General features: G+C 35.1%; 1 long non-coding RNA gene across 1 annotated transcript; it reads right to left on the bottom strand.

Moving 5' to 3' along the window:
• Positions 1-78,574: 78,574 nt before the first annotated feature.
• LOC118146771 (uncharacterized) lies at positions 78,575-134,285 on the bottom strand. Its single transcript, XR_004732715.3, has 3 exons — positions 134,193-134,285; positions 87,315-87,387; positions 78,575-82,440 (listed from the first exon to the last, which is right to left on the bottom strand). It is a non-coding gene; the product is annotated as an uncharacterized LOC118146771 (long non-coding RNA).
• Positions 134,286-144,179: the final 9,894 nt, after the last annotated feature.

Here is a 144,179-nt window from a genome sequence, read left to right as displayed (position 1 = left end):
ATCTTCCTCTGCTCTAGCCACACAGCAAAATCTGCCAAAAAAAAATGAAAGGAACCTGGTTCTGTTCAGAAGCATAAGGAGCATTCATGTCAAAAATATTCAGCTCATTAACTCAGATCTCACACTCAGACCTCTCTTTGAGGAGAATGAATGATTGTGAGATCAGATCTACACACTCAAAGTAGAAACCTACTCCAGAGGATGGAATAATCAGCCTGAAACTCCATTCCTAAATATAGTTATTGGACATTTTGGGAAAATATAATACCATGAAGAGAGAATTCAAGACAAAAAGAGATGAGGACTGACCTAAACAAAAAACAGGTAATTTAGAAAATGAAAGAATCTTAAGAAAAAAAAGAAAATCTGAAATTTCAGAGTCCAGTTAATATGGCATACAGTAAATAGAAATATAATGCAATGAAGAAACAGTGATTCAAAAACAAGAGAAAATAATTCAGAATTTTAAAATAATAATAAATATAAAAAATCATTTGAATAATAAGACATACACAGGTCTAAAATATTAAGGATGTTTTCTAAGGTTGTACAGCTACAAATTCTAGTTGGTGAAGTAGATTTAAATGCAAATCTAATGGAATCAACCCAAATTCCCATCAATGATAGACTGGATAAAGAAAATGTGGTACATATACACCATGGAATACCATGCAACCATAAGAAGGAATGACAACATGTTCTTTGCAGGGACATGGATAAAGCTGGAAGCCATCAACCTCAGCTAATTAACACAGGAACAGAAAATCAAGCCCCACATATTCTCACTCATAAGTGGGAGGTATACAGTGGGAACACATGGACACAGGGTGGGGAAACAAAACACACCAGGGACTGTCAGGAGTTGAGGGGTTGGAGAGCAACAGGATAAACAGCTAATGCATGTGGGGTTAGGTGATGGGTTGACAGGTGCAACAAACCACCATGACACAAGTCATGTATCTGTGTAACAATCCTGCACATTCTGTATGTGTATCTTGAAACCCAAAGTAGAGTAAAATTTAATAATTCAAAACTTCAAAAAAATAAAAATGCAAGTCTAACTTTGCCCCTTTACCTACATACACTGGGATCAAATTTATATATTGTGTATATTTGTGATAAGTGTATACTTTTCAATACATTAAAAGCATACATATTACATACAAAAAGGCAGAAAATTCACATGTTATAAGATTTGCTGTATAATTTCACCATTTTAAATTATTTTTCCATTTTGTAAGGACATGTCTTTGCTTTTCTTATATATTATTGGTTTAAACTGTGAATTAGTTTTCCTTTGTCATTAGTTAAAAATACAACCTTAACTTATATTTTTCTCACTGGAAAGTGAAATGATCTGTTTCTGTATGACATGGTCTGCAATTATAGTATTGACAAATAATTATCGACACATAATGCTGAGTACTTAAGTTATTGTGAAGAATACAAACAAAAGATGCTGTCTCAGAGCTTGTGCTGTGTATTCTGACCTCTTTGCTCTTTTCATATTAAAATATAGTTCAAATGTTGATATGTAGTATGAAACTGTTTAATTCAGTTTCTGAAACAAAGAATATTTTGGAAACACTGAATATATACAAAATCTTTGGCAATTATCTTTACATGTTTTGCCTCTGTTCTCACTTTAATATTTTAAAAATACTTTGTCACAACCACAAATTTATTTATTGATTACAGAATAAGTTTTGAAGATGACTTTCCATTGTTTTATCTTATTTTTCTCTCCATGACTTATGTGGATTATTTGTGCTTTTTGCCTTTAAGAATTTAGTGAATACTGACATTCCAGATATTTTTCATACATACATGCTTCTGAGACTTTTCTAGAAGCATTTAAATATTGACAAGTTCCCCTTCTCAACTTATAGTGGTTTCATATTCAACAACAATCCTATTCTTACAGCTATTTGTAGGTTGACATTAATCTTTACATTTTATTTATGTGACTTTAAAGTCCCTAATAATTTTTACACTTTTTTTTCAGCTGTTTTGTATACCAGTCATTTAATATGGGCAGAACTGAGTAAATACCCCTATTTTAGAAGTGCCTGAGAAGCTTTAGAGATATGTGATAAATTCTTTAAATTTTGGCTTTTAGTTGAATTCTAACATGATACAAGTGTAACATTATCCTCTATGTGAGCCAGTGGTCTTAGTTTCAGACAAGACAACGCATTTCACATTTATTTTTAAATAAAAATAGGCCTTGCAATCCTACTCTCTGATAAAATAGACTTTAAACCAACAAAGATCAAAAGAGACAAAGAAGGGCATTTCATAATAGTAAAAGGATCAATGCAACAAGAAGAGCTAACCATCCTAAATATATACACACCCAATACAGGAGTACCCAAATACATAAAGCAAGTTCTTAATGACCTACAAACAGACTTAGACTCCCACACAATAATATTGGGAGACTTTAGCACTACACTGTCAATATTAGACAGATCAAAGAGACAGAAAATCAAAAAGAATATCCAGGACTTGACCTCAGATCTGGACCAAGCAAACCTAATAAACATCTACAGAACTCTCAACCACAAATCCGTATAATACACATTCTTCTCAGCACATCACACCTACTCTAAAATTGACCACATAATTGCAAGTAAATCACTCCTCAGCAAATGCAAAAGAACAGAAATCGTAACAGTCTCTCAGATCACAGTGCAATCAAATTATAAACTCAGGATTAAGAAACTAACTCAGAACCACCTAACTTCATGGAAACTGAACAACTGGCTCTTGAAGTTGACTGGATAAACAACGAAATGAAGGCAGAAATAAAGATGTTCTTCGAAACCAACGAGAATGAAGACACAATGTACCAGAATCTCTGGGACATGTTTAAAGCAGTGTATAGAGGAAAATTTACAGCAATAAATGCGCACATGAGAAGGAGAGATCTAAAATAGATATCCTATCATCAAAATTGAAAGAGCTAGAGAAGAAAGATAAAAAATACTCAAAAGCTAGCAGAAATAACTAAGATCAGAGCAAAACTGAAGGAGATAGAGACACAAAAAAATCCTTCAAAAAAAAAATCCAGGAGCTGATATTTTGAAAAGATCAACGAAACAGACAGATAGCCAGCCAGATTAATAAAAAAGAAAAGAGAGAAGAATCAAATAGATTCAATAAAAAACAATAAAGGGGATATCACCACAGATTCCACAGAAATACAAACTACTATCAGAGATTATTACCAACAACTCTATGCACATAAACCAGTAAACCTGCAACAAATTGATAAATTCCTGGACACTTGCACCCTCCCAAGCCTAAACCAGGAAGAAGTTGAAACCCTGAATAGCCCAATAACAAGGGCTGAGGTTGAGGCAGCAATCAATAGCCTACCAACCAAAGTAAGCCCAGGTCTAGATGGGTTCACAGCTGAATTCTACTAGACATGCAAAGAGGAGGTGGTATCATGCCTTCTGAAACTATTCCAAACAATGCAAAAAGTGGGAATCCTTCCCAAATCATTTTATGTGACCAAAATCATCCTGATACCAAAACTTGGCAGAGACTCAACAAAAAAAGAAAACTTCAGGCCAATATCCATGATTAACATAGATGTGAAAATCTTCAATAAAATACTGGCAAACCAATGGCAACAGCACATGCAAAAGCTTATCCATTTCATAGGCTTCATCCGGGGATGCAAGGCTGGTTCAACATACACAAGTCTATAAATGTAATCCACCACATAAACAGAACCAAAGACAAAAAGCACACGATTATCTCAACAGACACAAAGGCCTTTGACAAAATTCAACAGCTCTTTATGCTAAAGACTCAAACTAGGCATCAACAGAACATATCTCAAAATGATAAAAGCTAATTTATGACAAAGCCACAGCCAGTATCATACTGAATAGGTAAAAACTGGAAGCATTCCCTTTGAAATCTAGCACTAGACAAGGATGCCCTCTCTCACCACTCCTATTCAATATAGTATTGGAAGTTCTAGCCAGAGCAATCAGGCAAGAAAAATAAAAAAAAAAAGGGTATTCAATTAGTAAAGGAGGAAGTCAAATTGTCTCTATTTGCAGATGACATGATTGTATATATAGAAGACCCCATCATCTCAGCCCCAAATCTCCTGAAACTGATAAGCAACTTTAGCAAAGTCTCAGGATATGCAATCAATGTGCAGAAATCAAAAGCATTCCTATACATCAATAACAGACTTAAAGAGAGCCAGATCAAGAACAAACTCCCATTCACAATTGTTACAACAATGAAATAACTAGGAATAAAACTAACAAAGGATGTAAAGGACAATTTCAAGAACTACAAACCACTGCTCAATGAAGTGAGGACACAAACAGATGAAAAGGCATTCCATGGTCATGGTTACGAAGAATCAATATTGTGAAAACGGCCATACTGCCCAAAGTAATTTATACATTAAATGCTAGCCCCATCAAGCTACGTATAATCCTCTTCACAGAACACCTTAAACTTCATCTGGAACCAAAACAGAGCCCACATAGCCAAGACAATTCTAAGCAGAAAGAACAAAGCTGGAGGCATCACCCTACCTGATTTCAAACTATGCTACAAGGCTAGAGTAATCAAAACAGCATGGTACTGGTACCAAAACAGAGATATAGACCAATGGAATAGAACAGAGGCCTCTGAGGCAACGCCACACATCTGCAACCATCTTATCTTTGACAAACCTGACAAAAACAAACAATGGGAAAAGGAGTCCCTGTTTAATAAATGGTGTTGGGAAAACTGGCTATCAGTGTGCAGAAAGTAGAAACTGGACCCCTTCCTGACACCTTGCACTGAAATTACTCCAGATGGATTAAAGATCTAAACGTAAGACCTAACACCATAAAACCCTAGAAAACCTAGGCAAAATCATCAGGACATAGGCACAGGCAAGGACTTCAGGACTAAAAGACCAAAACACTACTGGAAACAAAAGCCAAAATAGACAAATGGGATCTAATTAAACTCCAGAGCGTCTGTACAGCAAAAGAAACAATCATTAGAGTGAACCAGCAACCAACAGAATGGGAAAACATTTTTGCAATCTACCCATGTGTCAAAGGTCTAATATTCAGAATCTACAAAGAACTACAACAGATTTACAAGGAAAAAAAAAACATTTAAAAGTGGGCAAAGGATATAAACAGACACTTTTCAAAAGAAGACATATATGAGGCCAACAAATACATGAAAAAGTGTTCATCATTACTGGTCATTAGAGAAATACAAATGAAAACCACATTGAGATACCATGACATGCCAGTTAGAATGGTGATGATTAAAAAATATGGAGACAACAGATGCTAGAGAGGATGTGGAGAAACAGGAACACTTTTACATTGTTGGTGGGAGTGCAAATTAGTTCAACCATTGTGGAAGACAGTGTGGCAATCCCTCAAGGACCAAGAAATAGAAATTCCACTGGACCCAGCAATCCCATTACTGGGTATATATCCAAAGTATTATAAATCATTCTATAATAAAGTCACATGCACAGGTATGTTTATTGTGGCACTGTTTACAATAGCAAAGACCTGGAACCAATCCAAATGCCCATCGATGATAGACTCAACAAGGAAAATGTGGCACATCTATACCATGGACTACTATGCAGCCATGAAAAACGATGAGTTTGTCTCCTTTGAAGGGACATGGATGAATCTGGAAACAATCATTCTCAGCAAACTGACACAAGAACAGAAAATCAAACACCACATATTCTCACTCATAGGTGGGTGTTGAACAATGAGGACACATGGACACAGGGAGGGAAGCATCACAAGATGGGGTCTGTTGTGGGGAAATAGGGGAGGGACAGTGGGGGTAGGGGAGGGATAATGTGGAGAATACCAGATATAGGTGACAGCGTGGAGAGGGGGATGGAGGCAGCAAATGACGTTGCCACATAGGTACCTATGCAGCAATCCTGCATGTTCTGCACATGTACCCCAGAACCTAAAGTGCAATTATATATATATAGGCTTAATAAGGAGCATGACTTCTTCAGAGAATTGTTTGAAAGGTACAGAAACAGAATCTAGGCAGCATTAGGGCACCAAGGTAATTGTTGATTCTAGCACAGTTAAACGGCAACAAAATCTGAAGTTGTCAACATGGCTGCTCGGGCCAGAGCCATACCACCTCTCAAGATGGAAGTCAGCAACGTGGACACTTGCCTCTCTCTTAGTGCAACTCAGCTCCGAACCAGAGCTTTGTTCCAGTATAAACTAAGTCATCTTTGGACCCTAGCTTTGGGTACTAGAATAAATTTGACCAAGACAATCTACACTACTGGCCCTTGGGTACTCTACACTTACACACTGGTTTCTTCTCATATTTAAACTCCCAAGGAACTGTAACAATGCATGCTTTCACATAAATAGCACAGTGAAATCTCAGATAAATGAAAGTGTATTCATTGTTTCCATGAAAGGGAAGATCCAAAGTCACATCAATTAACACACTTAACTCTAGGTAATGTTAATTGTCTTCTCTTGCAGTTTCAATGCTATCTTTATTTTTTGTAAATTATAGACCAATTATAAACAAACCACAACAAAATATTTCATATAAACTACAGAAGTATCAAAGAACAACATGAATAATAGTTACTACTAAATATAATCATGCAAGAAGAGTATGAGGAGCTATTAACTGTTCTCATTTCTGCACCTGTTCACCAGGATTGCATCAGAATTTATAATGTTATCCTCCCTGATCTATTCAATATTCCCTTTTGGTTCAGCCTTCACCTCAGTGGGCCAGGCTTCCTCCCTTATGAGGTGATCCAATCTACATTCCTGAAACCTGATCTTTCTGTGGATGCGTCTGCACAAGTTTGTTTTATCCTAACTTGTGTCCCTTGACAGAAGATGCTCAGGATTCCAGAGCTTCAATGTCATTTCTTCACTGTGTGAAAAGCACTGTATTTCACCCCATCATTAAAACCTAGCACTCTGGCCATCATCTTGTCATTGGCTACAGTGCCAGTAATATTCTGAAGTACTTGGGAAACAAAAACGCAGAACTATGTCACAGTCCCTGGGCTGACTGTGACACAGAATTGGGACAAAACTCCACCTAACAACTGATGCCTATAAGACAAAACACTGCCTGGAAGACAAGAATGGTGTTAGGTGCCCCAGGTTCTAGAGTCATTTCAGAGCCAGCGGTCAGTATATCTTCCAAGTATCAGTGGGAAACATGACTCTCACAAAAGGTTCTTGGTGTCTTTAGGAAAAGATAACAGGAAAATCTATAATATAAACTAATGATGTTTTCACAACAGTCTTTTTCAGAAGTACCCACATTGCCATTCACTCAAAAGGATGGGTGGGGGCTATGCAATGACTCTGATGTGAGAAACGGGTGAGGGTTTATGGCTTCCCAGGGTGGTACCTCAGTGTTAATTTTGTCTTTTTTTTTTCCATTATACCTAGAGCTTGTACAGTTAAAAAGAATAAGAACTCAATGAGCTTCCCTTCTTTGGAGTTCTACAGACATTATGATCAGTTGGCCTCCAACGATTTGCAAAAGTCTAATCATTTTGTTCAGGACCACAACCATTACTACTCCCACTTTGCCTACTGTGTTGTTACTTTCTTCCTGAAGTCAGGGAGCTTGTCCCAATGGATCATGTCCTTCTTACATCACTGGTTTACAAAGGATAATCACTGAAGTGCACTGAAGGATGCTGACGTTCCTTACACCAGTGTATCTCAGTGTCTAGGGGATGAAAATGATCTCTAGGGATGAGGTCTGTAGCAGAAGGGAGGGATGGCAATAAACAACCATCACACATAAAAAATCTCTTCTAACATATCCACTTTCCTAAGCCTTTAGATGTCTCCCTTCACAATACTAAAGAATTTCTCGATCACCCAAATCATTTATCACAGTGTACCCCTTAGATCAAGTTTTAGTTAGCCAACAGAGCAAACAATCTGAAATACATTCTAGCTCCCTGAGCTAAGAATTTAAATCCCATGGGATCCAGAATCTCATGAAGAAGTGGTCAAGGTACAGCACTGAGACTAGACCCTAAAGAGGACAGCCATTTATCCCATCATTATTTTATAAAATATAAAGCGTTAAATAATTTAACATATGTCTTAACCCAGATGGAGAGTTCAAACAGTCAGTTGTATTCCCTCTACAACAATGAAAATATCCCTCACCCTAAGAAATATGGTTTGAGGTATAAAAATGATAGAGATTATGTCTGCTTCTTTTTCCTCAGCATTTCCAAATATCACCTTTTCTTGAGGAAAATCCCAATAACCAAAACAATTGTGAATTACATTATCTCTCTCTATTTGTCTGTTAGCATGCAGAAGTTTGAAAATTTTTAATTTTTATTTATTCAAAAATCTTTTTATAGGAAAACACTGAATTGTAGACTTAAATTGGATACAAAAAGTCCACTCATTTATTCATTTTATTTTGATTTAACAAATGTTAATTACAGGCCTACTATGCACCAAATAATATGTAAACTCACAATGATCTATAATCCTTGCAGACACATTCTGTAACATAGTAAATGCACAAATAATATAAAATTACAAATATAAAAGTAAAAATTGACTAGGATACAGACTAATAGAAGGAAGCCTAACTTAAGAGACAGTCAAGAAATCTTTCTCTGAGGAAATGTCCTTTAATTTGAGAACGTAAACTTAGGATGAATAAGGTTTAACCAAGCCAAGAGTTAGAGTTGTGGAGAGAGTATTTTTTTTTTTAATTTTAGTTTTGCAAACACACACACACACACACACACACACACAATTTTATCAGAGGCTTACTGTCTATAGTGAGAGAAAGGAATAAACCAAAGTGGAATTAGGATGTTAAAGAAAGAAAAGGAGATGAAACTCTTGAGGTGTCATTTAAGTGACCATAATAATGAAAACATCATTCTTGAAACAACTGTTGATTTCATTTGAAAACTGTGTGTGCGCTATAGAAAAAAGTGCAGATTCATTTTGCCTGAAAAACAACATATTATATGAAATGAAAAAACAGTTCTCAGATATAAAAGAGTTTATTTTTGGTTCAGATCTCAGCAGCAGCATCCTTTCTCTTTCCATATTCACTCAGTACATTGCATTACAAACAAAGGTGATGCATCCACTTCTTACTTGTGATCCCTGTGCTATTTCCCAATGGATCAGATTCCTAGTAGTATGCAGTAGTGGATCTTGCAAAAATAAAAGCTTTGCAACAACATTTGCTAATCCACAAATTCTATAAACAGAATTGCTTAGAAAATTCATAGTAACTGCAAAATGAGTACTTTAATGCAATCCTTCTACCTCACAAATATCAAATCTACAAGCAGCTTGATATAGTAATCTATTCCCTCTTTAAATGAAGAGTTCATATACCTTTCTTTCTACTATATATTTTTATTCAAATTATATAAGAAATGTAGTGAGAAGTTTCAAGTTATTAATTTTGAAGTATAAAGTGTATTATCATAAATGCTTTGGAGTTTCCCTGCAGTTGGGAAAGTATTACACATATAAATTTAAGTATAAACCTAGCAATGCCATGTTTAAAGTTTACATAATACCAACATTATTTCAAATTTGATGTTTCATTTGCTTTAAATCTAATATTATGTAACCATCAAATTTATTGAGCTTGAAAAGCTGTTTGTATAGCTAGATGCAGGATTACACACATAAAACTCTAGAATTTATTCATGATGATCCTAAGTGATCATCTTTATAGCTCTGTTCAGTAACAATAAAATAGACATTAAAAATTATAACTGAGGTGAGTAAAATGTTCAAGGTTTCCCAAAGTCTCTGCTCTATTTTGAACAACTTTTGCTTCTTTCATATAATTCAATACTACATATGCAAATAAACCATTATGGCATACTGCTGTATTAGAAATTTATGCTTTACTACTTCCTTTCTTCTTTTAATTATACATTAAGTTCTGGGATACATGTACAGAACTTGCAGGTTACACAGGTATACACATGCCATCAATTGGTGCAGTCCTTATCTCTAAAAACTGTAATCATTAACTCAATATTTTTCTTTTAAGAAATCTTTTGTAAGTACCTACTAATATATAGCACATACAGTGCTAGCTGCAAAACCACCTAATTGCAACTTGACTTACATAGGTATCTTTCTAGTGAAAATTTACAGATTTAAACTGTTCTTGCTCAAGCCAGTGCAGCTAAGCATCAGAAACTTCATGATGAAATTCACTTGTGATCTTGCCGTCCCCATTCTACTTCTAAAATTATGTTACTTTTCAGACATAGTCTACACTTCTATACAGTTTAAATACTAAATAATTGCATTTTCTGATATTTCACTTTGGAAATTTTCCTACAATTCAATTTCTTTATAACACTATGCACTGCTTTACTCCCATCAGTCCCATCCTGGAAGTTCCCATCATGGCCAATGGTCTGTGTCATGGTAAAGGCATTGTCATTTGCCAGAAATTCTCAGTGTCACATTTCTGTGTAATTGGCTTTACAATATTGCCTCTGTTCTTCTCCTATTGACCTTTAATTGTGTCATGTTTCATCTCCATTATGGTACTTCAATATCAAATATCATACTTTTTATTTATAGTCTTCACATTCTCTCACCTTCTGGCAACACTCTCTGAAGCTAATTTTTTTATCTTTCTATTCCTTCTCTGATAATCTTTATCAAGAAAAATTCTTCCAATGGTTCTAAAGTTTCTTTAGTAATAGTTAATAAAATACAACTGTATCTTTGTGTATGTTTTTCTTAAGGTACATATCAAATCTTATGAGATATGGTCATAGCAATACTTAGTTGAGAATTGATAGTATTAATAGAAATGGGGAAAAATTACCGATAAAGAAGCTAAACATTTGTAGTAAGTTGAATTGCGTCTCTTCAAAAAAGATATGTTAAACTTCTAAACCCCATTACTTTACAATATGACCTTATTTGGAAAAAACTGCAGATGTAATTAGGTAAGATGAGATCATAATGAAGTGAGGTAGGTCTCCAACCAAATATGACTGGTGTCTTATAAGAATAGGCCTATGTGAAGATAGACACACATACAGTGAATACCATATGACGATGAAGTCAGAGATTGGGGTTATGCACCTCTAAGTCAATGAATGCCAAAGATCAGCCATAAACCAACAGGAACTGGAAGACACATGGATTCTCCTCTAAATTGTGAGATAATAAATTTCTGATGGCTTAAGCCACCAAGTTTGTGTAATTTGTTATGGCTGCCTAGGAGCCCTTAACAGCGCTTCTTAGCCCTTAACTAGAGAAATTAGAAAAAAAATCCAAAGGATGTAGAAATAAATGAGAATAAAATAAAGGTCATTAACTTTAAGATTACAAATGAAATGCAAATCAGTAAAGAGCATATTGACAATAAACATCAAAAGTTGGTGTCAAAAGGTGAATACAGATGAATATACTATTAGAAATCTAAGAAAAACAGAGTAACGAATAAAGAATAAGATATAAAGAAAATAACAAATATCCATTGCTAAGTAAAAACTTTAAGAAAGAAAGAAAATAATATGCAACTTGGCAATTAGTAAAACAAGGTCTACATGTAACATTTGGGGTCTAATTTGTAGAATTTTCAAAGCCTGATAAAGTATAAGAAACATACAAAAAGTAACACTTTATGTTCAACAACTATTAATAGAAATGTTTCCATTAAGTCAAGAATTCAACCAATCCAAAACAATGAGGAAAGAATAAAGAAAAAGACAAAGCTGTTTTTATTTGTAGAGATGATACCCTACATAAAAAAATCAACACAAATCATTTTAAACTAAGTATTAAGAAGAAACTTTAGCAAGATTACTCAATCCATCAAAATGACAAAATTAATACATTGCAAAACAACATTAGTAACCAGTTAAAAATGTAATGAATCCAAAATACCTCATTCACAAAGCAACATTTATAAAACACAATAATCAAATTTATAATTATATGACATAGCTAGTAATCTATTAAATACAATTGAAAAATCATAACATTTAATCTCAATTAATGGAAATATTTACCAAGATACAAGATGGAAAAATAACATCAACCCTAGAACGGCACAAGTTTGATCTATGCAGGTCCTCTTATATGTAAGTTTTCTTCTACCTCTGCCATCCCTGAGGTAACAAGACCAACCACTCCTGTTCCTCCTCCTCAGCCCACTCAGCATGAAGACAAGGATGAAGACCTTTGTGATAATTCATTTGTAGTTGTTAGAAAACATTTTTTCTTATGATTATGACTATCATAATCATAAGAGAAGTTTTTCTCCAGCTTTCTTTGTTGTAAGAATATGGTATGTAATATATATACAAAATAGGTGTTTACTATCCATAATATCATTGCCAAAAGACCCTAAGAGGTTTTAATCAATTGTTTCCCCTATGAGCTTGTGGTCAGCAGTACACTATTAGTAGTTAAGTTTTTGGAGAGTCAAATTTCTATGCAGATTTTTGACCTCATATGGGGTTGGTGTCCCTAATTCCTACATTATTTAAAGGTCAACTGTACATTTTGAAGTGTCAAATTTTCCTCATAAATTTATAAATTCAGCAAACATTCAAAAAAATCTTTGTGAAATTTGACAACTTTGTAAATTATTGGAAAGAGAGAAAGTATGGAGTATAGCAAGTTACAAAGCAGAACATAAAACTAGAGTCACTAAAAAAGTGTTACTGGTGCAGAATGAAAGAGAATAGAATTAAATGTTCAGAAACAGCCTTATGTAAATATATAAAAGATTGTGATAGAATAGTATAAGTCATTGGTGAAAATATCCAATTTTCCTATTATAAATATATGCCCACCACATATTGAAATTAAAAGTATATTTCTGATAGATCAGAGAGATGGAACTTTCAAGCACATTTAAAAAACTGCTGCATTAATTCACTGCTGGTGATGGTCTAAACTTACAAATTCTTTCTGGAGGGAATTTGACAATATTTATTAAAGTGTTATAATGTGTATCACATAGGAATTAAGAGTTCATTTTATTCTGCGAACCCCAAGAAAATAAACTAAAGAGAAATGTACAAGGGAGGTCAGTGTAATATTATATGTCCCAGTGAAAAACTGAAAATGACTGAACCGTCTATCAATAGGAACTAGTAATTAAACTTACACATAAACAAATGCTATTTATCAGTTACAATGAATGGCCTAGAATGATAAATATTGCTACTGTTTGAATATGTCATAAATTCACGTTAGAAACCTAATTCCCAATGCAACAGTATTGGGATGTGGAGCCTATTAAGAGGTGATTAGATCATGAAACCTCTACCCTTAATGTTGTTATCACAGAGTGGATTCATTACCATAATGGTAGACTTATTCTAAAAGTGAGTATAGTCCCCTCTTGCTCTTTTTCTCTCCATTGCCCTTTTGCCTTCTGCCATGAGATGATGCAGTGCAAAGGCCCTCAGCAGATGCTAGCGTCATGCTCTTGGACTGCCCAGCCTGCAGAACTATAAGCTAAATATAATTCTATTGTCTATTAATTACCCAGTCTCAGGTATTCTATTATAACAACACAGTATGACCTAAGACAAACACTAATATAAAAAGTATCTAACACATTGACAAGAGAAGTAGGCAAGCAGCACAATATATTTTCTTAGAACGTTATTTTACACAAGGATGTTTTTGTGCATATCCTTCTTACATATATGTACTCTAATAAAGGATTAAACAAATAATAGATTGTTCATTTTTCTGTGTTGGAAAGTAAATGGGTGGAGAGGAAGGAGTTGAAAAGTAATTTTCACCTTTTACTCTGTACCCTTTAAAAAATTATTTTCCTAATGACATGAAATAAATTTAAGAGAAAGTGATAAAGCAGCATTTTAAAGTTCTATTTCTACCATGATGTATTCTTACTACCTCAATTCACATACTTAACCTCTTTATCAGCTTTAGAGATTAGCTTGTTAAAAGAATTAATATAAAAGTAACTTAAAAGAAATTGCTTTATTAGTGTGATTTTTTTTTTTTTTTTGCCCATGAAAATTATTCTCTGTGCCTTGAGTGTACACAGGGCTGTGCTTGAGAATTCCACAGTTCATTTCTTTATTTAATGTCAACTTTCAGCCCTGAACATGCCTAAGTATAGGTAGCAAGTAGTAGAAAATAAATCCTATGTGAAAGGCATTAAAAGTTACAGATTTAGGATATTCTTTCACCAAGCATTTGGCATCCTAGATAACCAGTAGCTTTTCAGACTCTGAAATATATTGGGCTTACCTGGATTTCAGTTCAATCAGTTATACCCACCTAGAATCCTTCATTTTCCTTATTGCAGAAATTGGCTGCTCAATAATGAGCAAAAGCTATGTGCATGAAATTAAAGAAGTCATTAGAGTTAGATAAATAGTGGAACTAATAAAACCAATGAAAAAATATTCTTTTAAATCTGCTAGTGAATTACTTCATGTGCCAAACTCAATTTTAAAGCTTTGTGAAAGTGAATTTGAAGAGCTGATCATAGTCAGTCTGAAGTTGTTTAGCATAACTGAAAGGAGAACACACTATTTAAGAACATTTTAAAAATTTGTTAGAAATTGATAAGATATGTCTGCTAGAACTCAGGGCTCCTTCAGTTGTAGGCAAGGGTGAACACTTTAGCTGAGAAAAAGCATTTGTTGTCCAAGCCTCTTTTGTTCTACAAAATGGGTGAAAAAGAAACTCTAGTCACCCACCTCTCTCTGTCCCTCATCTCACAGCCTGGCTAACTCTAGTTACCCCAAGTCCACTACACGTAACTGTATGCCTCCCTCCTCTATATGTCACTGCTATAGATTAAATTGATCCCTTCCCCCTATTGAAGTCCTAACTTCCAGTACCTCATAATGTGATCTCATTTGAAAATAGAGTCTTTACATAGACACATAGATATTCAAGTTAAGATGAGATTATTTGGGTGGACTCTAACATGACTGTCATCCTTATAAAAGGGAGAAATTTGGACATGGGGAAAAAACACAAACAGAAAAAGCAATGTGAAGACACATGGGAAGAAGACAACCACGCCACTGCAGTGATACATCCACAAGCCAAGGATCATCAAGTGTTGCCGACAAGAATCAGTAGCTAGAAAAGGCAAGTTATGATTTCTCCCTAGAGCTGCCAGAGGGAAGACAACCCTGTTGACATCTTAACTTAGAACTTCTAGCCTCCAGAAGTGTGGCTCAGTAAATTTCTGTTGTTTTAACCTACCTCCTTGTTGGTACTTAAAGGCAGCCCTAACAAACTAAGACACCCATAACCATGAGAAGTTCCAGACATCTCAGTCACATGTAAACCACTATCCTCTAATCCCCATGAGACTCTTCAGATCCAGTATTCTGCCCCACTATTGACCCTTCCCAAGTGCTGGAAAATTCCATTGTGCACTGTGGACTTATTGGTCCACTGTCGGCAAAAATCTCTTTACCCTGAATCTCTTTTCCATATATTGAGTTGATTTTCTTGATCTAACAGAAACTAAGCTCTTCTAAGGGTACTTGTTTTCCTTACTACCCAACCAATTTCCCTCCCACGCCCTTTGTATGTACCTTCGAGTGCGTAGTTGAGCAGTAAAACCACCATGCTCTTTTAAGTCAGTCCCAGATTGTTCTCCCTCTTGCCTACCTAAAACTTCCATTAAGACTCTATGTCAATAGACTCTGTTAATGTGACATGTACTGTCATGACTACTAATTTCTGCTTTTATCCACTCATTCTTGGGTAAATCCATCACTTTTCTATGACGTGGCTCCTGACTCCCTGCTTTCTATTTCTTCATTTCTAAAATGAAGTTACAATGTATCTCTCTCCCCGAGATGCTTTATCTTTGCCTTCACTTAGCAACTCATTTCCATAATCACCCTCTAGACCTAGTCATTACCAACATACTTAACTTCTGTTATCTTAATTGCAGGCATCTTACTGATCACAGCCTCCTATCTTTTCAATTTGTTTTCTGCAGTACACAACTCCTACACCATGTTTATCAACCCATTAATCCTCCCATCTTTTCACTGTCTCTCTCACCCACAGGTTGCCCCTCTGCTCTGCTTATATACAGGACAAATTTCCATGAGGGCAAACCTATAATCACTACTTAGCATACAATACCAATTATCCTGCCTCTTTCTCACTGCCATATTCACTTGAAAAAAAAGCATAATTCTGATAAATTCTTTTTTTTTTTTTTTTTTGGAGACAGAGTTTCACTCGTTACCCAGGATGGAGTGCAATGGCGCGATCTCGGCTCACTGCAACCTCCTTCTCCTGGGTTCAGGCAATTCTCCTGCCTCAGCCTCCCGAGTAGCTGGGATTACAGGCACACGCCACCATGCCCAGCTAATTTTTTGTATTTTTAGTAGAGACAGGGTTTCACCATGTTGACCAGGATGGTCTCGATCTGTTGACCTCGTGATCCACCCGCCTCGGCCTCCCAAAGTGCTGGGATTACAGGCTTGAGCCACCGCACCCAGCCAAATTCCCATTCTTTACCTGTCAGAGCTTGCACCTGTGCAGTTAAATGTGGCTGGAGTTAAAAGCGTTGCAGTTAAAAGCAAGCCTGTAATGCTTGCTTTTATTCAAGCATGATACTCTTCCTAGTCAAATTACTTTTCCTGTATTCTGTATTTCAGTTTTATACTTCTCTTATCTCTTCAAATCTTGATTATCTCTTACCCCACTTTCCTTCTAAGCTGATAATCTTGATTTCTTCATTGAGAAAAATGAAGTGACCACCAGTAAAATTTCAAAGAATGCAACCACCACATATGCCCCACCTCCCAAGTATCTGTATATACATCCCTGCCATCTGTTTCTATGAATTAACTGTGTTTTCTGCCTAAAGTCAGCCCCTTCAGTGGGTACTTGATCCTATTTCTCATTGCTTGCTTAATGCTCCAGAATGTCTCGCCTCTCTAAGATAAAACCACACACTATTTCCTCTCTCCCAAATCAGTCTTACGTGTACATCAACTTGATATTTTCTATTATAAAAACACAGCAAAACTATGTAAAAAAAAAAAAAAGCTCTTAAATCCACTTCTTGCCAGTCACTGCACCATTTCTCTGTGCCACTTTACAGAAAAACCCCCAAAAGAGTGTTCCATACTTACTGTCTCCTCTTTCCATTGTCTTCCCTGTCTATTATCTTTTAATTTCTGTACAATCATTATGAATTGAATTGTTCCTTCTACAAATCCATATGTTGAAGTCTTAACCCTCAGTATCTCAGAATATGACCTTTTTCAGAAGTACAGTTGTTGAAGATGTAGTTGTACAAGATGAGGTTATACTGCATTGGATTGGTTCGCTAATCCAGTATGACTCCTGTTCTTATTAAAAAGGGAAACATGGACACATACACACACACAGACACCCCTCAAGCACCTTGTATAGATCAGAGTATAGATCAGCGTGCTGCTTCTACAAGCCACAGAATACCAAAGATTACTGAAAAATTATTAGGACTTCCATTAAGACTCTATGTCGACAGACTCTATTACATGACACGTACTGTCGTGGCTACCCATTTCTCATGACTACTCATTTCTGCTGTTAACCCACTCATTCTTAAGTCAACCCATCGCTTTTCTATGATTTGGCTCCCAATTCCCTGCTTTCTACTTCTGCATTTCTAAAATAAAATCCTCTCATTTTAATATATACCCTCATGATCCTTCAACCAACTTTTCTTTATCTTAATTGCAGGAACTGATTCTTCCTCATAGCCCTTGAAAGGAACCAACCCTGCCAACAGCTTGATTTCTCTTTTTTTTTTTTTCTTTCCTGAGGTGGAGTTTCACTCTTGTTGCTCAGGCTAGAGTGCAATGGCACAATCTGGGCTCACTGCAACCTCTGCCATCCAGGTTCAAGCAATTCTCCTGCCTCAGCCTCCCCAGTTGCTGGGATTATAGGTATGCGCCACCACACTCAGCTAATTTTGTATTTTTAGCAGAGATAGGGCTTCTCCATGTTCATCAGGCTGGTCTCAAACTCCTGACCTCAGCTAATCTGCCCACCTTGGCTTTCCAAAGTTCTGGGATTACAGGGGTGAGCCACCGCAGCTGGCCGATTCCCCATTTCTAACCTCTAGAGATGTGAGGCAAATCGACTTCCGTTGTTTATGCCGCTCAGTTTGTTTCTTGGCTAAAGCAGTCTTACCAAATCAATATATCAACCAAGCATTTACTCTACCACTTAAGTGCAATTGGTCTTACCTATGTTCCTATAATCTACACATTGCTAAAGCCAAGGAAAATTATCAGTCCAGATCTGTGCTTGATGGGTCAGCATCTCATATACAACACCTGCCAAGTTTTGCTTCTGCCACTCTGAGAGCTCCCTCTTGGTTTCCTTTACTTGATTCTATTTCTCCACCTCTCAACTTAGGAGGGCTTTCAGGGCTAAATGTCTGGCCCCTCTTCATTACTTAAATGTACTCACATACAGTGTCATTGTAAATATCATCCATATGCTGATGCCTCTCAAATTTATGTCCCCATCCTAAAACTCTTCCCTGAAATCTAGACTTTTACACCCAAGCTCTCCTTAAAATTCTACATTTGGATATTAACAGACATCTCAACCTTAATATGTTCACAAAGTAACCTGTGATCTTCTCTCATGGTTGTCCTCCTACAGTCTCTCCCTTCAGCTGATGACACTCTGTTCCACCTGTTGTTTAGTCCAGAAACCCTGGTAAAATCTTCAACTTCTGTCTTTCATAAACCCTATGTAATCCTTCAGATGATCCAGTTGCATCTAGTTACAAATACATCCAGAATTGTCAACTTTCCCAACCTCCTCCATTACCGCCCTCGTCTGCGTCTTCATGCCACTTGACACTTCCCCTGAAATACTGCTCTCGGCATACATGACTGCCCTCTGTCTGAATACATTTGTGTTGCTATCACAAAATACCACAGACTGCGTAATTATATAGAACAGAAATTTGTTTCAAACAATTCTGAAGGCTGAAAATTCTCAGATCAAGGAGCAGGCATCTGGTGTCTGGTGAATGCCTGCTTGATGTGGCCTCACATGGGAGAAAGTAGAAGAATAAAAGGGGTCAAACTCCCTCGTCAAGCCCTTTTATAACAGCATTAATCTGTTCATAAGGGCAGAATCCTCATGACCTAAACACCTCTCAGAAGCCCCACCTCCCAACACTGTTGCATTGGGGATTAAGTCTCCAATACATAAATTCTGGGGACACATTAAGAGTATAGCATCCTCTATGGTCTATTCAAAGCACAGCAGCCAAGATGACCTTTGGAAACATAAATCAGACTATGGTTCTCTGCTCAAAATCCTGCAGTGATTCCACATTGGCTTGATGGGAAAAGCCAAAGTCCTAAACATGTACACTAAGGCACTCAGCTTCCCATTAGCATTCAAGTACATGTCTTGCCTCTTCTTCCCTGCCTTTTCCTCCCACACAGGGCATTCTTGCTGCTCCACAACTAAGGCAGGCACTCGGTCACTTCACGACCTTTGCACTGACTGCTCCTTCACCTTATAATTCCCTTATCCAAGAAATCTACTTGGCTGTCTCTTTTACCATTTTATACATCTTGCCTGATCATCACTTTCTCAAAGAAGATTACTCAGAACTCTTGCATTTAAAATAGAAATAGGAAAGCTTTTACACTGTTGGTAGGAGTGTAAATTAGCTCAACCATTATGGAAGACAGTGTGGTGATTCCTCAAAGATCTAACTAGAAATATCATTTAACCCAGCAATCTCATTACTAGATATATACCTAAAAGATTATAAATCATTCTGCTATAAAGATATATGCACACGTTTACTGAAGCACTGTTCACAATAGCAAAGACTTGGAACCAACCCAAATGCCCATCAATGATAGACTGGACAAGGAACATGTGGCACACATACACCATGGAATACTATGCAGCCATAAAAAAAGATGAGTTCATGTCCTTTGCAGGGACATGGATGAAGCTGGAAACCATCGTTCTCAACAAACTAACATAGGAACAGAAAACCAAATACTGCATATTGTCATTCATAAGTGGGAGTTGAACAATGAGAGAACATATGAACACAGGGAGAGGAACATTATACCCTGGGGCCTGTCAGGGGGTGGGGAGCTAGGGGCAGGTTAGCATTAGGAGAAATACCTAAATAGATGACAGGTTGATGGGTACAGCAAACCACCATGGCACGTGCACACCTATGTAACAAATCTGGATGTTCTGTACATGTATTCCAGAACTTAAAGTATAATAATCTAAAAAAATAAAGAACTCTACTTTATCCCAGAATGTCTGACCCTTCTAATATTTCCTTACTGTTTCCATTCTAACAACATAATACAGAAAGATCTTACAATATGCAATATATAGGAAAATCAAGTTACCATGTATTAACATAATATATGACAGTTTTCATTTTAACAGTCATAGGTAAATATACACAGACACTAATACATGTGCGCATACACCCATATATACCCCTTCCTGAGTATACTCTCAAAATCACTTAAGCATTTATTATTAAGCATACGTTCCAGATAAGAAATCTAAGTCCCAAGGTTGTACAGGTAGTATGAAGAAAAGAATTAAAATCCTATGTCTATCCTTCCAAAACTCCCTATACTCTATTGCCTTAAACAGTGGAATTCAAAATTGATCATGAAATTTGTCAATTCCCCAGTACATGATAGAAAATAAACCCAATGTTTTGGGTTTTTTTCAGTATAAAGTTCATTTAGCAATAATTCAACAGATGAATGTACATGCTGCTTCTTGTGTCTAGGTAAATCCTCATTAATCCAAGCCAGAAGATTCTTCCTGGAGTTAAACCTGTGGAAAAACCTAGCAATTGAAAATGTACACTATTCAATTGTTAATTAACAAGGCATTTCTGTGACAGATTGAACTGATGAAGTCATAAAAGACACTCAAAAGAATGAGTAACTGATTGGAACAACTTGATTGAAATTTGTTTTTGAGTTATCCACCAAAATAGGCCTTTATATCATTTTAGACGAGCACAGCCTTCCTGAATAAAGACACTATGTGTTTTCCAGACTTCCCTGTGATTCAGTGGCGCCCCGTTACTAACATGCGGTTAATGGTATAAAATCAAATATGAGCTCCACAACTTCTGGAATGCATATTTTAAGAGAGTGCATATAGGCCGGGCGCGGTGGCTCAAGCCTGTAATCCCAGCACTTTGGGAGGCCGAGGTGGGTGGATCACGAGGTCAAGAGATCGAGACCATCCTGGTCAACATGGTGAAACCCCGTCTCTACTAAAAATACAAAAAATTAGCTGGGCATGGTGGTGCGTGCCTGTAGTCCCAGCTACTCGGGAGGCTGAGGCAGGAGAATTGCCTGAACCCAGGAGGCGGAGGTTGTGGTGAGCCCAGATTGCGCCATTGCACTCCATCCTGGGTAACAAGAGTGAAACTCTGTCTCAAAAAAAAAAAAATATATAACTTCCACCTTTCTTTCTTGCTGGAATCTGGTTGCGGTTTTTTTTGTTGTTGTTGTTGCTGTTTTTTTCATTTTGGAGCATGTTTAACTCTTGGCTCTCTGATCTGGAATAATTTATTTAGCTTCTCTGCATTTCAGATTCCAAATATATAAAATAAATAATGTAATTTATCTTCTGGGAATGCTGAGAGTTGAATATAACATGGAAAAATATTAACAAAGTAGCCAGTCCTCCAAAACATTTTGATCGCCAGAAAGAGGGAGTAGAGGTAAATATCCTTTTCTATTCTTCATATTCTAAAAACACTCATATAGAATCCTATGATATACTAATAGATACTTAAAATTAAAAAATGAGGAGACGTGATTTCTCAATTTCTGCAATCTAAGTAAAGGATATTCATACACAAGACCTTGAACAGACTCCAGAGAAAAACAGGCCTCCACTGCATTCACTCTAATTTCTAACACTCATTTCTATGGAGGGTTAACGCTTCTAACCAAATTTTTCCCATTGGTAGGAATTTCTCTGAGCAGAGAGTCTCAACAAACATATATTTTCAGCGTGTACTGTTTAACTGTAATATTATATTGTTTATAATTTTGGAAAATTTTTAAGTTCCTACCATGTAATATTATATTGTTTATAATTTTGGGAAAATTTTAAGCTCCTACCATGTTAAGAAACATACATATGCACATATATACATATGTAACTGATATATGTACATAAATTATTAATGGCATCTGACTGTTCCTTGGGCCATGAATAATCTCACCAAGTAGTAGTCAAACTCTTAACAGTGTATATGCCTATATGCTACTTAGTTTCTTGAATATAAATATTTCCAAATGGAAACCTTATTAAATGTACAGTTTTTGAGATTTATAACAAAAAGTAAACATTGATGTCAACATTGCTTTACATTTATCATATTTAAATAACTGCTACCTTCACACTACCACATATATTGTATGCTAAGTATTTTCAATTTCAAATACATAGTGAGAAACATTTCCCAGTGGGAATGCATTTACACAGTTTTGTATCAATTACATGTAATTTTGTTTATTCCTGGACATGATGTACTTTATTTCATGTTTATAAGTAATTGTTATATAGCAAAATTAGTTAAATGTTCTTCTTAAGTAACAGGAAATGAGTTTATTTACAACTTGAAGAATTACAGGATGCCTATGCTTTTGTAAAAGTCCTAAAGAGCTTACTCACTCCATGGTCATGCTTCTCTTAAAATTCTGATTGGTACAACTATTAGATTAAGAGATTTTCCTAAATATTAACAGATTTGAACATCAGCTGTTTGATCTGCCAAATTTACTCTGAGTTCTGCGGTCATTATAAAGCAGAAAAGTGCAAGGAACAGTATCTGTCCCTATCTCAAATATACTGTCACAGTCTTCATCAACATTAATTGCGAGTCAAAGAAAAACACACATGTGTAGATATACTTTGAAGATTTTACACTTAAATAGGGTGAACATTTTTACATACTACCTCAAATTGTGCAGCAAGTTTTCAAGAAAAAGAAATGATGACCCCAAAACAATATTGCTCTAAATTATTTCTGTATAATAATATAAATATAAAATGAAAGAACAATGACAATAGTAATTGATTCATTACTAGCTGCCTGTATTTTTAATACAAGACTTAGATAAATATGGAATAATGCTAGGAGGAAGGTTCTTTGATTTTCCACAGAGCTAAGAAGTGGCAAAGCTGAGTTTTTTTTTCTGACAATGAAGTCTGTACTTTAGCTAGCAACGGTATCCCCAATAAGTTACACATTTGCAGCCTAAAAAAGAAAGTTGATAATTTCTTTGCTTGATTTTATTTAAATTTCCATATAGTACCAAGGGTAGGGTGGAATGGAGTTTATGTTTTGGTTTAGATGCACAAGAAGATTAAAAAAAAATTTTTTTTTTTTTTTTGAGATCCAGGCATTGTGTTAGGGTATAGAGATAAAGATAATCATGTATTTTCTCATTATAAAATCCTCTTTAGTTCCTTTGTGTGATCAAAGTAATATAATTACAAAAAGAGTAATCTTCAAGAGACTGTGACTATATGAGGTTTATTTGGATACGATGTGGTTTCAAGAGTATGAAATTTTAAGCTAAATAATTTAAGCTAATATATGATATTTCAGGTTTTAACTATTTAAATTTGTGTATCTAAAACCTTAATGCCATCACAATATTATAACCTGAATGTCATTAGCAATTTTTTAATAAAATGATTATTGTTCTTTAAAATTATTTATAATTTTCAACTAAGTAACATGCATTTTGATTTAAATGTCTTGGTACATACTGAAATATTTATATGGCATTCACATTATATAAAAAATGTAGTCTTCCTATGACCCTCAGGAAGACTATCTACTTACCATATTATTATATCTGAGATAGTTGATAAGCCTGTGACAGCCACAAAAATTATATCTAGCTAATAAACAAATTAAAGTTGTATTTCTAAAGTGTCACAAAGTTGGAAAACACTTAAATAGAAGCACTTTTTATACCAGTTACTGGATTTCCTTACTATTAAAAATAGTAAAGCATATTGTGGAAAATCTAGAAAACATAGCAAAATATCAAAATAAAATAATTAAACATCTATAATCCCCTGACCATACAGATACTCATTTGTACTATTTTGGTGAAATGAAACATTACAAAATGGACCCATGTATATTTTAAACTTGTAATACACAACATTTTCTCATGAGCATTTCCTCAAGGAAGTGGATTTACCTTTATGTTTTTAATCTTCAAACCTGCACATTTCCCACATGTAAGCCAGAACTTAAAATATAAAAAAAGAAAAAAAAAAATCTGGAAAAAAATTAAAATAAACCTCAGGTCATTTCCATTGCTCTGTTCTGTGTCTATATATTTTATTAATTTGTATTATTTGAATTACAAAGTCATTATCTTGATATTAATCCCCCAAATGTTAAAAACATACTATAATCATTAAACGACTTTACATGTGCATTATTATTCAAATATATATGATTTTATTTTTATTTGAGAGATAAATCCTGAAAATTATAACACCACGTATCTGGTAGAAGTTTCATGAATAATGCTATATACACACACACACACACACACACACACACACACAATTATATCACTTAGATATAATTCTGTATTTTACAATCCTACTTCTGTTAGGAGTTATATGTATTAATATGTGCAATAATAATTTATATGTGAGCTTTAACTGATTTGGAGACAACCATTTTGTTATCCTCTACATCCTTAAAAATTCCCCCCACCCAGCCAAACAACAGTGATTAATCTGCCAAATGAACAAAACATCATGTTCTAAAGTCGACATAACAAAAAAAATCTGAAAATGCTCCCAATACCTTAAAATCAAAGTTATAACAAACAATCTTTTCTCAATGCAAAGCTGAATTCTCTAGAAAATAAGGGAAGCAGGAAGTCACCTGACCCTCAAATCAAGAGGAGGCTAACAAAATAGAGCAAGAAGCATGTAGCAGGATTCTCTGGGAAGTTAGTCATAATTGAGATTTGGGTATAAAATCAGGTGGAAAGGCTGCTTTACCCTAAGATGGTTTGAGAAAAATATTTCCACCAGCCTAGGGTAAGTAGAAGGAAATTTCCTTGTCTTGACACGCACCCAGGGTTGCGAGGGGCGGCAGGTGTGGGGAAGTGGAGTAGAGAGAAAAAAAAATCTCCTGAAAATGAAGGTCACTTGTGTTTTCTGAGAACCCCAGGTGAGAGAGGAGACCAAAAGCTGACTCATTTTAACAGAAGTAGAAACTTATCTGCTACAGTGGAAACATTCTCAAACAGATCTTGCTGCATTCCCATACATATCCTCCCCAAGTATAAAGCTATAGAATGAAAAACAACCCTTAAACTCCCAAGTAATATATACATGAAGAAATAGGCAGGTAAAGTAGTGTGCAGAAGTAACAAAATTAGCTATCTGAGGATTTCAGTTAGTGGAATCCTAATAGACGTTTTTTAGTAAAAAATATTTATGTAAAAGTAATAACATGAAAATAATCAGGTAACTTGGAAAGAAAAAAATGCAATTCTGGAAATAAAATATCCAGCCAGTTATTATGAAAGTATACTATCAACAGCTAAAGAAGGAATTCGGGTATTCAACAGTGAACTTGAAGATACCACTAGAAAGCAGTAAAGGGAGATAAAGAAGTGGGAAATGCTGACAGCTGTTAGAACAGCATGAAAGAAAGTGTGGCAACATCTCACCAGTATCTAACTGAAGTTCTAAAAGAAAAGGAAGAGAATAGCAGACACGCGATGTATTAGTTCTCACACGGCAATGAAGAAACACCCAAACTAGTAACCTATAACAACAACAACGAAAAAGAGGTTAACTGACTCACAGTTTTGTTCCGCCGGAGAAGCCTCAGGAACTTAAAATCATGGCGGAAACCACCTCTCCTCACCGCGGCTGGAGACAGTGTGGCGGGAAGCGGCAGAAGCCCCTTTTAAAACTCGTGAGTCAGATCTCGTGAGAACTCACTACCAGGAGACTAGCATAGAAAAAACCACCCCATTATTCAATTATCTTCACCTGATCTTACCCTTGACATGTGGGAATTATTACCATTCAAGGTGAAATTCGGATTCGAAGAGGCTAATGACAATCAATTTTCCATGACAAATTTTCCAAGACTTAAATCTTCACATTCAAGAAGCACAGTATTTCTTTAACATGATAAAAGGAAATCTCACCTTAATACATGCATTAAACTACAGAACTTCAAAACAAGAGAATCTAAATAAAACAAACTTAGAAAACAGGTGTTAGCAACAAAGAAATGACAGTGATCCTAACAAGTAGACTGGCGAGTGGCATGAAAAAGAAGCCAAAAGACGTTTGAGAAATGCCTTCTGGTGTTGAGTGGAAACACCTGGTTTCCTCTGGCCTTCTAACACCAGCTAAGATACTGTTCAAGAGTTGTATAGATGTTTTGACGAGAAGGCTGAATGTTATTAGCACTAATATTTTTTGAAAAGACTTTCTTCAAGAATAAGTACGTTGAACCCTAAAAGAGAGGAGGATAAACAAATATAAACCATGGTTAAAACTAAACAAGTGCTGATGTGTGAAACAATTAAAAAAGGAATTCTATTTAGTCATTTTATAAAGGTTAGAACTTTAATAATGGAGCCAGGAACTTAAGAATAAGAGAGGAAAAATGAACAGTTTTAAAGCTACCTAAGATCTTAGGAAGGGGGTTAGAGATACTCAGTAGTTTCAGTGATAGTTTTGTGAAATGGGGATGTTGTAAATTTAAGAATTTAAAAATAAAGGGGAATATAAGACAAAACAGCAAAATATTTTGAAAGCATTATTTAATAAAAATGGAAGAAACATCACCAAATAATTTGGAATAAAATTGATATAATTACTAACTACTAACTGTTGATACATTAGTAAATAAGTTTTATATGGCCCTTATGATGTGCCAAGCATTTTTCTAAGTATGGCACATGTATTTCTTCATTTAGCGGTTCATTAAAGACAGTATGTATTATGTTAAACCATTAAATTAGAAAAAATAATTAACTATTGAGTATCTATTTCTAGAAAGATACAAGTTACTAAAAGTCTTAAGAAATAAAAATCTGAATAAATCCATATATATTAAATACATTTAGTTTGAGAAGTTGAGAGTGGAAAAAGATCTTCTTGAAGGATGGTTAGAGACTATACATGGAGAAAATTAAGGTACTTCTGTTTCATACCCTTACTGAATTCCGGGTTAGTAAATTAGGGTCTGCATGTGTATACAGTTCAACATAGCTGGAAATTATAAATCCAAATACAAAATAATGACTAATTATTTAAAGGAATGTATAAGGGCTGCCTTAGGCTTTGCAGGGTGTGTTCTGCATGACCTGTGAGCATGATTTCCCTTAGAGTTCAGGTTATGTGAACACTGCACACACAATCTGAAAAATGACACACAAAGGCCCCAGGGAGCAAAATCATGATGTTTTATTATAAAAATATGCATAATTTAAAATAAATGGAGAGGAATTTTTACTTGAACACATGGGAGTTGATTATAAAATTCTCTATTCTCTTTTAAATTATTGATATACTACTTAATTTAAAATATAAAACAATATACAGATGCAGTTTCTTTGACAGACAGAAGTATCCACTACCAATGTTAGAAGTGGAACTTTTCATTTTTAAAGATGTAACACTCTTAATCAAGAACTTTTAAAATGTAAATAATACTGAAATGCTCTGTTAATGAAGCAAATAAATGAATGAGTTCATTCTTAAACCTTTATTTAAGCCATTAATTTTATTATTCCATTATAAACAGTAGCCCTCAGTTTCCCCTTAGTTAAATTCAAGAGGCTTGACTGGGCTCTCAGATTTTATTTAAATTAAACTTTGTATAGTAAATTAATAATTTGCAATTCAAAGCTTCTGACTTCACTTGAGCTATACAAATATAGGATTCATTTCTTAAGCAAGGGTCTTAAATGATATTAACATTATATGTTACCTAGCAAATTAACCAGGTATAATAATTCTTTTTGTAAGCAACTTACCAATAAAACAAATTTAATAATTCATTTTGGGAATATATTTTAATCAATAGTCTTGTCATATTCCAAGAACTCAGCATGACATTTTCAATTACAAATCTTGTAGTTCTAACTGATATATTTTCTATTAGGTCATTCTGTTTAACCTCAAATGTCACTAAGTTCCTTTGTAAAGAGATAATAATTTCTTCTAAAGTGAACTGAAAACTGATGGAAAAAGTTGTTATTTTATTAAACTATAATCTATTGTTTCAGTTATAGAGAAATTATACACAGAAAAGAATATGAAGAACTCCATAAAATCATTATGACAAAAAGAATCACCAAAACAATAGCTTTAAAAATGTTGGGCCAGGTGCAGTGGCTCAAGCCTGTAATCCCAGCACTTTGGGAGGCCGAGGCGGGTGGATCACAAGGTTAAGGGATCGAGACCGTCCTGGTCAACATAGCGAAACCCCATCTCTACTAAAAATACAAAAAATTAGCTGGGCATCATGGCGCATGCCTGTAATTCCAGCTACTCAGGAGGCTGAGGCAGGAGAATTGCCTGAACCCAGGAGGTGGAGGTTGTGGTGAGCCGAGATCATGCCATTGCACTCCAACCTGGGTAACAAGAGCGAAAATCCGTCTCAAAAAAAAAATAAATAAAAGTGTTGTCTTCAGGAATGACATGAACAAACTCCAAAATAACTTAACGTTTTCACATCCAACCTCTGAAGTATTTTAACTCCACTAAAATTGAATACCATATGCATTCACAGAAAACATAAAATGAGTCTTGTTGCTTAAATAATCTAATTAACAAGAGAATTGTAGCCATAATAATGTGCTTTTTTTTTTTCTGCTGACTTTCAAGTGTTCATTTGTTTTACCTTTTCTACAGAAATACAATATTCTAATGTTTAGTAAAGGTCACTATAAACTATAGCATGAAGTGAAAATAACACAAGATTTTTTAAATTTCTATCATAACCATCTTATAGTGTACAAAATGTTTCTGAAGACGAATATTGGATGTTTTTGTACTGTGCATTTTTCTAGTTGCTGCAGGTGTACAGTGAACTATAAAAAAACCTGCTTTGTGCTAATAAGGGGGTTCAAGGGAGAGAAAGAGATAGAGGAAAAGTTTGCTGTGGACAAGCAGGGCTCAGGAAACCTGCCAAGAGGAGTTGAGACTTAATGTAAGCAGTCAAGGATAATCCCAATTCCCATACAGTAGGAGTAGAGAGGCATATGTAAGAGAGATAAAAATTAAATGATTGTTCTAAAATGCCAACTGGGGCTTTCTCAGAAAATATCACATCGGCAATAGACCTTTTTTTATAGAGGTGAATTACAGTGAATAAGACCATCATAATTTGAATGAAGGCCTTTCTCCACTTGCTGAAAACAACTAAAAGTTCTAGATTTATGATTGTATAGTTTTTAGGAAAATCAAAATATTGAAAATAATACTAAAAAATAATAAGCACTATCAATACAAAGTTATTGAAAAAGGAGGTCCCAAACATGCTGGTTGACACAAGGGCACCAAAGTACATTTAAAACAGAGAAAATTAAACATTCAAGCAAACTTGGATTTCAGCTGAGGATTCTTGTGGAATGAAACAGATGTCTGAGGCCAAGACCCGATCAAGTCTTACAGCTTAAGAAGTGATCTCTCAAACTGTTACGATAACCATGGAATAAAGCTTCAGCAGAAGTAACTCAGCCATCCACACACCTAGCGGTATCATACCTGCATTTGTGCATCCCCAGAGCGTTTTAAACAACAAAAACAACTATTAGATTACGTGACTAAAATAATAGGGAAGCCGTAAGGGAATCAAGTAAAGATAAAAGGGTTTAGGATCTCGATTGTTGTTGGGGAAACGGCTAGAGTTCATTTTACTTTCAACTTTTATTAGTTTTGTATTATTTCTGTGATTTCTCTGACAATGACTAAACAAATTGAAATAATACATTAATAATTCTTTTTAAATGAATAAAAAAGATGAAGCTATCTCAAAGACAGTACAAAGGGAAAAAATTGAAGCAAAACAATTACTACTAATTCAAGACTCTTGAATTAATAGTGAGTTCTCACTCTAGTAAGACTTAATTAGTTTTCTCAAGAAGGATAACTTCCAATGGGAAATGGATTAATTCCCTGAAGAGTGAGTTTTATAAGGCCAGCACATCTCTTGAGTTTTGTCTCCCTCCACTGCCCACTTCCCCTTTCACCATCTCTGCCAAGTTATGACACAGTATGAAAGCCTTTTCCAGAAGCCAGGGTCATGCCCTTGAATGTCCCAGCCTATGGAACTGTGAGCTAAATAAACCTCTTTTCTTTATAAATTTCCCAGTCTCTGGTGTTACAATAACACAAAACAGAAAAGTCAACAGATTTTACAGTAAAATAGCATTAATAAATTTAACAGTGTTTGTCATTCTGTGACTGGCTTATTTCACTTAGCATACACACACACACACACACACACACAATTATACATATATACCCAATTATATATTATATATACTATACATATACAATTTTAAATATACACAATTATATATCATATGCACTATATATGTATACACACAATTTATGTATATGTATATATACATACACACAATTATATATGTATGTATATAATTGTAGTCCCCAAGTTGGGAATGAGATGAAAAAGTATGTAATAAAACACTTTTCTAACAACAGAGTTAAAAAATTACAAGACAAGCTATTATAAACTATCATAATCTGTGGATGAAAACTACATACTGTCAAGTAGCATGCTCAAGACATAGTTCAGTTGAAACCCACTGTCCTGGAATAATTATTAATAGCACACCACAATCACTTTCATATGTGTTCCAATTTAAACAAAATTTGGAAACACATGACAAACCTTAGGAAATGTTGTTCCCATGAATCCCTTTATGCAGAATCTTCTTTTGGAACTACAGAATAAACTTCTAACAACCAAGAGGTAGAAAATATACAGCAAGGTTATTTGAATGGAAGTCTTAATCTATTTAGATAAACTTATGATAAAACAAATATGAAAGATTGATGAGAATATATTTTTATTTGCCTAGGTAAGGTATAAATTAATAAAACTAAAAAAATTGAAAGCAAAACAGAAAAAAAAGTGTCAAATATTGTAGGAATTCTGAATTTCCTCTATTTCACACCTAAAGTATCAAAATGCATCATTTACAACTAGTAATTTAAGTAGCATAACTAAGAAAATATTAAGAAATATAATGAATAAAATTAAGTAAAGAAAAAATGTGTATAATACTAATTTTATCAGTGATTATGATAGGAAGTTTATAAATATATTAAAATTAATTATATTAAAATATGAAATTTAAGTATTATATGAACATAAGTGAAAGAGTTTAGCTAAAAACGGAAGTTCGAAAAACATTACAATTCTTCCTACTTATCAAAAGAAACAAAGGAAGTAAAATAAGTCATGTAACTACTTAACAGTGAAAACAACACAAACAAATGGCAAAAGAAAGACTAAATTTGGTAAGTATTGTAAATTTGCTAAATTTGCCCATTAAAAGAGAAAGATAATTTTTTTTTTTAATATATAAAGGCGGGTTTCACCATATTGGTCAAGCTGGTCTTGAACTCCTGACCTCAGGTGATCCACCTGCCTTGGCCTCCAAAGTGCTTGGATTATAGGCGTGAGCCACCATGCCTGGCCAAGAAAAAGATAATTAAATTGAATGCCAAGACAAAACCCAATACTTTACTGTAAAGAAACTAAAGTAGTTGCAAAGGCAGGAATAGAAAAGAGGGCATAATATAAGCAACAATGTCACAAAATAATAATAGAAGGAAATAAAATAATAATACAACAAACTGAAAGCATTGGCCACATTCTAAATAAAAAACAAATTGAGTGCCAGCTTGAGACGTGTGACAGAATTGGAACTGTATTATGATGATACAATAGTTATTAAGTTCTATGCTCCAAATAACTCAGCATGAATTGTCATAAATCAAAACATGTAAATCAGTTCCTACAAATAAAAAAAGAAATATTCTGAAGATGCAACCAACATGGAAATATAAGTAGCTTTTTAATATAAATCTTTCAAAATTTTAAATACCCATACAATGTGACCCAAAAATTTCATTTCCAGAAGTATATCATAGTAACATTCTTGTATTTGTTCACAAAGGACATTCACGGCAGTATTGTTATAGTGGCAAACAATTAGAGACAATCTAGTGCAGGACTATTTAAGTAAAATTTGGGATTTTCATATAAGGTGACATTATTAAGTTTTTAAAAAAGAGTTGCATATACAAACAAAAGTTCCAGAAGAGGGGTAGGTAGGTAGGCAGATAGATAGATACATACATACATACATAGATTAGATAGACGATACATACATACATACATACATAGATTAGATAGAAAATAGAAAGATAGATTAGATAGATTATTTAGATAGATAGTAGATGATAGATAATAAATAATAGTTTTTTTAAATAAAAATGTGAGATGCAGATGATAAACTCGTGCTCAATATATTTCATTTTCTGGGCACAGAGAAGGCTATGATTTTCAGAAAGATCATATTACCCAGCCTTTTTCTGCTGTAGCATCATGCGACCAGTTACGGGCAAAGGGTTATGAGCATAAGAGACTTATGCCTCTTAATTGCTTCTGATTGACTTAACTGAAACACTTAATTGCTTCTGAATGACACCCTCTCCCACTCTTTGGCTCTGCAGGGGAGAAGGGAACCAAAAAGAAAGTTGGACACTGGCAACTCAGGTCCCTGAGTGACAGAAGAGAGCGGAGCACTCGGGCATTCTCACTCCTGGCTGTCAACCCAGGCTGGTTATAAACTTCAATCAAGAAATAACTTTGACATTGACATTCCAGGATTAATTTCTTAGTGCAGCTTAGAGTATCTTACTATGGTACAGAACAGTATCTGCAGTACAATCATTTGTACAACAGAGGAATAAGTATTTTCTAAACAAACATGTATGACCTGAGAACAGTGTCTAAACGAAGGGAAACAGAAAGCTAGAAAACAGAGGACACAAGGGTCTAGGTATGAATTCTTCTTGTTTCAACTATTTTTAACCATGTCATATATACATGTATTATACATGTTTCCTGTGTGTATATTTATACATGCACTTCATACATACATTCACACACATACTCACACACGTTTCTTCCCAAAAGAGAGAAATCAAGAGAATCTGCTAATCTGTTTACTCGATAAAATATATATGAATCCTAAAATATCAAAGTATCTGTGTTTGTGTGTGTTTCACCCAAGTGCTGAATGTGAAATTACTAACAAAGACTACACTATTGAAATCAAACTGGGGAGGAGTTTGAGGTTTCACAGGATGCATCATGGTTTCCAGGTTTGTATCCAATGACAGGAAACTTTCATGTGACACTGCATCCATTAGTGAATTTTTTGATCAATATTATTGTCAAGCCTTTCTCATTGCCAAAGACCAAAATATTGACTCTTGGAAACAATACCTGGAAACCATCATTCTCAGCAAAGTGACACAAGAACAGAAAATCAAACACCTCATGTTCTCACTCATAGGCGGGTGATGAAGAGTGAGAACACATGGACACAGGGAGGGGAACATCACACACTGGGGTCTGTTGGAGGGGACCAGGGGAGGGACAGTGTCGGGTAGGGAGTTGGGGAGGGATAACATGGGGAGAAATACCAGATATAGGTGATGGGGATGGAGGCAGCAAACCACATTGCCATGTATGTACCTATGCAACAATCCTGCATGTTCTTCACATGTACCCCAGAACCTAAAGTGCAATAAAATTTTTAAAAACTTAAAAAAGATTAAGAAAATATGTGGAAGGTAAATATAGACTTATAAAATTGAAGCAAAAATGGCAAAGAAGATATAGCAAAGAGTAAGTTCATAGTATTGAGCTTAGAGCTATTTATTATTTTACTGATTATATTAGAAATATGAAACATTCTTAACATGACCAAGAGTTGACACCACAGCAAAATGCAGGCAACAATGAAAAATCAACAAACAGTAATACAAAAAGCAATCAATCCTAGTGAAGAAAATGAGAGTTGAGAATTACATTATACAATCAATGAAGATGAAGAAAATCTGACAAATATGAAAAGATAATTGTAGTTAAAGCCAAAACAAAGATAGGCTTTTTTCATAAAAATATCACTACCTGAAATGTAATTATACAACTATTTATATATATATATGTGAGTGTGTATATAAATGTTTTATGTGTGTGTGTATGTGTGTGTGTGTGTGCATATACATATACTTCCTCAATAAAATATAAGGTCCAAAAGTACAGCACTGGAGCTTATAATTTTACTAGAACAGCATCTAACACATAAAAGCCACTCAATTAAAGACTTAGAGGCTTAAAACAGACCCACTTGACTATTGAGCAATTAAACTTACTGACTGTACATAAATGCCCATAAGTGCAAAATATTATATATAATATTAGAATTATGTAAAAATGTATATGTATATATATGCATACACATATGTATAAGTTTGAGTGTGTGTGTGTGTGTGTGCATATATGTGACTTCCTAGGAGAAGTTTTTTATTCCATTTCTCAATAGTAATTAGATCACTGATTCATTCTTCAGTGGTTTGAATCATGTCAATATGTTTTCTAGTTATTTGATTTATTAATTCTGTAATTTATAGAACTTTATAGGATTTGAAATGACCACTTCTGAGCATGAGAATTAATGTTGTGGGGCCCTAAAGGGATACAAACAGATTTTAAGAATTTGACATGTGCTCTAATATGTCCAAGAGGAGACTAAAAGTAATGATTTGGCCAAGGTAAAACATTAAGTCCAATAATTGTTTCTTTAAATTTGTGTAGAATTTGAAGAACTGGAATGATGAAGCCACATTGAGATCCCAAGAAAATGAAAGACACTAAGTCATGAGAAAGATTCCCAGTTGAACATGAGATGTTACCTATATGATGAATTACTACCTTACCCAAATATAAACATAATATAAATATGTCTAAAATATCATTGCAATGAAAACCTCTGGCAGGATATCAACCACTCACACTACAATAAAAACCACCACGATTTTACAAGTTCGGTCTATGCTCAAAAATAGTCATGCTTCTTTCTTACATACAAAGGGATAGCCTATGATAATCAAGAATATCTTTATTACAAAACAAAGGCTCAAAATGAACAAATGGTGAAAACAAACTGGGAGAAATAAAATAAATACAGGAAAAAAATGTAAACGTTATTGAGTTTAAACTAATATATTCATAGAAAAACATTTCCTCTGTAAGCTTATGCAGCCATGAAGTCAAGACAAGGTATGGAAAGCCATAACTTGTAGTTTGTAACAAGGAATAATTACAGGACCAAAAGCAACATCCAGATATATAAAATAAAATACCAATGAGCACACAAATAATGTAAGTTTGGGAAAATAAAACAAAAGTTCTTATAAAGTTAAACTCATATAACCATATTTAGTTAAGGGAAGGGAGACAAACTCTGAATGAGAAAAGCAACTGAAAATTAGACAAAGGGTGGGAAAAGAACCTTGTGGTGGTTTCCACCTGCTTTCCCTCTTCTTCAGTCTGTAGATGCTCTAGAGATTATTTATCTACAAATTATAATACTCTAGTGTGTCAGCTTTGTTTTCCTCAGTTCCCAGAATTCAAGATTATTAGGTTTGGACGACAGCTTAGAGATAACCACATCCTCACGAGTTTGGAATCTTAATGATTGATACAGGAGCTAAAAAAATATTATTTAAAGAGCAGTTAGTGAGGGTAAGAGAGTCCTTGGTAAAATTTCCCTTCTAATAAAAAGCAGCTCCTGATTCATTTCTTTTCTAACAAAGAGCAGCCTGAAAAATCAAGCTGCAGACATAGAAAAGCAAGCTAGAAGCCTGCATGAGTGAATTCCTACAGCTGTGCCAACAGAAAAGGGATACCTGGAAGCCATGTATGTTCAACATGAAGCCTCCCTCTTCCCTTTTCTTTGCCACATGTGCAGTAAAGAAGCAAGCAAAAGGCCAGGCATGGTGGCTCATGTCTGTAATCCCAGCACTTTGTGGGGCCGAGGCAGGCAGATCACTTGAGGTTGGGAGTTTGAGACCAGCCTAACCAACACAGAGAAACCCTGTCTCTAATCAAAATACAAAATTAGCTGGGCGTGGTGGTGCATGCCTGTAGTCCCAGATACACCGGAGGTAGAGACTGCAGTGAGCCAAGACCTTGACATTGCACTCCAGCCTGGGCAATAAGAGTGAAACTCCCTCTCCCCGCCCCCTCCCCCCCCCCCCCCCCCCCCCCCCCGCCCCAAAAAAAGAAGCAGGCAACGTGGCCACCAGCCAGGGAGATAAACCACCTGCATAATAAAAGGTTAGGGTAGGCCAGCCAGCCTCTTGTGCATTATGTAAATAACACCACTCGCCCAACAAATCTTTTGGGCCCTATGTTAATCAGATACCACCTTCTCAAGCTTGTCTATAAAACCCCATGCATCTCACCATGGAACCAGAAGACCAACTCTGGAGCATCTTTCTGTGCAGGAGAGAGAGCTTTTCCCCTTCTCTCACCTATTAAACCTCCACTCCTTTTGTGTCCACATCAAACCTCAGGTATTACCCCAGACAAATGATGCCGCTTCATGAAGAGTGTCCTAAACAGCATGAGTGCCAAAACTCCAAATGGTCCCCACTTCAAATGTGTCAGCTAGGCTTGGTGAAGTGAAAGAAAAGGCAATCAGTTTCGTCAAGTGTTTGCCGACTCATTCTGGTGGCTAAATATCTATAGTGTCACTTGCAGAAGCTGCCAAAGTATATTTGAATTAGAAGCTAAGTTATTTAGGAGAAATAACGAAGATGGAGTAGTGTGATTTTGCTCAAATTAATTATCTTATGTCATTCCAAGTTTTCTGAAGCAAAAGTGCATTGAAATATTACCTTCACAACATTTTAATAAGGCTTAGCATTTTAATGAGGTAACACATGTGAGAACTTCCAGAATAAAGTCTGAAACACAGTAAAAGTCTGCAATCGCAATGTCTCCTCTCTTTTCTAGTTCTCCCTATCCTACTAGTATATACTAACTTATCAAAGTCCTTCAAGAAGGACAGTATCCGTAATAAAACTAGATGCAATTTTCCAACTGAGATGGCATCCTTGGATTGTGGCTTTTACTTTCCCTGGTCCAAAATAGATAAGATATTTATTTTATATAATATATAGAATTATCAGTACATTCTAAGATTTTCAATGACTGCTATATTATTTGTTTGTAATGCTCATGTAACTGTTCTTTAAGTCTTTTCCAGCTGGGCTGAATGCAGACCAAGTATTTCTCTACAGCTGTGGTTGCACAATTCATCTCACTTAAGAGAATCACAAAGTGGCTCTCATTAAGACACTTAAATATTTTCAGATTAAAAAATGATCAGGAGTACAAAGAATTGAATACCAGAAATAAAGAGATGTAGATGGGCTTTAAATAATCCAAAAGAAATTAACTTGTTGGGTGCACTTGTGAAAACTGAAGGACAGTTTAAAACTCTAAATTTTTGGTTGACTTCCTTTCTCCCGATGTGTATTGGACTCTGATTACTCGACAGAATTTTATATGTGCAGAGACAGACAAAGTAGCAAGGCAGAACATTAAAAATAAGATGACATATCATTGTAACAACTCTGTCATATAGTTAATATCAAGAAAAGTATCTGAGTTTACATTCAATATACTTCCTGGCATAAGATTGACATGTCATGAATATAGAAAATAATGATTTGTTGGATATATCTTAAATTGAAAAGTTGTGTGACAAAATTTGAACATTAAAATATTTCAGAAAAATTATGTCTTTCAGCCAGCTCAGCTTTAATTTTTTAAAAGTTCATAAGCATGTTATTTCTTTATTACCCTTTCTTGACTTCTGTAAGATGCAGTCTCCCCATGCATTCCCCAAACACTACCTGATCAAAAACAGTATGTTTCTTCATTTTCATTTTCTAGTAGACTTTCAATTAGGAGTTGCCTCTCTAAAAGAAAATAATTAGTTGGTCATTTATACCATCTATCTTCTCCATTAAAATGTTTCAGCGTAGGTAATGGAATTGTAATTGTACATCAGTCATCTTTAATTATTTATAATTTTTAACTTTAAAAGCTTGCCATTTTAAAAGTGATTTAATATAAGATTTATGTTATTTTTAAGACCTCATTAGAAAAGTCCTTTTTCTGTGTTTCATAGAACTCAGATAAGGAACATTTCTATTTTTTCTGTGTTTATACTTATAACACATCTAGAGGCTAAGCTACTCCTTAAAAAAAAAACTGCAATACTTAGGAAACTAAAGAAAATAAAAAAATATGTATAACAGAATAAAAAGATGACAAAGCTAATTTACTTCCAAAAAACAAAGAATGTGAGAGTTATATTGAACAAAGTAAGGACATTAAAATTTCACTACGATCTTTCTTTTCATCTATATATTTATATTAAAGGATACATTTATTTATATAAATTAATCATGTATGTTTGAAGTTTACAGGGACTGAAATGTAAAGATAATCAGTAATTTGGCAAATTAACATCTTCCTATAGAAATTATAGAGAAAACTTTCTCCAAATTACTTAAAAAAATATTTTGTGGTGTCTATGACTCTTTTCTTATTTGATTTTTTTTGCAGTATTTTTATTAGTGTATTAAAAATTGAAGATAAAAAAAAGAAATGTAGAGCTATTTGTTAATGACAGAAAAAGGGAATTCAGAAATAAGGGAAAAGGGAGAAATGTTACCAGAGTCTTGGGAAAGATAAGGGAGTGGATAAAATATCACTTTTTGACAAGACTAGGACAAGGACAGAAAGGGTTGGTAAAGGCAGGTCTGAGTCTCCTGCCTTGTGATTCTGTGCTCAGAGGTGAGGTTACTTTAAAGGGGCTTCAGTTACACCATCCTGTTTATTGATGACAGTTTTAAAGAAACCATCCAAGTCATGAAGTATGCAAATTAACCTCCTCAGCTATAAGGAAGCAAAATGCTTATTAAAAAACCTAAGTGTTTTCCCATTTACAGTATTCACATTTCTTTTCATCTCTCAAGTACAAGAGAAGATGAATGTCAATCCAATGGGAACTCACAAGGGCCAACAAATCTCTCTTACTCCTTCACACCTCCCCATAAAACTGCTTGGTGCTTCCTAGGATCCAATCCTACAAATCATGTAGGTGCTTCCTAGGATCCAATCCTACAAATCATGTAGGATTTTAAATGGGTACTCAGTAGAGGCTTTTCACCTCCCCTCACTGAAAAGATTTAAACTAAATTTAATTATCTGTGCCCTGCCTAGAATATTCATTCACCAGATCTTTATATTATATCTCTATATTCATTCAGTAGATCTTTTTTATTTTATTTATTTTTTGGGGGGGAGGAAGGGAGGAAGGCAGGAAGGGAGGGAAGGGGGAAGGGAGGGAGGAAGGAAGAGATGAAGGAAGGAAGGAAGGGAGGAAGGGGGGAGGGAGGGAGGGAGGGAGGGAGGGAGGGAGGAAAGGGAAGGAAAGAAATCAAGCAATGAGAGAGACATTGCCAACCTGGATCTAGAGGTTTACAAGTTGATTTCTTTTTTTTTTTTTTTTGAGAGAAGGAAACAAAAAAAATGAGTAAAGGAGAGGAAGAAAGAGGAAGAGAAAGAGGGAGGGTGAACGGAAATATTGCTTTATTCTGAAAAAAATGGGTATTAATAATGGCCAATCAATGTTTCATTTAAACCTATGAGTAGGTGTGATGTGGTATTGACAAGAATGTATATTTTGTGTATTTGAAGTGGAGAGCTCTATAAATATTTATTAAGTTTACTTGTTCCGGATCTGAGTTCGAGTCCTTGATATCCTTATTAATTTTCTGTCTCATTGAATCTAAGTCTCTATGTATCTGGGTGTTAGGATCGTTAGCTCTTGTTGTTGCATTGATCCTTCTACCACTATCTCTTTGTTGCTTTAAAATCTATTTTATCTGATATGAGAATTGCAACTTCTGCTTTTTATTTATTTTTGCTCTCCATTTGGTTGGTAAATCTTTTTCCATCCCTTTGTTTTGAGTCTTTGTGTATCCTTGCATGTGAAACAGGTCTGGATGTAACATGCCATTGGGTTTTGGCTGTGTCTTTTGATTGGGGGATTTAGTCGATTTAAATTTAGGGTTACTGCCATTTTGATGTTAACTGGCTGTATTATCCATTCATTGATGTAAATTCTTTTTTATGTTGGTGCTCTTTATTTTTTGGTATATTTTGAGTAAGGCTAATACTGGTTGTTTCTTTCTGTGTGTAATGCTTCTTTCAGAAGCTCTTGTAAAGCAGGCCTGGTGGTAATAAAATCTCTGAGTACTTGCTTGTTCATAAAAGATTTTATTTTTCCTTCAGTTGTGAAGCTTAGTTTGGCTGGATATGAAATTCTGGGCTGAAGGTTCTGTTCTTTGAGGATGTTGAATATTGGCCCCCACTCTCTTCTGGCTTGTAGAGTTTCTGCTGAGAGATCTGCTGTAAGTCTGGTAGGCTTGCCTTTGTGGGTAACCTGACCTTTCTCTCTGGCTGCCCTTAATATTTTCTCCTTCGTTTCAACCCTGGTGAATCTAACGATTATGTGCCTTGGGGTTGCTCTTCTTGAGGAATATCTTTGTGGTGTTCTCTGTATTACCTGGGGTTGAATATTGACCTGCTTTGCTAGTTTAGGAAAATTTTCCTGAATAATACCCTAAGGGGTATTTTCCAGCTTGGATTCATTCTCTCTGTCGCATTCAGGTACACCTATCAAATGTAAATTTGGTCTTTTCACATAGTCCCACATTTCTTGGAGACTTTGCTCATTCCTTTTTATCCTTTTTTTCTCTAATCTTGTCTTGTTTTATTTCATTAAGTTGGACTTTGACCTCTGATATCCTTTCTTCTGCTTGAACAATTCGAGTGTTTAAACCTGTGCATACTTCTCGGAGTTCCTGTATTGTATTCTTCAGTTCCATTAATTCACTTATATTCCTCTCTAAGTTGTCTATTCTCAATAGGATTTCATCAAACCTTTTTTCAAAGTTCTTAGTTTCTTTACTTTGGGCTACAACATGTTCTTTTAACTCACAGAAGTTTCTTATTATCCATTCCCTGAAGCGTGATTCTGTTATTGGGATGCGCTTGTTCTCCATCAAGCCTTGTTCCATTGTTGATGTGGAACAGTGATCATCTTTAGAGGGAGAGGCGTTCTGATTTTGAGTATTCTCAGCCTTTTTACACTGGTCTCTTCCCATCATTGTAAATTTATCCTCCTGTCGTCTTTGAAATTACCAACTTTCAGATTAGGTCTCTTGATTGGACGTCCAAGTTGTTAGTTCCCAGGGCCAGAACAGCAGCGTTAAGACTGATGCTTTTCTGCCCAGGATTCTCCTGTCTGGCTTCCTTCTTGTGTCCGTAATAGGTGACTCTGCCTTCCAGGGGCTCCAAACCTCGGTCCGAAGGGGAATCAGTCTCTTTTACTCTGTGCTGAGAGCTGCCGCGCTGAGGTGCCATCACAGCCGCTGCGCCGGCCTCAGGAGTCGTGCTGGGGACCCGTGTGGGTCCTCCAAACCTCAGTCAGAAGGGGAGCCAGCCCTGTTTACTCTGCTCCTAGAGCTGCCGCACTGAGGTGCCGGCGAAACCATTGCGCCGGCCACAAGAGTCGCACTGGCAACCCATGTGACTCCTCCACTGGGGATCTTCTGCTCCGTGAGCAACCAGAATTTGTCTGAAAGTGTGGGTCCTCTAGTTCTCTGCACTTTCACTGAGAGCTGCAATCCTGAGATGTTAGCGATCGGCCATCTTGGATCATTCTTTCACTAGATCTTTATATCTTTATATTCATTCACTAGATCTTTACCATATGATCTTTACATTATAGCTTCTCAAACTTCAGATCCATTAACAAATATTAATTTTGTTTTTTCTGATTATTATATCAAACGTAACATATACCAGTCAACCTCTATCTTAGGACATTGCTTTATGTTTTTTGTTTTCTGATGCACTTAAGCCTTTCTTAAATTTTATTTCATTATTATTTATTTGGCCCCATGTTGATGTCTTTTCCTATTTGAACAGTGGACTAAGACCACGAACCTTGTCTATAATGTTTACTGTGTACCTGGATACCTAGGAACAGTGCTTGAAAAATAGTATACCCCCCCCCACAAAAAAAGAAAAAGAAAAGTAGTATACCCTCAGACACTATTTTCAAATGGTATCAGATGCATAGAGGAAATTAGGAGTAAAGTCATTTCACTTTTTGGAAAAAGTTAGGTGTTACGATCCTGGGAGCGGTAAAGTCCAACTTGTTTAGATCCTGATTCAAAATCTACCCTCTGGGTAGCCTTCAGTTTTCTAAAATCCCAATAGGATGAAAAAAAAGTCACTGTGGTATAGGATGGCAGTAAATTCAAGTAAAGTAGTTGTCATTGCACATGGCACTAAAGAGCTCAACAAATGTTTATCTTTACTATTAACCACAAAAAAACAAATAATTTTATAGATAGGTTAATATATGAAGTATGTTCTAGACTGCCTGTAAAATCAAAAGCAAAATAATTGAGAATATTACTACATCATTCACTAAAGTCATTAGAAATGACATGTTGTAAATTAATTATATAAAAGGCAAAGCATATGTAGAAAAAAAATCAGTCTGTATTGCTCTTGAATTTCAGAAAACAAAAGAATAAAGCAAAACAAAGCTGGGAATCCAGCCAACCATCTAAATACAGCATTTATCATTTACTTGTGAAATTACACTGTAAAGGCTCAGTAAAGAAAGCAAGATTATACATATTCATATGATGCTTCAGTGGAGATGATAAATGAAACATAGCCACAAAATCATTCATTGAATATGACATGATTATATTTCTTTCATACTCACCCAACAATCAAGATTACAATGTAAAATTTCTATATGTTTTTAGGAGAATAAAAAGTCTCAATTTCTGAATGAAGGCAAAATCAGCATATAGATTTTATACATTGTCAAATATTATATGATTAAAATGTACTTTTCTGTTTGTTTTTTTTTTTTAAGAAAACCAGAACAAAACACAAACTCCTTACAAGAAGATAAGCAGTTATCCTGATTCACTGAAGGTTTCAAGAACTCGGCTTTGACGTTGTCTCATAATAAAAAATAAGTATCTCTTCTTATATTTTCAGTGAGCTTAAAGTTTAGTAAGTTTTCCTAGTCTTTAATAGTATTTTGTTTACCCTTTCGAGTGGTTCTTAAACAGTAGAATAGCATTATTTTAATAAATGATTTCTTTTGTTCAAAAAACAAAATGATAGTTTACTCTGTTAAAGCCATGGGGCTTTGATGATACATTATAGTAATAACTCATCAAAGGACAGCACTTGGATTATGCTATAAATTAAATGCATCGCCACAACTCATCTTTCTGATAGCAAAATAAAATAGCACATAGCACAAACTCTTTTTGGTTAGATGAATTTTCCTTAACACTAGAAATTCATTTTCATGTGTACAAACACACACACATTCACACACACACAAAACTGTTTCTGACTGGGTATTTAGGCATAGTACTGAAAAAGAATTCAACCTAATAGGAAAACAAATTCAGGTGAATGGATCTGACAAGGAATAAATAGAAATAGACCAAGAGGAAAACAAAAGGTTACTTAAATATATGATTGTATCTGGATTTACAGATAATAAAAATAATTTATGACAACTGTAGAAAATATGAAAGTACAGACAATCACAAAGAATAAAATAATAGTCATCCATATCACCACTAGACATTAATACCAAAATATTATGATATATCACTCAAGTCATTTTCTCTCTCAAAGTATTTTCTAGGAATTTTTCTGGAATATGTCATATTTTGGAATATATTTTGGAATAATTGATAGAAAATTCCAAAAAAATTTATTTCAGAATAAAATCTAAAGTAAAACTAAGAATCAGGGAAACATGACACTACCAAAAAAACCACAGTAATTCTCTAATAACTGACCTTAAGGAAATGGAGACAGTCTTGAACATGACTGTGTTATAAAATAAAAGTGTTTTGTAAATGTTTAATGGATGTAATTAAAAGGCACTCAGATTGAACCCAATTTATGTCACTAATTATTTGTTGTTAGTCGCATGGAAATGTCATTATTTCTGCTCTTGGGCAGATTCTTTTTGGTGGTGAGGTTGTTGAAAATGTCTCAGAATGTAGAGAAGTGGGAACATTTACATCACTGAGCTATCAGGGTCTCAGTGGAGAGGGTCCTAGTAAAGGCTGTAAATATCAGTTTACAAACCTAAGGAGAAGAATCAGGGTCTTAGTGAAGAGGGCCCTAGTAGGAATTAGGGGCTTAGTGGAGAGAGTCCTAGAAAAGGCTGTAAATATCAGTAGGAGTAAAGAAGAAGAATCAAGTACCTAACTCCAAAACCAAAAAGTCTTGATTTTCCTGTCACACACCATTAACTGCAATCAGTTGGCTCTCCTAAAGGTGTAAAAAGTAAAGTCCCTTGACACAGGTGGAGGTATTGGAGGGCTCTGGAAGGGGAAAAGAAACTTTCTGTCTTCTATGAAATCTTACTACGGAAGACCATTTCCAATTAAAACTATAGGCTTTGCTGTATTGACCAGAAAGCTTGTAATTACAAGATGTACATGTATATAATGAGTATATATGGTATTCATAATTATAATGTCTATAATTTAGAGAACACATAACCCAAAAACATTTTCATTGAAATTACTATATATTAAGGTAGAAGGTCTTATTCAAGAAATTAACTTGTATAAAAATATAAACAAAGAACAGTTAAAGAATTGCTCATTATTCACCTCAACTTTAGGTAATATCCCATTCAAAAAGCACACCAACTTTCATGCACACTAAAATCATGGGTAATAAACTGGATTGGTTGTGTTTAAATTTTCCACATAAATGATAAGCTACTGAGAACAAGAATTCTATTATCTTACTATATAAATTTTACTTTGTGGAAATTATTATCCCTTAGTCATGAGATCAGTGGGATCTCTCAAATTTTCAGTTTACAAGAAAAAAAAGAATACAATTAGCACACAGCTAATAAATAAACTGTGTCATATTTTTGCCTGCCATATTTTATATGTAATATTTTATATCCATGTTATGAATATATATATAAAACTAATAGCAGCCTGATTGGCAAATAAAAAGTGCTGCTATTTTAAATGTTTTCAGATTAATTACTAATTGTGCAATTAAGAAATAGTCAGTAGTAAACTATGAATAGATTAATTTCATATGCAATTGAAGATTATAAATGTTCTTACATATGTAAAGCTTCCACATTTTTCTTGATCATCACTGCCTTTCCTTATGATACACAGTTTTATAAAATCTTGGTTAGCGTGATATAGAAACCCAAATGCTCTTTCTTTAAATTGAATTATCATGTCATATAAAGCACTTTTTAGTAAACCTTTTATAGTTTATTATAATCTGCTGACATATGTTTTTGCATGGCTTATTTTTAATTCAAATTTTAACAAATAATTATGTTTGCTATTTAAGAGTCAGAAAATTACAACGAATGAAAAGCATTATCACTTGTAGTCTTAGCAGAGTGATAAATACCACTAACTTTTCGTAACTGAATTGTTACATTTAAAATGCAATTAAATCAAGAATTTTTCACAATAATGTGAGGAACACTGATTTCAAAATGACCATGTTTTTTTAAAGTTTAATAGAAGTTCCCCAAATTTTCACTTTGATTTACAGTTTGATTTCAGATTGTCAGTTATAACTTTGGTTCTTAAAATGTTTAAATACCATATTCAATTTCTTAATTATTAAAGTAATAAATGCTTATTGAAAAAATAAAGAAAACATTAAGAAGTCAATTAAACTTTCTGATTGCTATTTGATATTCAAAACTGACTAAAAACAATTCTAAGTTTTTAATAGAAACATCTCCATTTCAGTATTTCAAAGGACAAAGAGAATAATGCAGTAAGAATTACTGAATGAAAATTGAGATACTAAAAGTAACAAATGCAAACCTATAGATGTAACACATGTAAAGGTAAATATCTGAATGGGATACACCATATTTAAATCTGTCTGTTCAGTGTTTTCTCTATTGAGTCACAATGGCCTACTTTTAATGCACGTCTAAATGTGTTCAATCACCCTTTTGCTAAACTTCCAACTGGGAAGAAGAGATCTTTTGTAGGCAATGCCTCATAGCAGATAATTTTGACTTCCCTAACCTACCTGGGTATATTTGTATATTTTTGACTTCCCCTATCTATTTAGGTATATTCCTACAAAACATAAAAATGCCAAGTGATAACTTGGACTATCAACTTGTTTCTAAACATATCAATAATCAAATGAGCAGTATTTGTTCATTAAAGACTGATAGGCACATGCACACATTATTCATAAATACATGTAAGTATACATACATTACACAATTCTTACAACCTCCCTCCATAAATCATTCAGAGATATAATTCTTTATGGTTAAAACTTTGGTTTCCTTCTTTTTACAAGCTGAAAGTTTGCATACTTTAGGCATTGTTCTTTTTTTTTTTTTTTTTTTTTTTTTTGAGACGGAGTTTCGCTCTTGTTACCCAGGCTGGAGTGCAATGGCGCGATCTCGGCTCACCGCAACCTCCGCCCCCTGGGTTCAGGCAATTCTCCTGCCTCAGCCTCCAGAGTAGCTGGGATTACAGGCACGCGCCACCGTGCCCAGCTAATTTTTTGTAATTTTTAGTAGAGACGGGGTTTCACCATGTTGACCAGGATGGTCTCGATCTGTTGACCTCGTGATCCACCCGCCTCGGCCTCCCAAAGTGCTGGGATTACAGGCTTGAGCCACCGCGCCCGGCCGGCATTGTTCTTTATTTGTTTTCACAAAAAGACTTATCTTCTATACATTAAGGCGTGGATTAGTTATAGATAAAATCACAAGGAAGCAAATCTTATCTTTAATCTTGTTCAACCACACCTTTGATTTACATTTTTTCCCTCCTATTCAAAAGTCTCCCAAGCCTTTTTCCTCACAGCTCATGCATTAACGTGAAACACATGTGTTGAGGCTCTGAAGATCTATGCCAGGTGCCTTAGCATATCTCAGTGAGCCTAAAACAACTTTTTAAGCTTCGATTTACAAACAAACAAACTAGCTAATTAAATAAATAAATAAATAAATAAATAAATAAATAAATAAATAAAGCTCAAACCGTCTTTACTGCCAAAGTCACACAGACAATTAGTAAATAATAAAAGTTATATTTGAACCCTGGTCTCTGCGACTCCAGATCTGTGCTTATAATAATCACTCTATCATGGTGATTCATTAATTATTTTCAAGATGTTAACATTTTATTATGGAATATTTAAGACAGACAAGAAGCATAAATATAACATGGCATATATCGCTGCTTTTATCTATCACCTCAAAAAATAAATCATCATCTTCTTCCTGCAAAGGGATCCACTATTTTGAATCTGCTGCTTCTTATTCCAATGCACCTATAGACAGACCTCTGTTTGATTCTCAAATAATGAGTTTTTGATTTCCGTGCTTTAAATTTTATGCAATATACATGTACACTATATAGTATGTATTTGTCTACAACTTTTTCCTCCCTAAACATGCTGATTGTGGTAACTCTAGATCATTCATGTCCACAGTTACTCAATATTCTATAGTTGGATTATGCCATAATTTAATTATTCCTCTATAATTTACAACTATGTCTCATTTTTTTACTACAAAAAAAATCTGCTAGAAATTTTATTTTTACTTTTGTTTTTAACAATTTTACTAGGGTTTAACTGATATACCAAGACTGAACATATTTAATGGATACATTTGATAACTGTACATATGCATATACTCATGATATTTGAGGTAATAAGCATATCGTCATGTCTAAAGTTTTCTTGTGTCCCTTTTTTTTGTTTTTTTTTTGGTATGGTAAGAATGCCTATCATGAGATCTACTTTTTTTTTTTTTTGAGATGGAGTCTCACTCTGTCACCCAGGCTAGAGTGCAGTGGTGTGATCTTGGCTCACTGCAAACTCCACCTCCCGGGTTCAAGCAATTCTCCTTCCTCAGCCTCCAGAATAGTTGGGACTACAGGTGCCTGCCACCACACTCGGCTAATTTGTTAAATATTTTTAGTAGAGACAGGGTTTCACCATATTGGCCAAGCTAGTCTCGAACTCCAGACCTTGTGATCCACCCGCGTTGGCCTCCCAAAGTGCTGGGAGTACAGGCGTGAGCCACAATGCCGGCCAATATCTACTCTTTTAATGAATTTCTAACTGCACCATATCATGTTGTTCACTATAGGTGCTACATTGTACAATAGATCTCTAGATTCTGTTATTTATCTCACATAACAAACTTTATACACATCAGCAACTCCCAATTTTCCCCTCATCCAGGCCCCTGGCAACTAGCATTCTATTATCTGCTTTCATGAGAATGACCAGTTTAGATAACTCATATGAATAGAATCATACAATATTTGACTTTCTGAGACTGGCTTATTTTACACGGCAGACTGTCCTTCAGGTTCATCACACAGTCACAACTGGCAGCTATCTCCTTTTTAAGGCTAAACTATATGTCTTATTATATGTCTTAAATGCTGCCTTTTAATCCAGTCATCTTTTGATAGATGTGTGAGCTGTTTTCATACATTGGATATTGTGAACAATGCAGTGGTGAACATGGGAGTGCACATAACTCCTCGAAATACTGATTTTAATTTTTTTAATATACATACTCAGAAGTGGGATTTTCATATTACATGGTATTTCTTTTTATTTAATAATTTCAATATTTATTTTAGACTCGGGGCAAAATGTGCAGATTTGTCGTGTGGTTGTATTGCGTGATGCTGAAGTTTGGGATAGGAATGATCCCATCACCCACACAGTGAGCATAGCACCCAATAGACGGTTTTGCAATCCTTTCCCCCAGTACTTACCACTGGACTATATAGTATTTTTACCTTTAATTGAGGACTTTCATACTATTTCCCATAGTATCTGCGTACTTTTACATTCTCATCGGTAGTATATAAGGGTTCAAATTTCCCCATATCCTCATCATCACGTGTCATTTTTTGTTTGTTTGTTTCTTTTCTTTTCTTTTTTTAATATATATTTTATTGCGTTTTAGGTTTTGGGGTCATCTTTTGTTTGAAACTAGCCCCACACAGATGTGAGGTGATACCTCATTGTGGTTTTGACTTGTATTTCTCTGATGATCAGTGATAATTGAGCACCTTTTCATATACCTAATGCCCAAATGTATGCCCTCTTTGGAGAAATGTCTATTTAACTCTTTTACCCATTTGTAGTCATGTTATTCCTTTTTTTGTTTTTTCATTAAGTTGTAGGAGTTTCTTATACCGTTTAAATATTAACTCATCATCACATAAATGGTTTGCAAATATTTTCTCCCATTCCATAGGTTTCTTTTTACTCCACTATTTGTTTGCTTTGTTATGCAGAAGATTTTTAGTTTGAGGTAGTCCCAATTCTCTGTTTTTGCTTTGTTGCCTGTGCTTTTTGTATCCTATTCAGGAAATCATTGTCAAGCCAGGTTTATGAAGTGTTTCCCTTACATTTTCTCCTAAGAGTTTGTGATTTTAGATCTTACGTTTAGGCTTTTAATCCACTCTGAGTTGACTTTTCTGTGTAGAGTAAGGTAGTACCCCAATTTCATCCTTCTCCATGTAGATATCTAGTTTTCTCAAACCCATTTGTTGAAGAGACGGTCACTTCCCTATTGCATATTCTTGGTACCCTACTGATAAGTGATAAGTAGCTTTTCTCTAGCTGCTTTCAAAATTATCTGTGTCCTTGAATTTTGGCAATTTGATTATATTTGTCTTCTTTGGGTATCAATTTCTTTAGATTCATCCGATTTGGTATCTTTTGAGCTTAATGAATCTAGACATCCATTTCCCTCCCCAGACTTGAGATGTTTTCAGTCATTGTTTCTTTAAAAATGCTTTCTGCCCTTTTCCCTCTTCTTATTCTGGAACTTTCATAAGGTGCTTATTTGTTCTCCTAATGATGCCCCATAAGACCTGTGAGCTTTCTTCACTCTTTCAGATTCTTTTTCTTTTTGTTCATCTAACTTGATAATTCCAAATTATTTGTCTCCAAGTTTGGAGACTATTTACTCTCCTTGATAAGGTCTGCTGCTGAAGGTCTATATTTTTCAGTTCAGTTATTGTATGTACTCTTCAGCTCCAGAGTTTCTGTTTCTTTAACATGATTATTTAAAATTTTTTGTCAGGCAATTCATAGGTTTCCATTTCACAAGAGATTTACTGTGACTTTTTGGTAGTGTCATGTTTCCCTGATTCTTTGTTTGACTTCAGATTTGAGTCACTATTTTTGCATCTGAAGTATAACCACTTCATCCAGCCTTTCCACTCCTTGCTTTGGCAGGGAAATATCTCCTCAATTATCCTTGCTAGTGATTCTGGAAGTATCCAAAATCTTTTGTATGTATGTGCACCCTTTCACTTCTCCCTACCTGCTGGGGAGAAATCTCAAGATTGTGCATCTTCTCCTAATCCCTCAGATCAATGCCAGGTGCTGAATGCCACAGGCTTCTTTTCCCAGGGGCAGCTCAATAAAACATTGGTACATTGAGTACATATTACACTTCTTTTCCTCCTGCCTATGCAAGAAGTTTCAGAATTATGTACCTTCTCCCAATCCCGCTGAACTAAGCCAGCTTCTGAGGTCTACACATCCAACTAAGAGCTGAACGTACTGGCTGCTAAGATCCATGCCATCTGCTAAAAGCCACATCAGTGCTGAGAGCTGCACTGACTGCTAGATCCACACTGTCTGTTAAGACTTGTATCAGCTGCTGAGATCTGCTAAGATCTGTGCCATCAGCTTGAGAGCTGCATATGCTATGGATATTTGCCCCATCAGATAAGATCCACTCTGTCAATTAAGATTCTTGTTAGCTGCTGAGAGCTACAATGGCTGTTAACATCTGCACCAGCTGCTGAGATCCATATACCACTTTTCTTTGTTCTTAGCTGCCCCCAGGCATTCTAACTGTGCTGGATTCCCTTAGCACTCTGAGTGTGATAAGACAAAAGCAGGTCTTTTGAGCAGTGCCCCAACAAGAGGCAGATGTTAGATGCCCACTGATTCCCTTTCCCCATGGGAGAAATCACAGATTGAGGAAATATTCCTCCATCCTAGGGTGTGCTGGATTGAGGGAGTGGGTGATGTCAAACTGCTCATCTTGCCATTTTAATGCGGTTGTTCTTGGTTTTGTGCCATCCTGGAGTGTTGTAACCTCTTACCTGGATTCTCAAGTTTTCATAATGCTATTTTGGTCCATAAGTGGTGCTAAATCAGTATTCACTTGAGTCTAAAACTTTTTTTTTAGTGAGAAGATAAATAAATCTGGAACTTGACATAAAAAAAAACAAGTATTCCATTTATTTCCTCAATTTTATTGAGTTTGGCAGGAAACTTCTAACTCAGAATCAAGGAAGCCACTTGAGCCTAAAGACACAGAAAATAATTCTCACCCAGTTGAGAAAGCAAGAAATGTACATGAATGTTTACCAAATTCCTCAGTCACTAATAACTTTCAGAATGGTATCAGACATCAGTTTAATTGGAAATAATTGTACATCTGTTTTTCACATACAAGTAACTCATAGAGCCAGTCATAAACAAGCACCTCCCCCAGCATGCTAAACATATGAGTTTCTAAATCATTTTCCAAAATATACAGTCTAGTAATTTAAAAAAACCCGAAGAAATCATACAATGCTGCTGAAGCTACAGAACATTATGGAACGTTATTGTCATAGTACTCACTCAGTTGTTTAACTAAGCATGTTATATAAAGTGATGATCATGTCTATAGATAGCAGATATTGCAATTTTTACACTTAGAATGATTTGTTGAAATCTTGTGTTATTTGATGATTCAACAAATGCTTTGCACATAATCAATTACAATCTCAGCTACCATATCTATTGTTGGTCTGATAGAGTAAATGTCACAGTTTAGTACTCGTTTTAAATTTATACCTGAAATTTTCTGCACTCAATACATCCAGCATTCTACAAGAAAATTCAATTTGAATAATAGTAGCTTACAAATGCAATTTTTTCTGCATCACTAAAAGGTAAATAACATCATTTGACTTCAATTAAATAAAGTGACACTAAAATCTTCGTAAGCAAAAATGTAACAATAGAAATACATTAGTATGGAAATTTATAGGCACACCATAAATTAGGCTTTAGAATGTACTGTAATGAGTGTCAGCTGCAGTTTTATTCCTTAAAATGCAAAACAAACTTTACTCGCTGAATTCATGACAGAAAGGAATCATGAAAAATTACATTTCTTTACTATATCCAACTCCAATGTACTTTCAATTAGATAAGAATTTGATTCAGGTGAGGATCCAGAAAATATATAATCACTGAAAAACAGATACGCTTACAGCCACAGGGCATTATTATATGAGAATGAAATAATTAGATCTCTAAATTACTCCATTGTTTAATTCAATTCATTAAATATCTCCTCTAAATATGGCTTGTATTTTCAGCGATATTCCTTAGTTGTCACAAGAAACAAAAAGTCAAGAAAGAGTTATCATTCTGGGCAGGCCCATTCTTATTTTATTTAGTGTGTTTAGGAGAGGTTGGGGGAGAGGTGTCTAACCCTTCCTCAAAATTCATGCTCCTATTTTAGAATCCTATGCAGTTCTGAGGCAGATACCGTATGGTCCAAGAGTCATTTATTCTGACAGGCACTGTCCTTCTCATGAGCATGACTCTGAGGACCTGGAGGAGCTTGAAAGAGTCCAAGCTCTACATGGGATTCTGAGATCTTCCTTGAGGTAACCAGTGGTTCTGCTTACTTAAATCACTGTTTCGTTTGCCTGTTTTTCTTGAAATGGAATCTCACTGTTGCCCAGGCTGGAGTGCAGTGGGGTGATCTCAGCTCACTGCAACCTCTGCCTCCCAGTTCAAGTGATTCTCCTGCTTCAGGCTTGCAAGTGGCTGGGATTACAGGCACGGGCCACCACACCCAACTAATTTTTTTTTTAAGGAATTTCACCCTTGTCTCCCATACTGGAGTGCAGTAGTGCGATCTTGGCTCACTGCAACCTCTGCCTCCTGGGTTCAAGAGAGTCTCCTGCCTCAGCCTCCCAAGTAGTTGGGATTACAGGCACTCACCACCACTCCCAGCTAATTTTTGTATTTTTAGTAGAGACAGGGTTTCACCATGTTGGCCAAGCTGGTCTCAAACTCCTGACCCCAGTGATTCATCTCCCAAAGTGCTGGCATTACAGGCATGAGTCACACCTGGCCTTAAATGACTCTTGTGGCCAATTCTCCTCTGGAATATCTCTGGCCTTCTGGCTTCTTTACACATCCCTTGTGTTTTGAAACCCCCAAACCGCTCCATTATTTAATTTCTTTTCATGCCAAGCCGGGAAAACTGTAGTTTCAGTGAAATCCTTCTGTGTTTATGGTTAAGATAGTTTATCTATATCTCAATCTTCTCATGTCTTTGGAGTTTAGAAAGACTGGCAAAAGCCAACTGCGTTCTACCTTGTTTCAAAATTCACTCAAAATAAGCACAAGTCTGACCATTTGCTCACATGAAATGGGAGGATAGGGAAGTGGGAGTGGTAGGGGAGAATACGTAGATTTTAAAATATGATAATGCCTCCAGATATACCACCCAAACACCTAACTTGCAAGGTTGTGGTGATACTTAGAGATTCTGCATGTAAAATTTCTTGCATATTCTGGAGTTCTGTTGTAATGATAGTTATTATTTTTCTTATCATGTAAGACCCTATCAAATTACTTCAGTGACGTAGATTTCTGATATCTTTGCAACAATTATTTGAACAAATTACATATAACAGGCGGAAGATAGTGAATGAAGTCCCAAGGACTAGCCAGAGAGCTCAATGCAGCAAAGGTAAACCCCTAATACTGTGAAATATCAGTGAAGATTTAAATTCTAAAAACTACACATCAAATTTAAACCTAAACAATGAGCATGTTTGCTGGCTCGTATATCCAAAATGCATACTTCCCATATTTCTACTGATACTTTCTAAACATCTTCAGTTCTCAGGTTTATCCATAAAGGACATGTTAATAAGGCAAAAATATAGCAGAAATGTGATGCCTACTTTTCAAGGATACAGTTTATTTGAGAGTGGCTACTGAGAGTCTTATTTTAGGGCTATTACTATAAGAGAGAGAAGAGACAATATGAATTAGATCAAGGTAGTAATAGTGAGGAAAGAATTAGATGAATTCTATTTTACATAGATGTCTTTGTGATTGATTGGCTCAGATTACAGAAATTTAAAAACTAGAATACAACCTCTAGTTTCCAGAATTACTGGCTAAGTAGATAGTGAAGGCATTTGCTCAGATGGAAAGAACTAGAGCTTCAGAAGGTCACAGAGAATTTTTTTGTTTAACAATAGGCTTACCGGTTATTTCCATTTACGTGTGTCAAAGATATTTCAAGTTCACCATATCTTTAATCACTTTCTGTACATTATGAATATGCTGATAATTCCCAAATAAGTATATCAAGCTTAGACCCTTCTTCTGAAATTTCACTTTGTTCTTAGTCTTGATATATGATCTGTAATTGTTAGCATGTAGATAATAATAAAATTTATATCAGTGGATAAAATTATCTAAGGAGAGTGCAGAGTAAATAGGTAGAGAAAAAAGAAATTTAAAGAAAGTCAAAAACATGGAAAACAGTAATTATAAAATGTCAGCAATATGTCATGGTATAGCTGACAAGAATTGACTGCTTTCCTTTTTCCAGAACTCTGCTAAGACTATTTATGTGTTATTTCATTTAATCCCTAAAGCAGGGATATCTGTAATAATGCCATGTGGACACAGAACATACGCTAATATTTAACGAGATATGATGTCTGAAATCAGCAAGAAACTTTGAATGATCACTTCTGCATTATTCTCTGTATTATTTTCTTTAGAAATGAGTAAAGGCACAAAGGAAGAAAAACTGGTAAATATTTACACTCTCTTTAAAAGTTTTTATGTGGAGAAACTTTTACATCTATAAAAAATCATGAGTCCAAGCCAAGTGACATTCAGGTTGATAATAGCGCTTTTCAGATTTTAAATGTCAGTGCTTTTAAGCCAGTCCTAATCTTTCTTGAATCAAATAAATGAATAATAAATGTTTGCAAGCTTTTTCGATGCATACCCTTGCTGAAATCATGCACTCATTTAATAGTATTATGCATTTATAATGCTGGCTATTGATCAGAGAAGGTATTATGATCATTCTTCTTTCTCTGCATTCTATCATATTTTCATAAGGTGCTTAACATTTTTTAGTAATTCCTTTACCTGTCCATCTTCCCTATTAGGCTATGTGCTCATTGATGGTTGGGGTATATCTTACTCATCTTGTGTATCCAGAATTAGAAATGAAAATAAAATATATTATAAACTTAGTAAGTTTATGCTTTGAATGTTTCACGTTTATAAAAATACATTTTTAATAATTTGTGAAGGGTTAAAATATGATGATTGTCAGTAGATATTTTCTTTGATGCTATGGTTAATTGAAGAAAAGGCATGGGTCTGGGAGGTAAATACAAGTTTGAGTGCTCACAACATATTAGCTTCCTCATTTTTTGCAGTTACCATTTTCATCTTAGATGCCCTGGTCCATTTCTTATTTATTTATCTATTATACTTTAAGTTCTGGGGTACATGTGCAAAAGTGCAGGTGTTACATAGGTATACACGTGCCTTGGTGGTTTGCTGCATCTATCACCCCATCATCTACATTAGGTATTTCTCCTAAAGTTACTCCCCCCAATTCCCCCACCTGCTGCTATTCCTCCCCTAGTCTCCCAGCCCCTGACAGGCTCAGCATGTGATGTCCCCCTTCCTGTGTCCATGTGTTTTTATTGTTCAACACCCACTTATGAGTGAGAACATGCAGTGTTTAGCTTTCTGTTCTTGTGACAATTTACTGAGAATGATGGTTTCCAGTTTCATCCATGTCCCTGCAAAGGACATGAATGCATCCTTCTTTATGGCTGCATAGTATTCCCTAAGGAAAATGTGGCACATTTTCCTTATCCAGTCTATCTTTGATGGGCATTTGGGTTGGTTCCAAGTCTTTGCTATTGTAAACAGTGCCGCAATAAGCATATGTGTGCATAAGTCCTTATAATAGAATGTTTTGTAATCCTTTGAGTATATACCCAGTAATAGGATTGCTGGGTCAAATGGTATTTCTATTTCTAGATCCTTGACGAATCACCACACTGTCTTCCACAATGGTTGAATTAATTCACACTCCCTCCAACGGTGTAAAAGTGTTCCTATTTCTCCCTGGTCCATTTTTATAACCACTTGCTTGCAAAGGACCTCAGCTTCCTTGCCTATCCCTCTGTCCTTGGTACTTACCTGATAAGACTCTAGCTCTAGATAAAGTCGAATAGCTCCATCCTCCATGCCTTAATCCATAAAACATGCTAGAGGGAAGTTACCCAGCCAGGCTTCCTGGTTTTAACTCTGAATTAATAATAAAAAACCTCAAAGTTATATTGAAGATTTGCAGGAACTTCACTATTTTTATCTAGCAAATTTGATATGCCATTCACTAATATTATTTCACAGCATCTTCTCTCTCTTCAAACTGAGAAAAATCATCAGATGCTAAATACATTATCTTCACATCATCAAATTTGTAATGAGCCAGCACATAAAAACCTTGCAAATGGTCTTCAGAGGGACATGGTGTAAGAATAATAATCAACTTAAAAAAAAGTGAATGCAAGTTTATCCACTTGCTTTCACTTAAAAATTTCTGGCCTGCTAATACATGCAGAACTTTTGGATAAATCTTACCAATATACCAGTAGGGTGCAGGAATTTAAGTTATCTTATGTTTTCATTACAAGTCTTGGAATCATGGCCCTAATCTTGTAGCTGCTGTGATCTACCAACTTCTGTGTTCTATCTTCTACTCACATTACGTTTCACATACTTCAACTGAATTATTTCATCTATGTATTTAAAAAAAAACCATTTATTGAGTGTCAGTTATCTACATGCAAGTCACCATTACAGAAGCTGGTGTAATAGCAGTGAAAAAATATAAAGTTTCCATACTTATGAAGACTATATTCTGGTAGGAAGAGTTAGAAAAAACAAACACAGCATATTCTCACTCATAGGCGGGTGATGAAAAATGAGAACACATGGACACAGGGAGGGGAGTACTAAACACTGGGGTCTATTGGGGGGGAAAGGGGAGGGCCAGTGGGAGGGGGAGGTGGGGAGGGATAGCCTGGGGAGAAATGCCAAATGTGGGTGAAGGGGAGAAAGGAAGCAAAACACACTGCCATGTGTGTACCTATGCAACTGTCTTGCATGTTCTGCTCATGTACCCCAAAACCTAAAATGCAATAAAAAATTAAAAAAAAAAAGAAATTAAAAAAAAAAAAGAAAAAACAAACACACATATAAATGGGTAACAGAGTGATGTGTGGCTATGAAAAGGAACAAAGCAATATGGGAAATAACAAGGCCCAGGCGATTAAGATTTCTTTTTATAAGATTGGTAGAGAAGACATTTAAATAAAATAATATTTGAGCAGAGCCTCGAAAACCATAGTACACACCATGTGTATGTGAGAAAAACACACAATGAAGGGACCATAAGCACAATGGCCCCGAACTTGTGCATGAGAGAAACAAAAAGCCAGCATGACTAGGTACAGAGTGATCAAAAAGAAGAGCCTTGAGGCTGGGTGCAGTGGCTTATGCCTGTAATCCAAGCACTTAGGGAGGCCAAGGTAGCCACATGGCTTGAGCCCAGGAGTTCCAAATCAGCCTCTCAACAAAAAAAAATTTAAAAAACAATAACCAGGCATGGTGGCACATGCCTAAAGTCCAGCTACTCCAGAAGCTGAGGGGGGAGGATAACCTGAGCCTAGAAAGGTTGAGACTGCAGTGAGCCATGATCACACCATTGCACTCCAGCCTGGGTGACAGAGTGAGACCCTATCTCACCAAGGAATGAAAAGCAGAAGAAGGAGGAGAAGGAGAAGAAGAGGAAGAGGGGAAAGAAGAGGAGGAAGAGGAGGAGGATGGGAAAGAGAAGAAAGAGAAAGAACAAGAGGAAGACGAAGGAGGAAGATGAAGAAGAAAAAGAAGGAGGAGTAGGGGAAGAGGAAGGAAGACTAGGAGAAGGAGGAGGAGGAGGAGAAAGCGCTGAGTTCTGGGACTTTCAAAGATTTGAAGCTCAGAGAGATGAATAGTGTGCAGAAAAGAAGACTTAGAAGGAAAAGTCAGAGACAAAGGTGGGGATGAGGGGCTGGATTTACATTTGCTATTTTTGAAGCCAAGAGAAAAAAGTGCTTCAAGGAAAAAGAAAGAAATAACTTGCCAAATGTTGCGGACTGGTCAATTAAGATGAGGACTGAGCCTCATTGTTTGGTTTAACAACATGAAGGTCACTAGATGCTTTCCTTGAGCTCATTTGTAATGCAGTGAGCAGGAAACCTTAATTAGAATGAAGTTAAGTGAAAATGAAAGAAGCTTTGAAGAGAAAAATGGAGTCTATGAGGTCAGAGTGAGTCCACCCCATGCAAGCTAAGAAGATTTATTCTGCAGAAGTCAAGGGGAATCCCATATACTATGAGAAAGGCCACACCCTGCAGGACCCTGTGGCAGTGGTCAAGAGAGTGCCTACAATGTGCAATATGGCTGCCTCTCTGAAGGACTCCGTGCCCTGAAAGCAGGAATTCAGGGGAGCTCCTCCTCTGCTGATGCTCACAGTCCCTTTCCCACTGTGTCGTGATATCATTAAGATTCATTTCTGTTCAGGTCAGTCACCACAAGAACCTTAGGAGTCAACATTTTTCCCTCATCTCCTGGGTCCCTAACCTTCAAATAACTGGGAAGGTTGACTTTCCTTCTACCTTATGACACTCCCCATCTTCTGAACTCTTTCACTATGCACTCTGGAATTTCAGCTCCATCAATAGCAAAATCTGTCGTGGCCTCAAATTCTTTTGCGAAAGCTTCCTTTTCTTTCTTACACAAATAAAGGCCAAATCTTGCCTAACGCATTGCTCCTGCTGCAGCTGTAGGTAGTGACCGTGATCTCTCCCATGCCCCTCACACAACTAAGGCTAGAAGACATGGTTCACATCCTCATTGTTCCTCATGTTCACTTCCAGATAATTCTTGTTCTCAAATCCCACAAACGCCCACTTCTGTTTATTGTGTCATCAGACCCTACTATACACTATTCCTCCTTACAACACACATCTATCACTTCCTAGGACACTCATTTCATTCCCTTTGGCTCCTGACCAAAGTCTCTTTCTTCAACAATACCTCTGTTATATGTTTTGCTGATTTCTATACTAATGTACACAATCTTTTAAACCCCCTAATCCTTTCCTCCCAGGTCCTCCCATAGCAAAGACATAGAAATGGCAGCTAAGACCCATTCTCTCCTTCCATGAATAAAATTTCAAATTAAATAAAGATCACATGTCACACAATTTTTCTCCAAGTTTTTATTAAGGTATAGTCATGTTACTAGTTCTCACTAATAAAATATGATCAAAGCTGATCTGTGCCACTTCAGGTTCAAGGCTTTTAAAAGTCTTTTGGCCTCCTCTATACCTTCTTCACTCTCCTGCCTATAGGATGTAATACAAATAAGGGTTTGAGGAAATTTAAAAGGTAGGCGGAGTCTGGGTTCCTGAATTATTATTGGAAGAATATTGACCACCAACTAGAAACACCTTTTGAAAATGGAGTAATATATTTTTGGGGTTGTGTTTATAGCCACAGTGTTGCGTATCTAACTAAGTCATCTCTCATCTGACAACTTGCCCAGGACCTCACCCACCACTTCCGTGGTTACACCCAAGAACCAATAGCTGCACACTTCCTGTAATCATTATTTCAAATATTCATCTTTAATGCCAATGGCATTGTTTTAGCTCCTTCCCGTTAGTGGTTGCTTTCCGACTGTTCAAAACACTATTCCATTGATGCTCGCATTATTTTATGGTCTCTCATCTCCATCATACCCTGATGTCTCCTCTTAAATGGGTTAAATATCATAGAAAAGGATATATAGGCATATCTTGGAAAAATTGTGGGTATAGTTTCAGGTCACCACAATTCAGCAAAGATCACAATAAAGTGAATCACATACATTTTTTGGTTTCCCAGTGCTTAAAAATAGTATGTGTACTGCTGGGGTCTGTTGGGGGTGGCTAGGGGAGGGACAGTGGGGTGGGGTAGGTTGAGGAGGGATAACATGGGGAGAAATGCCAGATATAGGTGATGCGGGGATGTTGCCAGCAAACCACCTTGCTATGTATGTACCTATGCAACAATCCTGCATGATCTGCACATGTACCCCAGAACCTAAAATATAGTAAAAAATAGCGTGTGTACAACATACTGTAGTCTAAGCATTAGCATTGTCTTAAAAATGTACCTTAATTTTAAAATACTTTATTGCTAAAAAATGTTAACAATCACATAAGACTTCATTGAGTAATGATCTTTTGGTTGCTGGATAGTCTTGCCTCAGTGCTGATGGCTACTGACTGATCAGGATGGTTGCTGAAGGTTGGGGTGGCTGTGGCAATCTTTAAAAATTAGACAACAGTGAAGTTTGCCACATCGATTGACTCTCCCTTTCAAGAAAAACCTCTGTAGCATTTAACACTTTTCAATAGCATTTTACCTACAGTACTTCTGTCAAAATTGAAGTCAATCTTCTCAACCTCGTCACTGCTTTATCAACTACACTTAGGGAATACTGATTTGTTTTCATCTCAACAGTGTCCACAGCATCTTCATCATGAGTAGATTCCCTCTGAAGAAAACACTTCCTTTGTTCATCTATAGGAAGCAACTCCTCATCCATTCAAATTTTGTCATGAGGTTACAGGAATTCAGTCACATCTTTAGGCTACAGTTCTAATTCTAGTTCTTTTGCTATTTCCATCACATCTGCAGTTACTTCCTCCACTGAAGTCTTGAATCTCACAAAGTCATCTGTGAGGGTTGGAATGAACTTCTTCTGAACTTCTGTTAATGTTAATATTTTAATATCCTCCCATGAATAACAAACGTTCTTAATGGCGTCTAGTAGGGCAAATTCTTTTCAGAAGGCTTTCGATTTACTCTGCTCAAATCCATCAGGATCATTGTATATATGGCAGCTATGTACTTACAAAATGTGTTTCATAAATAAAAAGACTTCAAAGCCAAAATTACTCTTTCATTTATGACCTATGTAATGGATATTGTGTTATCACTTATGAAACAGCATTCATTTCCTTGTATATCTCCAACTAAGCTCTTGGGTAACCAGTTGCATTGTTAATGAGCAGTAATATTTTGAAAGAAACATTTTTCCATAGTGGTCTTAAAATAATCAGTAAACTGTGCTGTAAACAAATGTGCTGACATCTAGGCTTTCTTGTTCCATTTATAGAGCCCAGGCAGAACAGATTTAGCTTAATTCTTAAGGGTGATAGGATTTCAGAATGGTAAATGAGCATTGGCTTCAACTTAAAATCACCTGCTGCACTAGCCCCTAACAAGAGAGTCAGCCTGTCCTTTGAAGTTTGGAAGCCAAGCATAGGCTCCTCCTCTGTAGCAATGGAAGTCCTAGATGGTATCTTCTTCCAGTGGAAGGCTGTTTTGTCTACGTTGAAAATCTGTTGGTGATTGTAGCCATTTTCATCAATGATCTTAGCTAGATCTTCTGGATAACTTGCTGCAGTTTTTTCATCAGTGCTTCCTGCTTAACCTTGCACTTTTATGTTACAGAGATGTCTTCTTCGGAACCTTATGAACCAATCTCTGCTAGTGTCCAGCTTTTATCCCGCAGCTTCCTCACCTCTCTCAGCCTTCATAGAATTTAAAAGTTAGGGCCTTGCTCTGGATTAGGCTTGGGCTTAAGCAAATGTAGTGACTGTTTTGATCTGTCCAGATCACTAAAACTTTCTCAATATCAGCAATAAGGCAACTTTGCCTATTTATCATTCTTGTGTTCACTGGAGTAGCACTTCTAATTTTCTTCAATAACTTTTTCTTTGCATTCACAGCACGGCTAACCAACTCGTACAAGAGGTGTAAACTTTTGGCCTAGCTCAGCCTTCAACATGGCTTTCTCACTAAACTTAATCATTTCCAGCTTTTGATTTAAAGTGAGATATATATGACTTTTTCTTTGACTTGAACTCTTAGAGACTATATAATATGGTTGTTTTTTGGCCTAATTTTATTATTGGTGTGTGGCAGGAGAGACACACACCAATATGTGAGGGAGAGAGATGAGGAAATGGACAGCTGGTGGAGCAGTCAGAACTCACACATTTATTAAGTTTGCTGTCTTATATGGGTACAGTTCATTTACAACAGTAACATTAAAATCATCGATCATAGGCCAACATACAGATACAATAATGAAAAGTTTGAAATATTGTGAGAATTACCAAAACGTGACTCAGGGACTCAAAGTGACCACGTGCTACTGAAAAAAAAATGATGCTGATAGATTTGCTTAACACAGGGTTGCCATAAACCTTCGGTTTGTAAAATTGCAGGCCAGGTGCAGTGGCCCACACCTGTAACACCAGCTCTTTGGGAGGCCAAGGCAGGCGGATCACTTGAGGTCAGGAGTTTGAGACCAGCCTGGCCAACATGTCAAAACCACATCTCTACTAAAAATACAAAAACTAGCTGGGCATGGTGGTGCATGCTGCATGCCAGCTACTCGGGAGGCTGAGGCACGAGAATCATTTGAACCTGGGAGGTGAAGGTTTCAGTGAGCCGAGATTGTGCCACTGCACAACAGCCTAGGTGACAGAGTGAGGCTCTGTCTCAAAATGCCAGATATAGGTGATGGGGAGGAAGGAAGCAAACCAAACTGCCATGTGTGTACCTATGCAACAACCTTACATGTTCTTCACATGTACCCCAAAACCTAAAATGTAATAAAAAAAAGAAAAAACAACAAAAAACAAAAAACCCGTGAAGTCTGTGAAGCTCTATAAAGTGAGGCACAATGAAAGCAGGTCTGCCTGAACTCCAAATCCATTGTCTCTATCACTTTGTCACAGTTCCTTGCTTAAACCACAACCCTAGTTAAATTTGGTTCCCCCACAAATACTGTATCTCTGTACTGATAGAGCTGAATGGGCATGGAAAAAAGCAGAGAACCATTAATAACTACTTTTCTTTACATTCCCTGTCACTAACCTCAGTTAAACCCACAATGGTGACACATCGTTTTTCTATATTTCTTTAAGTCATCTATTCTCTCACTGCCTTGCTGCCTTTTAACTTTAAATGCACACCACCAAAACCTCATTCTCTGTGTGAGCTGGTGTTGTGTTTTGTTTCACTAAAAACACTGAGGCCATCCCAAAAATCCTACGTAAGATCACCACCACTTATGGTTTCAGCATCTGTGCACACATTCTTTGCCTTCTTTTTTGTACCTATGGATAAACTTCATGTTCTACTAGCCAAGGTCAAGATGTCTATTGAGCACTAGAATTCATTCCTCTCCCACCTTCACTCAGGAATATTCTAGCAATTCTCCATTTTTTCACTTCTGAAGTTTTCATCTCTAGCAACTCACTCTCCAAAAATAAATATTATTTCTCTTATCTTAGAAGGCTACATTTACTCCATTCCTCCTTCACTTACTATTTTTTACAGCAAAATGTGTACAAAGCATTTTATGTCTACAAAGAAAAATGTACACCGTTTCATTTGTTGTCTCTGATTTTCTTCCCCCAGTTTTCTATTCACCCCAATTACTGTTTGCCTCCCACTGCAGCTGTACCTATCAACAAAACCCCTTGACATCACCAAATCCAGTGGTTGTTCTTCACCATCTGCTCACTTAACACAACAGCATGACACAGTCATCATGACTCTTCAAAGCATTTTTTTTTCTCTAGGCTCTCTGGACTCTATTCATCGTGGTCTTGTCCAATGTCTCTTCTTATGTTTCAGTGTTCTTTCCTGGTTCCTCTTCCTCCCTCTGACTTCCATTCAGTGTGTCCTAGTGTTTAGTCTTTAGGCTCTTCTATTTCTTATCTAAACCCTTGGTTGAGTGCCTCAATCAATAGCATGACTTTGAAAACCATACACAGTCTGTCACTTATTACCATTTATATATTCTCTGAATTCTAGACTCATCTATTTAACTGTGTGCTATCTTAATCTGGACATCTAACAGCCATTTTAAGCTGTACATGTTCAAGATTAACTCCTAATATTATCTTCCACCAAAAACCCACTGTTGCTGGGCATGGTGACACATCAGCTATTGGGAAGAGGAGGCAGGAGGATTGCTTGAGCCCAGGAGTTTGAGGCTGCAATGAAACTTTTACAAACAGTGACTCTGTTCCTAAAAAAACAAATAAAATAAAATAGTAGTGTTCTTCTAATAATCTTACCCATCTCAATAAAGGGCAAATGAGTTTTTCTAAATGTGAAAGCAAACTATGTTGGAGATTTTCTTAACTACTTTTATTTAAACTACGGCTGTAAACCCCCAGCAAATCTTGCCAGCTCTACTTTGGACACATGGTCAGAATCCAGCTGCTTCTCCCTTCTTAGTGCTACTACTGCTGGGCCCTGGCCCTCCTCACTTTCTATAAAGATTCTTGCTATATAGTTGGGTTGGTCTTCTCTACATTCTGCCTTTGACCATCAACAAGCTTCCCGGATAATCTTTTTTAAATGTTTGGCAGAATTAACTTTTCTGCTTAAAATACTATACAGATTTTTATCTCCCTCAGTATAGAAATCAGTTTTTTTTTTTTTTTTTTTTTTTTTTTTTTGCTACAAGACACTACTTTGCCTCCAAATTTTGCCATTAATTCTTTGAACACCTCTCCTATTGCTCATGTTCTTATCCTGAGCTCTTCACTTCAGCCACACTATTTCTGGAATGTCTCAGTAAATCCCTGCTTCAGAGCCCTTGCCACTGCTTCCCTTTTGTGTGCAATGGACTTCCTCCAGGAATTAGTTTTTCATTCCATCTTTACTCAAATGTGAGGGAGGCTTTTATTGGCTAGTCTTGTCTCCTTTTCTTGTATATTCATTATAGGCAGAATAAAAGATGTCCACATCCTAATCCCCAAAACCCGTGAGTAGGTTAGGTTACATGACAAAGGGAAATTAAAGTTGTAAATAGAATTAAGGTTGCTAGTCAGTCAACTTTACAATAACGAGATAATTCTGGATTATCCACGTGGGCTCCACAGAATCCCAAGAGTACTTCAAAGTAGAAGAGCAAGGCAGAAGAGGAGAGCCAGAGGTAGATGTGACTACAGAAGAAACACACAGAAACAGGCAGCTTTGCTAGTGCTGAAGATGGAGGAAGAAAGTCATGAGTCAACAATGAATGTGAATGGTCCCTAGAAGCGAGAAAGGGCCTGAAAATGAACTTTCCCCTAGAGAAGCATGATGGGAATGCAGCCCTGCCAATCTCCTGATTTTAGCCCAGTGAGACCCATCATACACTGGGTCTATATGACCCTACACAACCAAAAGGTAGTAAGTTTGTGTTGTTTTAAGCTCTTAAATGTGTGGCAATTTGTTACAGCAGCAATAAAAAACTAAGACCTGTCAAGTTTAACCCCCTTTCCAATATTCCTTTACCCTCTCAGCTGTTTTAGTTTCTCCATAGCATTAACTTCTAACTAATGTACATTACATTTTGTTCATTTTGTGAAGGACAAAGGAACAGATATTTTTGCCTTTTTTACTGATTGCTGTATCCCTATCTCTCACAGGAGTGCCTAGGGCTTGATAAATATTTTTTTCTAATTGTTGAATGAATAAATTGTATGTGTGTGTATACCTATATATAGATAGATTCTATATATATACTTTATATAGAATTTATAGGTGAATGAATATATGGATATAGAGTCTATACAATATATAGATATATTTATTATGTTTATTCATTCTATATAGAATCTATACTATATAATGAATAAATTGTACATGTATATCTACATATCTAGATATAGATATACAGTGTGTAGATACAATTATATACACACTAAATATCTATATGTATATATACACAATATATAGCTATATGTATATCTATAGATATACACATACAATATTTATATATCTATATATCTATAGATATGCACACACAATATCTCTATATATAGATACACAATTTGAATGAATAAATTGTGTATATATATATATATATATATATGCTGATTGGTTATATTGAATTTAGATTCTCTCCATTGCTTTATCTTGTGCTTGTTGAGGACCTAACTTATTTACTTACTGAGTTATTCAATAATTACTACTTCTGCCCTCCAGTAAATCATCTTGTAGCCCTGAGTTCTCACTTTCTCAGCCCCAGTTTACTTGATCCTGTTCCCTATAATTCCATACAATATTTGAAGCAAAATGTGCCCTCTTTAGAGCACTTTCTAAAACACCTGCTCACTCACAAAGTACTATCAGGAACCAAGGCATTTAGTGATTGTTGATATGCTCCTGGGAAACATTGCTGAGTGGTCAGCATGGTGCACATAATGGATTACATTGTAAAAGCTTTTATGATATATTTAATCTTAATTTCTTTTTGATGAATAACAAAAAACATTAATCTTATCATTACCAGTCAATGAAAAACGTAAGTTTATAATATTAATCTTGTAAGTAATTGCAATATATGTTGCAGAGATAAGATCACACATATACAGATAGATGCCTTTATATGATTTTACCCTAAAAAATTTAAAAAGTTTCATCCACTTTTCTACCTAGATTTTTTTTGCTTTTGATCATTTTTCTTACCTTAATTTATATTCCAATACTGTATTTCATCTTCAATATTATATTTTTTTAGAGTACTAGCTTCTCAGGAAAATAAAATTGAATTTACCCTTGAAATCATTTTTCATATGTGTAATGTGATATCTATTTTATTCATGTTATGTTAGATAGTAGGCAATAGTTTGGAGAGGCTGATTGCCCTGTTCATACTATTCCAAGCAGTATCTAAAGACAAATGCACTGAACAAACTGAGTTAAACTTTATCTGCTAAAATTTGCAGCTTATTTAGTGGTTTATGAGAAGAAACACACACATACACACAGATTGAATTTTTCCCCATTAAAACATCCTTATGTATTCTGATTGTGATTACATGGAGGTCATTTTTCAAAATGCCAAATGGTTTCTTATCAGAATAAGAATGACACAAGATGTGGTCTGACTTATGTGACATTGAATCTCAAAATGAGTCACTAGAGTAAATTAAAAAGTGAGAGTTTTGCAGCAAGTTAGCACCCCCCTCCTGAATCCTGCCTTGTAGAGTTTCATGATATATTGAATTATCAAGAACACGTGATACAAAACACACACACAATCAGTATTTACTCCAGAATTCTGTTATTGTAAAATCAGTGAGTTGACATCATGTATGAAATTTTTGACACAAGGCTTAAGGGAAAATTCTGTGTAGTCAAACTCAGCACTAGTCCATTCCAGAGGGTAAATACAGCATTAGAAACTCCTGCTGATTATTATGACCATTTATATTCATGATAACATCTATAAATCTTCCAGCTACATTTATCTTATACAAGTAATAGTGCTGTTTCATGTAAAAATCAACAAAACTAGTGGATATATGTTAACTAAAGCAAATTGAAATTTTTATTTCACATAATTTGAATGACTATCCAAAGAATTAGAAAATAAGTGATCAAAATAAAAACCAGTAACTAAGATTTTAAAATAAAGTTTGCTCCAATTTTTTAGATCATTTTAATTAGTTCTCAAATAGAGTCCAAACAAAATAGCACATCGATTCCTTACTATGGTTTTCTAAATACAGTTGTAATGATAATTGGTCAATACTGTTTGGCAAAGATCATTTTCCATTTGAAAGTTTATTAGTTTGACCTGTGATAGTTCTAAGAAGCTTGGCTCTAATTCTAAAAACCACCTCATAAGCCATAGACAAAATGCTTTCTGTTTTGTTTTGTAATCTGAGTAATAAAAATGTCATCATAGAGATTTTAAAAATCATCCTTAGAAACCACTTAACTTCATCCAAAGTTGTATTTAAATCTGCGGGTGAGGAAACATAAAGTAGAATGATAAACTTCATCCATCACCCAAACTGGCAAATAAAAAGAACCCAAAATATTTTTTTGTCAACCAGCACAATGTTTTGTAGTACATGTTATACCAGGTCTTGTTTTTATGATGTGAGGAGGAAATGAACAAAATCTGAAAACAACTCAGGTTAGAAGCTTCATTTCATTTTGAAGAATAATTCACTTTAATAACTTTTTTTGATTTCTGCCTTCCTTCTCAATTGGCTATTCAATATCATATGGTACAGTTTACTTCAGACCCAGAGATTTTCCTCAAATTGTTAATTTACAATTAAAATGCAAAACATCTATTTGTATTATTAATTCAGATTTAATGTATTCATTTATTAGAGAATACTAAACAATCCGAGCACATAAATAAAATGCACTCTTTAAAAGAGAGTGAAAAACAATCCCTTCATTGTGGTTTCATCTTCTGTATTCAATGGTTTAACCTGGCAGTTTGTTTGTTTGTGTATTCTTCAGCCAATATAAAAAATAAAAACTATCCTGATGACATTTATGTACTGTGAGCTAATCAGCCCTTGTGCTTTTCTAATCAGATGATGTAGCCAAGTCAAGTAAAGTTCTTGAATTTGTTCATCTATAGAACTAGATTGTAGCACTATATGTTTCACAGGATTTTGGTGAAAATTAAGTGGAATAATGTGTGAAATGTTAGGCCCAACATCTAGTAAACAATAGGCTGACTGGGTTCAGGGAGTAGGTCAGTTTTGTTAATCTATCGATTACCTTCATGCTTAGGACAATGCCTGGAACTCAATTAAAATTGTTCATTGAATCAGTGAATGTATGAATTAAGCCTGCTTTCCATTTTTGATGTCTAATCAGTGGTTATGAGTACAAGGACACAGAATCAGGGATGGAGATAAGTCAATGAAAATGAAAGAAGAATCATGGTATAGAAATATCAAGAAAATAAACATCCATGTAGTTAAAGTAATTTTTTTTGGAGGACATACATAATTCACAGAGAAATTCTGTCTTTATACATTAGGTTTATATATTATTAAAAATAGTAATTATCTATCTCTTTAAAATGTTGACTGCCTAAATTTCTAGAACATAGAGGGAGAACTGTAATTTTATCTTGTTTTCATTTTCAGTTTGTATGTGTTAATAAAACACTACTGCTAAAATGTACTTTTCCACTGACATTAACTGATAGCCAGTAACTGTGGAACAGCAGCAATTAGAGGCAAACCTAGAGACTTGAAAGTGACATATGATTAGAAAACGGAAGTAGAGATACACATTAAATGTAATAATCTGTCACTTAATACATAGAAAAAAATAAAAATACTTTTCATGGTTGGAAAGGGGCCACTTCTCAGACAATGCTCCTTTCCTTACACTTAAAAACATAAGCAGTGATAGAGGATCTCAAGAGGCTGTCTAGTCATTCTGAAGGCCTTTTGTATGTTTCTTAAAATAATTAATGAAGAAAAGACTTAAAAAGAATTATAGCAATATCCATGGTCATAAGTTTAGAAATCAATTGTATCTAATGAAAGAAACCTGACAAGCTATGCTTAATATTCAGTATATGAACTTGTTTTCCACTGGCACACAATTGGGGCATGTAGAAAGTGCTTTTCAGAGAATGATGTATTTGTAAAGATGATACACTTTGCAAATATTCTTCAGGACAGATCATTCAAATGCATGTCCTGTTTAGAACTTTGCTGCAACTTGAGTGTGTGGATGCTGTTAAGGACTGAATGTTTGCGTCCCTCTAAAATCATATGTTGAAATCTTAATCCCTATTGCGATGGTATTAAGAGGTAGGGCCTTTGGGAGATGATCAGATCATGAAGGTGGATCGTCATAAATAGAATTAGTGCCCTTATAAAAGAAACCCAAAAGAGCTCTCTTGCCTCTTTGATTGTCACGGTGAGGACACAGCAAGAGGACAGCCTCTATCAAACAGGAAGTGGGCCCCCACCAGACACTGAATCTGCTGGCACCTTCCTCTTGGACTTCCCAGCCTCCAGAACAATGAGAAATAAATGCTTGTTGTTTAATCCAGCCAATTTATGGTATTTCTGTTACAGCAGCCAGACTAAGACAGATGCTGAGCCAGTCATTCCCATTTGATTACACAAAAAACCTAAAGCACATTTCCACGCCTGTTAAAATAGTTTCAGAAATTATGATCATTACTTTCAAGAAAAAAATCCAGATTATTTAAGTCTATATGGTATTTCTAAAGAGAGTATCTTAAATATTAATCATTTTTTGAAGCTATTTTCTTCTTTTTCAAAATTGAACTGGTCTTTATTTAAATCATATGTTTATTTATTATCATTAAAATGAAATGAATTTATTTTTTAAGAGTTTTTAAGAGATAGAAGTGGGGCCCAGAGAGATTTCTTTCCTTGTTTTGCCTTCAGTGTCAATATGCTTTTGCTACTAAAGTGTTCTGTTCACCTTCAAGAGCAGAGGGAGTAAGTTTTACGGACTCCTGCAATCCTTTATATATGGCGGCAGCCTGAGTAAATACAGTAAAGATGCAACTCAAAACCTCACACTTTGGAAGATGGCTTTAGTTTACAGAATCTGACTATCTATAACTTTTAAGGCTCTTGACAGTAAAAATTTATAGCATCAGGAACAATTTTCTATGCCCCAGCACTGAGTCCTGCTTCAGGAAGAACATTCTTCTATCAATATGAAAAATTATTGCTAAGAGAAAATATTTTTATACTAAGACATGTCTTGAGTTTTTGCTCCTTATCTAATATTCCAGATATTCTCTTTAAAGACATTTTTCCTTCTGTTACTTGTAATTTATCTAGATCTCAGTTAAATCACTTACAGTTAAAGGCAATTTTAGAGATTCATAAGGTTAAGGATTTTCGATGATGTAGACATTGCATTCAGTTTCCAAAAGTCACTGTCTCTATAATTCAAGGATACTAAGTCAAACATTTAAAACATCCTGGCATTTATATTAGATAATACATCAGATTAAATTCTGAAGATTTTGAAGTGGACTATATATTTACATTTTGTATTTTATAGTTGAATGCATCTTGTTAGGTTCTGGAGCAAAGTGAGATATAATCTTCCCTACATGAAGCATTCTAAATTCTAAATGGCATTCTAAATTCATACCAAACTTATACAGGTAGCAGTCAAGGAAATATTTCTAACCATATTATACAAAATATGTATAATCTCCAAGATTAATTATAGGTTTCTGATATGAAAAGCATGATGTATTTTTGAGTAAGAATACAGATGCAAGTACCATTTTATCTGTTTTACATTTTTCAAATTTCCTTTTCTCTGATCGCTAATTTAACTTTTCAGCAAACAAGCACTGACAATAAACATGCAATAGCTGGAAAAATTGATGACGCTGACCTCTGTGGAACTAACAAAGATTCCCTCCTTGACCAAACTCCAGCCAGGCTCCTTTGAGCCTCCTGTTCCACTAGGCTTTAACTTTGGCCCATGAAGAGTTCAACAAACACTAACATCATTTCTAACACCTCCAGGCCACATCCTTAAGATGACCCTAGGCCCCCTGATAGTGCCTGCTTGAGAAACTCAAGGCTGCCAAAAATTTTACTGTTTGTTTCAGCCAAGACCTGAGGACAGAGCCTCTGTCTCCCAGTCTCTCTGCGATGATAAATATCTTTATAATCTCAAGCTAGAACAGCCAGCCTAACCACAGTCACACCAACTAACCCTTCGTATTTTTCACATCCTTGACTCTATCAAACTCATGCTGACCTCTTTTCCTATTTACTCCCTTGTTCTCTCTTTAGAATTTCCTGTCACCTCTGTACAAATCAAAGTTGAGTTCAGTCCACCATGGACCCGTGGACTCTTTTTCTTATTGCAATAATTATTGCTGATTGAAATCTGTTCTTACCATTTTAACTAGTGTCCGGTTTTATCATGGGTAAAATAATTTCTTCATGTAGGATCCAGCACAATGGGAGAAATAAGTCAAATAGACCCACAAAGAGAATGTTTTTCAATACTGATCATATCTAGATGCCACAAAACAATTGGCATCACTTATGTGTTCACTTTTTCCAACCTTGGCAATCCATTTTACATTGACCTGACTCTGTCCCACTATTGACAGAGAGCTTTTCAAACTGCTGAGCCTCTGCTTGTGTTTTGAATGGAGTTTCATTAATTTAGCCTTCCTAATTTTCCACAAAAATATCATAGCCTTATGTTCACACAGACATACATATAGAGACATGCATGTGCACACTCATACACATTCACAAAATACTTCACAAATTAAAATTACCAGCACTCCTAGCCTACTTATTGGCAATGTCCAGAAGAAATCTCATATATGGCATACAGCAGCAATAATCAGTAGATAATGCATATTTTTCAGGACAGGATAGAAAATCTGTGAATCATTGAGAAAGTGAAGTTAGAAACTAAGGTTTGGCACCAAAATACTTTGATTAAGAATAACAGATATTGTCAAGAAGTTTATATTTTACCCTTGTATTTATAAGATTAATTCAGTGCCAACTGAAATTGCTAATGGGATTTACTTTTCAATTTAAAAACATGATGTCACAGTTTATTTACAACAGTGGTTCTTGAAAAGGAACTATTTACCCCCAGGAGTCACTGGACAATGTCTAGAGACATGTTTAGTCATCACAACCGTGGTTATTCCTGCTGGTATCCAGCTGGTAGGGGCCAGAGATGCTACTTAACATTCTCTCCTAAATAGTGCCTGCAAGAAAGAATTATCGGGTCCAAAAACGTTAACAGTTGCCAAGGTTGAGGAATCTTGATTAGAATGTGAATGTCAGAAGAATGACAACGCAATTTTTTTAAAAAGAGTAAAAATATGATGATCAAATCTAAAAATATATTGTTTTAATAACTGAGTGGTATTGATGTAAGAATTGATGGAAAAATCATTGAAGAGTATTGATAGAACTAAAACTAACATGTTGCAAACTAATGTAATCTGGTCCAATGTTTCTAGTTTGACAGCAAGTAAGAGGAACCTTTTAAAAAACAATGCATCTAGGACATGATCGAAGGAAATTAACACAGACGTAAATAAGAATTCGTGTACAGCAATATGAATAGTATTATCATAAAAAGAGCAGAGGATGCCCCTAAATACCTACATAAAATTAAAGGAGAAAATAGTCTTAAAACTTTAAAAATAACTGAAATGCACCTTGCATCTATTATATCTCCTTATTTTCAGTAATTCCTGTTCCTCTCACTTGCTGGTCCTCATGTCGAATGATGAGCATAATAATGGACCTGGTGCCATGTGTACCCAGGCCCTTCCCCAGAGTCCTATCTTGGCTTAATGACTTACCCTCTGTATAACCTCCTGTCTCTTTACCTCTAATCCATTAATGTTTGACCATTTGCTAACCCTTCATGTTTTAAGATCTTCCAAAAAAGTTTTTTTTATTTTATGTAATTGCCAAATAATAGCTGTATATATTTATAAAGTAAAACATGATATTCTGATTTATGTATACATTATAGAACACTTCAACCAAGCATATTAATATATCTATTACCTCATCATATTATCCTTCTTTTGTGGTAAGAATGTTAAAAATCTATTTTTCTAGCAATTTTGAAATACGCAATACATTATTAACTGTGGTCACCATGCAGTGCAATAGATTATTGGACTAAAAATTAATCCTCCGGTCTAAATGAAAATTCATATCCTTTGATCAGTATCTCCTTTGTCCCTAACCCTTCTCTTCCTCCACACTTCCAAGCCTCTGGTAATCACCTTCCTACTCTCTGTTTCAATGAGATTGACATTTTTAGGTTGCTCATATAAGTGAGGTTATATACTAGTTGTCATTTTGTCTTATTCCATTTAGCATAGTGCTCTCCAGTTTCATCCATGTTATCACAAATGATAGTATATCCTTTTTAAAGGCTGTATAATATTTCATTGTTTAAAATGGAATGCCACATTTTAAAAATATATTTATGTGTTGATGTACACTTAAGTTGCCTCCATATCTTGGCTATTGTTGATAATCCTGAAATAGACATGCGAGTACAGGTATCTCTTCCACATATCCACTTCAAGTTTCTTGCATATATGCTCTATAAGATTGCTGAATAATATAGTAATTATATTTTTAATTTTTTGAGGAAACTCCAAAATATTTTCCAAAATGGCTGTACTAATTTATATTCCCACTGACAATGTACAAGGGTTTCCTTTTCTCCCTTGCCAACACATGCTATCATTCATTTTTTTTTATTTATCATAGACATTCTAATAGGAGTGAGATGGTATTTCTATGGTTTTAGCTTGCACTTCCCTGATGACTGGAGATGTTGAGCATTTTTCATATTCATGTTATCCATTTGTATCTCTTTTCTTGAAAATGTATGGGCCGAGCATGGTGGCCTGTAAATCCCAGCACTTTGCGAGGCCAAGGCGGGAAGATCAAAAGTTCAGGACTAACCTAGGTAACATGGCAAAACCCCATCTTTACAAAAAAAATACAAAAAATTAGCCAGGCATATATACCTAAAGGATTATAAACTGTTGTATTATAAAGACACATGCACATGTATGTTCATTGCGGCAACGTTTACAATAGCAAACACTTGGAACCGACTCAAATGCCCATCAATGATAGACTGGACAAAGAAAATGTGGCACATATACACCATGGAATACTATGCAGCCATAAAAATGATAGATTCATGTCCTTTGCAGGGACATGGATCAAGCTGGAAACCATCATTCTCATCAAACTGACACAAGAATAGAAAACCAAACACCGTATGTTCTCACTCATAAGTGGGTGTTGAATAATGAGAACACATGGACACAGGGAGAACACATCATACACCAGGGTGTGTTGGGAGGTGGGGGAGCTAGGGGAGGGATAGCAGGGTTGGGGCTAGGGGAGGGATAGCATTAGGAGAAATACCTAATGTAGGTGATGGGGAGATGGATGCAGCAAACCACCATGGCATGTGTATACCTATGTAACAATACTGCATGATCTGCACATATACCCCAGAACTTAAAGTATAATAAAAAAAATATAGCCAGGCATTCATGGTGGCATGTGCCTGTGGCCCCAGCTATTCGGGAGGCTGAAGTGAGAGGATGGATCTCTTGAGCCCAGAGGCAGTGGTTGTAGTGAGCCAAGATTGCACAACTGCCCTCCAGCCTTGGGCATCAGGGTAAGATTCCATCAAAAAAAGAAAAAAGGAAAAAGAAAAAAAGAGAAAAAGAGGAAGGAAGGGAGGGAAGGAGGGAGGGAGGGAGGGAGGGAGGGGAAGGAAAAGAAAGAAAAGATAAGAATGAAGAAAAAATGTCTGTTCAGGTTTTGTCTATTTTTTAATGGTTTGTAGACATGACTAGAGACTCTTGCTTGGCAGAGGGAGTAGCAGAGTAAAGTGACTAGAAGTTTCAGAGGCAGTTTTTTGGGAAAAGGTGTACTATGTAGAAGATTCATGTTTGCTATGTCATAAAATAGGTTTATTAAATGACCAGTGGTAGAATTGGGGGATGAAGGAGTTGTGTTTGTGATGTGTGGTAATAAAAATTCAAATGGTTAATAAAAACAAGGTCACTTTGAAAGATCTGGTGTACATTGGTATTTTCTTTCTTCATTTAAAGCCTTACTTAGGAATTTGGATGTTGAAACCATTTAAGATGTGAGTAAGCTTCACCTGATGGAACACACAAAATTTCATAATGTCAATAGCTGAATCTGTCAGAAAAAAAGAAATGAAGGAATCTATAAGTTGCTTTTAGATTGATTTATTGCCATGTTTAAACTAGTTTTACCAGAGAGAATTGTTTTTGCCTCATCAGTGTGACTGAATCAGTGGGCTGGAAAATAAAAATTTCTGAGCTCCATTTTTACTATGTGTCAGCAAGAAATTTGTACAAGAAACTTTGTGTAACTCCTTTTACACATACAAAAAATTGAATTTGAAATTGTCTAGCTTTCTGTAGTGATTAATGTTTCACTAACTGACCAAATCTACCGATTAAAACATAAAGCTGTAATTCACTGAAAACTTCATAAAGAATACATGTCATTTTATAACTGCATGTTAACAGTTTCATTTATTTTGCTTTATTTTAAGAATTATAGAAACATGGTAAATGGAGTACCATTTCATTATGTTTTAGTCTACCAAGGAATACATCACTCATTTTGTCATTGAAGCCTTGTACAATAACTCTAAACTCAGCAGGCATTTCTTCTAACTGCCTTTAATAAACTCACTCTCCTGCTCTCTGGAAGGCAAAATGTCTGATCCAAACCCAAACTCTGATTCTCCTACAAACCTACTAAGCCAATTGATGACCCTGGTTTTACTTGAATGATATATATTAAAATGAGAAGTTTCACCAGAAGGCAATTCCCTTAATTTCCAATGATCTACCTGAATTGCTTACATCCTCTGCCCCATTCTCCTCTGAATCCCACCTGCCCCTGACTTCTCCTCTTGCCCTTCATCATTAATGTATTTGCCATGAATGGCTGTTTCTCACTACTATTCATACATATTCTTTCACATTAAACATTTAAAAATATACATTTCTCCAAGCTACTTCCCCATGACTTACCTAAAACACTGTCTTGACTCACAGAATTGTTTCACCCACTCATTTCTGGATGTCAAACTACAAAGTGATCAACAAATCCAGACTCAAGCATTAAGATCTCGGTATGTGTACACACACTGAATGCTGGAAGACTACAATGTTTTTCACATCTTCAATCACAGAACTCAAAACGAAGCTATTTGAACAGGCTTCAGAATTTTCAACTCATCTCTCTTCCGTTTATGGCATGGGATAATACCCCTTATTACAAATCATCCCCCTTCAGGAATAGAGAAATGTACATATATGTAGTTAAAGAAATGACAGAAACAGAAAATCGATTTTGTGGATAAGTAGAAAGACAGGCTCTGAATCCAGTTCTTGTTCATTATTTCTTGAAACACCTCTTCACTCCCATTTCTTTTTTAAAAATGCTCAGAATAACAGCAATAATATCTTACTGTAAAAAGCTGCTGTATAAATAAATTACAGTAATTATATTCCATAACTATAATATTATTACAGAAAGCATTGTAAATAAACTATACATACAGCCATAATATTATAAAGCAAACATTGTGTTATTAAAATAGATACAGTGTTCTTCTAGATAAAAACTAAAATATAGCTGCATTTTAATACTGTAGCACTTATTAAGAATTATGGAAACTTAGTAGATGAAATACTGTTTTAATATACCATTTAAAATGTTAACAGTATTTCATTTTAAATGATGGAATCATTACTTATGAGCATAATAATCAGAATTATCTCCAGAAATGTCTTTTAGACAAGTTTTAATGATGGGTTTTAAAAAATTTACTGAATATAAAATAACTTTGTTCTCAGCACTTTTAATAATTTACTAGTGATGTAATTTTTCAAGTTTGCTTACTCATAATAAATTCAAGTACATATGCAAGAAATGCATTTATATAAAATCACATGATACGAGAAAATGAAGAATGTGACAAATGTTTGAAATTCTGATTCTAACCTAAAACAAAACATCACAAACCCTCTGCACTTTACAAAAACACAGATCACAGTTTTATGAGCCATGAGACCATAAAAGTGTCAGTAATATTAGAAAGTTTTCTTTCTAGTGCATAGATTTTAATACTTAATTTTTTACATGTCTTTATCTCTGAGTTTTTATTTGTGAATGCATAGCTTCAAAACAATGGGAGTTGTATTCCATCAAATTAGAAGATTCAGTTTATTTTCAATGTGTTTGATGAACCTACATGTGTGGAAATATTTTTATCAATTTGATTAAGGTATTATTTATGTACAGTACATTGAGTGATCTTAACTGGAAGTTCAATTAATTGGAACAGTTGATGTACTGGGGAAGCCACTGCCATAATCAAGTTACAGAACATTTTCTTTGCCTACAAAGCCTCCTCCCGCCTCTTTGCAGGGTCTCTGTGCCTCCACCACCCTGACGCATCCTAGATGACTACTCATCTGTTCTCTGTTGCTACAGACTAATTTTCATTTTTTTAGAATTGTGTATAAAGAAAATCATAGAGTACATCCTCCTTCATATCTGGCTCAGTGGTTATGAGACAGACACATGTTGTTTTCTGATTCAGTATTGTATTTCATTTTATTGATTAATATTATCTATTATATAAATCTATAAAATATTTTTATTCATTCTTTTGATGGATGTTTAAGCTGCTACGAAATTTTTTTCATTATGAATAAAGATGCCATGAAGGTTCTTGTAGAAATCCTTCTCTAGACATAAACTTTGATTTATGCATTTATAGTAATATAAGTGCAGTTCTTGCCTCAAAAAGTATGTGTATAATTAACTGTGTAAGAAATTGCTAAACACACTTTCAAAGTTTTAGCAATCTTTTATATAAGCACCAGCAATCATTGAGAGTTCTATTTGTAACATTTCACCAATATTTATTGTTGTAAATATTTCTAATTTCAGTCCTAGTGGGTGTTAGATGACCTATAATTATGACTTTAATTTACATTTTCTGGTAATTTACATCGGGTTTTTTTGGACATTTGTGTATCTTTCTTTGTAAGAATGCTAACTCAAAAGTCTAAAATAATTGCTCATTTTACATTGACTTATCTGCTAGTTGGGGTCTTCCAAAAAGCAAATGCTAAAATGAGAATAGACATGCAAGAGATTTATTGGGGGGAAAGCTGTGGGAAAAAAAAGGGAAGGCCACAGAGAGCAGGGCAATCTTTAGACCACAATGCTGGTCTGACACCTGTGAAGAAAAGGAAATGGGAAGGAAGAAGAATTGGATAGGAAGAGTCTCAGACTACTGCAGCATCATATGGAAAAGACTTAGAAGGGTTTATGGGGAGTCTTGAAACCAAAGTAATCCATTGAGGAGTCCCTCACCTCATGGGAATGGGCCTGCATTAGCACGGGTATACATAGCAGTGGGAAGCACTGCCTCAGGGCAAATGTGAGGATGGTACCAGAAGATGGCATGGGCCTGCTGTCAGTTACACCTTCTCAGCAGGAGAATACAGCCTCCATTTCCCACTCCACCCCACAAACCTTCTTTCTGTAGGTAGCAATACTCCTGTGGTTTCAAGTCTGTCTCTCTCTCTCTCTCTCTGAGGGTAAATGTAGAAGAGGAAAGTTGGTAGAACTAACTGCTGACCTGTTTGAAAATTCATGCTCAGGGCCACATTGCTACCCCTTCTATTTCTCCTCCATTACCCATTTTAAAGTCTTCTCATCCTCACTCTCACCTTGACAGGTCTTACTGTCTTATCTGGTATGACTCAAACCATTATCTCTATAGTATCTGAGCCCTGGAAATCACACTCTTGCCAGGCCTGTGTTGCTATGTGTACTTAGTACCCAGAGGAACCTAGTACATCACCTGGGTTCAGCACATCTACAGCCTCCCTGTGCTCACTGATTGGAAGCAATATTACCTCTTCTTGTCCATTAGAGTCAATTGCCTCTGATTTATGGTGACTCCTCTTCTTACCTGCTGGTTCCTGGTCACAAAAAATCCAAAGAGCCCTGGCAGTTGCCCTAACTTGTGGCCCAGTGGGATTCTTTATTTGACTCTGGTAAAAGTGTGCCCCACTGGGAACCATGACCTTCAGTTCAACTGAAATTAGAGTTGGGCAGATGCATAACACAAACTATCTAAGTCTAAGAGACTGACTGTATACCACTTTTCATTCCTTGGCATTCTTTTTTATTGAGGACAATGAACCATATAAATCTTTAATTTAATGCATGTAATGCAACCAGAAGGACAACACCCATTCTTTCAGAGTGTTGCCTCTAAATTGGCATTTTATCTGTGCTTTTAGAAGGCTGTGACGGGGCTCTACGGGGCCAGCTGCTTCAGGATAATACATTATGTATTAAAACCATTGCATTTCATGATCATGGACTACTTGAGGTCTTAGGCAGTGCAGTCAAGAAGAAAAAGTAGCAATAGGCATAAAAATTAAAAAGAAAGATGTAAAAGTGTCTGTATAGAATGAAGATGCTATCTTCTTAGTAGCAAACATTAAAGAATCTACTACAAAAAACTATTAAGTCAGTTTAGCAGAGCAACAGAGCAATACAAAATAATTGTATTTCTACATACTGATAATGAACAATTGGAAATTAAAATTATAAGTTATAATCACATGAAAAAACATCAAATACTTACAATATACAGCAAAATATGTGCAAGACCTGTATACTTGAAATGATAAAACATTGCTTAGAGAAATGAACTAAAACATAAATAACTGAGATACATAAGCTATTCATGGATTGAAAGACAGTAATAAGAAATTAGGTTTCCCTCAACTCAATCCATGTTCAAATCCTAGGAAGGAGCTTATTTTTACAATTTTTTTATAAATTGACAAACTAAGTCCAAAATTTACATGGAATTTTAAGCAACTAGAATAGCCTCAAGAATTTTGAAAATTAAGGACAAATTTGAAATATTCATACACCCAATTTTAAAATTTACTATAAAGTACAATAAGTCAGCCAGTGCAATATTGACATAAGGCTATATATATATAGAACAATGGAACAGGATGGAAGCAGTGATATGCAAAAATTTAACTTGAAACAAATCATAGGCCTATACAGAAAACCTAAAACTATAAATCTTCTATAAGAAAACACAGGAGAAAAGAATTGTCCTTGGCTTAGGCAAAGATTTATTGGTCAAAAAAAGCATTAGTTTAAAAAATTAAAAACACTAATCATAAAAAAATTATAAATTATACTCTATCAAAATTTAAAACTTCTGCTTTTGAAAGATTCTAACATGAAAAAGCAAAAGTCATACTAGAGAAAATATGTGTACTTATTTGTTAAAAGTTTTTATCCAGAAACAAAGACTTCTTTCTAACTCAACAACATAACAAATAATCTAAGAAAGAACTAGAGAGATAAAGGAGATAACCAAGAAAGATACATAAATGGCCAAAAAAAGCATACAAATCCCTGATCAACTTCATTAGGTGAAATGCATACTGAAACCTCAGTGAGATACCACTATACATGCTATAGAATGATTAAAATTAAAAAGACTGGCCAAAGCAAGCATTGATAAGGATGAGTTCTGGTGAAATGCAAAATGGCACACTTTGAAAACTATTTTGTTAATTCCATGGATAGTTAAAAATATACTTGTCAAATGATTTACCAATATCACTTTTAGATATTTACCCAAGAAAAATGAAGACGTAAGCTCCCTAATGCATGTGAACATTCACAGAACTGGAAAGTGGCATGGGCATACCACAACTAGTTTATGCATTCACATATGAATAAGCAAAGAATGACGCATCCATACAATGTAACACTGCTTAGCAATGAAAAGGAAGGAAACATTGATATGTACAATATCAATGTCTTTTTGTGAAAGAAGCTTGACACAAGAGACACTGCATTGTATAATTCCACTAATACAAAATTCTAGAAAAAGTAAAACTATAGTGAAGACAGGTCATCAATTATTGCAATATATGGGAGTAGGAGATTGACTAAAAGGGCATGGAGAGATTGAGGGGCAATGGTAATTTCCAACATCTTTGATTCTGATAATATTTATCTGATGACATATATGTCACAAATCATCTAAACATATACATAAAATCAGTGAATATTTCTATGTATGTCAAACCACATGAATGGTGATTTAAAACAAAACATTATCAAGGTTGTTATAATGAACATGTATGAGGTTCTAGATTAGCTAGAACTAATGAATATACACAAAATACCTTCCAGAATTCTTGCCTAAGGACAGGTGACCAGAGCACTTGTTCAGCAGCTTTCAGCCTCTGTGTGGTTTATTACTTAACCTTGTCCATCATAGCTATGTAGGTTCTTGGGACAAAGCCTGGGAGCAGAAAGAACAAAATACATTGTTGAAAATAAGAGCTCAAAGTCACACAAAAATGAGCACTCAAATAAAGGATTTCTTTAAATAAAGAATTTCTCAGCAAGGCAGATTTACTTCTGCAGAAGAGTACTGCTCCTTCCTCTGGTCACCGTGAGAGCACACTGAACAAAGGAGGGAAGGGGTTTTTAATCCCTAACAGCAGTCAGTCCCTGCTACTATGTCCATTCCTCATTGGCTGGGGTCAGACAGCACAAGCAGTCAGTCCCTGCTACTGTGTCCTTGCCTCATTGGCTGGGATCAGACAGCACAATCTAAGCTGATCCTGATTGGCTACTTAAAATGGAACAGGGGTGAGGGATACAGCAGCAGGAAGAGAAGTTTCAGAACTAAAGGTGCTGAATAAGGAACAGATGTGGGTTACAGATTTGGATGGCTGGAAGGTTGTATACTGTAACTAAGGACAAGGAGGCAAGGAAGTTAGGCTTTGAAAATAGAGGACAAGCAGAACCTTTGATTAGGAACTGTTTCCAACAACATCTGAGATCCAGGTAGGCTGGATTCTTGTCTTTGTTTGTCCTGGTTAAAAAAATATATTATATTCTTTCTTCCAGTTCAAAAAGTTGGCCCTTATCTAGATGAAGTTAAATTCTTGGTTTATACCCAAAATAAAAAAGGGTTAAGAATCAGGAGTTTTGCCACAATGAGATACCATCTCATGCCAGTCAGAATGGCGATTATTACAAAGTCAGGGAACAATAGATGCTGGCGAGGCTATGGAGAATAGGAACACTTTTACCCTGTTGGTGGAAATGTAAATTAGTTCAATCATTGTGTAAGACAGTATGGCAATTCCTCAATAATCTACAACCAAAAATACCATTTGACCCAATAATCCCTTTACTGACTATATACCCAAAAAATATATACCATTCTACTATAAAGACACATGCACACATAAGTTTATTGCAGCACTATTTATGATAGCAAAGACATGGAACCAACCCAAATGCCCATCAATGAGAGACTGGATAAAGAAAATGTGGTACATATACACCATGGAATACTATGCATCTAAATTAGATCATGCCCTTTGCAGGGATGTAGATGAAACTGGAAGCCTTCATCCTCAGCAAAATAACACAGGAACAGAAAACCAAACAACTCATGTTCTCATTCATAAGTGGGAGTTGAACAATGAGAACACATGGACACAGAGAGAACGACACACACCAGGGGCTATTGCGGGTGTGGGGCAACGGGAGGGAACTTAGAGGATAAATCAATAGGTGCAGCAAACCACCATGGCACACATATACCTATGTAACAAACCTGCATGTTCTGTACATTTATCCCTTTTTTTAAGAATAAAGAAATAAAATAATCAGAAGTTTTCATTGTAATATCAAATTTTCCACTAGTTAGCTATGTGTATTGCAAGAAATCAGTTTTTTTTCTGTGTCAAATTTTCCTCATTTGTAAATAGAAGGGTTGAGTAGTTGCTTTCAACATTTTTTTAAAAACTAGTAATATTTGTGTGTTGCTCATTCAACTGAATTTACTCAACAATAATTTATTTGACTACCACTATTGTGTGTGTATATGTATGTGATGTGTGTATACATGTATATCATTGTGTGTGTATATGTATGTGATGTGTGTATACACATGTATACATGTGATCTATACATATGTATATACATGTGATGTATACATGTACATGTATACACACATCACATACATATACACACATACATATTACACTCATACATACATATATTCACGTATACATACACACATCTGCAAATATATGTTAATGAGAACTCCTCATACATGATAATTTTCATATTTCAGTGAGATAACTACAGACAAAAGCAAATAAACTAATAATTTAGTCTATATAATTTTATCACAGCAAAATATTCATTTTAAATGAGCAATTTTGAAATATTAAAAATCAGTTACTGAGCTCTATCCATTAGTAATTATTACCTATCAGTAAGATCTGTCCACTTACAGAAACAAATATATATGTAATCCCTAAAGACCATTCCTCAAATTTCTGATTATCTGATTTTGTGTCTCTTGGTTGCTCTTCAAAGACAGATAAAAACAAAATATACTATGGATCTTATAAAATACAGCATTTGTAATACAACAGTATTAGTAAATATACGTAAAGGAGAAACCCATGAACCAATTCAGTTGCATTTAATACAAAATTTCAACTATATGTCCAGTTTAGACACCCTCTGAAGAGTAAATCAAAACTGTTTTGACTTTGACCATTTGCTATTACCTACAGACTTTTAAGCATAGCATTATTTTCCCTCCACTGATAACAAATTTCACAAGAGAAATGGGATGTTGCTGGTATTTTGCATCGTCTTCCATGCATTTGGTAAGTATAGATTTCCCATATTCCACAACACCTTTGTGTTTTCAATGTCCTTATTTTCATAAATAAAACAATGCCGCCACTTATCATGATAAATACAGACAACTAAAAACTTGACAGCAAATCAAACAGCATTATTTAGTGAGCTACAAAACCATTAACTGGGGTTTTGGAGTGTGTGAATGATTTTTCAAGGAAACTAAAACCTGAGGACACAATGTAGTGGGTAACTTACATTATTGACCCTCAGTGATCCCCACTTCCTGGTATTCCCTCCTTTGTGACATCTCTTCCCCTTGAGTGTGGGCTAGACCTAGTGACTTGCATCTAATGAGTAGGGTACAACATAAATGATGGTATGCCACTTCTGAGGTTAGACTTTTGCTTCTCTCTTATTAGATGATCTCTCTTCTTCTCTTAATTGCTTGCTTGAAGGGAAGCCAGTTACCATATTTTCAGCTGTCCTATGGAGAGGCTGCATGGGAGGAAACCAACTCAGAGAGATCTCCAGTTAACAACGAGCAAAATCCTGATGTTTGACAGTAAGCAAGCGAGTGAGCCTGGAAATAGATCTTCTGAGGCCTGACAATGACCCAAGGATCCTTCAAAGCAGATCCTTCTTCACCCAGGTGGCCTTGAAAGGACTGTGGCCCTGGCCACCACCTTGATTTCAGCCTTGTGAGAGACACTGAACTGCAAACATACAACTAAGCCACACACAGATCCCTGACCCAAAGAAATCATGAAACATCAACTGTTTACTATTTTAAATTGCTAAGTTCAGGGACGATTTGTTACACAGCAGTAGGCAAAGAATACACCACCTTGGTTTTCACAGTAAAAAAAAATCACTCACACAAGAGACAAAGCTCCTGATGATATCATCAGATACCAAAATCTATTTCTGTATTAAAGAGACTGAAACTTCACCAATTTTATTCAGCTGTTTGGGGTCAAATAAAGAGAAAACAGGATTCAGGGCAGATTACTATTTCTGTACTACTTAGCTCATTTGCTTTATCTGAGAGTTTGTCTAATCTCAACCATCTTAGAGCAATCTTAATTATTATAGTATTCTGTCAATAATGCTTTGGTTCATTTATTGTAAATCTGAAGAAAGAAGCTATTTTTTGGAGATTTGTGTAGTTTCTCATCATTAGAGAAATTAAATAGTCACCTGGAAAATAACTTGAGAATTTCTCCCTTCTAGATTTCTTTTCCTAATAGATAAGGATAAGCAATAATATTCACTGTAATATTTCAGTGATAGGATATTCTAGTTTATTTAGAATGATTTAGACAAGTACTGGACATACACTGGGAGCTTATGACCTTTCACAAGTACTCTCCGCTCACCTAACTAGGATGTATCTCTTGCAAACTGTTTGTGTTGAAGATTTAGTAAAGCTTAAGTGACCTGCCCACCTCTAACCACCACACTTTTTAAATTTTTAGCAGCTAGGCTTTCTAACAATCAATGTTCACACTCATTCCCATTTGAGGTTCTATCATCATACCTGACACTAGGAAAGCTAGTGACAGTAAACACACACACACACACACACACACACGTAAACAAACATACAGTCTTGTGCATTGGCTACGATCTCTACATTGAATCATTCTCTTGTCTTGTCCCCTCTGACCTTGGGTACTAATTTCAAATTCTGCATTTCCTACGTTCTGTCCACATTACTTCTCCAAACTCTTCTGAATTATCAAGCTGTAGCATCAACATCACATGTTTTATTTGGCCTTTTTAAAATCTCCCACCCTCACACATAAAAAGAATTACCAAATTCTCAGTACCCAGACATATTTTTAAACTTTATTGTAGCATTTATAACATCTTATTTTATAGATATTTACACATTTGTGCACGCGCACGTGTGTGTGTGTGTATGCGCACGTGAGCATGTGTCCTGCGTTAACCTATAAACCCCTTGAGGACAGGAACAATTTCTGAATCATTTTGCTTGTATTTGTATAGGTTGACTGGAGAGGTCCTTCTGATCACTCTTTTCTGTTTTTCCCTTTACTATGATTGCATATCCTTCCATTTCCTTTTGTTCTTTCTGGTGTTTTTTTCTAAACAACTTTATGATTTTGTATAAGAATAGTATAAAATGGCCTTCCTTTAGAAAAATACATCAACTTGTATTTTCAGTGCACACAATTTGGGACTCATCTCTTCTACACATTTTTTTGTGCCATCTGTGATTCTTCGGCAATCTAAGTGCCTGGGTATGTAGGTTAATCACAGATAACTCTTTGTCTTTTCCTATCAACTGCTACAAACTGCCTAATTACTGGGGCTGATCCTGTTATTATTGTCACAAGGCTGTCCTTAGCAATATTGTCTTTGTCTGCTTAGTAACTCCCTATTACCAGCTGATTGTTCTTTCTGCCATGCAGTGATTACGATTTCTGGTTCTGGGGACATAGGCACCAAACCTGCACAATTTCTAAAACTTACCTTGTAGTACTGTGTAGACGGTGTTTGCCTCCTCAAACTCTCCTGGAGTCATCTTTCAGAGCATCAATATGTTCTGCAAAAATAAGGGATTGAGTAAATATATACATTTTTATTAAGAATAATCAATGTGACACAAAAACATGTCTTAGCTATTTTTTAAATTGGCACATTATAAATGCCAAGTGCCTTCCAATTCAGCAATTGCATTATGAAAATTAAATCATGAATCTTATATTTTACATCAATTTCATTCTCAGTAGGGAATATTGCAATTGACATTAAGGCAAAATGGGAAAGAGTACACGGGGCATGGGAAGCACAAAGGAACAATGTATTAACAGGCACATTACATTTTGCTGTTCTCTAATGTAAAATTGAAACATCATTTACAAAAAGAAATATGAAGTGAGGGATTTTATATTCTAAAGTAAAGTAGTTGAGAACAAACATGAAATCATATACACACACGTACATGTATATACACATATGTACATATGTATAGATATATAGATGATAAATAGACAGATAGATAAAAAATAATAAATATATATCAAAGTAGGAGAGAGACACATCTGTCCCTGGCCTCCAAAGAGAAATGAAAATGAATGGATTAAGTTTCATAAATCTGAAGTCAAGGAAATGTGGCTGACGATTTGTCCTTGAACAATCTTCTGACAACTGAAACTTCTCCATCTAACATGTTCACCCCTCTAGAACAGGCAGCAACTGCATGAAATGGCATGGATGGAGGAGAGAGATGGCAGATGGGGTGTACTGAGAGAAAACTCAGATACCAAGCTCCAATTCCTGACAGCCAGAGGCATCTAATGCAGGCTCAGTTTGCCTTGTTTGAGATGTTCTAGCCCATTACGTTTCTATTATAAGATGACGTAAGCTTAGTTTCTGAATAAGAGCAAGGTCTGGCCGGGGATTCTCAACAGTAATGTTATATAAAACTCTCTGGTAATGGCCAGGCAATGATGAGAACAACTCATTCTTGCATCCTTTTGCTAAAACCAAAGAAACCCCACAATTCCCTTTAATATTTGAATGGCTCAAGCCATGTCAGTAGAACAATGGGTATTTTACCCCATAAACCACTCTTGTAGTAATATTAATAGGGAACATTATGAGGGCTCCTTTTTAGTATTTTAGCCACATCTGTATTATAACACAACATTTTATTGAAATTATTTGTTTATCTCGGATAAGAGATTGCAAATCCTCAGGTATAGACCACCTATAATTTATTTTCCTACTGTTGAAACCTACTCTCTTCAATACATACAGTAGGGACTCAGTATTTCTGTTAAATAGGTGAATGCACGCTAGCTATGGAATACAGGCATATGTTTCCCTATAGACAAACATATACTCATATCTTTGCAGACTTTGCCCATATTGATGTTTCTACAATTAATAAGATTTTTATATTTGTAGTTTGTGTTTTTCTCTCAAAAAGTTGTTTTTAAATGGGTAGCAGTTTAGATCCCAAATAATTAATGTCGATATAATTAAATGGGGAAAGAGATCATATGACTAATGAATATTTCTATTTTGAGATTTTGTAAATATGAAAGTATTTACACAAATTTTTGTTTATTTGTTTAATGGAAAATGACAGCATATTCTATGCCATCAAATCCCATAAAATGCAGAATTAGAAAGACTCATAATTCATCTACTGCTAAAATTAGATATAGTATGAATCTTATTAATTTGAAGAAATTATTTTAGGCCAAAAAAGTACCAAAAGATGATTAAATAAATTGTAGGCACCAAGAGTCTCAAATATACAGATATACATAAATATTTTTAAAGTTTCAAGAACAATATTGTAAATGATCTAAGAATTTTCCATTGAGTCCTTTATTCAATGTTTAAGATATATTGTGTATAAATTATTAAATATGTACTTTTATAATTTGTTATATACTTTACCTTATGGCATTTCCTTATTAGTGTGAACAAATAAATAGTATTTTCTATTTCCTTTCCTACTAAATTTCTGTGTTCGATAAATACTTTCTTATACCAACAATTTTTTCCTAGAGTATTTATTATTAATGTGTTTCATTATAATACAATAAACAGATATAAAACTTTTAATTTTCATATACACACAATTCTAACAATATTTATAAAAATATGTATATATATGTGCACCAGAATTATACATTATGCAACTCATGTATAAATTATTTCTAAACGATAAACACAGAGAGCATATTAGAAGAAAAACTTAAAATTTATGAAACTCTCTAAAGGACAAAGTAAAAGGTAAATTAAATGCATAGTTAATGTATTCTGAAAGTAATAAAAAGTGTAGCAAGACAGAATATTAAAAAAAATTTTCCATTTAGTTTTTACTGTGTCAACGAAAAACAAATTTTTCACACTTAATTAGTTTTCAGGCATTCTAATTCACTGGATGTTTTTAAATTATGGAAAATAAATAGTATTAATTACGGAGTAATAACATGTTTTTACAGTCTTTTTGTTCACAGTATGTTTCAAAATTCCAGTTCCTTTTTTCTTGTAGAATTAAACTATATTCCTACCTAGAGAGATTCTGTTGTCTACATATGACAATGCCATAAACTCACAAATTCTAACTATTAATAGTTTTTTATCTTGTTCCACAAATAACAACAAAAGTAATCTGAAAAAAAAAAATGAAGAGGAATGTTTTCCTCTCCTAACCTGGATAGCTCATTCTTTCTTATCCCCCTCTGGAAATTCTATTCTTCTCTATTTCCCCCAAAATTCAGCTCATATTTAACTCATCTTTTCTGACTACCTCCCTGTTTCTTCTTCCACCATTTTTCTTGATTTTAGGGAGTCCTTCTTCTACATGAATATATCATGTAGTTGGACTTTCATTTAGCATTTTCCTTTCTTCTTTGTAATATGATTTCTATCTCTTCCTTCTTAGATTGCGAAGTCCAAAATGTCAGCTGGAACTCTTTTCCATATCCTTCCACATTTACTACACTGTGTTCCATAGAGTTCATGCAATACATATCTGCTGTGTTCTTACTGCTGTTATACTTTTTCCATCAGTATTGATGCGGAAAACACAAATTGCACAAATGATTTTAAGTAACATGAAAGATAATTAAAGCAAATCTCTTACTTGAGAAGTTTACCTTTTTCTTGGTTGAAAAAGATACAAGAAAGAGTAGACAATAATATTGCAAAGTTCATTTAAAATAAAAACAGTATTAAGATGTTAATTACAGGTTAATTGAATTTACCAGCATACTAAACTCAATACATTCTATGATTAAATCTATAAAATACACATATGCATTTTAAATGTTTGTAATATAAAATTGAATACACATGAGGCACTGTATTAGCTGTTGACTTTTCTTAACTGCTAAAATGCCTGTATATTTTACAGTGTATTTACAGTTCATTAAAACAGTGTGCAGGGGGTTCAAAGCATCCAGAGAAGCCAGTCTCCATAGAGCATTATTTCTGGAGTTAACAATTTAGAAATCCAAGATTCACTCACAAAAATTATAAAAACAACATTATTTTTCCCTGACATTTCTGGGACCTCACAGGTTACAATGTTAGGACTTTTTTTTTTTTTTTTTTTTTTCTGATTTCAAAACTCTCTTGAATCCAGCCAAATCCTTGCAAAACCCAGCCAGCATATGACGAACGGAAAACAACTGTGACATATCTGCTATTAATGAGATCTGAACTTTGACTTTTCCTGCTAGGGTAGATCCTCTAAATACAAATTACCTTGCTTCTGATATAAAATATGTGATATGTGACCAAGGCTTTGTATGAAAATCCTGTAATTACATAACTGTGTTTCAAATATAAAAATCTCAAAATCAAAGTCTGATCTCTGGCAGTAAAACAATTAAGCCCCTGTATCAACTAGTCTACCATGATAACAACAAAATACAAATATCAAAAATCATATATGATTTGTGGGCATAGTTATATGTTAGAAATAATAGAAAGAAAAAGAAGAGACTATAAAAAGTACATTTGGGCTGCTGAACACAACTAAAATACAAATTTTATAAAAGTTCCAAGTAGAACAAATGAGATTAACACCATAGGCAAATATCAAAATCAACTAAAGTTGGAAGATCTAAGTCTTCATCAATAGTATAGATTTCTTTATTTAGAAAATAAGTACAGCATAGCGGATCAAAACACACTTAGGAAAAATAATTTTAAAAACCTCTGGCTGTTCATATAGTAAAAAAATTAAAGCTGCCATGTTTCAGCATATGGTTATCACCAACTGGCATGGTGTTATATTTTTCCAAAGTTGTTATCACTAAACACTGATGTACCAAGAGGTCTTCACAGCAGTGGTAGAAGAAAACGTCAAATGACAGTGAAATTGATTTAGGGCTCTGTCTGGGTCAAGTAACCTCCATGATTGGTTAATTTACAGGTAAAAGGGGAACCATAAAACATAAATTTCATGTGACTACAATGTCAATAAAGTTGTCACATAGCTGAGTAGGTGATATTCTTTTTAAAAATAGTACAGAGACTGTTTTAAAACATCTGTCCACATCCAAGAAAATGTTTCAGTGACTTTCCTCACCTATTAAATGGGAATTGGAAAGCTTATCATATAGATGTGCTGAGAGGAATAATGATCCATCAGAATCCATAAGATTACTTCATGTTTGTTGTTGTTGTTCAAAATAGGTAATTGGAAAATAATATGGACTCCTCTGAAACCATGTTAATCCTGGTAACAAGTTCACAAGGTGTGCTTTATGCAAAGTCAAACTGAGACCTTTCCATTCAAGACAGAATATTCTATTCACCACAGAATACTTGGCTATGCAGGAGGTTTTAAACCCAAGTTCTAGCCCTGAGGATGGCCTCTGTTTTCTTGTAAAGCTTTGCATGCCCACCTGATGGCAAACACAGTGACCTCATTTTCCCATCCGGGATCTCACTGTTAATCTCTCTCTTTCTCTGCCATGGCAGCTTTCTGATCAATTAAAGGATTAAGCATTCAGGAATTATTTCAATCCACAAGAATTTATTGATTGTCACTTGCCACCAACAGTAGCAAACAAAGCCAACTTACAAAGTTTACAGATAAATGTGGAGAAGGGTTTAAACAAATAATCACCAAAAAAAGTGATGAGTTCAATAAAATAGCACTAAAGGTTGTCACATGTTAAGAGCTCTACACTGCTGCCCTCAACTTTGGAGAATTCCCTTGTAATCTAGCTTTATTTGACTATCCAACAAGAGAATATTTTAGTGGTTATCAAAAGAGATATTATGTTTCCCAAGGTGCATTTAGAAATGTAGGGACCAGCTTTTGGTTGTAGTAATGATTAGGATAAAACTATCTTGTCACCTGATGGGAAAATCCAGTAATAAAATTGTACTATAATGTGCAGAATTAACAAAGATGTGAAACAATAAGAAATTTTATCCTTATTAGTGGAAACATGAATTATCTAACCCACTTTGGTAAATCACTTGCCGGTGTGTACTGATTTGAAAATGTTGCCGGTAGGCTGGTTCAGGTTCTTGACTTCATTCACCACACAAAGAATTTGAAACCAAGTCCAAAGTAAGAGTAGTCAAAAAAGTTCATTGCAAAGCAAAGTACACTCTGAGAGGTAGCATGGGCTGCTCAAAGGGAGAAATGACAGCTAGTGTCCTAAGAGGAATTCCTTTTATGGGAGTTGTACACAAACATTCATAAAATACTGGAGAGGTCAGACATGCAAAGGCAAACCTGCGGTTGGTACATGTGTTCAACATCTACATGCTCTCACATGTATTGCATGTATCATTAGCATATAAAAATCTCCACATGGGAGTGTGCTTTTTACCATGAAAATGACAGAAAGGTCACCATAAGCTAAATCTTGAGCCTACCTGCACATGCAGGACGCCGGAGAAACCCCTCACCCCCGAGCAGGAATTTGTAGCTAATAGTTTCCTGGGCTTTTAGTACTGATTGGCTGGAGATTGTGGGAGCTACATCAGGAATAAGGGACTTCTGCTCTCTTTCCCAGGACATACCATGTATCAGGAACTTGTAACCATCTGGTAAACGGCTGGTATACTGTAGGACTGCTTATCTTGCAAAAGAACTAGATGCTGGTGCAGGAAAGGGCAAGAGATGCAAAGTCCCCTGCAAAAGGGTCTGTGGGGCATTACACAAGGGAATAAGTCAGTATAGCTCCATAATCCTACTGATCCTGCCCCAAAAATACACACGGCCAGTGAAACATCCTTTTTTCTCCTCTGTACATGCCTGACTGAAATGCATTAACTTGTAAGCTCCTCATGCACAGGGTGAAACTCCAAGAAACCCAGTGGAAAATAGCATCTGGGAGCTGGAGCAGGGATTGCCTCCGCAACATGGTCTGAATAGAAAGAGATTAGTTCAAGCCTTAGAAAGATGAAAATATCTTTATAAATACACTGAGATTGTATGTGAGTCTCGAGAAGGACCATGACCCTGGAGATAGGGTTGTCACCTAAGATTATGACCCATGACTTAAAAGTAAGAGCAAATTTATAGGAACAACACTAACAAAGTTTAGAGTCACACTTTGAAGGAGGCAAGGTAACACACTGTTACTTTATCTGCTTGTTATAAAAATTTTTCTCATTCTCAAGTAAATCTAATGCCATGCAGAGATGCTACAGTTTCTTATTCTCAATGTCTGAAATCCAATAAAAATGTATGAGGTATGCTAGAATCCAAAATAACTAAAAACCAAGAGGAAAAGGCATATACTTTAGAAACACCCACAGGTTTTCATACACTGGAATTAGTAGATAGAAAATTTTAAAATAAGCATGTTTAATATATTCAGGATAGAAAAGAAAGATATGTAATGCGTTGAATGTTTCTGTCACTCTCAAAATTTATAGGTTGAAATCCAAACCAGCAAGGTGACGATAGTAGGAGATGGGGCCTTAGGGAGATGATTTAAGGTTGTGAGGGTAGAGCCCTGATGACCACATGAATGGTATTAGTACCCTTATAAAAGAGATTCCAGAGTTTATTGGCCTCTTCCATCTGTGAGGACACAGCAGAAGGCACTGTCCTTGAGCCAGAAAACAGACCCTAACAGACACCAGATCTGCCTTGATCTTGAGCTTTGGAGCTACTAGAACTGTGAGAAATAAATTTCTATTGTTTATAAGCTACCCAGTTTATGATAATTTTTATAGCAGTCTGAACAGACTTAGGATACAGCATAATGAAGAAATCAAGAATGTCAATGGAAAATTGGAATCTACATAAAAGCAACCAAATAAGAATTATATAAGCAGAAAATAAAATATCTGCAATAAAAACTCAATGGATGGGTTAAAAACAGCCTGGACACAGTAGGAGGTGAGAGTAGTAAACTAAGAACATTCAGTAGTAAATAATCCAATTGAGGTACAGAGATACAGAATAATGAAAATTTAAAAAAATAATAGAATGAGAGAAATGTATGGAATGCTGTCAAATGTTTTACCAAAAATGTAATTGGATCCTAGAAAGAAAAAAGTATATAGGCAAGAGCAATATTTTAAAAAATAATGGCTCAGAATTCTTCATATCTGATTTTAAAAATATACCAATTTATAGATTCTAGAAGTTCAGCCTATGTCTGGAAAGAAAATTTTTAAAAAACAAAACATAACTATACCTATACACATAATCATCAATCAGTTGAATTGAAGACACAGAAACAATCTTTAAAGTAGTCAGAGAAAATAGAAATGTTTTCTTCAAAGGAACAATAGAACTTTGGTTCATTTTTTATCCAAAAAAATGAAAAAAACAGGGAATAATATTTTAAAGCAATGAAAGAAAAACAATCTTCTATATTTGAATCAACTACCCAGGGAAAATATCTTTCAAAACAAGAAAAGTTGTGTTAATGTATTGCTAACAGATCCACTACGAAAAAATACTACTACTACAAAAGGATGTGCTTCAGACTGAAGACAAATGATTCCAGACAGAAGTGTGACATGCAGGAAGGAAAAAACAGCACTGAAAAGACTTTTTCAATCAGTAAATATAAATAATTATTAATGAGATAAAGCAAATACAAGAATAATGTCTCATGGGCTTTACAACATGCAGATGAAAAAGAAATGACAAGAACAATGATAGTGCAAAGGGTGAAAAGGAAGAAACAATTGATTTAAACTATCGTAAGATATTTACATGTTTCAGTGAGTAGCAAATGTGCCAATTTAATTAGCCAGTACTAAGACAAGGATCCACACTGAAACCTCTAGGATGACCACTCTAAATGAAATATGCCTTACTTAAAAGATTATGGAAAAACAATGAATAATAGAAACATATTTAATTGATCCAAAAAAAGGCAAGAAAGGAGAAATAAAGGAACAAGGAATGGACACTTCAAATAGAAAACAAATAGGTAATTCAGGCTTAACTATATTTCTATCAGTAACTTTATTAAATGTAAATAAAATAAATGTCTCAAATAAAAGATTCTCAGACTAGAGTTTTAATAATGATTCCAATATATGCTACATGCCAAAAGACATACATTATAAATATAGCCATGGAAAACATTGAAAGAAAAAGCATGGAAAATGATGTTATGTTGTATCTTGAAAAACATAAACAAACTTTGCCTAACTATTTTTATACCATGCAAACTAGAATTTAAGGCAATACTTATCACTGAAGGTTAGGAGAGTGATTTTTAATAATAAAAGTTTCAATGCCACAGCAAGACATAATACTAACATTATATACAGATGATGCTACAGCTGCAAATTCCATAAAGCAAAAATTGACAGAACTAAAAATAGAAATAGGTAAGTTCCATGCCACAGTTGGATATTTTCATGAATTACTCTCAGGATGTGATAAAAATGAGTAAGTAAAAGATCAGTAAGGGAACAAAATATTTAAACACAAAGTTGGTCAAATTTCCATATGTAAAACCTTATATTCAACTTTTGCCTTATACACATTCTTTGTAAGTACACATGTGACATTTGCTAACGTAGACCATTTACCAAACTGACCATTCACCAATACTCTGCGATGCTCCAGGATACACACAGATAATATACTCTACTGTACACTAAGTTTCAAAAAATTTCAAAGGACTAAAATCATGTAGAGCATGTTATGTGACCACAGTGGAATTAAACAAAAAGAATATGAACAGACACTTTTCAAAAGAAGACATACATGTGGCCAATAAACATATGAAAAAATGCTCATCATCATCACTGGTCATTAGAGAAATGGAAATCAAAACCACATTGAGATACCATCTCACACAAGTTAGAATGGCGATCATTAAAAAATCTGGAGACAACAGATGCTGGAGAGGATGTGGAGAAATAGGAACACTTTTACACTGTTGGTGGGAGTATAAACTCGTTCAAACTTTATGAAAGACAGTGTGACAATTCCTCAAGGATCTAGAAACAGAAATTCCATTTGACCCAGCGATCCCATTACTGGGTATATACCCAAAGTATTATAAATCATTCTGTTATAAAGACACATGCACAAGTATGTTCATTGTGGTGCTGTTTACAATAACAAAGACCTGGAACCAACCCAAATGCCCATCAATAATAGACAGAAAGAGGAAAATGTGGCACATATACACCATGGAATACTATGCAGCTATAAAAAATGATGAGTTTGTGTTCTTTGTAGAGACATGGATGAATCTAGAAACCATCATTCTCAGCAAATTGACACAAGAACACAAAACCAAACGTCATGTTTTCGCTCATAGGCAGGTGATGAACAATTAGAACACTTGGGCACAGGGAAGAGAACAACACTCACTGGGCTAGCGGGGATGGAGGGGAGGGGAAGGGAGGGACAATGGAGAGTTGGGGAGGATGGGAAGGGATAACACCAGGAGAAATGCTTGATGTAGGTGATGGGGGTGGGGGAGGGGGGAATGGAGACAGCAAACCACCATGGCATGTATGTACCTATGCAACAATCCTGCAGGATGCTGGATGTGTACATGTACCCCAGAGCCCAAAGTACAATTAAGAAAAAATCAGTAATAGACAGAGAGCTAGACCTTTAACAAAGGATTTGTACTTTGGTAGTAGTCACACACTACTAAATAATTTATGTGTTAAAGGGAAAATCTGCCTTGGTGATTTTATAATTTATATGACTTCTAGAAGAGTTTTTGTTGTTCTGCTATTAATAATACTGTGAGAGTTTTTAGCTTTTAATAATCCAATAGAGTTTAAACTGCATATCAAGATGGCTTTAATGGGCATTTAGTAATTAAGCAAAAATTAATATGTTTATACACTGAAAACTATGTTTCCCTCTAAGCTTTGTTTTAGACGTATGCTACATAGTCTGATATCTTGTGTTTTCATTCATTTCAAAAATATACATAATTTCATTTATTACTTTCCCTTTAACACATTAATTAATTTGCTCTATTTTCTTAACACTTACTGTGTTAAGAAAGTGACAATATCTTTGCAAAATGAAGTAAAAATGCTTTCACATTTTCTAATATTCTACAAATATTTATACAATATATTATAATGGATGAATATTCATTCTGAGAATTCTTTTTAATTTATATTTTAGTAGTCCTTTTGTGCACTAATTTAAATTTAACATACAACAGGTCCATGACATAGTCTCAACCTTGATAGTAGGATGTTCCTCATTTTCATTCATATATCCACAATAAATAAACCTCATTTATCACCCATCACTAAGGATAGAAAACTTAACAAGAATTTATATCCACTTCTTTGCTCATCCCTCAAACTAGCCATCCTCCCAACCTGAGACAGTCATTCTTCTACAGTATGTGTTTGTGACGTGGTTTTATATTAGGATTTTTAAAGTCACGTCACTCTGCTTCTAAAAAAATTTACTGCTCAGTTTTAAGGGTTTTTTTCTCTTTACAAAAAAAAGTTTCATGTTTTCTTTTCTTTTTCTTTCTTTTTTTTTTTTTTTTTTTTTTTTTTTTTTTTGAGACAGAGTCTTACTCTGTCACCAGGCACCAGGCTGGAATACAGTGGCACACTCAGCTCACTGCAACCTCCACCTCCCAGGTTCACGCAATTCTCCTGCCTCAGCCTCCCAAGTAGCTGGGACTACAGATGCATGCCACTATGCCCAGCTAATTTTTATATTTTAGTAGAGACGGGGTTTCACTCTGTTGGCCAGGATGGTCTCCATCTCTTGACCTCGTGATCTGCCTGCCTCGGCCTCCCAAAGTGCTGGGATTACAGGTGTGAGCCACCGCACCCGGTCAAGTTTCATGTTTTAAATAACTCTCTGCTATAAAATACTAGCAAACTGATTGCAACAGCACATCAAAAAGCTTATCCATCAAGATCAAGTAGGCTTCATCCCAGGGATGCAAGGCTGGTTCAACTTATGCAAATCTATAAACGTAATTCACCACATAAACAGAACCAAAGACAAAACCACATGATTATCTCAATAGATTCAGAGAAGGCCTTCGAGAACAGTCAACAGCCCTTTATGCTAAAACCTCTCAATAAACTAGGCATCGATGGTACATACCTCAAAACAATAAAACCTATTTACCAGAAACCCACAGCCAATATCATACTGAATGGGCAAAAACGAAAAGCATTCCCTTTAAAAACTGGCAGTAGACAAAGATGCCCTCTCTCACCACTCCTATTCGATACAGTATTGGAAGTTCTAGCCTGAGAAATAAGTCAGGAAAGAGAAATAAAGGGCATTCAATTAGGGAAAGAAGAAGTCAAATTGTCCCTATTTGCAAACAACATGATTATATATTTATAAGACCCCATCGCCTCAGCCCGAAACCTCCTTAAGCTGATAAGCAACTTTGGCAAAGTCTTAGGATACAAAAATCAATGTGCAGAAATCACAAGCATTTCTATACATCACAAACAGACAAACAGAGAGGCAAATCATGAACAAACTCCCATTTACAATTGTTACAAAGAGAATAAAATACCTAGGAATACAACTAACAAAGATGTAAAAGATCTCTTCAAGGAGAACTACAAACCACACTGCTCAAGGAAATAAGAGAGGACACAAACAGATGAAAAACCATTCCATGCTCATGGTTAGGAAGAATCAATCTTGTGAAAATGACCATACTGCCCAAAGTAATTTATAGATTCAATGCTATCCCCATCAAGCTACCTACCATTGACCTTCTTCACAGAACTGAAAAAAAAACACCTTAAACTTCATATGGAACCAAAAGAGAGCCCACATAGCCAAGACAATCCTAAGCAAAAAGAATCAAGCTGAAGGCATCAGGCTACCTGACTTCAAGCTATACTACAAGGCTACAGTAATCAAAACAGCATGATACAGGTACCAAAACAGAGATATAGACCAATGGAACAGAACAGAGGCCTCAGAAGAAATGCCACACATCTACAACCATCTGATCTTTGACAAACTGGACAAAAACAAGCAATGGGGAAAGAACGTTCTGTTTAATAGATGATGTTGGGAAAACTGGCTAGCCATATGTAGGAAGCTGAAACTGGACCCCTTCCTTACACCTTATACAAAAATTAACTCCAGATGGATTAAAGATTTAAACATAAAAACTAACACCATAAAAACCCTAGAAGAAAACCTAGGTAACAGCATTCAGTACATAGGCATAGGCAAGGACTTCATGACTAAAACACCAAAAGCAATGGCAACAAAAGCCAAAATAGACAAATGGAATCTAATTAAATTCAAGAGTTTCTGCACAACAGAAGAAATAATCATTAGAGAAAACTGGCAACCAACAGAATGGGAAAAAATGTTTGCAATCTGCCCATCAGACAAAGGGCTAATATCTAGAATCTACAAAGAACTAAAGCAGAGTTACAAGAAAACAAACAAACAAACAAACAAACACATTCAAAAGTGGGCAAAGGATATGAACAGACACTTTTCAAAAGAAGACAAATATACAACCAACAAACATATGAAAAAAAGACTCATCATCATGGGTCATTAGAGAAATGCAACTCAAAACCACCCTGAGATACCATCTCACGCCAGTTAGAATGGCGATCATTAAAAAATCTGGAGAAAACAGATGCTGGAGAGGATGTGGAGAAATAGGAACACTTTTACACTGCTGGTGGGAGTGTAAATTAGTTCAACCATTGTGGAAGACAGTGTGGTGATTCCTCAAGGACCTAGAAATAGAAATTCTATTTGACCCAGCAATCCCATTACTCTATATATACCCAAAGGATTGTAAATCATTCTATTATAAGGACACATGCAGAAATATGTTCATTTCGGTGCTGTTGACGATAGCAAAGACCTGGAACCAACACAAATGCCCATCAATGATAGACTGGACAAAGACAAAGTGGCACATATACACCATGGAATACCATGCAGCCATAAAAAATGATAAGTTTGCGTCCTTTGTAGAGACATGGATGAATCTAGAAACCATTATTCTCAGCAAACTGACACAAGAACAGAAAACCGAACACCACATTTTCGCTCATAGGCAGGTGATGAACAATGGGAACACTCGGGCACAGGGAAGGGAACAACACTCACAGGGAAAAGTTGCAGGGTGGAGGGGAGGGACAGCAAAGGGGATAGCACTGGGAGAAATGCCTGTATAGGCGACGGGGTCGGGGGAGAGGGGCACGGGGTTGGAGACAGCAAACCACCATGACATGTATGATGTACCTATGCAACAATCCTGCAGGATGCAGGATGTGCATATGTACCCCAGAGCCCAATTACAATTAAAAAAAAAAGAAAAGAAGAATGTTTCATATCCTTCCCTGCATATTTCTATGCATACACATTTTTTTGGTTGAAAAACTAAGTAATGGAAAAAATATAGTTTTGAAAATAATATTTAAACTTTAAAGACTATAACTCCTGTTTTAATTTTTCTTTGCTAATATGGTATTTGTGACATTGTAGGATTTAAATGTATGGATATAGCATATAGGGGAAAATTGTATCAGATTTAGCTAGTTCTTTGATTACAGAAGCAGCTGAACTTTTTTTGTTATTTGTACTTATTTTGTGAATGGCTTTGCCACACACATCACTCATTTCCTTTTGTTATTACTTTTTCAATCTTTAATGACTTTATATTTGATGGATATTATCATAGCTCCATATGTGTCAAAAATATTTACGGACTTGCCATTTGTTTATTTTCTGTAACTATTTATTTTTGTGATAGGTAAATATCTAGCTTTGTGTAGCAACACACATCAATAATTTTAGTTATAATTTCTGATTTTGGTATCTAATTTGCAAGGTCTTCTTGGTCTCCTAAAATGTAAAAATATAATTACCAATATGTTTGGTTATAGTAATTAAGTATGCAGACTAAAAGAGTGAGATGTTTCATTTAAGTTTGAATCCATCAGGAGCTCAACCTCCATTCCAGGTGTGACTCTGCCACTCTCCAAAGTCTGCTGTCTGATGTGTGAGGAGTCACTGTCAGATTTATAGGTACAGCTGCAGTCCCTCTCCTGAGGCCTCAGTGCTGCTGCTCTTAAGTGCCACCTAAGATGAAAAAAAGATGCCAACTGTGGATTCCCAATTTTGCCACAGTCTACCCTAATCTCTAGCTCACATCTCTAGCTCTGCATTTTGAAGATTTAGAGACTTTCTGCCATACCCTGGTATGGCAGAATTTTTTTTCCCTTGAATCTATTATTTCAGCCACTGGTACTAAATTTAACCTCCAAGTACATTGTATCTAACAGAAATTCTTTTTCAACGCTCTCCTCTGGATAGCATTTAAGCTGATATATATGAAACAGAAATATCCTGACACTTAAATTCCTACAGTTATTTCTATATAGTTATATTTCTATTGAAATAATACATTTCTATTGAGATATGACATGTAAAATGCATTTGCCCTGCCTCCTTGTTCTCTTACTATATGCAAATGTGAAAATGGAAACTTTAAAGTCTCATAATGAAATACTGAGAGAGATTAGAAATTGGAAGAGTATTTTGGATCAAGAAAAAGTTCTACAAGGATATAAAAATGAGCTCATTTATTCTCAGAATAATTTTTTTAAACCATAGTGAATGGAAAGGAGAAGAGAAAATATAAGGGTCAAATTATTGGTTTAGAATCATCTTGATGTATTATTGACTATTCATTTATATAAATTGATGTAGCTGTGCTATGATTAAGGGACATAGATTTATATAAGAAGGCCAAAAATTGAGTTTTTAAAATTGAATCTGAGCTAAGGGAAAAAAATACCTATTCTATTTTTTCTTCACAACAAGACAATGCTGTTCTTTTCAACAAATTTCTGCCCCATTTATTTAAAAGTAATGTGTGAGATATTCATCCATATTGAACGGAAAGTCTCAGGCTGTTCCGGTTTTCACGGCTCCTGAATCTGTAAAGATATCTTTGAGAGTCATGTAATGATGGGACTGAAATGGTTCATAGAGGTGACAATTTGCCTGACTTCACTTGGAAAGTAGGTAATCTTGCTAAGACATAAATCCTCTGACCTAAGTCATATCTAACTGGTCAGTTGATATTCACCTTTCTCCATATAGATTCTAATATAATTCTTCATAACACACTTTCTAAAGTATACATCAGAAAATTTAATTCTGTAGTATCCAAATGAGAGTTTTGCAGATAGTATTCTGCAATTAAATTTGTAACCATTTGTATAAAGTTTAATATTCTTTCCCATTGAGATATTTAGAAAGTCTCTATGGATGATCACTACAAAATTATTTAATATGTGCATGCACCATACTATGTTTTTTATATTTTGGTACTACAGAGGACTATTTCCACCAAAGGACCACATAGCCTAAGGTACATTTGGTTGTACTGATGCTCAGAAGAACATCAGGGACATTGCCCTGTAGTCCACCTGTATACTCCAACTAAAAGAGAATTCATCATACTATCTCAAAGGACCTTATTTACTCAATTTTGAATTCAGATCTCTGGCAAAGGACATATCATAAGGGCTTCCAGCCCAGGAGAAATTTAAAAGTTAAAGAGGCTACTCAGGATATAATTATGAATAAACCACACATAATTTAAGCCCTCATGGAGCAAATAGTTTAGTGAAGGATAAAGACAGGAAACAACCTCACAAATCAGAATTTCTAGAGAAAAATGCATGCATTAGTGGTACCATGAAACGCTGGAAATATTCAGGGGCTATGATTCCAGTATATCTCAATTTACTTCCAGTATTTTAGCCCATGCTGCAGAGTACAGGTTTGGGAAATTAGTAGTGGATTCTTATAATTTGAGTCAGCTGGTGACACTACTTACAGCTATTGTTTTCAATGTTGTCTATTTCTTGGAGAATATTAATACAGTCCTTCATAAGTGATATGCAGCTATTATCCTGACCCATGCATTTTTGCACATTTTAATAAACAGAGATCATAAAAATCTGTTTGCCCTAACTGGTAGGAACAGTCATATACCAATAACATCTGATCCTGAGGGTATCAACACTTAGGTTCTGTGCTACATCATCATCTGCGGGACTTTGGAAGCACATCATCCCACAAGGCATGATGTTGATGTTATCTATTGATAGTATCATGCTATTAGAATCTAGAGAGAAGAGTAGAAACCATCCTAAATGGCCTTGGTAAGTTGCATTCATACTGAAGAGGGTAAATCGGTTCTCTGAAAATAGAAGAATCTGCCTTATCAATTAACTTTCAACTGAGAATCAATAACCATAGGACATTCACTTCAGAGTGAGAAAAAATTTGCTACATGCTGTAGTCCTAAGAAGATTTGCTTCATCACATTTACCGACTTTTTTAAATTTTGAAAGTAACTTATACCAATTCGGACCCATACACCAAAGAGGCCAGAAAAGAGTTTTAGTGGGATCTAAAGCAATAAACACTCCTAGCAAGACCTAGCTGCAGCACAAGCATCCCATACGTGTTGCTATTTTTCCCATAGTCTAGAAACCAGTGAAACAGTGGTTAATGACTCAGTAGCAAAACATTTTATTCTGGTTTTCACTATTGTTTTGATATTTTGGTTCTCAAGGGGATTATTTCCACCAACGGACAAAATAATGTTTCCACTGGATTGGAAACTATGATAGCAATTAGATAAATATACAGAAAAGGACAATATGGAGTCAAAAGAAGTTATGGACCCACGCTAACAGGGAAAAGGGGATTGCTACTCTATAATTGGATCAAAGATTTATACTAATGGACCCTGGATATTACCCCCTTACTCCACCATGCCCAGAAATGAAGATTTATTCCTACCTTTAGAATATGTACAATATTCTGCCTGATTTGTGACTACTACTCTTCCTTCCTCTATACACACACACACACACACACACACACACAATCGATATTTTTTAATTATGAAAATAACTTCTCTAAAAACAGAACTGTCAAGAACTTATAATACTTCATTGAGAAAATAAGTACATCTAGCTACATTGTTCTGCCAGAATTAATTGGTAATGTATATTTTGTAGTATTTGATCATCTCTTCATATTGGGAGATTTGGATTTTCGTACTGTACTTTCTTTGTAGCCAATGGCATGATTATAATGTTCCAGAAAACCATAGCCCAGAAAAGTAGAATTTGGCATGTCAGGATAAAGAAAACTACAATATTCAGATTCAATCATTCACAAAAATAGGATTACATAGTTCTACAAGCCAAGAAATTGTATAGAAAAAAGATATTCTCAATTCTATCACAATGGAGTTTGGAGGACTCAGATCATAGATTGTCCCATAATTTAATTTGAATAATTATTTAGAATATATCTATTTTACATTAAGGCTTAGATATCTATTCATCTCTTAGAGCTAGGAAGGAGAAGATGTTATTAATATTATGATGGAGGGAAAGCCTGCTATTTTCAGATAAAGGCGATTGTAGGATCATGATATCAAGGCAAAGAACCATATACCTATCCATACAGCACTTGATTTTTCTTCTTTGGAAACAGGTTCACAGAGCAGGGGAGTTAGACAAACAGAGGGCAACAAGAAGCAAATAATTTACTGTGCAATGATTTAGCATGCCTGCATCTAGTGTGCTCATGTGCAGTGAGGCAGGCCTTGGAGTTTAGCTCTCCTAGGCTGCCTTCAGTACACTGTGAATCAGGGAGCTATTTGAAGACCCAGTGAGTCTGCCACCAGCTCTGTCAGAGTAACATGAGGTGGCTTCTAAGCTGATGCTGGAATCAGGCTGTCACAGAATGGAAAACACACAGAGCCTCAGTGTCTGCCATCAGTAGGAATCAAGCCAAGACCATTTAGCTAATATGTACTGAAAGGTTAGCAATGGACCAAGAGAACCATGATCGCTCATTACACACTTCAGGTCCAGGAACATACTAAAAGGACAGAAATCTACTCAGATGAAACATAAAACCATTGTATACCTTCCATACCAGCATGAGGCCAGAGTGCTGCTCCTTACCTCATTCCCCAAGCCAGAAGCGTGCATTCTCCTTCAATACTTACCCACTTGAACATAAGGAGAGAAGCAGGGGAAGGAGAGGGATCTGAGAAACCGAGCATTTTTATCCACATGAAAGATGAAGCACAATCTAAAAAAACTCTTGATTACCAGTTCAGACTAAACTTAATCTTATTTGACATTCAGCTAATCATTTTCCCGCTAATCAGAATGTCAGAGCACAGGAGAATGATTGTAGGTGTTTTGCAATCTATTTTTTCTGGATATCTAAGTTGTAATATGAGCTATTTGTGACTACTACTCATCCTCCTTCATATATGTATTTCTTTTTCTTAAATTATGTAAAGAATTTAATTTTTTCTTTTCTAAATTTAATTTTTTAATTGACACATAATTATATCTATTCATAGGGTGCATAGGATATTTCAATCACATAGTGATAAGATTAGGTTAATTAGCATATTCATAATTTCAAATGTGTCAGATCTTTGCGTTGGAATATTCAATATCCTCCTTCTAGCTATTTGAAAATATACAACATATTACTGAAGCACCGTCATTGTATGGGTTAAATACTGGAGGTTCACCGCCTAATGCCAAGGAAATCAAGGACTCAGACACACATGGAGTGAGGTTAAGAGTGGAGGTGTAATAGGCAAAAGAAAGAGAACAGATAATAGCTCTCTCTCCCATGATAGTGACCGGCAACTGAGTGGGAATTCCAGTCAACAGTGGAGTGCAACAGATTATATAGACAGGCTTGAGGAAGCTGTGTCTGATTTACATAGGGGCCACAGATTGGTTGGACCAGGCATGATGTTTACATAGCACCAAAGGAAACTGACCCCTCCAACCTAATCTTCTTATATGCAAATGAAATCTTTGCTTGGTTGAGGCCATCTTGCATGCTCCTTACTGTACTAGGGGCTGGTAAGGAGAAGGAAAGATGAAGCTGCCATTTTGAAAATGCCTGGTTCCCAGGTAGCCCCTTTCCTATTGGCACAATTGCTGGCATTCACCCGTGCAAGCATCTAGTGTTCCTTTTTATGTCTGCAGCTTGATTTTACAGGCTGCTCTTTGTTAGAAAAGAAAATGATTTGGGGGCTGCTTTTCATTAAAGGAAAACCTTACTGAGGGTTTCTTTGCCCTCACTATCTGCCTAAATAATTTCTTTTTAACATCCTCTAGTGCTATGGGAGAGATTTCTTCTTTTCTTTCTTTTTTAGAGACAGTTTTGCTCTATCACCAAGGCTGGATTGCACTGGCATGATCTTGGCTCACTGCATCCTCCACTTCCCGGGTTCAAGCAATTCTCTGCCTCAGCATCCCAAGTAGCAGGGATTACAGGCGCCTGCCACCACACCTGGCTAATTTTTGTGTTTATATTAGACACAGGGTTTCACCATCTTAGCCAGGCTGGTCTTGAATTCCTGACCTTGTGATCCACTGGCTTCCCAAAGTGCTCGGGTTACAGATGTGAGCCACTGCACCCCACAGAGATTTCTTAAAGGATACAAAATTTACAGCTAAATAGAAGGAATAAGTTCTAGTATTCTACATATATTTCAAATTTTCTTTCATTTTCTTTTCCTCACTATTGCATAAGGAATATGCTGTTGATGGTTAACTTTACCATTTGCCAGTGATATATTTAGTCAATATACCTGAACAAGATCATGGTGGAAATTAAGGACAGTGAATACCACTTAGAAATCTTGGAATTGAAGCTGGAAAACATTTTTCTTAGGGGTAGGATGACAATTCTATTTTTATATGGAATGTTTGCATTATGTTAGGTGGGAAGTTTATTGAAAGTATGTGTTTAGGACTAAAGATGAGGATAGATATAGGGGTAAACCTTCATGAATTTCTTTTCCACTATGGGTAGCCTTCCTAGGCTATAAATCTTACTATGAAAATAGAATCTTTGCTTAGCCCTGGCCCTTACTGTACATGGGGCTGGCAAAGAGAAGGGAAGATGGAGCTGCCATTTTGAAAATGCCTAGTTCCGAGGTAGCCCCTTTCCTGTTGGCACAACTGCCGGGCATTCCCCCGTAACTTCTGGTTACAGTGTGTTCTCATGACCTAAGAAAGCTAGGCCTACTGGGTTCTCTCTCTTCTAGGAACTTAACTCTTAAGCAGAACAATGTAAAGATGGAAAGACAGTTAGAGCCTATTCATTGCATTTTTGTATTCTGACGGTGTTCTCATGAATGGAATCACTGTGCTTCCTAAAGTTGAGAGGTTCCAAGTTATGTGGGACCACAGCTTATACGGTTTGGAGGATCCACTTGAAAACAAAAGAAAGCAAAATAACAAAAATTACTTATAAAGCCTTTGAAAAACTTGAAACTTCAGTTTCGTTACTTCATAGTAAATACACCTCCTACGCTTTTCTACAAGCAGTTCTTTCCTGATAATTCCCATCAATTATCTGAACTAAACAATAAAGTTTCAGAAAACTTAAATTTCTACTTAAGTTAATCAGAGTCAATTTCAATTGCCATAACCAAAAATCCTTAACTGATGATAAAAGTCACCATTTTATTCTTTTAAAGAAAATAGTGCTATAGACCCAATTCAATAATAATTACAGCTACCTGGGCACATTTTTCTTATTTTTTTTTAATGCATTCATCTGGGATATATACATTCTTTTCCAATATTTCTAATTTTACTCTTGAATATTTATTAAAAATGGAGGATGGATATACCCATTTATTTTATCATAAAACTTTCGAGACTTGCATCATTGGTAGAGTTACATTGATATTTCTCCCTCTATGATTCTTTTGTAAAATATTTAATTATATATGCTGTTTTTATTAATACCATATTTTTATTCTATTACCTAAACTCTGTTCTAAGATGACACAGGTGCTCCAGCTTATTTTTATAGCAAATGCCCATGTAAATATTAAGTTACTACAAGCATTAATTAAATGATTGCACTGTTTTAGTTATGTTATATTGCCAAGAACTTTTTTCTTTTTTCTGTGAACTGTGCAGAGAAGTAGAACATTTTTATGACAGCATTATATCATTTATAATATATGAATAAAGTACAAAGTAAAAATAATGAGGCATTTTTAAAATTCAAAACTAAATTTTAGAAAAGGTTCAACATACAGCTTTAATATTCTGAACGGATTTTCTTACAAAGATCAGTTTTGTATTTTTGTTTATCTGTTTATTATTACAGCCCATACCTTGACAGAAATCTGCAATCAAAGCACTTTTGGCTACAATGTGCTACTGAGTTCAGAACACCTTTACAGTTTCTAAAATATAAGCTATAGGAATAACTTCAAATTTGCCCGGAAAAATAACATTTTTCTTAGATTATTTGCAAGATATGAGAAACGTCAATTTTTTTTTTGTAGTTTTTACTGTCACGAGGGGTAAATAGCTAAAAATACCTAAAAGAGCTTCACACTAAAATCAAGAATCCTTTAATTTTGTAGACAGTTATTTTTGAAGTTCATATGAGGGATAGAAAAGATAATATGCTTTGGTATAATATAAATCTGAGTTTAAATTGTGAGTATAACACTCATTGTACTTCACAGAGTATTATGATGTATGTTTCCTTCACATTTTATAATGCTTGAACTCAATAAACATCCAACAATGGCTGTTCGCCTGGCATGATGGAGTTGTCCCTGCCTACATGTGAGCAAGCAACAAAAGTTTCAGGGTCAAAACTAAAAGGATGGAAGTCAATGCTTGGATAGAAAATGTGGGTTCAATAGCAGAATAAACACATCTCATCCCCAGGAGAAAGTGATTGTGAGGGAGAGGGGGAATCTATAGTGGCTTGATATGTTTAGGAACACTCTTAGAGAAGGAGAAAAAGTAGACCAGCTCTACATACTCGCAAAGCCAGTTTTAGAGGTCAGCACAAAAAGCTTTGAATTATTTTATAGATTCCTTAAGAAATGCTGTTCCCCTAAATCTCTGGTATCACAGAATATTACAGAGCCAGGGAGGACCACAATGTGTGTGAAAACACGCACCTGGATTACTCTGTATCAAAAGGTCAATTCAGAACAGTCAGATTCCAGATATGAAGAAATTTTAGGAATATTTTACCTAATTTTTTTCACATTTTCTCTTATATATATGAAACATAAATAAATGAACATTTATGTAACAAATTAAGCCTAAAAGAGATACTTCAGTAAATACACAATTCTTAGAAAAAAAGTGTTGTGTCATGATGCAAAACTAACAGTATTGCTTTTAGTGGTATATGAGACAATAGTGCATCTTACAATTAATGCACCTTAGCTTGGATAAAATACAGTATTGTTTTTACTTTGCTCAAATCTTTTCTTATGCTATTTAAGCTTTCATTTTTTTATTCATAATATTAGGTTGGTGCAAAAGCAACTGTGTTTTTTGTCATTAAAATTATTGCTAAAGTATTAATATTTATGTAAAAATGAGAAGTTCTGTATCCTAAAAAAATCCTGTTCTGTAATATGATTTCAATGTATCATTACTAGTATTATTTATTAAAATGCCCACATTTCTCATTGAGTAAATAGCTGATACCAAAACAATGAAGAAAATCAATGATTATTCATGTGTTCTTTTCTCAGGCAATTACATACATATGTTGCCAATTATTCCTAGGATATTTCCCTATATTTAAAACCATAGTGGACAAACTCTAAAATGATCATTAGTTATCCTGACTCCTGATATGCGTGTCTTATGTAATCTTCCCTTGAGAGTAGGTAGGACCCATGACCTTCTTAAAACCAATAGAAGAAAGCAAATGTTATGGGATGTTAATTCCATGATTGCACTACATAAGACTGTAACTTCTATATGGCCAAACTCTCTGTATTGTGTCATATCTTTGCTGGTTTTGATGAAATAAGCTGAAATGTGGACAGTCTCATGTGCTGGCAAGAGACCGACTACAGCCTCTGACTCATGGCCAGAAAAGATCTGAGGCCCTCAATTCAATGATTCACAAAGAATTGAATGCTGTCAACCACATGAACCTACAAGCAAATCCTTCTCCAGTTGAGCCTCAGATGAGACCACCACTCTACTGTCACCATTGATTTCAGCTTATGAAATGTTGACAGGTTTCAGTTCAGGACCCTGCTAATCTATGCCCTGATTCCTGACCCAAGAAACTGTGATATAATAAGTGTTTGTTGTTTTAAGCCACTAAGTTTGTCATAATTTGTTACATGGCAATAGATAATCAAAAGAAATGCATTATAGTAACTGAAGATAAAATAAAATTGCTATGGGTTACATGAATGCCTGAAGTTCTTCCCCTACACCAAAACAAGTGATTTCCACTACTGAAGAAGTACTCACTGACATATTACATGTTTTAGAAGACATTTAGAATGTTTTTTAATTGTAGCATATCCAATCATTTAAATTTTATAGCCCTTTTCAAAAAATTATAAGCTGGGAACAGTAGCTCATGCCTCTAATGCCAATACTTTGGGAGATCAAGGCAGGCCTATCACTTGAGGTCAGAAGTTTGAAACCAGTCTGGCCAACATGGTTAAACCCCATCTCCACTAGAAATACAAAAAATAGCCAGATGTGGTAGCAGGCACCTGTACTCCCAGATACTCAGGAGGCTGAGGCAGGAGAACTGCATGAACCTAGGAGGTGGAAGTTTCTGTGAGTTGAGATTATACCACTGCACTCCAGCCTGGGTGACAGAGCGAGACTTCATCTCAGAAAAACAAAATTACAAGTATTAGTTCCTCTATATGGTTGAACATTTATCTCTACTTTAAGAAAAATGATAGCACTATTGTAAACTACCTATGAATAATAACTTTTGGGGAAATAAACTATAATTTTAGTGTCAGTTTTTTAATGTATTAAGGAATTATTTTTGTTTCTTAAAATAGCAGCATTTTTGGAAATATTACTTCTTTTCAAATATATAACGGTTTAATTATAAGCTGGATCTTTTGCTATAAAAGATGAATTTCAAGTTTTGTTTTATATCACATTTTGGTCTTCTTAGTCACTAATTTCACCTCTGTGCAATAAACATTAAACAATCAAAATTCAATGGCAAAGTATGATTGTAGAAAAACATGTTCATTGTTGAAGACAAATACATATTATAATATAACAGCATTCACAAAAGGTGGTAACTGGCAACATAACAACACTATACAAGAAAACATTGTTGAAAAATCAAGTGCAAAATTCTTCTAAAAGAATTAACTGGCAAAAGTAAAGAGGATAATTATACATTATAGAATTATCTACATTTTCCTGTTTTTACTCACTGATTTAGCTAGCTAGAGATAGAAAGGGTGGAGCAAGCATATAAAGGACCCAACAAAGACTAATGTATTATTCTATAGTAATCTCTGGATGGCCATTTTACTCTTATCTATTAATATTTTTCCAAGAGTACTTTAATTGAGTCAGACATGTGTCACAAGGACATACCTTGGAGATGCTCAGAATTATGTCGAGACTAAATGGTCAAATTATCATTTAGTGTACAAGTTAGTGAAAGACAGTAAAATTGAGACCCCTATTATTAATATTTTATCATTTATATCCACTAGCTGGCAAATCCTTAAAAAATTCAAATCATATATCAAGAATTCTGAATCATCAAACTTTACACAGATAAAGTAATTTTAAAAATTATGAGAATTTGCAAGAGCAAAGTCTCTCTGGTGTAAAGCAGTACCTGCTACCCCTTGCCCCCAATTCATCAGTGTAAATATGAATCTATATTACCATTGTGCAGAGAATATGAATATAAATAACCCAGTTGGTCTTTGACACATTTCAAGTTAGAAAAGAGAACATGTTGCCTTAGTAAGGAAGGGATGAAAGAAAATAACAGACTTTCTTAAACTGGCATATTCATGCCATTCTTTCATTTTCTTCTTTAAATTGATATTTAATGTTTAATATAGAAGAAACAAATACATAACAGAGAAAATTGAGAAAATAGAAGGACAAAAACCATTATCAGCACAAAATGATTCTTTACATTACTTTTTTAAAAGCTAGATGAGGTCCCTGAATGAATTATATATTTCATTTTATTCTATTATTTATGTCAAATAATTTTTCATGTAGGCATCTATATAACCATTCATTTAATAATGCAAAAAACTCATCAAAAGTATATCCTATACTTTATATTTTTTCTGTAATTTATAAATCGTGTTATGATAATACACAAGATTTGGAATTTTTATTTGAAAATAAATTTATCCACTTCAATAAAAATATTACATAATTTTTTATTTTGCCTTAATAAGATCCTAGGTGAAAATGAATTTGCCCCATATATGTGTAGGAAAAGACTGTGGCTTCTCTATTATTATTAAAATATAGATATGGGCAAGTTACTGAATCTCCCTTAGTTTCAGTCTCTTTACCAAATAGATGGAAATATGTTTGTACTTTAAGCCTTTTTTGTGACATTTAGTCAGCTTGTATACAGAACCCAACCATCTAGAAACTGATTCATCTTTGTTCCCTTTGTTCTTCCTCATATAGAATTGGATCCTCCTGAGAATTGACTAAGCTAAGGAAAATGTTTTCATGTTTATTTCTATGAGATTTTTACATATGATAATAATATTCATAATATATCACATCTGTGACAATTTTTTTGGTTGTTAAATTTTTTATATTTCTAAACATAGACTATTTAAAATATATTTGATTTTTCATAATTTTAAACAGTAGGAAACATCCTTCCTTTAAGGTCTTGACAGAAATTTTTTCCTAATCTTTCCAAAGATGTTTAAAAAGCATAACTCTTTGATATTCTGAAATTTAAATAAATTTGTAATGTCAAGGTAAGAATTTAAATTGCTCTGTTTTCATCAAACTTGGTAAACACGTATCTTACAGAATTTACTAAACAGGAATTCTCTTCTCCAGTGATGTATGACTTTTTTAATGTTCTGGGCTTTCTGTTGATCCATCTCTTTGATTTTTCACCAATAGCAACTTCTTTTATTTTTAAAAGGCTAATATGGCCTTACCAACATTAGAACAGTGTTAGTTGTTACTGTTAGAGGCTTTATATACTGTTTATTCATCTTATATGTATCAGCAAAGGCTTACATGAAAACCAGTCTTCCCTATTGAGATTACCTAAACCCATAGCAACAGTGGCCCATTCATCAGTTAAAAATTTAATGTGATTATAAAGAGGCTTCATCAGAGATTATGGTAAAAGATTGATAGGACCAAATCTATGTTTGCATCAGGATTGGTCTTTACTAACAATGAACTGACACTTATTGAGAGGTTTCTATGGGTAGCCCAAGTATTATACTAAGTGTTCCATATGCATTATCATGTTTTTCCTCAATATAATCTTTAAAGTATCCCCTACTGACCCACAAAGATGCTCAAAAAAAGAAAGGACATCATGGCCAAGGAGCTAAAGGAAACCAAGAGAATTACATGATAGTGATTGCATAGACAATCTGAATACAAATATAGAAATTATAAAACAGAACCAAGTATAAATGTTAGAGCTAAATACAATAATTGGAATGTCCTATGAGAAAACTGATGCACAAAGAGCCTAAGTCACACATCTGGTAGGGGACAGAGTCAGGATTCAAACCCACACTGGGGCCGTGGTCTATGCATCCTCATAAGCTGACTGCCTGCTGGCTGTTTGGTTCCCTCTGCTCCCATGGCCTGTACTGGCCAACCTCAGGACATTGTCAAAGAAATATCCTGGTAAAGCTGTGGTCATGGATGCAGCTGGAGGCCATTATCTTGAGTGAAGCAATGCAGAAACAGAAAACCAAATATCATATGTTCTCACGTATATGTGGGAGCTCAATGTAGGCTACATATAGACATAAATAGGGGAAAACAGGCACTGGTAACTACTAGAGGAGGGAGAGAAGGAAGGAGGAAAGGGCTGAAAAACCACCTTTTGATTGTCATGCTCACTACCTGGGTGATGGGTTTCATTATATCCCAAACCCATGTAATATACCCATGTAATGAAAAAAAAAAGTTGAAAAAAAAATGCCCTAGCAAATAATTCTAATGTCCACTTAAGATACGGAAAAGCTTTAAGCAGGCTACAAGTAAATAACTGAAAGTTAGCAGACAAAAATGATATCATTTGTCTAAAATATCCTGACATTTCACAGCTCAATGTTAGCAATAATAATTCAGGCCTACAAATCTATCAGACACTACTTTTAGGAATATAAATTAAGAACATTCTGAAAAGCCATTAGACAGCCAGGCACAGTGGCTCACACCTATAATCCCAACACTTTGGGAGGTCGAGGTGGATGGATCACTTGAGGTCAGGAGTTCGAGACCAGCCTGGCCAACATGGTGAAACCCTGTCTCTACTAAAACTCCAAAAATTAGCTGGGTAGTCACAGCTACTTGGGAGGCTGAGGCAGGAGAATTGCTTGAACCTGGGAGGCAGAGGTTGCCGGGAGCCGAGACTGCGCCACTGCACTCCAGCACTCCAGCCCGAAGGATGGGGCAAGACTCTGCCTTAAAAAAAAAAAAAAAAATTAGACAGTGTATACTCTACCCACTGAAAATGCTTAAATTCATTAACATGAACTTACTCCACCAACATCTGAAAATTCAGATCTATGGACGAAGATGTATAAACAAAGAGCTCTATCTCACAGCTTTATAAATCTTACTAACCTCAATTAGGGAAATGGACTATCAAATACTTATGATTTCAAAAATATAGATACCAACTTTTCTATATGTCAAATTTTAAATTACTGTAATAATTAAATTGCTATAATATAAATGTATAAAAAAGACAACAAAATATAGTAATTAATGGGAAGGTCAAATTATAACTAGTGGCTCTTTTCTTCTTTGTGCTTCTATATATTTTAATCATCTCATAGTTGGTATTAAATAACTTAATAATTATTCAAAATGTACTGTAAAATGAAAGAAACAGCAAAGTGCATTCCCAGTATTATCTTAATTCAAGGGACAAAATGTGAGCCTACAAATGTTAACATTAGATAATCATATAATTGGTCATGGTGTTTTTCCTTCTCCAGCATGTATTTAGGAAGCATGTGTTGTTTTTATAATCAGAATAAAGTTATAGAACATTATGTTCTACATAATGACAAAAACTTGCTAAGATGCTTTTGAAAAAGAAATGAAATGTAAAAACGTGTTGTTTTCTTTCTGACTGGAGAGCTAATCCTTGTTCGAAAACACCCAAATCTGGTACCAATTGGCTTAGGTCTCCAAATTGAGAGTATTTTTTTCCATCTTGTTTACTGCTATATTCTCAACATTTAGCACACACATTGTTTCATAGGAGCTCTTCAAAATTATTTGTTAAATAAGTCCACATATTCAATCTATGTCAACAGAGTGCTCTGTCCTTACCAATAACCAGCAATATCACGTTCACATGATATCAGAGCTTCTTCCCCTTCAGGCAGAGTACAGATTGTTAATGAGGATTTTTCATTAACTTCAAGTACCTATATTTTAAGCATCTCACTTGCTATTGTATAGCCTTAGGAAAACTATTTAACCTTATGTGGTTATTTCTTCCATTTGTAAAATCAGGATGTAGTATCTAATTTTTAAGGTTACTATATTAATTAGTTAAATGTTAATATAACTAACCCACAGTTCACCTAAACATATGATAAACCAAATTGGGTTCAATCATACTGTACACTTTCATAACCCACTGATTTTTCTATGACTGTATTTTTAAAATTTTAAAGGAATAGTCTGTTTTATTCACATTTTTACCTAAATATTTTTTCAACTTTTATTTTAAATTCCAGGTTGCATGTGCAAGATGGGTAAGTTTGTCACATAGGTAAATGTATGCCATAGTGGTTTGCTGTGCCTATCAACCCATCTCCTAGGTATTAAGCCCAGGATCCATTAGCTATTCTTCCTGATGCTCTCCCTCCCTACCCCCATTAGGCCTCAGTGTGTGTTACCCACCGCCATGTGTCCATGTATTTTCTCCTGCAGCTTCCACTTATAAGTGAGAACATGGGGTGTTTGGTTTTCTGTTCCTGAGTTACTTTGCTGATGATAATGGCTTTCACCTTAATCCACATCCCTGCAAAGGACCTAATCTCATTCCTTTTTATGGCTGCATAGTATTCCATGTTGTATATGTACCATATTTTTTTTTTTTTACCCAGTCTATCATTGATGGGCATTTGGGTAGATTCCATGTCTTTGCTATTGTGGTTAATGCTACAATGAACATACGCACTCATGTACTTTTATAATAGAATGATTTATATTCCTTTGGGTATGTACTCAGCAATGGGATTGCTGGGTCAAATGGTATTTCTGCTTCTAGATCTTTGAGGAACTGCCACACTGTCTTCCACAATGGTTGAACTAATTTGTACTCCCACGAACAGTGTGAAATCATTCCTTTTTCTCCTTATCCTCCCCAGCATCTGCTGTTTCTTAAATGATGGAGTAAAATTAAAAATTTTTAAATAACTTGCTAACTCTTTATTGTCTTTTTTCATAGGTTGTCTTGGTGAATTATACATGGAGGAGTCATCCAAATTATTTTTACACCTTCTTCATGTAATCATATTCTTCTTGGCAGAAACTGTTAACAAGACTATAAAATGCAATAGATTTTCAATATCTAAACATGTTAAAATGCTGCAATTAGGTTCCTTTAGTACATGTAGTTTCCTTTGTAAAACAGAATTTTAAGTAATACACCATCTGCTTTCTCCTATTTCTAATTATAGCACTGCCTATGAATTTTAATAGGTATCATAATTTGAATCATTATCATGAGAAAATAAAGAGATACCAGTTATTGTATCTGTTTATTTTCACAACAAATCTGTAATAGTAAAGAATATTTTATAAAATACTAAAGTATAAAGGGAAATTGTTTTTTACTGCAAAGGAAAAAAATGATTGTCATTCAAAGGGTGATACAATTTAATTTCAATAATAGATACTCCAGAAGTTGAGCAAAAATGATTTTGATTATAATAATAGTGTAATAGATAGTACCCAAAAAACAAAAACCTATAATATAAGTGCTGCAAGAATCATCCTCTATTTGAATGTAGCTGTTAACATTCAAAATTAGTTATACTACTAGTCACTTTCTGAGGGTCAATAATTGTGCCAGATATTCTGCAAAGCTGTCCAATGTTAATGTTTTTGTTTACTTCATTAGCCACCAACTTTGAATATCACAATAATGATTTTGGGGTTTGTACATACCAAAAAGATTAAGAAGTGCAAATCACAAAATGAGAAGAAAGAATAAAAATATCCATATGAAATAACAGGTAGCCTCCATGTTGAACATACCTGGCCTCCAGGTAGCCTTCTCCTATTGGCACAGCTGCCGTCATTCCCCCACGCAAGCTTCCGGCTTGCTTATCTATGTCTGCAGTACAATTTTACTGGCTGCTCTGTTAGAAAATGAATAATTTGGTGGCTGCCTTTTTGTTAAAAGGGAAGCCTTACTGAGGCCTCTCTTACCCTCACTAACTGCCTAAATAAATGTGTTTTTTAAACATAATAAAAAAATTAAGAAAAAAGATTGTACTAAAGGATCTAGACAGTTTCATAAAGCCAGAAAAAGAAATAAAAGATTTAATAATTGGAAAATAAAAAGACTGTCATTATTTGCAGATGCATAATTGTATAATATAAACATAGCAAATGTAAAGAAACTATGGTAAGAATATTAAATCAATTGATTCTTTTATTATCAGATATAGTCATTTTTAGAAAATTAACATCTATTTGCCACCTAGAAATAATCCCACATAAAGTTAGACAAGAACTTTATACCTACAAATGATAAAATTTTGTATACTAAAGCAGGTTATAATAAATGGAGAGATAAGACAAGGCAATTACTTCAACCCAAACTGGCTTATGCACTTAATACAATTCCAAATGGAATCTACAATACATTTCTTTAGTTAAATGATACTAGGATTTAAAATTTTATTTGAAAATCTCATGGCCAATAATAGCTAAAGTACTTACTAAGTAATATTATCAAGGTTTATTACAAAGCTAAAGTAATTTTTATAGAACCCCAAAACAGGAACAACCTGTACAGAAACTTGTTACATATAATACATTATGTACAAGAGAGAAAGAAGGACTTAATAATTAATGCCGAGACAATGTGTTATCCATATGGGTCCAACAACAGTAGTAGTAATATAACTCTTATCTCACAGTATGCTTTAAAACAGGAGAGAGAAAAAGAAATGTGTAAACCTTAGAATTGTTTATGGCCTAATATATAGAATGATGTCCTAAACAAAATACCAAAAAGTAATTATATTAAGAAATCTTAGGGTAGGGAGAAAATGGGGATATGTAGTGCCAGGGCTGCTAAGTTACAATTAGTAGAATGAATAAGTTTAGAGATTTAATGTACAGCACAAGGATAATAGCTAATAATATTGCTTTGTATACTGGAAATGTGCTGAAAGAGTAGATTTTAGGTGATATTACCCCCCCACCCCCACACACACATACCATACACAAACTCTCCAAGAGGTAACTGTGAGATGATAGATATGTTAATTTGCCTGATTACAGGAACTATTTCAGTATATATTGTAAAAGAATTATGTTGTATGCCTTAAATATAAACTATAAAATACTTCTTAAAAACTCTTAAAATTTCATCATCACAAAATTTTTTTAAAATGTGTTCACGAACAGAAATCTTTTAAAACATAAAAACCAAACCACAAATTGAAAACAAATACTTAAAAATTATATATCATAAGAAAATTAATAAGATGAATCTAAAAAGTTCTCCTTCACATTGACAAATAGATGACTACCCAATAGAAATATAGGGCAAAAGATATGAACAGGCAATTCCACAGAAGAAACACAAGTGGTCAGTAAGCACATGGTGATACATTCAATCCATCACTAATTAGAAAAGTACAAGTTAAACCCAACCAAAAAGAGCTATAATTTTATAATGAGCATCATAGCAAAAATATAAAAACAAAGATGAACAAAAACAAGTATTGGTGAGAATGGGGAGCCCAATAGGAATTCTTATATACAGTTTGTGGTCATGTAAATTTATATAGCAATTGCTGTATGCAGTTGGATGAATTTGTGTTGTCAATTTAGCTAGACCAAGTTATGTTTCCCAGCATGGCTATCTTGCATAGGTCTGAGTTAATGCAAGCCACAAGAGAGAGATACTTTGTGCAAGAGCTGGCAGGTGAAAAGGAAACAGCAGCCACATACTTATGCTTGAAACATGACTTGAGAACACCAGGTACTAATTCAGCTTACACATACTTGCAGTTGCTGCTGGCTCACTGGGGCTGTATGGGACACCACTCAGCCCACAGCACTTACTCATCCTGTGGCTCCTGCAGGATCCTACTTGAGACAGGGTACCTGCCCCAAGGACATTTCACTCTTTTTGGTGGCATCTATTTTTTCCTGGGAGGAAGCGTCTGGTATTACTAAGAATTATGCTTCCTTTCAATGATACTGACCTGAGTTCAGCAGAAAGCAAGCACAGAGACATTATATAACCATAAGTTTTAAAAGAAAGGTGAATTTAACTCTGTGAAGAAGGATATCATGTTCTTCTAGAAGGTATTCTTATCATCAGAGTTGAAGTGTTGGTGGCAGAGGGAGAAATATGAACCTTTCAATTTGCCATCGTGGATTCCAGCTTATCCATCCTCTATTCTACTTAGTATCATCTTGCCTTCCTGACTACCTGTCCTACTGACTTCAGGCTCCAACAACAAGCACAAAACAGTTTTATACAGACTTTAACCAGCTCCTACAACTGTGTAAGGTCAAATTCTTACCATAAGTTTCTTACCACATATATCAGTAGGATTCTGTTTCTTTGATTTAATCTCAACAGTTTCAACTAATTATGACATAGACATAATAAGACAAATTGCCATTAACCATAAAAAAATGCCAACTTTTCATTTATTTAAGGATAAAACACATAAATTCACTTCTCTTTTAAAACTTCTGGTTATATAATGTCTCTGTGCTTTCTTTCTACTGGACTCAGGTCATTATCATTGACAGGAAGCATAATTCTTAGTAATACCAGGCGCTTCCTCCCAGACAAAAATAGTTGCCACCAGAAAGGGTGACATATCCCTGGGGCAGATTTAGGTGTCACCTGACAGCCATAGAGCATTTGTGCAGAGACTAAAAGACTGATCTGAGAAACTACTTCCCGGAACAAAAATCAAAGCCGGGCAGAGAATCCCAAACCCAAATATAATCTAAAGAAGTTAAGCAGAGAAAACAACACAGGTGAGACAAAGAGATTTAAACTGGAGGAACAAGAGAAGAAAAAGTGAGTGTACATTTGAAGGTGAAAGGTACGGCCAAAAGGCATCCATTGAGGCAAAAGGAGCCAGCTTTAGCTGGTTATTTTTCTAATGGTCCCTGGTGACTAAAAAGCAAGTCACAGCCATGACTGTACTGTTACCATCAAATTTTTTCATAAAGCATCTCTGCTTTTCAGATACTGCAGAAATCTGGGGGGAATTCAATAACATATTGATCTGAGGAAAGAATTATAAATATACTACTTGTAAATTTCAGTGCTAAAACATAGATCAGTTAAACTAGTCATAATGACATGTAAACCTCATATATCTGGACTTCAGTATTTTGATCAGTATCTTAAATGCCCTAATACTCTGGTTGTAGGCTGACATCTGCCAATAAATGATTAGCTTGTAATATATGAAAATACTGTTTAGCTCTCATAAAATGAGTAGTAGTAATATGAATGTATGATTTCAATAGATTTTAAAATATTTCTAAAGAAACAAAAATAAATATAATGATTCCAACTATTTAGCAAAAATATCATGAGCCACATAACCAAAAAAAAAATGTCTTGACTCTGAATACAAACATAAATTTATTTTTCTTTTTATGTTTTTGGCTATGTCTTTCAAGTTTGTGTCTCCATATTCATTGTGCTTTCTGTCTGGGTACAAAAACAGCTTTCTTAAAATTGGATGTAATAATCATCAACATTTTGCATTCTGTTTTAAATTTAATTGTATAGATACTGGTCTGAATTCTGTGACAACTTTTTATGAAGTTGGTATCTTTACTTATGTTCCAAATTTTAGCAAATCGTTTTCATTATAAGCAACCTCAGTAAGTATTACATACAAAAGCATGTAAACCGTTTTCTATAATAAGCATTCTAAAACATATTACTTCTAATGATAAAATTTTATATTCTCAAAGTTTCACAGTCAATACTAAACCAACTTTTGAATATTAGAAAAACTACATTGCTCATTTTGGTGAATGAACTTAGCCAGAAACTCAATTTGCAGATAATGAAACATAAAATAAGTGTAAATTTTTCTTAAATACAATGGGGAAAGAATTTGAGGTAACTAGGAAATAAATGTATACTAATCTTATTTTTGTGTCTAAACAATGGTAAACTACAGGTTTGCATTCTCAAAGGCATTTATGCCCAATAGATTTACATAATCCTAAAGGTTCTGTAAATAAAAATTTGTGGGTTCTGGCTCTAATATAACATTAATCAAGGTCAAATTAAGGATTTGTGGCTTACAATAAAGTAGTCCCATTGTCTATCACCTCTTTTTCTAAATATTTCATTAACTGGCTTTTATACTAGATTAAATTCCTTCCCTATAAGGGAAATATCTCAAGTCTTAACTCCTACAATTTATATGACAAATAAAAATCAATACAAGTGTTCTTGTTAATGGTCCTAAAAGAAAAAGCCAGAATATCTGGAACGGGAGACAAAAGAACTCCAGGGTCAAGTGTACTCATCTCTGAATTTCAGCATCTAAGACTTCCAAAGAATAGTAGCTCTCATATTACCCACTTACCTTCTGAACTGAAATCTTTCTTGGATTATGAGCCTAATTGTGAATTGCAGGAACGTTTCTTTAACGATTCTTACTTTATCATTCTGAAACACCGTAAGACAGTACAATAAACCCATATTCATAGCTTTAAATATTACTATAATTTAAGAAGTATAAATGTTATAGAATTTCATAGATATTGAAAATGAATCGTCTGTTTAAATCCTATTGCTTTTCACATGAGGAAATTAAAGATCTTCAAAACATAAACACTGAGCACAAAAATCAAAGACCTACAGAGAAAATTTAAACTAAAACATAGATATGTGGTTTGTAACTAATATTATCATCCAGCTAGACCTATGAGCATAGAAATTTAGAGCAGAAAGATAGTCTATTTCAATCATTTTATTTTATAGATAAGCAACCATAGCTATAATGGTTGTAATTTTGCTTAATAGAGTAAAATTATTGATAGAGTTTGTAAAATCAAATGCTGAAAGCCCAAAACATGCTTCCTTATGTTTCCATATATAAGCAGAAAGCACTGCCTTAATCTGTATTCTTTGAGAATCTTTGTTTCTGTACTTTAAGGCCAAATAGCAAAATAACAAAGTTTCAAAACGAAATTTTCAAAAGAAATTTTCTAATATCAAACTAGTAATTCAATCAGCCAAAACACTCACCAAACCAGGCACTCTGTACCAAGGGCTCTTCTAGGTATAGGACAAGAAAAAGAACGAAAGCAGCTTTCATTCTATAAAGATAGACCAGCTGAGACCCAGCTACCAAGCAGCGAAGCAGATAAATAAATAGATAAGATTATTTCAAGTATTAATAAATGCAATGACTAAAATTCAAAACCCAAATGTTAAGTGAGACTTCTGCCTAATCAGAATGATTTAATAACTTAAAAAAAATGGTTTATTCCCAGCAAGTGGCTTTTAAACAGGGAGTTTTAGGAAGAGAGAGTTATGTGCCAGTTCATACAGACTACTAAATATTGCTAGAGGAGTTATATTGCATTGGTTTATTTCTTAAAATACCAAAGTGTTTTCAACAGCATGCAGACCAATGAAATAAGAATGAATAAAACAGTTTAATTTGAAGCAGAACATTCTCTCTCTCTCTCTCTCACTCACTCACACACACACACACACACACACACACACAACTCACAGACAAGCAGAGAAAACCAAATAGTTTAGAACATTGTGGCTGCTATAATAAAATACCATAAACTGGGTGGCTTCTAAACCATAGAAAACTATTTCTTACTGTTCTGGAGGTTGAGAAGTGCAAGATCAAGGAGGCACAGATTGTTTCTGGTGAGGGTTCACTTTCTGACTCAGTGAGGGCTCCTTCTTTCTGTGTTCTTGCATGGCTGAGGGGTGAGTTAGCACTCTGGGGTCTTTTTTTAGAAAGGCACACTTCCTAATTCCCTCCCAAAGATCCACCTCATAATACCATCGCCTTGAGCATTAGGATTTCAACGCATGAATTTGGAGGATGGCACAAACACAACTGGATCATAGAGGCAAATGTAGAGAAAGTGAGGAACCTCATCTCACAAGAAATCATGAAATCAGTGACTAATTAGAATACCTAATTTCAAAGAAAGTAATTTTCGGTCTTATTCCTTCACCAGATAGACAAGAGATCTAGGATATTGCACCATTTTCCTGTTTCCTAATTTCTAAGGCGTATTTTCATTTGTTACTTAAATCTACAAATTATTCAAATCTAAACATTTTTGTTAATTTTAACACAAGTCTTCTTTAGAAATTTTTTAAAATATGAAGATGTATAGTAAGTAAAATATTTAAAAAGCATGACCATCTCGTCTAATTACTAGAGCTGTGTCCTAATTGATATTCTTACTTTTCATTGCTGCCTCATCCTCCAGCTCAGGATCCACTGCACAGTGATGCCGACCACTCTAAAATGCAGATACCATGAGGGCACTCCTTGACTTAAAATATTTACATGACTTAACTCCTTATTCCTAGTGTGTTCAAGGAATCCATATTTGCAGTAGTTTAGAAGGCCTTGCGTGTTCCTTCCTTGCTCAACACTCCCACTTCATTTCTTTTGATTCATTCTGGGCCCTCTGAAGCTTTATCCCAGCCATTTCTCCAAGGAAACACACTTTCTTTAATTCCAAGACTTGTGAGCATGCTATGTCCTATACCTCAAGTACACAGAGGCAAGAACCACCCTTTTCACCGAACAAATCAGACATCCTTCCATGACCAAATTAGACATTGCTTCAGCCAACATGAGTTTGGTGTTCGTCTTATACTTCTTTGAAAGACTCTGTTGGTTTTCTCCACTTCATTGCTTTATATTATGATTATTTCTGTGTACCTTCTATAGGCCGGTCACTGCTCTAGAGGGAAAAGAAGTAAGCAAAATACACAAAATAGCCACTCAGTATGACTTTACATTCTAATGAGGAGAAGCAGACAATAAGTAATAGAATTTCTAGATAGCTGATGTTTAGAAGTCCAATCAAGATTGGTTAAGGGAACTCTGGGGAATTCCGGTTTATGTCAGGTGATAAAAGACAAACCCAAAGAGTTACGACACTGGAACAGAGATTGGAAAAAGCAAAGGAGCAAACCATGTGAATTTCTAGAAGGAAAATATTCCAGGCCGACGGAAAACAAAGTGAAAAGACTGTGAGGTGTTCATATCCCTGTGTTTTCAAAGGTGAACAAGAATGTCAATGTTGGAGTTGAGAGAAAAAGGAGAACATTTGGAAATGAGGCTTTACGTCTGGGATTCTCAAATGCTATTTAAAATTCAATATTTCTTTGATGTAAGGCGGTAACCTGGACGTTCTAGGATATTTAGCAACATCCCTGGGCTTCATTCACTGGATGGCAGCAGCATCCACCCCCCAGCTCCCTACCCCCACTGCCACCCAGTAATGATCATCAAATAGTATCCAATTTTCCCTGGAGGAGCAAAATCAGCCAGCAACTGAAAACTGCTATCGTAGGGGTAGCAAAAATAAGGTTGTATGAAATCTTATGCACTATTTTCAAATATTTGCCTCTTACCTTGAGTAAAATGTAAGCCAGTGTAAGACCCTGAGCACAGAGTTAGCATGGTATAACTTTAGTTATGAAAATTACTCTTGCTTTTGTGTTAATAGGCTGCAGGATAACAATACAGAAACAGCACAGTGATCCAAGTAGGGGATAAAGGTTGTTCACATCAATATGACAGAAGTGGAGGTGATTAGAGGAAGTCGCATTCTGGAAAATCAACAGATTTCCCAGCACATTATAATGGGTGTAAGAAAAAGACAAATCAAGGATAATTTCAATGTTTTGGGAACATTTGACTTGCTATGAACTGAGATACAGAAGGCTAAAATTGGGATGGGCTCTGAGAGAAAGAAAAAAGGGAGAAAACAGTAGTTAAGACTAAAAATGTGTTGACATGGATGCAGTGAAAAGAGAACACTTCCACACTGCTGGTGCCACTATAGCAAACAGTGAGGAGATTCCTTAAAGAACTAAAAGTAGAACTGCCATTTGATCCAGCAATCCCACTACTGCGTATCTACCCAGAGAAAAATAAGTCATTATACAAAAAAGATAATCACACACACATGTTTAGAGCAGCTCAATTTGAAATTGCAAAAATATAGAACCAGCCCAAATGCCCATCAGTCAACAAGTAGATGCAGAAACTGTGGTCTACATATAATACTACTTGGCCATAAAAAAGAAATGAATTAATGGCATTCACAGCAACCTGGATGGAATTGGAGACCGTTTCAAAGTAGTCAGCCCATAAAATTACCTGAATTTTGTTCTCAAATATTGGGCAGAACAGCACTAATCAAACACAGGAGTCTCAGAAACAGCTCCACACAGTCCACAGATATAAATAGTGGTAAGTGCATTTAAATTTCATGCACTATCCAGATCTTGGGCTATGAAGTTAACCCTCGAATCACCTACTATTTGTACCTACTTTACGGACATACTACTCTTACTTTCCATACTATATGTACTAACACTTACAAAAATAATTTTTAATTAAAAATATTTATCCCTGTGTAAGGAATCTATTTCTGTTTAAAAAAATCAACTCCTAGTGCTGATGACTGAAGTAAGAAAATAGTTAAATCTGAGAAAGTGATTATGTTTAGGCACAAAACATTTTATGGTTAAAATAAAATAATGAAATGTTATATTCGGCAGAAGCATCAATCAATAATCTAAATGTCGCTTGAATGTGGGAGGTGGAGGCTGCAGTGAGCTGAGATCACACCACTGCATTCCAGCCTAGGCGACAAAGTGAGACTCCATCTCAAAAATAAATAAATAAGTAAAATAAAAATAATTTAAATAAACTTATTCTTTCTGATCGACACAGAGACAAACAAGAAAGTCTGTAAAACTGCATGCAACATGAACTCTTGTTTGTTTGTCTGTTGTTTGATTTGAGACAGAGTCTCACTCTGTTGCCCAGGCTAGAATGTGGTAGCATGATCTCCGCTCACTGTAATCTCTGCCTCCCGGGTTTCAGAGATTCTCCTGCTTCAGCCTCCTGAGCAGTTGGGATTACAGGCATCTACCACCATGCCCAGCTAATTTTTTAAATATATATATTTTTAGTAGAGACATGGTTTTTCCATGTTGGCCAGACTGGTCTCGAACTCCTAACCTCAAGTGATCTGCTTACGACATGAATTCTTAAGGGTATGCCTTAAGAAACTGTCAGAGGTCTACTGTACATACAATTTCCAAGCAGTATTAATCACTGAGGTTAAAGAATGTGCCTATATATTCAATTGAGCTTATGTAGAAACTCCTGTTTTCAGAATAATGATCTGTACATGCTGTAAGGAGTCTGTGGAATTGTTTCTGAGAATCACGTGTTTGATTAGTGCTCTTCTGCCCAATATTTGAGAACACAATTCAAGTAAGTGATTTGCTGACTACTTTAAAAATTACATTTTGATGGCACAATTGTGCAGGCAATCCCATTTCTTTTTTAGAGTGCTTCCACAATAAACATGTCCTGGTGTTTCATTAACTCTCATAGGTGTCATTTCTATCACTACATTGTGTTTCTAAGATCTGAGCTATTGAAGTAGTGTTTACCCTACTTCTTCCACATGGCTTCCTATCTAATATGAATGATAACTGAAGTAGCTATGTCTACAATATATCATTGACATTTTTCTCCCAAAGGATTATCCTTGAGATTTTCAAAATGATGTTTTCTGAATCCAAACCTGATACTGCCTGGGTATCAACTTAATTCGCAACACATCAAGAGAATGTTTTCCTTTTTACACCTCCAGTGTTGTTAGCTCCACTTTAAAATAGTGTACTGTTTTGTAATATTATTTTTTAAATTTAATGAAAGAATTAAAAACATTAAAGTTAATTTGTTAAAGTTTGAACAAATTAAAATCTTCATGTGCCATATACTTAAATTGCTCCTGGATAAGAAAAATAATGTTTAAAGTTTTTTATATACCAATACAAAGAAAGAAAAGGAAAACTAAATTTAAGGAGAGTCTATTCTGTCTGTGGTTGTTAACCCTCTCAACAAAGCTACAAGGTAGCATTATTTTCTTCATTTCACTGAAAGTGACAAGGCTAAGTAGCTAGTATATGAAAAATTTCAAATTCAAAGTGGAATTTGAATTAATGTTCCTCTGGTTCCAAAGCCTGTCATTTTTTCAGTATGCTGTATTATTTTCTATACAACTATTTCACTTTCATTATAAGAAAATTCAGTAAGTAAAAAAAATTCAGTAAAAAAACCTAGTAAGCCTGTTTTACAGATGAAAATTCTTACAGCTTGGTGGCATGGTTTACTTTCAGAACTATTCTTTCACATAGAACGCTTCAACGACACTAATAATACTAATGTTAATAGTATGCTATATTAATACTACTATTAATAATGCTAATATTATTATACTGTTTTATGCAATTTTATATTAATATTAGCATTGATACACCAATGCTGATAATATAACAAGTAGTTAAGTACAAACGATTGCAAATGATTTTGAACTTTTGCTGCAGAGGTAATAGGAGAAATTCCAGTCCTTATCATGGTTTTCAATATGAAGCAACTCCAAGTTTTTAATTATCTTATTTACTAAGGAAGATTTACTAAGAAGTTACGATCGTATATTTATAAATATATTAAATTCAATGAAGATGACTACCACTTTCTATGTCAATTTCAATCTCTAGCACCACCCGCCAAAGTACATAAAATCACACTATAATGTTGAGGCTACAGGCATGTTTGATAATTGGGTTAAGGTAAAGCTGTATTGGTGATTTATTTTGTTTGGGTTAGTGGATCAGGCTAGGACCAGAATAGAGATTTCTAACACATAGGACAAATATCTCTTTTCTATTCTATCTTACCTTTCCAATACATTTGGTAAATTTTAATCAAAATTACACTGGTAGGTCTAGTACGAAACAGCAGTCAGACAATATATGCTTATCTTTTCTAAATAGTTCCCCAAGGCAGAGCTTCCGATTCTCTATATTTTATGGAAAGCTTTTTCCTTTTCCCCTGGGTGATGAGATGAGCACTCTTTGCATTTTCAAATATGAGGTTAGACTAGACAAAGATATTAGGTCAGTGGTAGTTTTTTGGAAGGCAGAAAAAAATCTAAAAAATAATAAATATGTATTCAGCTGAGACCTCATCAGAGTAATATATTGTTAGTAAATATACGATAGTTAGTAAATGTAAGATATTGATCATCTTGTGAAACAAATGAGCTTAAATTGCCATCTAGTTTATTGCTGGAGAGCTAATTTCTTTGACATTAGTTTAAATTTCATGCTCCATTTATACTTATAAAAAGTTTTATTTTAAAAGACCAAAACCGATTCTCATTGTCTACCTAAATGCAGTGATATTGGCAACAATTATTCTCTTCTAAAATGAACAGTCAAAAATATATGTAATTTATATGGATTTTAACAAAGATATTGACAAACGTATTTTTTAAAAACAAAAATCTCATTACCTTAATGATCGTATTGAGCAATTCACTTTCCAAGAAGTCATATATTTGAGATTACCTATCTTAGCACAGTTCTTTCAGTCTAGCTCAGACATAAAATAAAAACTTTTTCTCTTATTTTCAAAAATCAGTATTATTCTACTGACAGCTGCTCAAGATTATATCATTTTTCTGCATCAAAGCCACAGTTTCTAGTAAGTTTACCAAACTCAGTATTAAAGCTAGTCATTTCACATTACATTTGAATTATGCTTATTAAGTGTTTTAATATATATCTCTCTTGATATTATAAATATATCAAGGGTTAGCTCAGATTGTTATAATGTCACTCGACAATGGCAGAATCATGACTCTGAATTTTTATTCTTTGGCAAAGTTTACTATTTTCACAACTGCAAATAATGCAAATAATGCTTAAAATGCTAGCAGATTTGCACTTACATTACAGAAACAAATATGATAAAGAATGAGGTGAATTGGAATAATTCTAATGCTGTAAGTTTTAAATAATAAAATTTGTTATTTTATTATAAAAACAAAGGAGGCTTTCTTACATATAGAGAGTACTGTTATGAACACATACAGATACACACTTAATATATGCAATTTTAAAACCAAATAGAACCAAGGCACATCATCAAAGCAACTATAGTGTTCCTTTTGAGTGAAGAGAAAAAGAAGGAAAAGTACATTTGAACATTGCCTGGAGGCGTCCTTACTACTGAAAAGTTTCAAGAGTCTTCTGAATAGTATGTTTCTAAGATACTCAAAGAAATTTCTTAATTACAATTGTATTGATGTATTGTATCTGAAGAGATAATTAAATACAACACTAGTTTTCTCTTGTGAGAACATATTTGTCCTGCCGAGAAAGTAACTGAGAAATAAGTTAAGTGAGTGACTCAACCTTGATTCAGAAACTTCTGTCAGAAAAGTTTCTTTTGTTAATGAAAGTGTGAGGATTAGCCATTTGATCTAATTTTTTTGTCTTAATGAATGTGAAAAACAATGGCATAGTAAAACAAATGTGTATTTCTCCCCATTAGTTCACTACACAAAAAAAGATAAGCCAAGTCAGATTATGGACTCTAAACTGAGAGCTGATGCTTTATTCACTTGGTATTATTCATCTGTTTCATCATGATGCTTGCTTTCTCTGTTTTGGACAGTCACTGAACTACTAAGTTGGACTTTTTCATTTTTAAAAACAAATTACTCTCACATGCCTGCACCCCAATGATAATTATTGCTCTGAAGGAGCAGTTCCAATTAAAAGATCTGCTGTTCATTCATTCTCATTGAGCTACTGTAATAATATCCTAGTTACTGGAGCTTTCAAGGTTATAAAATAAAACAGTGGAAAATGGAACCCATCAGCCTAGACTTACACAATGTATTTACTGCTATGCAATATATAATATCCTTTAAATCCTTAAACTCATACAAATAATTTTTTAAAAGATTTTGTTAGACAGCACAGCTCATTTACTCAAATTTTCAAAAGCTTTATGATCTCAGCACCAGATAACTTCAGATGAAGTTCAACAAGGCTATTTAAGAGCAAATATCATCCAATAGCTTCATTCTGACATCTTAGTGGGACAAAAAGCAGGAACTCAGGATATAAAATCAATGTGCAAAAATCACAAGCATTCGTCTACACCAATAACAGACTTAAAGAAAGCCAAATCAAGAACGAACTGCCATTCACAATTGCTACAAAAAGAATAAAATACCTTGGAATACAACTCACAAGGAACGTAAGGGACCTCTTCAAGGAGAACTACAAACCACTGCTCAACGAAATCAGAGAGGACACAAACAGATGGAGAAACATTCCATGTTCATGGTTAGGAAGAATTAATATCGTGAAAATGGCTATACTGCCCAAAGTAATTTACAGAATCAACGCTATCCCCATCAAGCTACCATTGACTTTCTTCATAGAACTGGAAAAAACCACCATGAACTTCATATGGAACCAAAAGAGAGCCCACATAGCCAAGTCAATTCTAAGTAAAAAGAACACAGCGGGGGGCATCACACTACCGGATTTCAAACTATACTACAAGGCTACAGTAATCAAAACAGCATGGTACTGGTACCAAAACAGAGATATAGACCAATGGAACAAAACAGAGGCACCGGAGGCAACACAACATATCTACAACTATACAATCTTTGATAAACCTGACAAAAACAAGCAAGGGGGAAAGAATTCCCTGTTTAACAAATGGTGTTGGGAAAACTGGCTAGCCATGTGCAGAAAGCAGAAACTGGACCCCTTCCTGACACCTTACACTAAAATTAACTCCAGATGGATTAAAGACTTAAACATAAGACCTGGCACCATAAAAACCCTAGAAGGAAATCTAGGCAAAACTATCCAGGACATAGGAGTAGGCAAGGACTTTATGAACAAAACACCAAAAGCATTGGCAACAAAAGCCAAAATAGACAAATGGGACCTAATCAAACTCCACAGCTTCTGCACGGCAAAAGAAACAGTCACTAGAGTGGATCGGCAACCAACAGAATGGGAAAAAATTTTTGCAGTTTACCCATCTGACAAAGGGCTGATATCCAGAATTTACAAAGAACTCAAACAGATTTACAGGAAAAAAACAAACAAGCCCATTCAAAAGTGGGCAAAGGATATGAACAGACACTTTACGAAAGAAGACATATATGAGGCCAACAATCATATGAAAAAATGCTCATCGTCACTGGTCATCAGAGAGATGCAAATCAAAACCACATTGAGATACCATCTCACGCCAGTTAGAATGGCGATCATTAAAAAATCTGGAGACAACAGATGCTGGAGAGGATATGGAGAAAAAGGAACACTTTTACACTGTTGGTGGGAGTGTAAATTAGTTCAACCACTGTGGAAGACAGTGTGGCGATTCCTCAAGGCCTTAGAAATAGAAATTCCATTTGACCCAGCAATCCCATTACTGGGTATATATCCAAAAGACTATAAATCTTTCTACTATAAGGACACATGTACACGAATGTTCATTGCAGCACTGTTTACAATAGCAAAGACCTGGAATCAACCAAAATGCCCATTGATAATAGACTGGATTGGAAAAATGTGGCACATATACACTATGGAATATTATGCAGCAATCAGAAATGATGAGTTTGTGTCGTTTGTAGGGACATGGATGAATCTGGAGAACGTCATCCTCAGCAAACTGACACAAGAACAGAAAATGAAACACCGCATATTCTCACTCATAGGTGGGTGATGAAAAATGAGAACACATGGACACAGAAAGGGGAGTACTAAACACTGGGGTCTATTGGGGGGAAAAGGGGAGGGCCAGTGGGAGGGGGAGGTGGGGAGGGATAGCCTGGGGAGAAATGCCAAATGTGGGTGAAGGGGAGAAGGAAAGAAAAGCACACTGCCATGTGTGTTCCTACACAACTGTCTTACATGCTCTGCTCATGTACCCCAAAACCTAAAATCCAATAAAAAATTAAAAAAAAAAAAAAAAGCAGGAACTCAACATCTACACAGGTCCTAAGCACATCGGAACACTGATAGTGGTTGAGGTATTTGAGGATGGAGTTCCAAGAAAGACCCATCCAGGAGTGGGGAAGATGACCTCCAGTAAGTGAGTAAATTCCCACCTCCAAGAGTGGATAGGTTTAGTTCTTGTGTCAGGTCCCAGTGAAAATGCAAAAAATATAAAGTTGTGAAACACTCTTAGGGAGCAATGACTCTCAGAATGGTAGTTAGAACCTTAAAATCTGCTTCTCTGTAAAGCTAATGACAACACTGCAAAAACTGTCTAAATAATCTTTTTTGGGAAATTCCCCAAGTTAACCCAAAACTTCCATCACTCTGCAGGGAATTTCTTCAAGTAAAATGGCTGAATATCAGTAAAAAAACAGCAAGGCTTGTACCATTTTAACCTGCCCTATTCTTATATTTCCCCCAGTTCCACAATAACCTTGAATACCAGCAGCCTCACAGTCGTGGTAGTGAAAACGAAGAGACTGGCAGCTACTAGACATGGCTAACAGGGTTTGAATCTCCTCAGAATGCTTGTCCTCAGATATGTAATCTGTCTGGAAGCTCCTTGGGAAATCTCCATTTATAAGGCTTTCTATTATTTCCTCTAGTTCAATATTCAACAGGAAAAGTCTTATCTCCAAAACATTTGTTGAAACTAATTATATAACATGGTAACCGAGGCAAACGAGAGGTTGAGCATAAAAAAAGATGAGAATGAGATGTTTGTAGTGGGCATAGAAAAGCTGCAATATATTACTGGGAATCTAGAAAGCCCCATGTATGTCCAAAGCTGTGCATGTACCCAGGAAAACCCCCAAAGGCCCTAAACTTTAAACAAAAAGTAAAGGCTAAGACACAATTTTAAACTGCTGGAATATTAAAGGCATGCCCTAATACATACAGAGCTCCTCTGAAAAGAGTAGGATACATTGTTTCAAGGAAAAATCAGTTTAAGAAAATCTCTGTCTTACCTTTAGCTGACCAGTAAACTAAGCAAGCCATGACTTCAGTGCTCTTCATGACAGGAAATAGAGACTTTGTAGAATTCATACAGCAAAGCTGCTACACAAACAGAAAGAAAAACATTAAATGACAACAACATCCCTGGGGAAGCAGAAAACCTGATTTCCACAATTATCACATTATGGAATGTGCAATATTCAACAAGGTTATAAGACACGAAGGGAAAAAATGTAGTCAATAAAAACTGTCCCTATGGAAGCCTAGATACCGTACTTACTAAACAAACAACTTTAAATCAGTTATTGCAAATATGTAAGAACTGAAAGAATCCCAGCCTAAATAACTAAAGTATGAAGTGTGTCTTAGCAAATAGAGAATATCATTAAGGAGACACAAATTATATTTTAAAAATAGCTACATAGAAATTCTGGAGTTGAAAATTAAAATAACCGAAAGGAAAAAATCATTACAGGGACACACATCAGATTTGCACTGGCAGAAGATATACTTTGTGAAGTTGAAGGTAAGTCATTGAAATTGCCCAGTCTGAAGAAAAGAAAGAGAAAAGAAGGAAGGAAAATGAACGCAATCTCAGAGATCTGTGAGACACCATCAGGTATATCAACATATGCATAATAGGAGCCCCAGAAAAGAAGGGAAAATAGAAAGAGGCAGAAATACTATTTTAAGAAATAATGACTGAAAACTTTCGAAATTTGATTAAAATGTTTTTAAGTTAAAATGATAATTGCAAGTATTCACTTCATAGATATTTGTCCCGCTGCATTTCTAATATCTTCTGAAACACAAAGTATAAATCCCTCAGCTTTAATATGCCTACTTGCCATTTTTAGTGCAATGGAAAAAAAGGAATATAAAGCAGTAAAACATTTTTGTTCATTGTTAAATCAATCCTACTTTATCTTAATTTACATTTTTCAGATGAATACATCTTAGTGTATAATTGTCAATTTGTTAGCAAAAAAATCTACCAAATTATTTTAATGTATGTTATTAATTGTATTGAAAACAGTTTATTTTAAATATATTTTTATTTGATAGTTTTTCATACCTTTTTCATTTTCTGCCTTATAGCCCTTTAAAAACATGGAATGAGATTGCCTATTTAGAGGGATAGTCTAAGTGACACTTATTTAGCCTCTCCAAGGTTTAAAACTATATTAATTCTGAATCGGATTACTTCACAATGGGAAGAATTGCTCCTTCCACAATCATTTCTTGCATATATACTATGTACTCTGTACCAGGTACTAGGATTGTAATAAAACACCCAGTATCTGCCAGGCGCAGTGGCTCAAGCGTGTAATCCCAGCACTTTGGGAGGCCGAGGCGGGTGGATCACAAGGTCAAGAGATCGAGACCATCCTGGTCAACATGGTGAAACCCGACTCTACTAAAAATACAAAAAATTAGCTGGGCATGGTGGCGTGTGCCTATAATCCCAGCTACTAAGGAGGCTGAGGCAGCAGAATTGCCTGAACACAGGAGGCGGAGGTTGCGGTGAGCCGAGATCGCGCCATTGCCCTCCGGCCTGGGTAACAAGAGCGAAACTCCGTTTAAAAAAAAAAAAAAAAAGCCTCTAATCCCAACACTTTGGGAGGCCGAGGCAGGTGGATCACGAGGTCAACAGATCGAGACCATCCTGATCAACATGGTGAAAACCCATCTCTACAAAAATTACATAAAAGTAGCTGGGCTCGGTGGCGCGTGCCTGTAATCCCAGCTACTCTGGAGGCTGAGGCAGGAGAATTGCCTGAACCCAGGGGGCGGAGGTTGTGGTGAGCTGAGATCGCACCATTGCACTCCAGCCTGGATAACAAGAGCGAAACTCCGTCTCAAAACAAAACCAAAAAAAAAACACCCAGTATCTATAAAGCACTTTCTATGTGCTAAACACTATAATAAGCAATATATGTACACTAACATATATAAACATTCTAAGCCCCCTAAGAAGTGAACACTATTATTATCTCCATTCCACAGATAGTGACAATGAGTCTCAGAAGGAGTAAGTAACTTGCTTAAGATCATACAGCACTTACAACTCTTAAGAGTTAAGTCTGGATATTAATCTGGGCAATCCCGCTGAGAGTACAAGACCTTCCTCATTCCATTAGACACTAGGAGAAGACTGGCATCAATGAGTCAGATGCAATTAAGTTCAGTTAATGTAGTTGTGGAGATAAGTACTTTGCACTAGAAGAGCACAGGGGTGGGACCTCCTAACTTACCTTTTAACATGAAGGTAGGTTTCTCCACAAATTGATATCCAGACTAATATACTTCATAGATATTGTTATTATTAATATTAAAGGATAAAGTATCTTGATAAAGGATACTTTAAGAGGCTGTACAGGTATCACAGCAGAGGAAATACAATGGCAAATATCCCGATGCAAGAAATATTAGAGCAATGAGGAGTCATCTAAGAAGTTTAGTAAATTAGACTGCATTCTATACTCAAAATTGGGAGAAATTAAGCCATCAAATTTAGAGACAAGGCCAAGTGCGGTAGCTCATGCCTGTAATCTCTGCACTTTGGGAGGCCAACTTGAGGCGGGTGGATAACCTGAGGTCAGGAGTTCAAGACCAACCTGACAAACTTGGAGAAACCCCATCTCTACTTAAAAAAAATATATTAGAGACAAAAAATTAAGGGTTCTTTGTAAATAAATTTATGAAAAAAAATGTTCAACATCACTAATCATTAGGGAAGTCTAAATTAAATCCAAAACAAAATATCGCCTTATACCTGATAGAATGCCTGTTATCAAAAAGATGAAAGATAAGTGTTGGCAAGAATATGGAGAGAAACAAACCCTTGTACACTGTTGATGGGAATGTAGGTTAGTACAGACATTATGAAAAACACTTATAAGTAACAGAAGTTCCTCAAATATCCAGAAGTGGAATGACTGATCCAAATGGAATGGAGATCCAGCAGTCTCAATTCTTGAAATACAAGTAAAGAAATTTAAATCAGTGCTAAAGAGATATCTGTACTGCTATGTTCATTGCAACATTGTTCACAGTTGCAAAATATAAAATGAACCTGTGTTCATAGAATAGTTTTCCATAGAATGGATAAAGAAAATGTGGTACATATATACAATGGAATACTATTCAGCCTTAAAAAGGAAATGTTTGTCATTTGCAGCAACGTGGATGAACTTGGAGGACATTATGCTAAGTGAAATTAGCCCAGTACAGACAGACAAACTACATGATCTCATTTACATGTAAAATGTAAGAAAGTAAAACCTACAGTAGTAAAGAGTATAATCGTGGTTACTAGCATCTAGGGGTGGAGAGGTGGTGAGAATGGGAAATGGGGAGATGCTGGTCAAAAGGTATAAAATTTCAGTTGGACAAGAGGAATAATTTTTTGAAATCAATTACACAATACAGTGACCATAGTTGCTAATAATGTATCGTATATTTCACAATTTCTAAAACAATGATTTTAAGTGTTCTCACTACAAAAAAAAATATGTGAAGTGACAGATATGTTAATTACCTTGATATGATTATTTCACAAGGCACACATATATCAGAACTTTACATTGTACCTTATAAATATTAGAATCATTAATTGACAATTTATTTTTTGAAATTTTTGTATGTTAGCTTAGTACGTTTAAATTTGTGCTAAGTGCAGCAAGTAATGAATGAGGTATAAGGGAAGCAATTTTCAAATTTGAATTTTAAGATAACTCACTCCGATTGCAATGTGAAGAGTAAATTGGAGAGGATCAAAACGTAGAAAGAGAGAAAACACTTAGGAGCCTGTTGTATGTGATAGAGGTAATGACCATTGGAAAGGTGATGCAACACTGTGAAATATGAAAGATGGTGTAACAGATGTGATATGTGAAAGACGATCATGTAAAGTGGGGATCTGGGAAACTTTTGGAATACTATTTTGTTAAGTGACATGGAGCATGGAAGCACAGGAAGGAATCAGGGATAATTCCCAAGTTTCCTTAACTAATCTCAGAAAGCCCTTTTTATAAATGTCTTTTAATATTTTACTCTGCTGTTATAAACAGCAACAGCAGAGTAAAGGATTACAGTTTTACAGAAAAAAATAGCAAACTCATGCAATAAATCCCTCTCAGAAATCTGTATCAAAGTAACATTTTCCTACCTTTTGAACTGGTATATTCCATTTTATTACCTAATAAGTCATGTGTCCCAAAAAGCTCCAAGACAAATTTTGTTTTCAATTCTAACTTTTTTTTTTTGCTTAGTTGTCTTATATAACCAACTTCTACCATCCTGTACCCTTTCTCATGTACCCATAATTTCTTGATTTTGTTTTTGTGATAGGTAAATGTTAAATGGATGTTATAAATGAACTAATACTAATGCTTTTTTTTTTTGACAATCTAATTAGGACAGAAAAGATTAATGTACTTAGAATACTGTACTAATAAAATTAATGCCAAGTGTGTATAAAATTAAAGAAGAACAAGAAATTAGAAAATCACTCAAGGTAGGGAATTAAGACAAAGTTTTTTCACATAAGACCATGAATTAATTTGTAATATTTATTCAGTCTGAGCTAAATAAATTTAATTTGAATCTAGTATTTTTAAAACTACGGAAAAGAAAAAATAAACACCACTAGACATAAAATCAAATAATTGTAAAACAACTCAAGCTTTTTAGATTGCTAACAGACAGCAATTGGTCAAATGTAGTCAACCTTTTGAACATTTAACTATTAGGAATGATGAGTTATTTTTGAAACTATTTCTTGAAATCATTATATACTTGCACAAATTGAATGGACTTGGGATATATTTACAGCTTAGGGTTCCTAGCCTTTTTCACTACAAATCTACAATACTAAAACCACTTAAAAATCAAGAATTATATAATTATAGCATTTATCTTTATATCAATTTAATACAAGTCGTTCAGTAGGTATGCATATTAACACACATATTTCACATTCTTGGAAATGTCTACTTTAATATTTATTGAGATCCCAGAGGTACCACAATTTATTATAGTCAGTTGTATATTGGCACTTGCAAGTAAACAAATAACTATATTAGAATTAATTACACTATTACCTACTTAATTTCATTACTTACTAAATAGCTCTAAGGCTAAAAGTGTTTCTGTGTGATTAAGGGACTGAGTTTCAAAAACCTATATTTCATTCATTTTAGCATAAATTCACTTATATCAGCAGAAGAGTCACCCACAGCCAAGTATGTAAAACAATGCAAACTGATAATACCACTTCTACACTAATATATAGTTATGGTCATTTTCAAGGTACCTTCCTACTTACATCAAGGGTTCTGTGCAATGAAGTAGAAAAACAAAGAATGGAGAGAATTTCAGAGAGACCCCTCATCATCATCACAGGGATCCATGGTGAAGCAGATGGAAAATACGGCACGGACCCTAATAAAAATGCTTCCTGTTGCTTGCTGCACCAATGCTGAGACCACAGTGACTGTGGAACCTGAATTAACATATGTCATGATAGGAAAGCAAGCTGAACAAAGAGCACAGTGAAGTGAGTTGGCCTGGCCTCATTTGCTTACCTCATGGGGACTTCATCTGAAAGTTGAGCCCAGTGCCGCTGAGCATCATCAGCCCTCAAGAAAAACAGAAAAAGGAAGAAGCCAAATTCTGCACAAGCCAGTGACACCAGATTCTCAGGAATTTTTTGAGTCAAATAAACTGTTCCCCCACTTTAACGAAAAGGTGATTTGGGAAGATAGGGAAGACTCAGATACTGCCTTTCTCTTCAGGTGACTTCCTTTGGTCTTCACCCTGATCCAGCAACACCTTCCAGACATGTCAGAGAGGGCTCACTGGTCTTTGAATACAGTTCAGTATTGCTATTCTATTTACTATAAATTAACAGGAAAGGTGAAGGAGTATAGGAACCCTGCTTAACTGCAGGGGATATGTTCTAAGATCCCCAATGGTTGCCTGAAACTGCAGATAGTACTGAATCCTGTATACAGTGTTTTTTCTATACATATATATCAACAATACAGTTTATTATATAAATTAGACACAGTACTCTTGCACTTTGGTGCTACTGTTAAATAAAATAAGGGCCACGTGCAAGCACTAGGATACTACAACAGTCCATCTGATAATAGAGATGATTTTTAGTAGCTAATGGATGGGTAGCATGGACAGTGTGGGTACACTGGACAAAGCATGTTGGAGAGGACAATGCAAGACCCAAGTGAGATTTCATGAAGCTACTTCAGCACATAATTTTAAACTTATGAATCGTTTATTTCTAAAATTTTTCACTTAATATTTTTGGACCATGATGGACCATGGATAACTGACTGCAGAAAGCAAAACCATCTAGGGGGGACTACTGCAATTTAAAATTAAATGCAAACTTTCTGCTTAGGAAGTGTGAACAGTATATTCCTGCCCTTTGTAGGTGACATGAATGGGTGTTCTTTAGACTGTTGCTGTAAGAGTACATGGACCTTAATTTTCAGTTCCTAAATGTCCTTTCTCTTATCCTACAAATCACAACCAGAGCCACTGAAAGAAGTAATACAATTGGAGAGGCATAATCTATAGTAATCAGTGTCTTCAGAAGCAGTGAGGAAAAAAAAAATAATAATCCACAGTAATACAGTTAGCTCTTGCTAGGAGATGAATCAGGGGGTACTTAAATTTCTATGGTTTTGGAAAACAAATTCTCTCATTAGAGAAAGTAAAGGCATTATTCATACTGTCCTCAAACAAAATGAAATGTCACTTGATTTTTATTTGTTTTTTAATGCATTTTTATAAACTCTCATGTTTCATATTTTTTATGTTGCTAAGATATTACTGTTTGTTTTTTCCTCCCAGAAATAAGGAAGTAGCTCTGTGACGTGGGGGTGGAGGGTGAAGATATTTTCATACCCCAGCCCCACCTCCATGCCTGCCTTGGTGCAAGCCTAGGGAGTTAGCCAGATCTGGAGAAGCTATTAATCATGTTAACATCATTTTGGAATGATTTCACTGTGGAAAAAGATACACCTCAGGCCTAGAAAAAGATGAATGTAACATAAGAAATTTAATATTAACATAACAAATATACGTATTCTAATTCTCTTTGTCCTGCATTATTGACCTTATATCTGTGTTACTGCTCTAAATGACACAGCAGTCAGCCTGCTATTCCATCTAGCACCCAAACCTCTCTTTCCTGTGCTCTGGTGAGATTTTTCTGATATAATACAATTGTAACACTGAAAGTAAAAAATAAAATACCTTGACTCTCTCCCTCCTTCTCCTTGACCTTAACAAAAAGAATTCCTAAATATTTCTGTTTTGCACAAATCCAACCCCATGGTTACTCTTAATTGGCCAACAAATACAGTTACCAGGCATTGAGATGGTGTCAATAAATAACGGGAAAGGAAAGCAGAATTATCTCCTCTCTATCACATTCATGAAACTTTGTGCTTCATCCTACTAAGCCATAAACCAAATAACTAAGAGGTTATCATATTCATTGTTCTATATGAAACCATTAAAATTCTAAACTTAACATCCTTTCTTTATGTGAGGAATAGCAAAAAAGTACAAAAAAGTAGAAATAGTGAGAAATAAAATACTCAATTGAATAGTACCTCAAAATCTTGCATAGATATAGGTAGCAGGAGGCACTGAAAAAAATTTTTAATGAAGAGTATATAAAACTCATTTGTCTAATATGAGTTCATTATTTCTCAAAAAATTTTATAAATGCCTTTCACAGAAGTGACTGGATGTTATGTTTCTGAAATGAATCTGCTACCACTGCTGTGATTAGACAGTGATTTTTTTTAAGTAGGCTGCAGTTTTTATTACACCAGTTCATTAGGAATGAAAGGATAAGAAAAAATTGCCATCGCGACTTTACCAAATAACAAAGCAGCAGGTAAAAGTAATCTCTCTACCTATCATTTCCATATCGCTCCTAACAGCATTGTCTAGCTTTTCAAGCTGTTTGACAAACAAACAATATTGCAACTTCGCAGTGAGACAGACAAGACAGTATTTAGAATGAATGCATTTTCTAACCCTCACAGCAATACATCCAGTAGAAAATCATTAGATTCCAAAGTTGTATTAAATTTCTAATGATTTCAAGGTTATGGAAACTTTGTAAGGCTGGAGAAATGTTTTCAACCAATTATACCCTTGCAAATAACTTTAAATAATGGTTTCGTATTTAAATTTTTTTAAGTATCTGTTAATTTTATGGAAATAAGACTATTTAAAAAGTTGTACATACTTCCTCCTTTCTAAACTAAAACCGAACAAGTATGGGTTTTTGAAAGTTTTTCTGTAACTTCAAAATATAAAATGTCTGCCCATGAAAAGCATAAACATCCTTTACTATCATCAGAGAAATCAATGAACTACAACAGATACTGTTGCATTGACAAGCTCAAATTAACTGCAGATTCTTATTTGTAAAAAGAGATGAGGCTTATACAAGTAGTATGAAATGACATCAATTTTATTGACAAAAACACTCCATCCCCCAGTTCACTAGCTCTCTTATTTAGTGCACACTATGAGAAAGTTCTGGATCTTTGTTTTGAAGATTTCATTACACCACCATAACCCACGTTTTCTATTTGTTTTTCAAGAGAATTCTAATTAGCATATAAATCATCTGAAATCTTTCCTAGATCCAATTTAACTCATGGGTAATGAGATAAGGTATTCAGCAGCTGAATATGCTAGGTTAGTTCTGTACGATCTTTGTAGGTTGAGAGAAAAATACTGAAAGAATCATTATTATTCTTTCAGGAACAACTGCATAGACCCATATTTTTAAAGAATTCAACTTGGCTGCTTTTTCCCCAAATCCTTGGATTATGAAGTTTCAGCTAGTGACTCAATACAGGAAGATGTAATTCAAATTAGTTTCAAAAAGTTGCATTCTTATTACCTATCCAACTTTTATATTCAGGTAAACTTATATTCTAACTGAAAGGACCATTCTGACTAAATGCTTCCACAAAAGAACACAGTATTTCAATTGTGCAGGCTAAAATAATTTATTTAGAACCTACAGGCCCATTTCCCATTTCCATAGATATTTGGCTCTGAAGTATTGTGGCTTTATATAGAAAGAAGGTGGATTTCAAATATTCTTCCTTTGTTTTCCACAGCTCTTTGATATAGCTTTTAAGTTTTCCTCTTCAAAGAATGATCTTACAGAAAACACTGTGGAGTATTAGTTTTACAATCTATCCCTACAATGTCATGTGTTTCTAACTGGACCAACAAATTGGGACTCAAAATATGCCTTCCATCCCCAGTCTTTTTACTGACATTCTACAACCATGAAAATAAGGTGGTTTGTACTCAGGATACTGCTTTTAAAAAATCCCTTAAACTGGGACAAGAACAAACACAGTTAGTTAGCTTTGCCCTTTAACCCCTCCCTCCCTCCCTTCCTCCCTTCCTTCCTCCCTTCCTTCCTTCCTTTCTTTCCCTTCAGGCTGCAGTGCGGTGGCACCATCTTGGCTCACTGCAAACTCCACCTCCTGGGTTCAAGCAATTCTCATGCCTCAGCCTCCCAAGTAGCTGGAATTACAGGTGCCTGCCATTAAGCCCTGCTAATTTTTGTATTTTTAGTAGAGACGGGGTTTTGCCATATTGGCCAGGCTGGTTTCGAACTCCTGATCTCAGGCCACTTTTTGGCCTCCCAAAGTGCTGAGATTACAGGAGTGAGTCACTGTGCCCGGCCCCCTTTTTCTATTAGTCTCTGATCCTGTGAATGTGACATACATTTGTTATTATTAGCCTCTTTCCGTTAACACTTCTAATCTCCATAAGCTCAAATCTCGGATATCATTCCACAGAAATCAGAACTTTGCCTGAGACCTCAACTCTGCATGTTGGAAAAGTTTAAGCTGATAAAACAATGGAAAACCTGAGACAAAATGTGAAGATCTATTAGTTCCTTCAGTGAAAGTTCTTTC

The sequence above is a fragment of the Callithrix jacchus genome, chromosome 13 (genome assembly GCF_049354715.1).
Source record: "Callithrix jacchus isolate 240 chromosome 13, calJac240_pri, whole genome shotgun sequence".
Taxonomy (NCBI): Eukaryota; Metazoa; Chordata; class Mammalia; order Primates; family Cebidae; genus Callithrix; species Callithrix jacchus.
The sequence above is the reverse complement of the archived record's forward strand: the minus strand, read 5'-3'. Positions and strand labels throughout refer to the sequence as shown.